This window comes from Vulpes lagopus, chromosome 4, assembly GCF_018345385.1.
Source record: "Vulpes lagopus strain Blue_001 chromosome 4, ASM1834538v1, whole genome shotgun sequence".
Taxonomy (NCBI): domain Eukaryota; kingdom Metazoa; phylum Chordata; class Mammalia; order Carnivora; family Canidae; genus Vulpes; species Vulpes lagopus.
In genome coordinates this window covers 6,103,435-6,247,613 of record NC_054827.1, presented here as the reverse complement: position 1 = coordinate 6,247,613, position 144,179 = coordinate 6,103,435, and the positions used below count along the sequence as shown (strand labels likewise).

The window sequence follows — 144,179 nt, the reverse complement described above, 5'->3', positions numbered from 1 at the left end:
CCCCATGAGTTGGTGAATGGTTGGGTGAATTAATTTGGGATATTGAATAAGACAACTCTAAGTGGACTCCATTCTAAAGCAAAAATGTCAGCTTATTGGATATGTCCTTAGGTGAATGAACTAGGACAATGAAATCTTAATCTTGGCATATTTATAGGTTATATTTTATATTATTCATCTAAATTTATGGCATCATTTTTGGGGAGAGGGGAGTGGTAGGGATCAATCACACTAGAAATTAAAATAAAGGATTTCGGTTTCCCCTTTTGGTTGGGGGTACTGTAAATTGGATCATTCATACAGAGTATTAGGTCATATGAGCAAACCTAATTTAAAGATTACAGAAAACTAATAAGGCTCTGTTTTTGGTAGGTGCACAAAAACACTGAAACAAATTCTGCTAAAAGGATTTGATAAATTAATTAAAGCCGATTTGGGGATTACAAAACCTCAAGACTGCTGAATTTCACAAAGACCTTAAAACAAAATATAATCTAACCTTTAAGGCCTTACCAATAACAGTTTTCAGCATGGTTGTGATTAAAACATCATTTTTTCTTCTTAAATTAAACCATCAAAATTAAGAAGTGACTCCCTGTAAGTCATGCATTGCCTTTTATGTATGCTTAATGTAATCTGCATTTAATCTTTGGATTTTACATAATGTTACAACATCCAGAGGTGAAGATTCAGCTACCTTAATCTGGCTCTGTGGAAATAATGTGAAATTAGGTCTTGAGTCATGACTAATCAATTTGCCTTTCAAAGGGACAAACAAACAACAGTGGTGGCAGAGGAGCGGGCATCTTTCTTGGCGACAAAATGGCCATCAGCCAAGTTCATTAGCCTCCCTGTTCCACTTCATCATATATAAAATTATATCTAGATGACAAATTGTTTGGTCGTTTAATGAGTTACTATAAAGTGTTAAGATCCTACCTGGCGTAGAGAAAGTACTTTATAAAGGTTAGCTCAAAGAAATGACACAGGCACAAGGAAAATTAGATCACAAACACGAGATTTTAACTTCATTGTTAGACACAATGGCTCTCCAGTAAGACAGTTGTGTGTTCACATTGATTTTGTCATTTACAAGCTGTACGACCTTGAACATGACATTTACCCTTTCCAGGCCTCCTTTTTCTCATGGAACTTGGAGCATAACAAATTCTCAATAAATAATAGTAGCAGGAGTAGAGATATCATTAACCCAACGTATCAGAAAGAAGCCATCAACATGAGCAACTGCATTTAATTTAACAGCCACTGAAAATTCCTAAAGCTCTGAACTAGTTAAGTCTTCCTTTGGTTCTAATTAAGTCCCATACCCATAGGACTTAGTCAACTGCTCCTGACAACGAGACCCTGCAAAAGTGGTCCTGCTGAAAGAGTAAGAGGATGTGATTACTGAGGGGATTATTGAGAACTTATATTGAGAACAACCAGATTGGCTTCATAGCTATGGCACTGACAGGAAGAAACAAGTCTGTCTAGTGGAAACTGTAAAGTCTGATACAGCCCAGATGTTAGGACGGTCGCAGTAGGGCCTTTGTCGTCTCCGCTCTGAACATGAAGTACAAAAATGCACTACAACTGTTTATTCACGGCACTACAATAATTAGTCAATAAAATTACTTCTGCCAAAGAATAATGGACTTCGTAAGGAAGTTCAATGCAAGCTTTTAACAGGGCAAGTCAGCCAAAATTGATAAAACAAATTCTCCACCCCACTACCGCCATAGCCACACATGCAAATGCATAGTGTGCACATGTACTGCAGTTACTTATTTTAATATTTGACTGACATAAATTTGGACTTTCAATTGGATCCCTTTCAGAGGGAAATCCAACATGTAGAAATTTTTTAAAAACCATTCTATGGTATGCCAAGGTGTCTGAACTACAGTATTCTAAAAACCAAAACACGGACTTGAAAAGTAGTATCACTACACCAAGCCTGCCAAAATGTCTGTGTTGTGATACACACCCTTAGGAAAACAGTTGGAACAGCCCTACACCATTACACTAATCCACTGAATCCACTCATAATTGTTAAATAAACAACTTAGCTTTACATTAGATATGGGAGATGGGGCAAGTAATAGATACTGTGAAAGAGTGGGAAATTATTTTTCAGGATTATTGCCACAAGAAAGAGTCCAAACTAAGGAGAAAATAGAGTATGAAAAAGACCTATCTGAATTATAAAAATTGTGTAATGACATGAAATGGTTATTTAACTTACAGCCTTTCAGATTTATGTCTTGTTTTCCCTCCGCAAGACTTAGCACACTAACTGGCGCTCACGGTACCCTCGGAAATATTTGAGGAAGAGGTTCTATCAACAATTACGTTCTCATGTACATAGAGAAGAATTATATGGAATTTATTTTAATATATTTTAATATAGGGGGACACCTGGGTGGCTCAGTGGTTGAGTGTCTGCCTTTGGCTCAGGGTGTGCTCCTAGAGTCCCGGGATCAAGTCCCACATCAGGCTCCCTGCATGGAGCCTGTTTCTCCCTCTGCATCTCTCTGTGTCTCTCATGAATAAGTAAATAAAATCTTTATAAATACATATATATATATATTAATATAGGAAAAGATAAAAAATCCAAACACACATAGGCGAGTACATCCCTAGGATACATCTGAATTTGGGGGGCTTCAATAAAAAGAAGCCATGCATCTAGGAGATCATCCTCAGGCAGCAAAAATGTGGCATGACATACTTTCTTTATAGCCACAGATTCAGAGCACATGTAGCCTCCATGTCCAGCTGACTTCTTTTTGCTTTCTTGCTAGTGGAAAGTTGACTTCTTGACTGCAGCCACTACCTTAAACTTTTAAAATTAAATGGGTCCCCTACGCATGAGTTGTAGGTCATTAAAGTTATCTCCCATTGATAATGACAGATGATCCTCTCAGTCTGGAAGTCACCTGATGATATCCTTTCCCTGTTTAAAGTTTGTCACCCTAGTCCCCCTCCGTCTCTTACACCATAAAGACCAAATTTCTTAGTCTGGTAAAAATGGCCCAGTTCATTCAGTTCAGATCCTGTTGTACTTCCTAACATCCACTGGGTCCTGTCCACCTTTCATTACCATCTGCTCCTTCTGGCCCTTTGCATGTGGTGTCTGTTCTGTCTGAAACTGCTGGGTCTACCCTCGAAGTTCCACTCACCCATTACTTCTGCCGTCAAGTCTTTCCCGGGTCCCCTTTGCCTAAGTGTAGACAATGACAATAACTCTCATATGGCATACTGAGCTCTTACTACGTGTCGGGAAATGCACTTTTCCTTTGAAGGAAGAATCAAGTCGTTATGAACATCAGAGGCTAGAAGCAAACCGTGGGTGGCCCTCCTGGCTCCATCATCACTGGCTGTGCAGTCCCCGGGCCTCAGGTTCTTCGTCTGTTCAACACACCTAGGAACAGTACCTACCTCCTAAGGCTGTCGTGACGCCGTGCTTAGTCCCATCGCAAGGCAAATGGCAACATAGTAAGGACCATCGGTGGTGGCCTAGAGGTGATCGGGGTCATCTGTTGGTTGGATGGGGAAGGTGTGGGCTGGAGCTCAGAAATGCATGTGGGCTGAAGTAGCCACACCTGTGCAGGTGAGGCCGCTCGTGGTGTGGGGGCAGGGCTGAGCACAGGAGGAGGACAAGTCACAAGCCAGAGGCCAGCTCCAGCACCTGCCGTCCCGTTCCATACCAGAACCTGGAGCGGTCCAAGAGGTTCAAACTCAAAGCTGCACGTCCAAGTCATAGCGCAGGTAACTTTGTTAAGATGGGAGGATACAACATATTGGATTTGACTTCCCATGAGCTTGGTTTATAATTTCTAGATGCTAAGCCACTGTGTTGACCTACTAGGATAGTTTTACCCCACACCCTGATAATATTAGGGGAAGACAAATAATACAGATGTAAAGAACAATAGATAGATAAATCGATCAATCAATCATCAGCCACAGATAAACCTAGAGTCATTTCTCCCTTTTTCTTAAAAGAATGAAGGCACTTAGTGAGGAGAGAGAAAGCAGTGACACAGTAACAGGGGCATGTCTGGGGAGGCCTGCACCTGCTCAGCGGTGGGTTTTACCCACATAGACAGGCAGCTTTGCCCATCCGTCTCTGTAATCCATGCAAGATGATTAACACGAGGAAGATCATTTCTAAAAACTCTACTTTTTCATATGACAGCTACCATAGTCCTTAGAGAATAAATGTCTCCAGGGCTGTTCTCCTCCCTAATGAGACGCATATGCGGAAAGGGGAGAAGCTTAGCCACGGAGAGAGGAGCTCTACTAGTCAAGGAAAAGGTTTCCGGAGAGAAAACCTGTTTTCTTCGCTTTGTGGCCCAGGGAGATCCAGGCTCCACCGTCCCTAGAAACACCTATTAGCTGGGTGGCGGTTTCAGAGATCTGCGGGTGGCCTGAGGATGCAGCTTCATTTCCACCCCAAGAAGGAAATGACCGGTGTGGACGCCGGCAACATTGTTCTAAAGCTTGGCAGCCTCTCTTATCAGAAGCTCGCAAGCTCAAAAGGACAGTGGGAGGTCTCCAAGGCCCACCTCTGTTCAGCACAGCCAACGCCCTCTCAGTTTGGTTTGGGTTACAAGGATGCACATCACAAATTATAATAAATCTGAGGGGCACTTTGGCTCTTTAAACAAAAAAAAAAAAAAAAAGGGAAAAGGAACTGTGGAGCCTGGTAGGGAAGGAAACCGCCAGTGAATCCAATCTGCACAGAAATCAAGTTCACACGGCCATAATTCAAGGAAACGGGGCGGTGTGTAATGACGTGGCCGCTCATTTTGCTTTTTAAAATCTGAACTTTCTTCTTGGCTACTGTAATATTTTTAAAAACAGCTGGGATTTTTCCCCCCTCTCATCTCCCACTACAAGCACTGTGGCTAAACATGGGAATCTGTAAAACCCAGACTCACATCATGACTCACTACTATTGTTTCCTTAACTTTTCTCACCATCTCATCCTGCATCATTTCCCTTTTCCCAAGAAGAAAAAAAAATCAGTAGGGAGAAAAATCAGTGTTTTAAGACATATACTGAGCACAGATGGAGAAATAACTGTAGGATAAATTCACCAGGTTTGCAGTGACTTCCCACGGGCACGTATTTTGAAATTCATGCACAATTCGTGTTCAAGTGCAGAAGTATATTATTCACGTGATGAAATAATTAGTAAATTTCCATAATGTTTCCCCCTCTACTAGAGCTAGGAAAATAGGTGGATAGATTTTTTTTTAATTTCTACTTCTACTGAATATGCATCTTGGGGTCTTCTTTGTATATCTGCTATGATGATAATGTTTTAATGTATTTTATTTTTTTAAGATTTCATTTATTTATTCATGAGAGACAGAGGGAAGCAGAGACGCAGGCAGAGGGAGAACCAGGCTCCCTGTGGGGAGCCCAATGTTGGACTCGATCTGATCCTGGCACCCTGGGGTCACGCCCTGAGCTGAAGACAGATGCTCAACCACTGAGCCCCCCAGGCGACCCTGTTTTAATGTACTTTAAATAACAATGGCAAGGAGAGTGTTGCTATATTAAAAGAAATATGTTCAGAACTTCTTGAAGAGATCAGAAGGCCCATATAACTTTTTTATTTGACACGACAAAGTACGACAGCTATGACTTTTGGGACCAATGACCAAACAAACAGCAATGTTACGTCAACCCTTTAAATAGGGATACCAATACCTTCATGGCAACTTCTAAGAGAAATTCAGGGGCAGAGATGATGTAGCACTTCAAGCCATAGGATGGAAAAGAGGGGGAGAAAGTGTCATACTCTAGTCATCAGATCGAAATCTCTCATGGAAGGACCACAGCAGGATGGGATGTGACACCTGGAGGTGACAGGACCACAGCAGGAGGGAGGTGACCCCACAGGTGACAGGACCCCAGCAGGATGGGGGATGTGACGCCCACAGGTGACAGGACCCTGGCAGGGGGCAGGTGACCCCACAGGTGACCCTGGGGAGAGGGCTGAGGCTGTGTAGGGCCTGCCCAGCCCGGACGTCAGTGGTCAGGGTGGCTCCGTGGGCCCCCGAGCCCGGGCGCAGCTGCCGCCTCGGGCCGCCGGGACACCCGAGCACGGGGGCTGCGGCCACGTCAGGGGCGCGCGGCCGGGGCGGGACCGGGTCACGGATCGAGACCCGCCCGGGGTGGGGGGGTGCGCGGGAGCCTGCTCTCCCTGGGCCTCGCCCCGCCTCGCTCACATACACAGATAAAATCATATAAGCAAATAACTAAGCAGACCCCTGGGGAGGGGCGCCCGGGGGCTCCAGTGGCCCCGGGATCGAGTCCCGCATCGGCCCGCAGGGAGCCTGCGTCTCCTCGGCCTGTGTCTCCGCCTCTCGCTGTGTCTCTGTGTCTCTCCTGAATAAATAAATAAGTCTTAGGAAAAAACATCTAAGGGAACATTGAAAACTTTCACACAGTGTTTATAGGTTAGCGGCCGCGATAGAAAACGAAGGGAATAGAGACAGGAGACTCGGGAGCGACGGCCACCAGGGAAGGCCCGGGGCGTGGGCGGGAGGAGCCCAGGGAGGAGGCGCCTGGGGGGGGAGGGGGGAGGAGGGGGAGGGAGGAGGGAGGAGGGGAGGAGGGGGAGGGAGGAGGGGGAGGGAGGAGGGGGAGGGGGAGGGAGGAGGGGGAGGGAGGAGGGGGAGGGGGGAGGGACGAGGGGGGAGGGAGGAGGGAGGAGGAGGAGGGAGGAGGGGAGGATGGGGGAGCAGGGGGAGGGGAGGGGAGGATGGTGGGGGAGGAGGGGGAGGGGAGGGGAGGATGGTGGGGGAGGAGGAGGGAGGAGGGGGAGGGAGGAGGGGGAGGGGGAGGGAGGAGGGGGAGGGAGGAGGGGGAGGGAGGAGGGGGAGGGAGGAGGGGAGGAGGAGGAGGGAGGGAGGAGGGAGGAGGGAGGAGGGGGAGGGAGGAGGGGGAGGGAGGAGGGGGAGGGAGAAGGGGGAGGGGGGAGGGAGGAGGGAGGAGGGGGAGGGGAGGATGGTGGGGGAGGAGGAGGGAGGAGGGGGAGGGAGGAGGGGGAGGGGGAGGGGGAGGGAGGAGGGGGAGGGAGGAGGGGGAGGGAGGAGGGGAGGAGGAGGAGGCAGGGAGGAGGGGGAGGGAGGAGGGGGAGGGAGGAGGGGGAGGATGGTGGGGGAGGAGGGGGAGGGGGAGGGAGGAGGGGGAGGGGAGGATGGGGGAGGGAGGAGGGGAGGATGGTGGGGGGAGCAGGGGGAGGGGAGGGGGGAGGGAGCACTGCTGCCAGCGGAGCTGCAGCCGAAGAGGCTCCAAGCCTGATGGAGGGACTGGGGGGGGCGGGCTGCACGGAAGGTCCCCCGGCTGCAGGTCCGGAGCAACGGGCAGGTGCCCTTTGGAGGGGCCCCTGGGGTGGCCCAGGGACGCTGCAGCCCGCGGAGCCTCGGGGACCCAAGCTGGGCGTCGCTGCAGGATGCATGCGGCAGCACGGGACCCAGGGCCGAGCAATAATGCAGGGAAACCAGCCACCTGGCCGGCAGAGGTGCGATGGGTTATTTAATAATAACAATAAAACTCTACGCGGGTGGGGAGCCTGGGTCGAGGCGGCTCATAGCCCCAGGAGGGGGAGATGTCAGCCCGGCCTAGGACGGTGGTGAGGGGTCCCGCTTCGGGCCCCAGGCCTCCGTCCCCTCCTGGGAGCCTGGCTGGCCCCTGGGGAAGCCGCCCTCCCACAGCAGGCTGGGCGTCCGGTCAGTGCACTGCAGTCTTGCAGGGGAGTTGCCCTCAAGGACTCCGCTCCCCCCAACGCTGCTTTGCTCTTATGCCCCTTTGTCCAAGGCCTTTAAGGGAGGTGGTCCTCTGGCACCTCCAGCGGGTGAGGGGGTGCTGGGAGATACTTCTCCTCCCCCCACGGCCCAGAAAATGGCAGGAATCTTTCCCTCAGGGCTTCCTTGGTAAAGAGACCACTCCCCGCCCCGGTGTGAAGGTCATGTCATCCCCACCCCACCCCCCCAGAGCTGCTGGGGGGACCCCTGCTTCTCTACCTTGGAAAGGGATTCGAGGCTTCCTGGTACTTTCATTCTGCTTGTTGCATTAATTGACTGCTCCAACACCTGGCAGCTCGTTGCTTGACAGGTGGCAGGGAGAATTAAAAAAAAAAAAAAAGAAAAGAAAAGGTTGGACCTAGAAGAGACCCTCGTTCTGATTGCCGTTCTTGTTTTAGGCAAACTTCCTGCGTTCTAGTCACCAGAAATGTAAACTGTGTTTGCAAAACATTTCAAGAAGGCTTATTAAAATACGAACATCAGCTTTCAATTCTTTCAGCAAGGATCCTAGCAGTATTTCCGACGAAGTATCAATTTCAAATACACACGCAATGTGCTGAGCACCCTTACCGGTGGCTCCTGTGAACGAAATTTTCACATCACTGGCCCTTGTCTTGTGAAGCGAAAAACCAAGAGATCTCTGAATTATTGCATTTCAGGGACGTTCCTGAAAAATAATAAACTAGGGGGACCTGACATCTGGTACAACTATGACAGTGGTGGGATGACGCCTGACATCTATTTAAAAGTAGGAATGGGGGGAAATGGGGAGACGGGGATTTATTTACGTCCGTTGTGCCTTCTCTGGCATTGAAGACGCAGGTGCATGCAAAGTCAGTGTGCGTGAACACCGGCGCACTGCTGTGGCTCTTGGGAGGAATATTGGTGCAATTGCCAGAGAAGCTCATCCATCAGTGTCTCTCCAAGGCTAGGAGCTCATTAGGACAACCTCCTCCCGGGAGCACCCAGCTCTCCCTCCTCTGCTCCCCCTGCACTCTCATCCTGCCGCTGGTCCATCATCACCACGTCTGTCCGTCTGTCTTGCCTTGCTCTTGCTCTGTTAGGGGCTGCTCAAGGTCCCACATGGTGTGGGAGCAAAGGAGGGACGACAGTGGCGTTCTTGTAATTCGGCTGTGTGCATTGGGAGAGTCACATTCACATCCCACTGGAGACCTTGAGGAAAAGGTCTTTTCTGTTACCTTGTGAAACTCTTTGGACACAAGATTTTCCAAACATATTTGGCTACTCAGACTTTTAAACTGTACTACTGTTCATAAAGCGGTTTAAACAGTTGTTTGGTATCAGACTTGGTTTCTTTTTTCCTCATCTGATTAGTGGGGCATTGTTTTTTTTTTTTTTTTTGCCATTGACTGATTAGTAACTAGTTTGATATGCCTACCTTCAAACTGGACTTTTGGGGGCACCTGGGTGGGTCAGGAGACCCAAACTGGCTTTTTCGGCCCAGGGTGTGATCCTGGAGACCTGGGATCGAGTCCCACGTCGGGCTCCCTGCAAAGAGCCTGCTTCTCCCTCTGCCTGTGTCCCTCCCTCTCTCTGTGTGTCTCTCATGAATAAATAAATAAAATATTTTTAAAATTTTTTTAAGAACCTGACTTTTTGTATTTAAAAGCTGTATAAATTTGAGTAGCAGCTGAAGAATCCTCAAGAAGGAGAATGAAGAGAAATTGGGTGATTTTCGTTTTCCTGGCTGCAAAGCCTGTAGACAGTGAGGATCTGTGTGAGGGCCAGAAGCAGGTTGCACTATGATCCCCTGAGACGCTCAGTGCCCCCCATCAGGAAGAGCCACCAGATACGAGCAAAAACGCATGTACTGAAATACAGCCTCAGTCCAACTGCTTCCATGAACCAGTTTGCAGTTCAAGAGTCAAACATACGCTTGCAGAGAGATGATCAGTTTCCCACAATAAATTCAGGATTTGCTGAGAAAGACAGACTGGCCCTAATCCCTATTAAAGGGAGAAAGTAAATTTAAAACACAAGGTCTGAGAAACATCTGAGAACACACGAACTTTTGCGTGTAAACTATTTTCTGTGAAGGCGGCAATCCCTCACTTTCAGAAATGGGAGAAAACTTACCTTGTATAAATTAAGCTTGTTTTACACTGATTTTACAGAATCTGCCCTTGGCTAACCAGCTCTATGCCAGCACCAATGGCTGCATATAATGAGCGTTTGCTACTGTTGTGGGGATGATTTAAAAAGTGCATTGTTAGACACACATCTGCACAAACGCACACCACGAACTATGACTTTTTAAATTCTAAACTATAGAATGAAACCACAACCTCACATTGACGTCAAGGCACAATTTGCCTTCTCTCATGAACGTACAAATTATTTTAGCGCACATTTGAATCCCCTGGCTGCCCTTCCCTGTTTCCTCATTTATTGCCCAGTTATACATTTTGGAAACCGAGATGAAGACTTTTTTTTTTTTTTTAATTAAGTGAGAAAATAAAAATTCATCATTGCTTGAGTACAAAATGCCTCCAGTTCCTGGTAGGCTAATGGGGAGGATTATGGTTGTTACAGTTCAACAAACATGTCACTTTGACATAACTAAAGGTGATTTTTCTTCAGCTGGTCCCGGGCAGGTGATGCCAAGCAAAACCAAACCAAAGAGAATGGCTGACATCTGCTGGATTATGAGAGAAATGAAAAGAAGAAGAAATTCAAGTATATAAATGCTCACAGTTACCCAGTCTGGAATCCATCCATGTCTACAATCTGTAGCCTAATAAGGTTGGTATGAATCCTCAGGAATTTGGGGAGGGAGACACCTTGTGCTTCTGAGATGCCACACGATGGGAGGTCCAATCAGGTGCCTCCAACCCAGAGCAGTCACGGGATCTCCAAAAACACCAGGTTTTGTGGCCTGCAACTTCCTGTAAATCACTGTTGATTTCTCTTACCCATGGGTTCCCATCAGTGTAACTCTGTCCAGTGTGTGCAATCAATCGAATGAGCTTTGCAATTCTAGGACCAAGAAATTAATCAAAAGCAATCATTAGAATGGTCACCACACAACTTCGCTCCCCACTGGGCGGATCCCTGACCTCAGACTTTGTTCATCCACTGCTTAGATTGGGCTTTTAAACTTATTTTCCACTTTAAAAACCATTTCTTAATGAAGTCAGGGGATGGCTGTTGAAAGCCAACCGTGTTATTTCACTTCGGCTGCACTACAGTTCCAAGAAGCAGGTATCTGAATTTTTTTTAAGATTTTATTTTATTTATCCATGAGAGACACAGAGAGAGAGAGAGGCAGAGACACAGGCAGAGGGAGAAGCAGGCTCCACGCAGGGAGCCCGATGAGGGACTCGATCCCAGGACCCTGGGATCACACCCTGAGCCAAAGGCAGATGCTCAACCACTGAGCCACCTGGGTGCCCCTAGGTATCTGAATTTAACTTCTTTTACAGAGAAGCAGAGTCAGAGAGGTACGGTACCTTGTCCGTGGTTACACAGGTCTGAGTGAAGGAGCTGTAGTAACTCTTCAGTGCTTCCCGTCGGTGGCCTCTTTCACTGTACACAGTGACTCTGGGGCCATGGCACGTTTGTACCTCCAGCCCAGGACCATTCCATGCCACTTTTCAACTGTGCGACTCTTATTAAATAGGAATTGTCTTTCATGAATAAATAAAATCTTTTTTTTTAAAAAAAAAAAAGGAATTGCCCACAAACACTGACTAGCGACTCTGATTCCTTACTCATAATCTGGCTCTGCATTTGGACACTGTCTATAAGCAAGCATTTTGCAAAGAGCTGCAGACCAGTGGGATTGTACAAACAAGAGGTCAGGGGAGCCCATCTTTCCTTCCTCTCCCGAGTACCCTTTAAAATGTGCTCTGGGGGCACCTGGGTGGCTCAGGTCGTGATCCTGGGGTCCTGGGATCGAGTCCCACATCGGGCTCCCCACAGGGAGGCTGCTTCTCCCTCTACCTGTGTCTCTGCCTTGCTCTCTGAGTCTCTCATGAATAAATAAATAAAATCTAAAATGTGCTCTGCATCCTCAGTTGCTTTGCTTGTACAGTGATTGAGATGGATTAGGTCGTTCCTAAGATTTCTTGCAGCTGTGTACTCACAGCAAAGAAAAACAGGCGAAGTTGCCAGGTTCCTTATTATTCTGGAATCACACACTCAGAGAATCAGTAGATATCAAATTCCCCATTCAGTAATTGAATGAGATGCTATTTATTGTTCAGAATTTTTGTCATAATGTCTTTTGACATTTGAAGTGAAACGAAGTACTCAGAGGTAGTCTATTTTTACATATAAATAAAGCCACTCAAGAGGTTTGTTTTCCGGCCTGGTAAAAAAAATTTGAGAAAATGGAGCCCCTAGTCTTTCAGTGGTTTGAAAAGGTGTATTTCACCCTGAAAGGAAAATAGCTGTGATCAGAACTTACAACACATGTAAAGATGAACAAAAATTGTGTTTTACGACAAAAAGATCATTTCTATAAATTGCAATAAAAATACCACATATAATAGACACATCATATCAGCTCTTAGGAAGTAATCAGTGTTTTCAAATTTCCAGGGGCTAAAAATTGTGATTATTTCACCTCCAAAATGGGTAACAGTGGTCAGGACATCATTTTGATATTAATGTAGAAGAAAAAAGTAACACAATGTAAATGTCTATAATTAGTCAAATTCCTGCTTTGAAATATACAGCAGGTTGAATCTTGAACTCAAATAGTACCATCTAGTGGAAATGAACCAAAAATGCTAGTTTTCTTTTGCTCTTCGTCCCAGCGCCTCGCAATAACTAATCCAGTGGCCAAGGATTGGAGGGAATGTCCATGCAATCGGTGGATCTAGGGGGACCAAAGATGTTATTTGCTTAAGAATAACTTAAACTCATTTATGAAATATATTGAACAAACTGAATGTTATGAAAACATAAATGTCTGTGAGCTTATTCTTAACACCCAATCATCACACAAGATATTAATAAATGTTCTCACAAAGGATTAAATTTTATGTGTGTCCAAATACAAACATATATTATGTATACATATGTATATTTGTGTGTGTGTGATATATACATTCATTATTCTATATATTTATTCATATATATTCATTCATTCATTCGCAATTGTTCTTAGGGTTTCTCTTAGTCTCTATTTCTGCCGCTGTACGTTCATCCACGGCAGTCTTGCACAAACCCCGGTGCTTGGTTTAATCTTCCGTGCACCGACAGATAACTGAACCCAGCATTACAGTCGCCTTCCTCTTTCTTGCTATTGCTACCACTGTTGCTTTCTGAATCACCCAGGTCCCCTGGCTCCCACTGCCCTCACTTCCCTAAGCTTACATTCCTGCTACTGTATTCAAAAAAAGTCCCTCTTGGGGACGCCTGGGTGGCTCAGTGGTTGAGCATCTGCCTTTGGCCCAGAGCCTGATCCTGGAGACCCGGGATGGAGTCCCACATCGGGCTCCCCGCACGGAGCCTGCTTCTCCCTCTGCCTGTGTCTCTGCCTCTCTCTCTCTGTCTCTCATGAATAAATAAATAAAATCTGGGATCCCTGGGTGGCGCAGCGGTTTGGCGCCTGCCTTTGGCCCAGGGCGCGATCCTGGAGACCCGGGATCGAATCCCACATCAGGCTCCCGGTGCATGGAGCCTGCTTCTCCCTCCGCCTGTGTCTCTGCCTCTCTCTCTCTCTCTCTCTCTCTCTCTCTCTCTCTCTCTGTGACTATCATAAATAAATAAATAAATAATTAAAAAAAATAAAATAAATAAAATCTTTAAAAAAAAAAGTCCCCACTTACACAATGTAGTTCTCCAATTCACTTCCAAACTCATCTGGGAAGTGCTAAGACCAAATTTGTGAAGATAAATAACCAGCTTTTTGATAAAAATGGCACCAGAAAGAGCAGCCGCTACAGGAACAAAGAAAAAAAGAAAAATGTTCACTATCCCTGCGAACAACCACGGCCAAGGTTAGAGAGAACATGGATCTAGGGGAGTTTCAGACCTGAAAGATGTGCTAATAACTTTGTACTGTTCTCCAGGTATAGATTTCAAGTAATTCTCCTATTCTGATCACAAGAATCAGAGCCCCTTCCACTCTGTTGGATGAAAAGTAAAAAATAAAATACGTATTGTTATTCAGCAACTGAAACTTGGGAATAATTTGTATTTTAGCATAACGCAGACAACGCTGATGGAAACAAAGAGCTAGTTAAATGTAAAATAAATAAGGCAACTCGCAAATCCACTTACCCAGGGAAACAGAAGTACATCTTAATGTGCTGAAAGCAACTTAGTTCGTGGAATCGCTACCTTTCCTGGGGAGACTGTCTGTTGAGTGTGCCTGTGGTTTTTCTCACACATTGACTGAACAAAGGCCCCAGAGTCAACGGATATTTGACCCCTCTGACCTCGTATCCCTGCCTTGCTTCATCATGTATCTGTGACCATATTTCTGCTTGATAATTAAGACAAATCTTCTCAAAGGAGTACCCTCCTCCCAGCATGTGTGTCCAGTGATGGGGGATCTCAATAGGGCCAGGTTGCTCTTTCAACCTTCTGTTGAGTAGAATCACCTTTGTTTCTTTGGGTGGGTGTGAGGGGTGCTTATCGGAACGGGAGGACATGCATCCCCTGGGAACAAAGGACCTTTACGGCTGCACAGCCTAAGTCTCGAGAACAGAGATGCGAAGGACAAGAAGGGCCAGTGGCTCATTGGTGTAAATGTGTCAGATCACTCCCAGCTTCCTCTTCATTCCTAGATCCCGATTACGGCCGTGAGAAGCAGCACTGAGCGCTGGTTCTGAGTATACGTTGCATCCCACCAGGAAGTACCACCAACCTGCAAATGGTATATGCCAGGTGGCTCTACGAATTAGTCTTCAGAAAGCCATTCCCCTCTTATAAATGACCAGCTGTTCTGGATAGACATACTTTATTCCACAAGAATCAGCCTTACTTCTTATGCCCTGGAGTAATTCCCTCATTCAGAAATAGTGTCATAAATGATACGAAGGCTGTGAATTACACATTCAGAAAATTCACAGCTGGTGCCAAAATGCAAACCTGTATTCAAAATAAGTTTCCATTCCAGTCATGGCAAATCCCTGCTTTCTTTACAATAGAAGTGATCCACTATCACCAAGCGACCCCTGGGGGTTGGGCTTACCTCCCGTCCTCCTTAAACATGATGCCACACTGGGGACCGTGCTTGGGTCAATGCTACTGGCGCTCTGAGTAATACGCGGTGGTAGTAGCCGCCTCTTGTTTGGCAAGCACAAGGGATCTTTGAGGTTGAACCCCTGCAAAACCAGCATCCTTGCTAACGTGGCCACTTTGTCCTGAACCCACTGAACAAGAACAGGAGAAGATGAAGACAGACAGAACGAGCATCTATAGTACAAGTCAGTCATCCTTCACACTTGCTCACGTCTTCGCTGAGAGCCCTTCGGCGAGCATGTTCTTGAGTCACTAATGTTTCCACATCCTCTGCACATTCCTGGGTGTCCTTCCCCATGACCTTCCCCAAGCTTACTTGTCATCTGTTGTCCAATTTTACTTCTTCCACGTGCTGATTAGCCAACCAAACCGTAAGCAGTTCCCCCAGGATTGGTGTAGATCCATACCTCTTGCACTTTCTGCCCAAGGAGAGGGGATCAGGAGACACACTACTTAAACATCAGGTCACTGAGATGTCCTCCTCCCTGAAGGCCATCTCCAAGTACTGCGATACTACAAGCCTATCCCTCCCAACTAATGCCACAATGTCACGTAGTGCCATCTATGAACAAAGTTCAATTTTTTTCCCACGGATAACTCAATATTAGGTCACAGACACGGATTGAGGAAGGGATGAATGGCAATGAGTTTATTAGTTCATTCAGGGCTTTTCTGATCCCATATAATCCCTTCAGTTTAATGTTGGAGAACCGTAATGATTTGGAAACTTAGAGGATCACAAAAAAAACTTATTTTATGATGTGCCTCGCAAATCTCAGAGTTGCCTAGTATTTCAAAACCCGATGGTAAGCCAAGAATTATTCTCAAAAGAATATTTACTCTCTGAAGAGAGCATGGTTTTGCTCCAAAACCCAGAGGGGGGGGGCATTCTACCCCGATTCACTTACCAGAGCCCACCACGGGCTCCAGACAGCACCCCAACCAGAGGCGGACCCTACAGTATCACTGCATCCAGCAGGACATTGGCAGAACTGCTTGCACAGCAAACTGAGCAAACTGAAGGATCTTCTTTTATTCCTGGGCCATATTCAAGGCTTTCAACCTTTGACTAATTGGTTTATTGAGTATTTAGATTGGAGCAGCACCTAAATATGGTGTATTCTGCCTCCTAAACCAAACGTGTCCAAGAAGAAAGGTTGCTTTCACAGCGGTAGTGGGTGTGCTGCCACCTGCCTTTCACCTTAAAGGCAGAGGTATCATCATGACCCAGACTCTGAATCCTGGGATACCTCACCATAGTGGCAGGTCCCAGAAATCGGTGGGGAGAAAGCTGGCCCCCTCTGATATGCATGTGTATGAAGAGGCTATCTGGCTCACACAATTCTAGCAACATAATGTCACCAAAGTACTAACTCAGTATTATCCATTTCGTAAGATAGTGGGCGAGTAGACTCCCTGCTGACCAAATTATAGCAGAGGGGGGACAAAAAACACTGATGCCCTGAGGCAAGAGAGTAAAACTCACTTTAGTGTAAAAGCAAACTTCTGGCATTCTCTGCTTATTGGGAAAAAGAGAAAGAGGAAAAAAATGCATTTCCCAGATCAATGGCTCCATAGAAGTTGCCAAGGGCTGCATTTCTGCTCCAGCAAAGAGATACCTGCATGTCTTTTATTTGCCATCACGTTGAACCAGGTACTCGCAGAGGCTTTCCTGTGGCAGTACAGCTGCATCCTAGATAAAGTGAAACAAATGCAAGTTTAATGCATTCCTAGCCCGTGAGAAAATATAAGATAGCTCCAGGGGCGCCTGGGTGGCTCAGTCGGTTGAGCGTCTGCCTTCGGCTCCGGTCATGATCCCAGGGTCATGGGATCGGGCCCCGTGTTGGGTTCCCTGCTCAGTGGGGAGCCTGTTTCTCTCTCTCCCTCTGTTCCCCCTCTCCCCCCACCTCGTGCTTGCTTTCTCTCAAATAAATAAATAAAATATTTAAGGAATAAAAAACAAAGTTGGAATCTAGAAGCTGAGCCTTGGGCCCCCAGAAAGGGGAAGGGAGAAAACCTGGAACTCCTGCGTTAAGCCACAAGCCTTGAACACACCTTAGAAGGCCCCGGGTCAGAACAGTAAGCACAGTCCAGGCAGACGGAAATACTAATCCCAGCTGGGGGAGAGGGTCACCAACTGAGGTGTTCAGTGTCTTTACGGAGTAAGTTCAACCAGAAACTGAAAACAAAACAAAAGAAAGCAGACCACCAACATACAAGGAAGGAAATACCATGAGTGAGGGTCAACAGAAAAACAAATTAGTCTCCAGATATTACTTTTCGGACTCAAAAATTTCAAAATAACAATGTACAGAATATTTATAAATAAGAGATGGAATTAAATAAATGAACAAGGACCAAGAGAGTTTTAAAAGGGTCCTGGAAGGAGTACCTGAGAGGTTCACTTAATTAAAGAAATCAGACAGGACTCTTGATTTCAGCTCAGGTCGTGATCTCCGGGTCCTGGGATCGAGCCCCGCATCCGGCTCTGTGCTCAACGTGGAGCCCGCTTCTCCCTTTCTCTCTCCCTCTGTGCTCTCCCTCTCTCTCTCACTCTCTCAAATAAATAAATGAATAAATATCTTTTAAAAAAGATAAAATGATTAGACCAGCAGATATAGTCTCAGAAGCTAAAAGACAAGGCAGAAGGTAGAGAAATACTTAGCTTAGGGTGTTAGGGTCACTTCCAGAAAACACCACAGACTGGATATCTTACAAATAAAGAGGATTTATTTCTCAGAGTTCTGGAGGCTGGAAGTCTGAGATCGGGGCCCCCTTGCAGGTAGCAACCTCACACGGCAGCGGGGTCATGGGGGCACCCATCTCATTCACAGGACTCTGGCCTCGTGACCTACTCACCTGCAGGTCCCACCGAACACCATCCCCTGGGGGCTGGGATTCCAATGTAAAAATTCAGCCTATGGAAAATAATCTTTACCGTGTTGGGAGAAAATAACAGTCAGCCTGGAACCAATCACCCTGCAGCACTTTTCAACCACACAGAAAAAAACAATGTATTTTTTGATAAATAGAAACTAAGAGCGAGCGTTGCCAACATCAGCCCTTTATCAAAAAGAACGTTGAACAGACCGACTTCAGAATGATGGAAAAGGCACGAAGTGATGGTCAGTGGAGAAATTGGTAACTATATCAGTAAATCCAAACAAAGCTGTTTGTAGTGATGACGTCAGAGTGATATCACATTTATGTTATTAAATTCAAAAGAATTAGGATGGACAGCGGTTGCATGTAGGCCCCAAGCAGGTGAATGTGGCTAGTGTTCATGGGCCCGCGCACACCTGCCAGCTCTTCCAGAGGCCGGGAATGCAGCAATGGATGGACACAAACCTCCCAGTGCTCACCAAGCTCACATTTCTTTAGACTTTACATGCCTCAGTGTTAATATAAGTATCATGAAGAATTTGTTACATGCGCATGGTAACATTTCACGGTTTCCATGACTTTTTAAAAATCAATGAATTAAAAATTAAATAAAATGAGCACCGGGTGTGGTACACTAAATGTTTGAACTAAAAATCAAATACAACTAAAGGGCTCAATCATTTGAAAATAAAACGAGGGCAGCCTGGGTGGCTCAGTGGTTGACTGTCTGCCTGCAGCCCAGGACGTGATCCTGGAGACCCGGGATCGAGTCCCACGTCAGGCTCCTGACATGGAGCCTGCTTCTCCCTCTGCCTGTGTCTCTGCCTCTCTCTCTGTCTCTGTATGTCTCATGAATAAATAAATAAAATCTTAAAAAAAAAGGGGGGGGGAAGATAACAGTAGAAAATAAGCAGAGATCATATGCCACATACAAAGAAGAGAGAATAAGTCCAAATAAATTGGCATTCCTTTAACCATGAATGAAAAGATACAGATGTTGAGACTGGATTATTAAAACCTGTCTTTAGGGATGCCTGGGTAGCTTAGTGGTTGAGCTCCTGCCTTCAGCCCAGGGCATGATCTTGGAGTTCTGGGATCGAGTCCCACGTCGGGCTCCCTGCATGGAGCCTGCTTCTCTCTCTCTCTCTCTCTCTCTCTCTCTCTCGTGTCTTGCATGAATAAATAAATAAAATCTTTAAAAGAAAATAAAATAAATAAAACCTGTCTTTATGCTATTTAAACGAGATTATCTCTAAAACGTAAGAACCTGAAAAGGATGAAGGCGAAATGCTTGCACGCTCTCTACTGTAGGGCCACAGGGTCGTTCAGATTGCCCAGAACTTCATACCATTAGTGGGTTTGCTTTTCATCGAATTTTCAATGACCTCTTATTTTTGTCCTTGGTTTTCTTAGGGCCGGGGAGGGGCAGGGGGAGAGAAGGAACCTTCATCAGGCTCCACGGTCAGTGCAGACCCGGATGGGGAGCTCAATCCCACCACCTGAGACCGTGACCTGAGCTGAAACCCAGAGTCGACCTTACCCGACTGGGCCACCGGGCACCCGCCTCCTTTCAGGAAAGGGGGGGCATTTACTGGCAGCAGTGACACCCATGTAATAAGACAGATTTAACTCTGCAAGTACCTCTCAGGACAGACGTGCCTTGTTTTTCCAAGACACTGGTTCTTGAGGCTCCTCTCAGTTCATGAGCTTAGACATTCTCTTACCTCAACACTCTGGAAAGATTTTAGCAATCTTTTTTTTTTTTTAAGATTTTATTTCTTTATTTATTCATGAGAGACACAGAGAGAGAGAGAGGGGCAGAGACACAGGCAGAGGGAGATGACCTGGGGTCATGACCTGAGCCAATGGCAGGCGCTAAACCGCTGAGCCACCCCAGATTTTAGCAATTTCTATGCGAGGTAAGACCGTGAACTGACAGGTGCGCCGTCTCGGGGTGACTTCACCGCCTCGGTTGGAGGCTGGGAGCCTGCGGCCGCTCCTTGCGGTCCCCGAGCGCGTCGCCAGGGGGCGCCGGAGCTCCAGGAATCTGCAAGGGGCCGCGCTGGCCCAGGAGCGTCCGAGGCTCAGGTGAACCGGGGCGCCAGGGGGTGGGGTCTGCGCGGAGCACAGCGCCCCAGGGCCCCCGAGAGACGGCCTGTAAAGGCCCTTCCAGGATCCTGAGACTCGGGTGCTGGGGCGACTGCGCTGCGCCTCCCGCCGGGTGGTGATCCCGGGCTCCCGGGCTCCTGGGCTCCCGCCCCACGTCGGGCTCCCCGCTCGGCTGGGAGTCTGCGCTCCCTCTCCTCCCGCCTGTGCTCGCGCTCCGCACCAAATGAATGAACAGCATCTTAGAAAAAAAAAAAAACCTTGGAAAACTAAACCCTCTCCTCCCTGCTTGTTCTCACACTCTCTGTACCAAATAAATGAATAAAATCTTTTTTAAAAAAATTAAGAAACTTGGAAAACTATACCCTCTCCCCCCTGCTTGTTCTCACTTTCTAGGCACCAAATAGATGAAATCCTAAATAAATAAATAAATAAATAAATAAATAAATAAATAAATAAATATTAAATAAATAAATAATAAATAAATAAATAAATAAATAAGAAACTTGGAAGACTCTATCAGTGAAAATTACTTCCCTGTGCCTTTAGAGGTTACAGTGAATAAAAAATATTTCATTTATCTAGAAAATTCTTCTCAGGTGCCATCTCACTGAACAGTTCGGTGAAACAGCAATGCACTGGATGCATTGGTCTCTTTCTCCTACGAGACTTTGTCAAGCTTGTAGGGCCTGCATTTCTTCTGCTGACAGCCCCATAAGGTGTTACCCTGAGGCAAAACTGGGCGAGGGTGCATACGTGGGACTTCTTGTGCTAGCACCGAACCCTGAATATACTAGTTTTCCTGATACATAGGAGTGAAGAAGTGTGATTTATCTCCTAGGCACCATAAGAGCCTAACAAGGATCACTAATAATACAACAATTATAACTACACCATAATAAATGTGAATGTGTGCACACTCTCGCTCTCTCTCACCCTCTCTCTCTCTCCCACTGCAACGTCTTATTTTACTGTCCTCATCCCCCTTGTGAGATAAAACACCTACCTGAGGCGATGGAGGGAAGTGATGTCAGCACCATGACATCAGTGTTATGACGTCAGGGTCAGGATGTCAAGGTTATGACAGCGCTGGGCCGCCACTGACATTCTGATGCTGCAGGAGAAGTTGGAGCCTCTGCTTCAGAATCAAGGTTGCTGGGCGGGCGACAAAAATCCTCCTGGATGAGGATAGTCTACTGATTCTTTTTCTTTTTCTTTTTTTAGAGAGGGAGAAGGGGGGTGGTGAGAGAGAGAGAAACAGAGAATTTTAAGCAGGCTCCACACCCCATGCAGAGCTCAAGGGGAGCTCGATCTCATGACCCTGAGGTCATGACTGAGCTGAAATCAAGAGTTGGTGACTTAACCAACCGAGCCACCCCGGTGCCCCACCACTGATTTGCTAATTGCTAAGGATGAGCACCGGGAAGCTTTTACAACCTGTAGCAGTTGTAGCTTTGTTTCACCTTCAGAAAGATTATGGAGGGTTTTAAGTAGACAAATGGGTGGTGGAAATAATAAGGTTGTGCAAATAAATATTTAGAACTTGATGGAAAATTGGTTTGATTGAATTTATTGATGTGATACAATCAAGTGTGAAGAGCTGGTGGTTTGTGAACTATCGATTTTGGGTTGTAAGTCATAAGTCACGTGACATAGATGTGCTTCAGGCTCCTCATCTCTTAGTTTCCTGATGAGGTTTCTGACGTGTTAGGGTGACCACGGCACCTCCTGGATGACAACCCCTGGTGTTGGAGGACTCTGAGTTTCCTCTGCAATCCTAATACCAAGGACAGTGTGGGACTTCCTGAGTCCTGTGCTCCCAGAAGGAAGCAGTGGTTAAGAAATCTCACTACCAGGGCTCCTGGGTGGCTCCGTAGGGTAAGCAGTCGACTCTTGGTGTTGGCTCAGGTCATGACCCCACGGTGGTAAGACCAAGCCCTGCATTGGGCTCTGCGCTCAGCACAGTCGGCTTGAGATTCTCTCTCCCTGCCACTCGCACTCTCTATCTCAAAATAAAAAAAATAAAATAAAAATAAAAAGAGGAAGAGAAAGAAGTAAAAATAAAGAAATCTCACTACCTTTGAAGTTCTGAGAAGCAGCAACTTCAAGGGATCACCTCCCCACACATTCCAAGAACTAAAGGCTTCCAGCTTCCTAATGACTTCCTTGCTTACCTCTCTAAATCTCCTAGCCTTCTTCCTTTTCCTCGATACATTTTTCTGCAGAAATAAATGTTCTCACAATCGCAAGGGCCAGAAGAAAATCTCCTTCACTGACTGGTGCATTTTGTCTTGCACACCCACTTCCAGCCAAAGTTTTATGTCTTGATCTTTTTTTCTTTTTTTTTCCCTAGTTCTTTTTATTTCAGGTGGTTAAAGTGAGGGCAAGTTTTTCCATACTTTTCATGGTCATTAATAAGTTGATTGAGCTAAGAAAGTGGTCTTTTTCCATTTTTTACTAGAAAAACATGGGTGCAGACTCACCGATTTGCATTTAGTGAAATAACTACCTAACTTGTTCTATAATTATATGTAAGAGAAAAAAAAAGTCTCTTTGCTGAGACACTTTAAAGCCTCTAAGTATTCAGCTCTGTTCCCTTAACTCATCCACATGCCTGACATTTCATAGAAATAATGAAAACCTGCTATATGCCAAGAATGCTAGAAGGTCCTTTCCCCACAGGTTTATTCCTCACAGCAATTCTGAAAGAAAGCTATGATCATTCCCGTGTTTCTGAGGACACAGCACAGCCTGTATGAAGGAGCATTCGAGCTCTGGTGCAGATGCAGGGTTTGAGTATTGGCTTTATCACTAAACACCCTCATGATCTCGGGCAAGTTGCTCATCTATCTCATTTCCTTCTCCTTACAATGCGAAGGATGATAGCATCTCCCTCTTAGAGTTGTTATGAGCTCATTTAGCAGGGAGTTGAATATGTGCAAAACACGCATACTAATGCCAGTACATACAACTCAGTCAACATCAGACATGATGTGGGGGCAGGCCAGTCCATAATGAAAGTGACTGTAGGGACACATGGGTGGCTCGGCAGGTGAGTGTATGCCTTTGGCTCAGGGTGTTATCCCAGTTCAGGGATCGAGTCCCACATCAGGCTCCCTGATGGGGAGGAGCCTGCTTCTCTCTCTGCCTGTCTCTGCCTCTCTGTGTCTTTCATGAATAAATAAATGAAATCTTTTAAAAAAAAAAAAAAGTGACTGTAACTTACCCAAGTTCACATACCTAGAAGGTGTCAGAACCAGAATCCACACCCAGATATCTCTGACTTCAAAGCTGGTAACCCTTGGGACGCCTGGGTGGCTCAGTGGTTGAGCATCTATCTGCCTTGGACTCAGGGCATGATCCCGGGGTCCTGGGATCCAGTCCTGCATCAGGCTCCCTGCAGGGAGACTAAATCTCCCTCTGCCTGTGTCTCTGCCTCTTTCTGTCTCTCATGATTAAATAAATAAAATCTTAAAAAAAATAATTTTAAAAAAGCTGGTAACTCAGCCCCGCAGAAGATGAGTTTTCCAGAAAAATTTTATGCACATATTTGACTGCATAGAAGTGTGGTAGAGTTACCAGTAAAAAACTTGAAAATAGGTATCTGTACTAATACCCAGTAGGATACATTTTACTGGGGAAAAGGAATGTAAATATGATTTTAAGAAGAAAAAAAGAATGATAACATTTTTAATATTAAGGAAGGATTTGTTCATTAGATAACAAACGGTTATGACTATCAATCATTAGGGTCTTTCTATTCCTATACTTGACACATTTAGATACATTCCTTAAAGTAATGCGAAAGCTTTTACTTAAAAATGTTAATATTTATGTCAAAATTACATCCTTTAGATTATTTTAACAAGATGAGAAATTCTAGTTGTCTAATAATATTCACCATTTTTGTTTTTTCCCCCCAAAAAATCTTTTACATGTTATGCAAGCAAAAATCTTTGGAGATCTCTCTCCTGGAAAAACACAGTCATACCCACTAGGCCACCTGTGTAAGAATACTCACAGTAAACCGTCCATCAACAGAACACATAAAGAAATTCTACAGACTATGGATTGTCATGTATTACTGTATTATAATTATCACTACACAACGAAAATGCATAAACTATAGCTTCCCACAAAAACACTCATGAATCTCTCAAATTTACTGCCGAGCCAAAGCAGCAAGACAAAAAACTTTCTTTGGTAAGATTCACTTATGTTCATAATCAAGCAAAACTAAACTATATTGCTTAGGGATGTGCGATAAATTATGTCATTACTTCCAACCAAGAACTCCCTACCCCTTCCCCATAAGAGGATCACAAAGTACAGGAGACTTGCACTATTTCCTTATTGAATTGACATTTTGCCCTTTTGAGTTTGGGTCAAAGGCTTTGCCATGTGCCACGCTTGAGCCAATTAAATGAGTAGACGCGATGCTTGTCACATTCAATCGGAGGCTCCAAGAGGCATTGAGCATTTCTTCCTGTTCTGCTCTTGACTGTTTCAAAAGGAAGTGTTCTTTTTAACTTGGATTCTGGAAAGAAGGCACATGAGGAGTATATCTTAGGCCAAACCACAAACCCTCATCAATACGAGAAATACAGGTTTGGCTTTGTTAGCCACTGAGCTCTTGCTGTTGCTGACAGCGGAACTGCTCATAATGCTGCTGCTCATATGATGCAACACAAGTGGGAGAATTTTCAAGGAAAGCGAGAAAAGGACACAAAAATGAAGGCAGCAGAGAGAGTTGTGATCCAGAAGAGGTAGGGGAGGGCAGCTTGGGGTAGTGGTTACAGAGGCGCATGCTGTGTGATTATTCATTGAACTATATACAAATATTTTGTGCACTTTTCTGTGATCCTTTTCTCCAACTGGAAATGTAAGACAGGCAAAAGATTTTACAAACTTCTAAGAATTTGTCCTCTGCCCAATCATTTCAAATGTAGGTTACTCCCGACCCCTTTCCTATCTTCCATTATTTAATATTAAGCATTATCATCGAGCAACACTACTAGGAGATACCTGTGTAAGCAAGTAACGAAGTTACCCATCAGACTCATTTTCTGGCTTTACATGAATTCATCCAATAAACATGTTATTGAAGTCCCATTATGTGGAGATATGGATAAAACAAAACAAACAGAACCCCCCCCCCCCATCTGTCGTATACAGACACTTGTATATAAGTGTGTATTCACCCATCTCGGGGCGACGAGAGCGATCAGTAATGATGCTGCCAAGTAAAAGGGCAACGAATAACAAGAGTATAATGTTCAAGAGGGTAGTCAGGGGCGCCGATGGGATTGTGTATCAGAAAGATCTAGGAACTGGAGAGTAACAGAGGAAATAATCCAGGCAGAGGAATAAAGGAGAATGTGACCGTGCAACAGGAAGCTGCTTGGGGAGTTGGAGGACCAGCAAGGCAGTCGAGGGGGCCGAGTTGTGTGCGCGTTCTCCTGTGATGCGCTTCCAGTGAAGCAAACTCTGCTTGTGCTCCTTATGGGGAAGCTACGGCGTCCCAGCAGCTTAGAGGCTCTCAACTCGTTAAAACCACCTGACTCCCAGATGTCTCTTCCAGGTCCAAATGGCATGGACAACACTGGATCCCAGGTGGGCAAGAGCTTGGAGCAGCGTTAACTGGGAGACCTTTTACGTATTCAAAGGACATCAAGTGATACAAACAGCAGCAACCAGGGGGAGAAAAGGAAATCCATGTGAACAGGGCACTCCTTCACTGAAACTTAAAAAGTAAAAATTGCTCTGAATACTCCATAGATTAGATTTGTCAAGTAACTCTAAGGCCTGGTAAGGTGTTTTGAATCCTAACGCTTAAAACCTAATATGCTCACCTTCAGAAAATCCTGAATGCTTAGACACATGGCAAGATAGGCAAAAAAATATATATATAAAATGTTCAAAAGAATGAATGGGTTCTTCCCAGTGTGGAATCAAGCAGGGCATGAGTCAGGCCACGCTGGGGAGCGGAAGCAAGATGTTATGGAAAACTAGCTCTGCAAGATTTATGCTCCTTGCCCAGCTCAGAGTTGCTTTTTTGTTTTATTTAATATTTATTTTTTTATTTATTAATGAAAGACACAGAGAGAGAGAGAGGCAGAGACACAGGCAGAGGGAGAAGCAGGGAGCCAGATGCGGGACTCGATCCTGGGACCCCAGGATCACACCCTGAGCCAAAGGCAGACCCTCAACCACTGAGCCACCCAGGTGCCCCTCACAGTTGTTTCTGATAAGTGACCCCCCCCCCAAGAGAACACTCTTTCCCACTACGCGTGGTCCTGCAATTAGTTCTCACCTCAGGATCTAGGACTTGGTGGTTATGTGTCACCTCTGGGCCAAGCTAACTAAGCAGGTTAAGTTTTCTCCACTTTTCCCAACCCTGACCAGCCAGGTAGAAGGGCTGTGCGCCCGGGAATGGCAGTCCTGGGATGAGACGCACCTGGGTCCTCCAGTCACACCACACGGAAAGCTGCAGGACCACCACCTGGCTCCTCGCAGGTGCAAGAAATGAACTCTTATTTTTGCTGAGCTACTCAAATTTGGATGTTTCTCTATTACAACAGCTGGTGTTACCTGAATATAGAGTTCTTGACGCTGAGCTGGGAGCAACGATCACGTAGTCATCAGCCTCTTCCAACAGAATAGCATTCGTGACCTTTTAATAGCAGGTGAGCAGGCTTCCCACTCAGCATCATAGTCCCTGCTTGTCTCTGCATATGGAGTAGTGCAACAGTGAGGGAGTCATTTTTTTAAAGATTTTATTTATGTATGTATTTGAAGGAGAGCAAGAGAGCCAGCGTACAGAGGGAGGGGCAAGGGGCAGAGGGAGAGGGAGAAGCAGACTTCCCCGAGCAGGGAGCCGGAGGCAGGGCTCCATTTCAGGGCCCTGGGATCATGACCTGAGCCCAAGGCAGACGCTCAACCGACTGAGCCACCCCGGCCCCCAACAGTTAGGGGAGTCTTATAAGTAGTGGCAGAAGCTGCAGCAATGGTACAAGCCCTAAAACTTCTCAAACCCGCATAACTTGGGGGCGTCTTCTAACTTGGGGGCGTCTCCCAACTTGGGGGCGTCTCCCCTGAGCACATGACCTTGCTTCGGATCCCTCAGGACATCGTAGGATCCTCTTCTGGACTCACTGCCATCAGCTTCTCTCGGGTGCTTTGCACTCCCGTCCTTTCCCAGGTAGGTTACAGCACTTCCAGGCCTCCTAGGGGAGGAGGGCACGGAGTGGGGGCCTTCAGAAGGAGCAGAGGCTTCGTCTCGGGTCCTTTATTACTCCTCCCAGACCCTGTATCCAACTCTACTCAGCAGACACAGCAGTGGGATGCGTATCCAATACACATATTCCAAGGGGGAGATGCCTCTTTGCTCTCATGGGAAAGAAGGGCCCGGTGACTTCACGCCTGGGGGTTCTTCAGGTACACCAGGGTGCACCCACGCAAGTGGTCAATTTTCTTTGGGTAACTCATGAAACCAGGCAAGTTTGCTGAGCCCCTAATTCCTGCTTTAACTATCATCTGGGGAATAGGAAGATAAAAGAGCACAGGGGCAAACGTCTAAAGATTAAAGTTCAGACAGAGTTGCCCAGAGTTGGAGGAAACAAACACAAAATCCAGCTGACCTCCTGTGTCATCCCAGATAACATACACTCAGGTCAAATAAAAAAACTGTACCCTCTAAACTCAGCTGATTTTCTACCCTTGAGGGAGCATTTCTACTGTCTTGGCTGTCTTGAGTTGGGCTGAAAAGTGGAACTCCCAGGAGTCTGTGGACGTAGTGCAGCCGGCTGGGGCCCACACCCGCAGAGGCTGGGCACCCGGGACTCTTAGGTGGACGTGGCTGTGTCCTCACCCGTTTCTTCATGAGTGAACCATGCTCCTTGAGGTTTTTAAGTCAAGTCTACATTGTGGAGTTCTTGTGTTAAGGTGAACACTTGAGATGTCCATCTTCTCCTCCAGGCACGATCCCGTGGCTCTACTCAGAACCAAAAGCTGGGACTGTGTTTTCCCAGGAACGGGAGAGGGGCAGCACCTGCCAGGATGGAGCAACCCCAGTGGGCTATGGGGGAGAGAAGTCGGATAGACCGTCACCAGGAGCTCAACAGCGAAAAGGGCAGTGCTCACAAAGGAAGAAGAGTGTTAAAACTGCAGAGCAACCCGTGTGGTCAGGCCGCATTATACAGACAAGGACTTCATTCGTCATCGGTATTTATTAGGCGCCTATTGCGTGCAAGGCACTATGCTAGGCGCTGGGGAAGATACAAAGATCCGACAAGCCTGCCCTCAAAGAGCTTACAGTCTAGTATAGAAGCATACACTGGAGGAGATAGTTTAGGTGTAAATAACCTTCCCCCATCCCACCCACAGAAAGGAAAAAAGAAAAGGAAAGAAAAAAGTTTACTAGACTTAGTTTCATCCATTTTCTTTTAGTTCAGCAGCTTCACATAAAAAGCGTAAATCCCAAAAGTCTTTTAAAATGCATCCTTTTACTCGTAAACAAAATTCATTTTCTTTAGAAAAAATGCTGTTTATTGCAATTAAGAAAATCCTCAAACATGTCTCCAGTATTTTCATGAATTTTTTTTTTTTATCAATCTGTTATTTGTGAAGTAAACAATTTCCCAAATTGCATCAAAAGGTGCAACAACTTTTTGAAACATCTCTTTAAACTGCTGGCAGTCACACATGATGTACACAGGCTCTCTAAGAGGAAAAGCTTCTGAAAGGAGCAGGTATTGTGTACGGTCAAAGTTCACAGCTTATGGTTTTTCTCTCTACACTCATTTCATGTCAGATTCAAAGTATTATAAAATAGCACCTCCAATAACCAACACCTCAGAGATCCAAAGCTTTAGGTCACACTAAGCTTTACGTAGAATAGTGAAAAAAAATGTCCATTGTAACCATACAACCCACCTCAGCGCTATTACCAGGCTGGCCAGACCCACCCAAGGACGGTAAAACAACTCCAAAAAAGGAAATTTGAAATAACCCACCTTCCTTTACACCCTTAAGAACTTTCTCAAGTTTTCTATTATTTTCCTTTAAGCACAAAGAAACCGAATCTCATCAATCGGGGGAAAATAAACAGGACAGAACTGCTTGTCCACTAAGGTTAACCTGCTACAGAAAAGGAGTATGTGAGCACATTTACAATTAGTTCACTTCTCACCCTAAGTATTTTAGATAAGCATTCTGCAATTGTTCCCCCTTCCCCGGTATCCTCTGGGCTCAGGCATTTCTAGTAATACTTAGGTTTAAGTCTCAAGCCTGGGGTCTATATGGAGACTTTGTGAGACTTCTTGAAAACACTGACACTAAGGTAGATGCTACGCTCATCAAACTGGACACAAGGCCATCTGTTTTCACAGATGGTGGAATCATGGCAACCAACAAAGCTGCGCGCACCCACAGAGGAGTTCCTGAGACAGAGGTTTCTTCTTCCTCTGTTGGAGCATTCATGTCCTGAGCAGTTTCCCGTAGTTGAGTAAAAACAAAAAACTATTTTACCATTGTGCTGGTTGGGCCTTTCTGTTCCTCTTCCTCACCAAACTCCAAAAAAAGAGCAGGTGGGCTGGTCAAATAAACTATAACTCAAGTAAATTTCAACATTCACCACTTGCAAACTGAGAGACCCACTCACCACACAGAGGTATAAGGCGCTCCTATGCCAGTACCTGAACGTGACAAGGCCTGCAGGTCTACTGGGCTCGCCCTCCTGAGTGAACATACCCCATTTTGCAGCTTTGACATCTACAGAGACTAAGTTTCCATGTGGAATATTTGTACAAACTGTACAAGGTTAAGTTTTCTGGGTATAAAATCTAACAGGAACTAAGTCAAGTCGGCACGAACAGGTATGTTGGTCTTTCGGTCATCTTCTTGTCTTCAGGCCACTAAGGGGCTCATCTGTTCAATCTCTCTCGCAAAGAGACACCACTTATAGACTCGTGTGGTTTAAGTCAATGAGTCCAACTCTGGCATTTTATAGATAAAGAAACTGAGACCCTGAACAGTTTAATGAAAGTGCTGGGAGCCACACCCAGTCCAGTATTCATGATAGGACAGCTCTGACCTTTGACAGGAACACATGCTCTCACACACAAAAGCCGTTAAAACCAACGTAATAAAATGGTGATGCATTTCCTATGAGGTAAATACAACAACTGTTAGCTTAAACCTACTCTTAGAAAACATTAGCCCTTTTTGGTTACTGCTGATAGTTTAACTACAGTGTTTGGTCTTGCTTTTAAGGGTAATTGATCTGCATTTGTTTCCTTGAGGGTTATTTGCTTACTGTAGAAAAAAATCATTTTAAATATGAGCATATATTCAACCGTGTATTATTCTGCATTTAATCTCTAAGTCATTTCTGTATATATTTGGGTTCTTCTACTTTTAACATGTAAAATTTATGCAGCGAATGAAATATTATCTCTACATAAGTTTTTGGCAGCTTGAGGGTGTCCAGGGTAACATAAAAAAAAAAATTATGAAAACTCTAAGTGAATTTTGATTAGTCTGTAATCTGAGCTACAGGAGAAAGGACAGGCTTAGAGAATTAATCTGAGTCAAGTTTTAACTCCCTTCCTTGCTAGCTATGCAATCTCAAAGCAATTCAATAAACTTCCGGGTTTCAGTTTCTTCATCTGCCAAGAGCTAACATTTGTGCTACTTACCTCACTATATTATCGAGGATAACACACAGTAAAATATAGGAGAGTGCTTGTAGGTGGAAAAGCGCACCGACAAATACTATTATTACCCCAGTAATTATTAAAATGTGGACCTACAGAAAATTTTAAATAATTACCACTCAGTGGCACTAGGCATGCTCACGAGAACAAATTTAACTCAGAAGGTAAACCATGCAAACATTTTCAACTTTCAATGGCAATGCTAAAAATTCACACAAAGATATAATACAAAGGAACATTTTTAGAGAAAGCACTGAGACACACATATTTGGTTGACTTACGAGACTTTAAAATGAGTTAGAATGATTTACAGCAATATAAAGAGGTATTTAGTCTTTAAGTGGACAAAGTTGCTAGTCCCCTGTAAGAAAAACAAGCATTATGGGGCATTCCTAAGACAAATGGAATAAAATTCCATCACTTTTGGCTATTTTATAAACCAGGTGTCTTCATTTATATTTTTCCCGTAATGAGACAAACCCTGAAAGAGAATGTCCACTTCTGAATCACATCTGATGTGAACTTGCATGAATGCAAGGCATAAAATACGGCTCTTAGAACTCCACAGGCACCTAAAAGTTCTAACTACTCTTCATGCTCACTTTATATTCCATAAAGAATCATGGACATACAGAGAATACCTCATTTTTTTTTTTTTTTTTTTTACAAAGCTTTATTATGTAGTTGTCTTATTTTTATAATACTCCCCTCTGGTGACCCTTCTGTGTGTGTTCTGTTTGTAAAATCAAGTTTACGTAGCACATTAGCCTTTCCCTTCAAATATGCCTTTTGATAATTAGTTCTTATACCAAACAAAACAAAACAAAACAAATGAAGATGCAAGGAAAGAGAAAAACAAGATATGATTCATTAAGTATAAAAATATGTTGTTTCAAATTCAGAATAATTTAATAACTCTTCGTTATTTCATATGTATCTGGAAATGGGACAGATACGTGACCTGATCCTGTCACAAGAGGTAGAATTCCAGCATTTGGTACAACGTTCCAAGATAGAGTTAAAGTGACGTTCCTGTTTCCCCTATAAAAAGATATAATAAACATTTTTATTAGATTTCGGCGGAAACATTTTTAATTGCTTAAAAACATTTTAACTCAAGCACTGGGGTTCAAATACTCTAAAACCAGTCCTCCCAAACCTTCTAAAACCCAGGAACAACGCTGGAAAACCAGCATGATCTCTGCAGGCACCCCATGATGACCTATCTAAACTCACGAGTTGCAGTGCCTAGAGTTATCGGCCAAAAAGCTTAAATGAGTAAAACACAGAGAATATATGAAGAGATCTGAGCTACTCATCAGAAGGCAATGATTTGAAATCTAATTCTATCATTACCTAGACTATGAACAAATCACTATCTCTCATGGCCACCATTTTTCATCTGCGAAACCACAAGTTTGGTTCCAACGGCTCTCCCCTCAATTCCTTTCCAATCTTTACTCACAAAGCTTAAGAGCTACAAAATGACCTAAAATCTCATTCTAATTCCTTTGCTGGGCATGAAGGGAAACGGGGGTTCAGAGAAGTTAAGCACAGCTGGAACCCTCCGTGTCAACTCCTTAGACAGACACGCTATTTCCTTAATGGCTCTATGACAACTTCGCCTCACATTCCAGAAGAGCCCCTTTGCCAACTGCAGTCCTACTCCAGGTGGGCAGGCCTATGTCCCCTGCGTACGGCAGAGTGGAAGCAGCCATGGGCCCTTCTTAGTGTGACTGGGCCATTTCACTTACTGCAAGAGAAATGATTGCTCATCTTAGACCTGTTTCTATAAAAGTGTATTTCTACCCAATCTTCCAGTTCAGATCTGTACATCTTCTCTCTCAATATCCTTTTTACCCTCTGATCATTTTCTTTAAAACAAAAAATATTACATCATTCTCTCCCCTGCACATTTAATTACATGTAAAGGATGACAAAGAATTGCTCACTTGAGGCCATTTCCATCGTCAAAGAAAAAATATTTTGTTTTCATGTCTTTCAACAGCAGCTTTGGATTATCACCTCGCAGAACAATCTTGTCCCAAAGGACAACTTGGTTCAGGGCCTACATTAAAATGAAAATTAATCAGATAACTCATCAGGAATTGCATCTTTGTCACTTCAAATTAAAAGCAGTGCTAGGCAAATAGTTTAACTTACACTAATGAATACAACTTTTGAGGGAACTGCTAAAATCCTAACGCATACAACAACATAGTGGATAGATACAAGAAGTTGAACTTTTCTAGGACAAAAAATTATTTCCCTAAAGGAAATCCTTGCTTTTGGTAAAGCAACTGCACTACTTAGGGCCCTCCATGCTTACTCCAAGGTCTTAGACCCCTGTGTGCTCCAGACTGAGGCCCTGGGAGAAACAGAAGGGATTAGAATTCCTAGAAGGAAAGAGAGCATTCTCCTAAATCACTTTTCCCTACAAAATTTCTGATACTCCAACTCACTGTAGGCTCTGCACAGAGTCAGGGAAACTGAGACAAGTATTCCTGTCCCATCTCGCTGTTAATACAGGTCTCTGCCACCAGATTAGGTCAGAATACTTACGTAGTTCCAAGGTCTTTAAATTATCAAGGAATCACTACAGAAATGAAACCTTCTAAACCTTTTTCCTTTACGTTAATCATAGGTACATCATCGTTTTATTATGGAACATTCTAGAAGTCAATTCTTTTAAGCCACTATTTTGACATATAAAAAACAAGTTCTGTTTGGAAAATTAGGGACATAAAATGAAGGGAAAATGCATTTGTGACCACTATTAATCCCAAAAATCTGTTCTTATATAAGCTATCGCCCATGATTATTAGCCTTTGAGGCCAACTGCTCAGCATGTGGTGACTACATTCACTAGATTATTTCTAAGAGGGTTCAAATCTTCACCATAAAGCTTCTTTCTAACATTAAACAGAAACATCAAAACTAAAGAACATAATCAAAGATATGCCAAAGTGAAATGATTTTTTATGTACATTTATTCATTCACCAAAGCAATGATTTGTCAACTTCCAAGTTGTATTAACTTACTAGTCACACCAAGCTAAACCAGAATTATGAATATATGAATATAATTTAGGTATGCCTGTTGCCAAGGTGACACATTAATCTGGATATTTTGAGACTTGTAGAATGATATGTACATATACAGTCATTACTCTTACCATCCAAATAGCTTTTTCCATCTGCTCCTTTTAACATTTTGTTGATTCTCAAGGGCAGGGATCAAAACTTAACCCAATAATCCTATGCCTAACCAAATATTTGGCACAAAAGGCATGCTCAAAATAAAGGTAAAATGAAGTACTAAAATCCAGTTAACTAATTGAACCAATCACAAAAGATAAAGTTGATTAATTTTTCATCCCTTGAAAGTGAATACAGTTCAAATAAAATACAGAAGTAGACATATATCTAACTACAAATTACCTCCAGACTGTGCCAATAACAAACAGGAGGGTAACTTAGGTAAAAACAACACAGAAGCACATTTTGATTCCATAGATTTCACCTTCATATTTTAATTCATTTATCACAATCATTCACTTAACACTTTCAGGGGATTTCTGTTTTAGCAAGATTCTATAGAAATAGCTCAACCCTCACTCTCATCGGCAACAAAAGCTCTAAATCAAACCATACCAATAAATTTCAATCACAAATAAATAACTTTAGTAGTGTTTTAATCTAATAGCTTAGTAGCTTTTAATTACAAAACTTCTGATAAACTCTAGTTTGCGATTTAAAAAAGACTACTTTTTGGGGATCCCTTGGGTGGCTCAGTGGTTTAGCGCTTGCCTTCGGCCCAAGGCATGATCCTGGAGACCCACGTTGGGCTCCCTGCATGAAGCCTGCTTCTTCTTCTGCCTGTGTCTCTGCCTCTGTGTGTGTGTGTCTCTCATGAATAAATAAATAACATCTTTAAAAAAGAAAGACTACTTTTAAGTACCAAAATTGGTGAATCCCATACAACACCAAAGCAAAGCAAAATATTTTCTCAACAGAGATGCTAACTGTAGATATGTGGCTTAGCAAGACTATCAAAACAGCTCACATCTAAAGAAAAATAAAAGTATTTAGACAGATTTTAAAATAATTGACATGATTCAAAAATTTGTAATTCTTACAGTTTTTGATTACATATATTCATGGGTAATGAGAGTTGTAAACACAGGTCACAGATTTTGTTGACTCAAATATCATGCCATCTTTTCTCCAAAGCTGTGGAAAGATGACTGTAGCTTAAAGAGTCCTACACCTGTGTAGCAATACCAGCTCCCCATTTCCTAGTACACTCATATTTCAACAATATCCTTTCTAATTTATCATTGGAAATGGTCTCCAAAGATTTTTAACCACAAATTATCTTGAGCACAAACCCCCCCGCCCAAAATATACATTTTACTTACACATTACATGCACAGTACACTTTAGTATTTTCATTAGATGACATATCACTGGCAGGGAATGCAAATTTGCATTTATTTTTCCTATTTTTAAAGATTTTATTTATTCGAGATACAGAGAGAGGCAGGGACATAGGCAGACTCCCTACGGGGAGCCTGATGCAGGACTGGATCCCAGGACCCCCAGGATCAAGGCCTGGGCAAAGGCAGATGCTCAGCCACTGAGCCACCCAGGTGCCCCTTGCATTTCAAATAGTATCCTTGACCAATGTTGAATTTTCTCAGCCAGCCTTTGATTGGATCTTTCTAGGCTCTCTCTTTTTCTAATCCATTAATGCGGTGCACAGCTTCAAAGAGGAACAAACACATCCGCTCTGTTGCTTTCCTGTTGCTCACGTGTGGTTAAACCATTTGCATGATTTTCAGTGTGTAATTTCTTGGCAGGAATCTTTATAAGCCTCTGTTCCGTTTTGTGAGGAATAGTTTATTTAAAACCAGGTAATATAAACCCCCTTAACTGGATTATACTGCACAACTACAAAATTCTGAACGTGAGTGAATGAACTGTGCATGTAGCACGGTCAACCTTCCGGCCTGCAGAACTCCTCCTCTTCTCCAGAGCATCTGCATGTTGTAGGGGACATGTGACCACCTGACTATGGGACCAGGTGTGAGTGCCAATGTCAGTCCCTATCACAACTACTAGTAAGGTTTAACTTCTTTCCCTTTTATTTTAAAGGGAGAAATACATAGCTCTGTGTCCAGTACAGCATGTAAGGAGCTTGGAAGCTGCCGCTCCATCTTAACATCAAGAAAAAAAAGCTAATGAACTTAAAATGTGGCAACTCTTCTTAGCTCTGAGTGGTTTTCCTTATACATCTATGGACTGCCCTGCATGCACCCCATTCTAGGGACCACAGGACTAACTGCAGAAACAGAAATAAGACAGAGACTACCAAAGGAGATATTTTCTTGGTAGTCACCCCTCTGGAGGTTTGTGATTTTTACCAAACTACTCAGGTCAGACATTTTAAATATATACTATTCATGTTCTTTCATAAACAATGAGGTTTTAAATATCTATTAAAATACATCTATATATACTTACATTATTTTTTGTTGAATATTCTGCTGATAAATAAAGAAACAACTGCTTAACATTCCAATCAAATATATTCTCTAGATGTAAACAAATTAAGGAATATATAAATCATAAAGCAGCATACAACTTTTAAACCAATCTTATTCTTAATTATCCACAGCAATACTAATACTAAAATAGAAAAAAAAAAAAAAAAAAAAAGCGAGGTGGCCCAGAAACAGTCTGAACACTAATTTAATAAGAATATCAGAAGATATACTATAAAGTCCAGCTCATTTCAAAATCAAAAACATATATATATGTTTAAGTTTATATATGTTTATGTGTGTGTGTGTGTGTGTGTGTGTGTGTGTATGTGCACATATATCAGTGAGATCATGAGCATCATCCCCTGTGCCTCTAAGCATTATTAGCTGAGACAGTTTGGTAAATAAGAAAATAACAGAACAACACAATATTTAGCTTTCTGTAACATCGACTAAGTCTAAAAGGATTTAATCTTTCAAACACATTCAATTCCATGGAAGTTCTAGAATAGAACCAATCATCACAATTTAAATTTACTGATAAGCAAACATGAACTAGCTCACGTAATTAAACCAAGTATAATAAATTGTTCAGGTTGCTTTTGGACACATGCCAGTAAAAATCAAAATGTCTCAGTCCACGAAGTGCTTTGGTAAGAATATGCCACTGAACGTCAATTTGACTTCATCAGCTTACCAGAGAGGGAAGAAAATAAAAAGCTCTCAAGGATTAATTTATAAGACCACTGTCACTGAGAAACAGAATTAGCATTTTATTTTATTTATATTTTATTAAGTATTTTTATTTTATTTTCTTATTTTATTTTATTAAGTATTACACATAAGTGTATTAAGTATTACACGTAAATAGCTACATCATTTTATTACATCCATTTATATGTACTGATAGCAACATGTTCATTATTTTCTTTTAGATATGTGTATCTGCTAAGAATTACTGTTGTAGAATTGAGAAGTCTAGGATAGTTCTTTCTAAAAACAGGCACAATTTCAAGTTTCAGCAGCAGCATTAAGAAAATCTGACTAAACTACAAATGATGAGATTGAGAATATATGAACACAGTAGTTGAGATGTCAGGAAATTTCACTAAAATCCACCAGATAAAGTTACTACCTTCATAAGAGATCCAAACTCCCTTTTAGAATAGATGGTTTTAAAACGACATGCAGACTTAAAAGCAGACATACCAAGTTTCCCATAGGACTCTTCTGGCAGTATATTCTATGTCCTAAAAAACTGCCTAGAGAACTAATTTCTAGTCTACTTCTAAACCCAATACCTTATTTCTAAAAAATCAAGTTAAAGTAATTCCATGGCAGCAAAGAGCCTTATCAGGTAAATTCCCGGGGTTCCTTATCTGCTTCAACTGTTCTGACAGTCGTTTTACAAAAGTTCGGACAGTGCAATCCTCATGGCCAATTTTAATTCAATTTTAATCTTAAAAAGGTGGATGTGATCAGACTGGAAGTGGAACAACGCTGTGGAGATATTAATCTAAGACCCTAAAAGAAGATTAAACTGGCCAAATGGACAGTTATATCAAAAGGTGAAAATTTGAGATTAAGAGAAAATACTAAACCATCCCCAATTTAAAGTGCAACGCTTTCAAATGTAAGATTTCTCTATTATGAAAAGTACTTATTAAAAAACCATAATGGGGAAAAGCTAATACGGTTTAACAATAATCATTCTGATAACGAATGATCTTCTAAACCTTAACAGATGCCAATTCACTTTTTTAGCATATGTTTCTCTCTGTTATCATAAAATATGGATATATTTCTTGGGACTCTACGTGAAATACTTCATCTCGGTAGGCTGAGCACCAGTAACATTCTTTCTAAAATCCAAATGACCAAAATTTATTTTTTCTTTCTGAAATATAGATTCAGGAAGAACTCTCTCAGAGATTTCAATCTATTTAACGTTTCTGTGAAAAAGTTAAAGTCAGTTTGCAAAATAAGAACTGGGGAATCCATAGGTAAATTTTCTCAAGGTGTGAAGGAGGAAGTATTAAGACTAATGGAAACGCAGGTACGGAAACTTCTAAAGTTGGGCTGATTCAGGAGATAGTGGGACTCATTGGCTTGGCCCCAAATCACCCAGCAATGTGTATTATCATTATAAGACTACAGAGAAAGCAATAAAATATTTCCTTAAAGGATATCAGCCGTTATGTCAAACGTGATGAATCCCAGATCGCTTCTTTCTCTAGGTCCAGTGAAGTCTTCTACATTTTTTCTAAAAATAGAGATAAAAGCTTTAGGACCCTCAACCATAGCAGCACACACAATTCACAGGATTCCTTCAAGACAGGATCTAGGTGGATACACAGGTTGATACACAGGTGTAACGGGAATCCCACGAAGAAACAAGTAGAAATCCGGAAAATTATTAAGAGGATAAAATTTGTAATCCGATATAAAATTAGGCCTTTGCCTATATGCACCTACCTCAAAAGAGAATCCCTAGCAAGTGCGTGGGTGGGGGGTGAACACTGGCTGTGGGGAGGGTGGTCCTAGCAGATGATGACCACGGCTGTTTCTGGAGTCCTCACCGTGTCAGGTCAGGCCCAGCAATGTATTTTTCATCATTATCCAAATAATCGCCACCACAAGCCTATGTGCCCCAGGTGTTATTTGTATTTCAGACAAAAGGAAATTCAGGCCCAGGGCGATAAGAAACTTGCTCTAGGTTAACAACAGCTAACAGTTCCTGAGTCTATTTAAGTCTTAAAAAAAAAAAAAAAAAAACACTACCACCTAACAAGCAGCAACAGAGGGAATAAAGGGGGGAGGGAGGGGGGAGACTCGGTGTCAGAGGACCGGCCTGACTGTCCAGCAAAGAAGTGAAATGAAGGCAACTAAGGTGGAAGCGCGAGCGGGAACTCGGTGCAAGATGGACAGCAAGGATGTGGGGACGTGAGGGTGTGGGGAGGTGAGGATGGACAGTGGGGACGTGAGGATGGACAGTGAGGATGTGGGGACATGAGGGTGTGGGGAGGTGAGGACGGACAGTAGGGACGTGAGGATGGACAGTGAGGATGTGGGGACATGAGGGTGTGGGGAGGTGAGGACGGACAGTAGGGACGTGAGGATGGACAGTGAGGATGTGGGGACATGAGGGTGTGGGGAGGTGAGGACGGACAGTAGGGACGTGAGGATGGACAGTGGGGACGTGAGGGTGTGGGGAGGTGAGGACGGACAGTGGGGACGTGAGGATGGACAGTGAGGATGTGGGGACGTGAGGGTGTGGGGAGGTGAGGACGGACAGTAGGGACGTGAGGATGGACAGTGGGGACGTGAGGGTGTGGGGAGGTGAGGATGGACAGTGGGGACGTGAGGATGGACAGTGGGGACGTGAGGGTGTGGGGAGGTGAGGATGGACAGTGGGGACGTGAGGGTGTGGGGAGGTGAGGATGGACAGTGGGGACGTGAGGATGTGAGGGGGGGGGCGGCACATATGGAAGAATAAAGTGCCAGAGGGCACCTATGGGGCGAAAGGCCGGGGCATCCACAGCAGGGCCGCGTCCTTCTGAGACCCCGACTCCGGCGTTTCGGCAGGTGCGCGGCGGCGGCGGCGGGGACAGTGCGAGGCCCCCCAGGCTCCCGCTCCCGGCTCCCCCCGGTCCCCAACCTGAGCCGCGGAAGGCAGGCGCCCCCCCCCCGGGAAGGACAGGACCGCGCGGGGACCGCGAGGGGACCGACGGACGGACGGACGGAGGGAGGGCGGCCCCGAGCCCCGGAGGGGCGGGCGGAGGGCGGCGGACCCGGCGGGAGGGGGGCGGGGCGTGGACCCGGCGGGAGGGAGGGAGGTGGACCCGGCGGGCGGGCGGCGGGCGCGGGAGGGCGGGAGGTGGCCCGGGGCCGGCGCGCCGGAGGGAGGCGGGCCCGGGGGGAGGAAGGGCGGCGGCGGCGGCGGCTCGGCTGTTGTGTTGCTCCCTCATTGGCCGCGCGCGGGCGGGGGAAGTGAGGAACAGGAAGGAAGCGGAGGCACCGGCCCGACTTACTCAGAATTAAAATTTAAGAGCAAGCCCGGGAACTCGCGGCGGGCGGCGGGCGGGGGCAGCGGGGAGCCGCGCCGAGGGCCGCCCCCGCGCCGAGCCCCGGCCCCGGCCCCGCTCCCGCTCCCCCGCGCTCCCGGCTGCCCCCGCGGCCCGGCTCCCCCCCGCCCCCCCGCCGCCCCCCCGCCCGCCGCGCTCACAGCATGATCCGCGAGACGTGCAGCCGCACCGGGACGCTCCGGTCCTTGAAGGCGGTGGTGATGAAGCAGCCGAACGTGAGCGCCGCCATCACGCTCAGCGAGAAGGCGAACAGCGAGTTCGCCCGCGACAGCACCGTGTTCATGGCGCCCGTGGCCCGCGCCGCCCGCCCGCCCGCCGCGCACGCACACCGGGACCCCGCTCGGCCGCGGACCGGCTCCCCGCGCCCCTGCGCTCCCTGCGCTCCTGCCGCCTGCGCCCCGCGGTCCCGGGAGCGCGCGCCGCCGCGGCCCCGCCCCCTTCCGGTCCGGCGACGCGGGCGAGCGCGCGCGCACCCGCCGCCCGGACACACCCACCTCGCGGCCGGCCGCCGCCGCCAATCAGCGGCGAGCGGGGCGGGGCTTCTCCGCGGAGGCCACGCCCCCTAGGAGCCCCGCCCCTGGGAGCCCCGCCCCCTGCCCTGGTTCCCCGGGTTCCCCCCCCTCGCGGCCACGGCGGCCGCGCCTCACCTGCGGGGCGTGGATCTGCACCGACAGCCTGCGGCCGGGCCAGCTCCCTCGCACGTTCGGAAGCTGCGCTTCACAAGACTCTTCCCACCTCCCACCCCCCTTTGGCAAATGCGGCCAAAGTTGCAACAGTTGTTTGCAGGGTGGGGGACAGGGAGAAAGGGGGCCTCCCAGGTCCACCCAAAGCAGGCTGCCTTTACTCTCCCCACGTCCAGCCCTAGTCCGGTTCCTAGTGATGCTTTGCCTTCCGACTGCAGCTAAACCTGTTTTAAAACGGATGCTCCCGATTTAAAATATTTGCATTTTAAATGCAATATTAAACTGCAAAGTGGCATCTCCCATAACTAGAAGAAGGACTTCACTGGGTCCTTAGCATCAAAGGAGATAACGACTAGTGGAATTGCTGTACAGCACAATATATAAGCATTTTATTTATTTATTTTTAAAAGATTTATTTATTTATTCATGAAAGACACAGACAGAGAGAGAGAGAGGCAGAGACACAGGCAGAGGGAGAAGCAGGCTCCATGCAGGGAGCCTGACAGGGGACTCAATCCTGGGACTCCAGGGTCACACCCTGGGCCAAAGGCAAGCGCCCAACTGCTGAGCCACCCAGGTGTCCCTATATAAAAATTTTAAATTAGCAAGCCATCTAGACATAATGGCCCTGCGTCTGGGCTTTGCATTCAGGTTCTTCATCCCCAGGCCCTCTTGTCTCAGAGTCGCTTTTTGAATCTGGCCATTCCGTCCACTGTCTTTGGTCCACCTGTGTGCACTTGACTATTTGCCTGCATGACAAGTTAGCTCCCTTGGTGACTGGTGCATGCTCCTCATGACACACCAGACTAGTTTATTGAGCACCCTTGAGGGGGTATCAGAAATTACACCAAAACCATTGGTTTCTGAGATCTATATACCTCGCCCTCCCAAGGAAAAAGAAGATGAAGAAGCCCTGCCATGTTCCCTAAACAAAGATCTCCGAATTTACTGGGATTCTTTGAATAGTTTAGGCAGTTAATACCCAACTTCTTGCTCACATCGCCTAGACTCTAAGCTCTTAGGAAAGTGAGAGGCTGCTAGAAACCCTTCAGCATTTTTTTATCAAATATTTTATTTATTTATGAGAGACACAGAGAGAGGCAGAGACATAAGCAGAGGGAGAAGCAGGCCCCACACAGGGAACCGGATGCGGGACTCCATCCCTGCACCCCAGGATCCTGCCCTGAAACCCCCCCGGGCATCCGGATCCTTCGGCATTTTCTTAGTTGAAGAACCTAATCAACTTTATTTTCTTTCTGGCCTCCTCCGATTCACTCAGAAATGCTCTGTTGAAACGGTATCTCTCACGTAGCCTGGTGAACATCTGGTCACTGGAGAACCCACGTACATCCCGGCATGCTAGTCCCAGCTAAGCAACCTCAAGGTTGGCTTTGGGGAATTACCCTGTTACAATATATTCAGGCCACTGGAGTTCTAGAATATGTAAGATCCAAAAATTCAGACCATGCCTGGTGAGGTTTATTACCTTCTTTAAAACTCATTTGAGTAATCTTTATTATCGAAAAGCTTCTAAATACCCACAGGCAAGCAAAGCCAGCTGCATCTAGAATGGAAATAAAGGTGGGGGGGGGGACATAGTTATGGGAACTGTGTGGAAGGGTTAATAAAACAGGCCGGAGACGTCTATCCTTAGAAGTACCTGCTTGCACCATTGGCCCTTGGCTGCCATCCCGTCTTTGAAGGTGGTGGTGGTGATGAAGCAGCCCAAGGTGAGCGCCACCATCACACAAGGCCAACACGACAGCACCGTGCTCATAGCCACTGTCTCCTCAAGCCCTGAGGAAATTGGCTGGTAAACAGTCCCTGTCCTGATATAAAACTTTTCCTAAATGACAAAAGTAACTCACCGCACCTAAACTGTTTGTTGAAACAATGCGGCTTATGCCAAACACCTGCTTTCCTTCTGGACGTTTGGAATGCCAGAGGGGGTCTACATGACCCTTCCCAAGTGAAAACCCTTGGCACAGAGTCGAATTCAGCACAACCTCTGTGACTCTACTGGGAGAGGAGTCTGAAGTTTCTGCCTGGTTTCATCCAGTTTTCTTCCCGTGTGCGTTTTCCCTTTACGGATTTCACTTTGTAATCCTTTTATTGCAATAAGCCTTGGCTGTGGGTATGGCTCTATCCTAGGTCACGTGAGTCCTCAGGTAGCAAATCTCCAAACCCGAGGGGGTCTTGGACGCCCCAACGCAAGTGATACGGGAGAGCTTGGTTCTTGTCTCATGGAGTCGAAGAATGAATCTCCTAAACACAGGAGAGTGAGTAAAGTGATAGAAATTCATTAAGGAGAGATACAGAGAAAACTCTCAGAAGTGAGAGGGGTCCCAACAGGGTTGCCCCCGAGGGCTTTTGGCCTGGCCTTTTATTGGGAACCTAACCAGGGAGCCCAAGGCCCTGAGATGTCTTTGTGCTGTCCCAAGTGATTGACATATGGCTGTTGTGGGGGTCTGGTTAATCTCTGGGATTGTCTGGTAGCCATCAAAGGGGGATACTCCCTAACACTTTGGAGCCAGGGAGACTGATCTATTTATTTTTTTCTGTTTTTACTGTCTTAGCTCTGTGTCCTTGGGATGCGTAGGAGCTTGACTCTGGACCATTCGGTGTCCTTGGGATTTATGCAAGCCCACAGATTTATGGGAACCCGATTCTGGGCCTTTCCCTTATCTTTCCGTGCCTAGCCCCATCTGCCCCTAATTCATTCCAACATCACAAGGACTGTCTCCCACTTCATAAATCTTAATATAAGAATGTCCTTAAGGATTTCTACCAAGATCTAAGAAAACTTAGCCCATTCTATTCTGTAAGGGAAGGAGGAGCAGGAGTAGTAATTTTTTCTTTATCCTAAGTCTTATGAGTGTGTTCAGTGTTTTGTTCAAGATGCTCTACTGCTTACGCATTTTGACTCACTGCACTTTGCATTTATTTGGTTGGCCTGGTCTTCAGACGCCTTCTCCTCTCTGTTTCCAATGCGTGAGGCAGGCCCTGTTTGTGCTGTTAACTCATGCGGGCGCATTTCTTTGGGTTCTTGATTTTGAGTTACCTGTTTAATCTTGATCTTCACAGTCTTCTGCTTTTACACATGTCCACAGCACAGGATGGGAGGGTGTTTTCACTACTTGTTTTAATCATTGGGCCATTCAGTGTCTTCATCAGCTCCTCTGGCCTCCCCATACGGGGAACAAATCAAGCAAAATCCATTAACTCAGTCAAGTATATTCTTTGTGTGGATTTATTGCTACTTTCATGCTCCTTATTTATATGTGTAAGCTGAGGAGAATTTAAAATCGATATATAACAGAGAAGGTTAGAAAACTCTGAATAATATCAAAAATTATTTTTTTTCTGAGAATTTTTTTTGACTACAAATACCTGAAAAGTTAAGCACCATATGCAACTCCATCTTGCTAACTTACAGGAAAGGAATAAGAATATATCTGAATTCTTTGTATCTTTATTTTGAAAGGTCTACTCTGAAGGGAAAAGAAAGTGTTTCAAAGGAACATAATGATTTTAGCTCCTGAATGCTGGAATATGTTTAAATTTTTTGCATTATTACATTTCTGTGAATCCTTATCCTAGAAGGAAGTCAGAAGTGCCATTCAACGATGTGAATGTACTACTAAAGTTGAAATTCTTGAAGCACAGTCTGCTTCTGTGGTTTAATCGTGTGTCATATTGTGGGAGTTAGTCCAAGTGTAGGGTATTCTGGAGCAGATGGGGAAGCAAAGGCCTTGTGACCTGGCCTATGATCTGTTAAAAGACGCTGAAAAAATAATCTTGCCATGTACCCTGATTTTACCACATAGACTGGCAAGACTCGGTAACCCAAGGGTGTTCCCAGGATGGTGGTGATGCACACAGCAATCAGCCTATGAGATGTAAGCTACACAGGAATTCTTAGGGTGCTTTTCTGCATTTGCCTTGCTCATATGCTTAAGACATGTTCACTCTAAGTTACCAGACTTAGCAATTGGTAATGTTTTTGACAGCTTTCCTGGGAAAGATCCCAAAGGATTCCTGACACCGAGTGATTCTTGACACAAAGATCCCTGGAAGAAAGTAGTGACTGCGTCGCGTCTTTCTTCTTCTCCCAAACAAGATGAAGAAAAAGCAAAACTTTAGCCAATCTGCAAACTATGTTTCTTGGTTGAAGACTTTCCGTCTTCATTGAGTCTTTGGTTATAGATGTGGATGCAGACAAGGACGTACATGACGCTTGCACTTCTCTTTAGTTCAACGGCTTAAAGTAAAATTCTTCTAGAATTATAAGCCCCAAATTTATGTTTTTAAAGGAAAAATTATTATGTGTGTAACATCTTTTAAAAGTTATTTAAAAGTTTGAGGAGACTTGCTGGAATAAAATATATAGATGACGGATATCTAGGACCATAATTTGACTGTCTACATTAATTCTTTCAGGGATAATTCTTGGTAAATCTTTTCTCTGAAGTTGGTTTTCTGGCCGCATAATCTTAACACATTACAGGCACCTATTAGGCTTGAGTTTCTGATTGTAAGAGAAGAATCCCATGTTGGGGAACTTATAATAGAGGTAGCACACAGGCATTGGGCAGGTAAGTGGTAATTGAACAAGACATGTCCACGCAGGCTATAGAATGTTCATGGGTTTTCAGGGTAAGACTCCCAGGTACTAAATTGGATAATCAGGCTAAACTTAGAGGTAGTGGTAGCTTCTTAAGCCTATCTAAGATGGGGATGAGAATGGGAAGAGAATCATATGATTTGAGGATACACATGGCTCAGAAGGTCACTAAGAAAGCTATCGCAGCTGGGTTCTGGATCCCAGTTAGGGATCTATGATTAGCTATGCTGCACTCCAGAGCACATGGGGGTTGATACTGCTGATAATATTTCTTACGATGGTCAGGATTGACTGAACAGCTGCAGAACTGAATCTGTAGGTTATAGGGAGGGACGTCGGTGGTCATGTGTCATTGCCATATGAAGCTTGGAAACAGAGACCAGAGGGAGAAGATATGGGGAGAGGGAGGACTGACATTAAAAGACTCTTTTGACATTCTGTTTTACAAAATATCCATGACTATGTGAGGTAAATCAATAAAATCTCAGCACTTTTTTATCCGAGGATAATCACAAACCTAAAAAATAAGTCATGCAAGTGAAAAATGAGTTGTTTTTAACTCAGTTATTCTGTGGACTTTACCAAATATTTGAAACTTCAATGTATTTGCAAATATAATATGTAAGTGACTCTATAATCGTGTGGCAAGTACTGTCTTAATACAAAAGATACTTTTGAAAACTTTCAAATTCAAATAATTTCCTATTATTGAGTTATTCTAACTGCTCATTCTGTAGAATATAGAGCAGCCTGTGGTACAGATCTTTTCCCATTTATTAAACACATCTTGCTGCTTGCATTATATAAACTACCTATCATAATACCTGAATCACATAGGTACTCAATAAAAGATAGCTATCCGTATTGGCACTGCTAAAAGTCAGTTTTATCTAAACACTCATTTAAAGTAAAGAATACTTGTTTCTGGGATCCCTGGGTGGCACAGCGGTTTGGCGCCTGCCTGTGGCCCAGGGCGCGATCCTGGAGACCCGGGATCGAATCCCACGTCGGGCTCCCGGTACATGGAGCCTGCTTCTCCCTCTGCCTATGTCTCTGCCTCTCTCTCTCTCTCTCTCTGTGACTATCATAAAAAAAAGAATACTTGTTTCCAGTGTCATGGTTATACTTTGTCCCAAGATTTTTTTTTTAAGATGTATTTATTCATGAGAGACACACAGAGAGAGGCAGAGACATAGGGAGAGGGAGAAGACTTCCGAGGGGAGCCCGATGCGAGACTTGATCCTGGGACCCTGGGATCACAACCTGAGCTGAAGGCAGATGCTCAACCACTGAACCACCCAGGTGCCCCTTTCCCCAAGCTTTTATGTAATAATCACATTGAGATAGAACAGAGCATTGAGTTAAACACTGATTAGCAATTAACGCCAGAGGTGATACGTAGAAACAGTGAGTGTCAGAGACAGAAAGAAGACACTAGGCCTACATTTCAGAGAGGACTGTAAATTGCTGCAGAGATCACCTGTAAATATAAACCTATTAAGTAGATTGTTTAATTTATTAGCTATTACCTGAAGTAGAAGAGTGATAGATGGTTGGGGAGAGTACGGAGAGGGGGGGGGAGTAGAAAATAGAACACTCATCCAGATTCACACTCCTAGGAGGAAAACCATGTGTCCAAAAGCTAAATGTGAACAGCACTGCCACCTGCAGAGAGGACACCCAGCTCTCTGGGGCCTGGGAAGGCACTGCTTCCATCGCAATGTGACAGCAGAGATGATTAGAACCCCCCTCTCGTCTCATTTAGGCACTCAGGGCTCCTGAGAGCCACCGCACAGCCCGGGAAGCTGGCACTCTCAGGTCTGCCATCCTCCTTCTCCAGACCAGGCTGTAGCTCCAAGTGGCTCGCTGTATTCAAACGTGAGGTCATGCCAAAGCTATAAAACAGATGTTGGATGTAGCTGAAATACTAAATAGTTTGTGACAAAAACCCAAGGATAAAGGTGAAGCTGATTTCCCATGGTGTCCTTCTGCAACTCTTCATAAGGCTCTGGCTCTACCTTTAGAAGGGATCTCATTGTTGGGGGGCAGGGGGAGTGATCTCTGTGAACGAGTGAGGCCCTTTAATGATCCATTTATTCACAAGCCTGCTGTGGGCCTAGCACTGCGATAGCCGTTTCATTTCATTTCGTAGATACACGATAATGCACAAGACACTTCTAATCCCAAAGCTCATGGCTTATAGCCTAGAGGCGGGGATAGACTTTACACAACAAATAAATGATTCAAAATTGTAGTAAGTGCTGTGAAAGCAAAGAGGTTGCTGAGTAGATGGTAAAAGAGATGTGGTGCTTGAGAAGGCCAGTCGGGAATTCTTTCAAGATGCTTCCAACTGTAAGAAAAAAGCGGAACCAAAGTGGTTTACATAATAACATCTCTCCTCTGAACACGTAGGGCCTGTGAGGTACAGCCTCATGGTGGATGGATTCAGTGGCCCATCCGTGTCCTCAGGTGCTTGGGTTCCTCTTTCTGCTCTGCTGTCCAAAGCACCTATGTCCTTTTTAAGCCTGGGTCTTTTTAATGTCATGTCTCAAACAATAAAAGTTTATTTTTCTTGCACTTAACGATGGTTGCAGTTGGGATTACTTGTATTTTGTTCACATCTAGCATGAGAGGGAAAGAGAAATAAGCTTATAGACTAAGTTCTTCCCTTCGGGCTAATTCAGCTACCTTGGTAGAAAGGCTGTTCGTTTTCCACCAACATCCCTCATCCTCAATTTTTAGCAGGGCACACAGCCACCAGGAATAAAGATTACATTTCTCATGTTTCCTTATAACTACATATGGCCTTGTGACTAGGTGTTAGCGATGGAATGAAAATGAAAGTAATTTATGCAATTTCTGGGATATATTCGTACAGGCAGGGATTGATGCCTTTCCTTGTCCCCTTCTTCCTTCCTGAGCATCTGCAGCCACGTGTTGAAGATGACAAAGCAATATGCATCCTGAGTGCTTGACATCCATGGCCATACCTGCCCTTGACCGTCTCTCCTCTCACTTCTTTCAAGTGAGGAAAAGCACATTTTTGTGTTGTTCAAACCACTCCTGGGTGTGTTTGCTGCCTCCTGCAGCTCCCAGCGAGTGCTCTCTCTCTCTCTCTAAGTCATTGTCCAGACAGAAGTGTGCCATGCACTCATTGACCGATTCCAGCCAGGGCTCTTCCCCGAACTGAGGATGTGGTTGAGACTTCCCGAGTTGCAGAGGTTTCACGAGGAGGGCTGGATGACATCAAGGAGTGCTTAGGAAGGAGGAAGGGTTGCTGAGTGGCTGATCAACAGTGACCACTATGAGGATGATTAGTTAACCAACCAGGCAATGAGAGAAGGGCTCGGTAAGACAGGATGAAAGTGTGTGTATGTGTGTGGAGTCTCTGAGCGAGAATCAGTGTGGCTGTGGATGTGTGCACAGGATGGAAAGAAAGTCACTATGATAAATGAAGGGAGGAAGCAACATAAGACAGGGCAGGAGTTAGGTTACACAGGCCCTCATTGCAGAGCTGTATCCATGATTGCCTGTGGCCGTCTGGTTTACCATGTTCTACTAGACAAACTGTAATGGTATATCCTTTCACTTTCAGAAATGTCCTGGTTTGGATAAAAAAATTCCAAGAGTATGCTACAAATACAGCCCATGTTAAGGAATTTGGCTTTTTAAAATACAATAGGATGTGGCCTTTATCCTCATATTTGTCTCAGCAAAGACATCGGGCTTTTGCGGTTGTCTCAAATTTTGTCTTCTAGCTATTGCCTTGTTTCCCTAGGTCAAGCTAGAAAATGCTTCCTGAATTGGCTGCCAAGGTCATCTAGCCTCACAGAACTGATAAAAAGCCGATTCCTGCCTCTTCTGAGCCATGTGACATTCCCTACAAGGTTGCTTCTCTCAAGCTGGATTTCTACTCCAGCAGTGCAATGACTGTATGAGGAATCTCACCGGGTTGTTGTAAACTATATTTCTAGGGTTTAAATATTCTTGCTTATCAAAATGTAACTACCACACAATCTAGCAATTCGAGTTCTGGGTACTTATCCAAAGAAAACAAAAATGTCAATTCAGAATGTGCACTCCTATGTTTATTTCAGCATTATTTACAGTAGTCAAGATGCAGAAGCAACATAAATGCATTCAGTGGATGAAATCATAAAGAAGATGGATAGAGGGGCTCCTGGGGGGCTTAGTTGGTTAAGTGTCTGCCTTCAGTTCAGATCATGATCTCGGGGTCCTGGAATCGAGCCTCACATTGGGCTCCCTGCTCCACAGGAAGCCTGCTTCTCCCTCTCTCTCTGCCTGCTGTTCCCCCTGCTTGTGCTCTCTCTCTGTCAAATAAATAAATAAAATCTTTTTAAAAAGATGTGAGATATATAGAGATATGGATATACATATGTGTATATATATATATATATATATATATATATATATATATATACATAAAGAGAGAATAGAATATTACTCAGCCATGAGGTATTCAATACAAAACAATGAAATCTTGCCATTTGTGATGAGGATGGACTAGAGGGTATTATGCTAAGTTACAAAAGTTAGACAGAGAAAGACAAGTATGGTAAGATTTCACTTTTATGTGAAATCTAAAAAACATAACGATAAGCAAACAAAACAGAAACAGACTTATAGACACAGGAAACTGCTGGTTACCGGAGCAGGGGAGAGATTGAGGGGGTAGGCAAAAGAGGTGAAAGGGATTGAGAGGCATAAATTTCCATTTATGAAATACGTAAGTCACGGGGATGTAACACACAGCATAGGAAATATAGTCAATAATGTTGTAATGATTTTGTGTGGTGACAGATGGTAGCTAGATTTATCATAGGGATCATTTTGTTATGCATAAAAATATCTAATCACTATGATGTACACCTGAAACTAATAGGATATTGAATGTCAATTATATTTCAATTTTAAAATAATAATAAATATTCTTGCTTATGGTACTTCTTTTCAAATCTTTTCTAACTTACTTTGACTGATCTTGTAGCCAGCCAGTCTGCTGAAAATTCTTCTGTCTGCTTTTTGACCTTAGGCAGGCTATTATACATTCCCTGGGCCTCTTTCCTAGATATTTACTCATAAAATGGAGCTGTTAACACTATTACCCCATAGGGGCTGTAGTAGTCCTCTAGGGCTGCCATCGCAAAATATGATGTGGGTATAGACCAGGTGGCCCAAACAGTAGAAATCTATTTTCTCACAGTGCTGGAGGCTTTAAGTCCAAGATCAATGTACAGTCAAGGTTAGTTTCTGGGGAGGCCTCTCGTCCTGGCATGTAGATGGCTGCCTTCTTGCTATATCTTCCCACGGCCTTTCCCTGTGTGCAGAAAAAAAGAGATAGAATCATGTCTCTTCCCCTCCTTGTAAGGACACTGTTCCTACCAGATTAAGGCCTCCCCCTTATGACCTCCCTTAATTTTTATTATCTCCCTCCCTATAGGTCATATCTTCAAATACAGTCCATTGGCTGTTAGGGCTTTAACATATAAGTTTTGGGGGGGGAGACATCATTCAGTTCAAAACAGGGGTATTATGAGGAACAAATGAGATACTGCATGAAAAGCATTTGGAATAAATTTTTATATCCTATATTTTTGTATATTTTAGGATGTAGAGATTTCTATATATCCTAGATTTATATTCTAGTGCTCAGTAAATGTTATATGATACTATTATGGTTATTATTTTTTTCACTCTAGGACTAAACTTTTTCATTTCATCCATGCACTTCTCTTCAACTCAATCTTTATATCTAAGCTCTCAGCCACTGGGACAATCACGTACCAAATGGACTCTAATGAGTCATTTTTTCATCCAAATCAATGATTCTCATCTGTAAAATTTGACATTGCAGTTTGTACAGTCTAGAATTCACAGAAACTTGGGATATGAGTTAGCTACTTTATTGTGACCAAGGTAGAGAAGGGCAATACAATAAACAAAATTAATTGGGCAGATAATATCTTTGATACAAGTCATACTAAGTATTGTTTGAAAGAATAACCTAACACAAGCAGTGATAACACTCATGATTATTGTCATGATCTGTAGATTCAGAAAAGAAAAAGGCCTAATTTTTTATCTGTGACTTGATACAGCTGACACAATTATGATATATGCAAGCTTGCTATTTTATTATAAACTCTATTTATCTTATTCATCATCTCTGGGTTTTAAATAGTAACTACTTGTAATGTAGTTAAATGCTATTTTAATTCCCCATTAAAATATATTACAGATTCACTCCAAATGTTAAACCAGATAATCTTGCACCTCCAATGTAAAATATCAGAGCCAAGATATTCTAGAACAATGGTTCCCAAATGTCACTTCACAAATTGGTTACAAAAGAATCATCTGAGATATTTGTTTAAATATAGTTCTCTGGGCTCCATGGAATCAAATTTCTGAGGATGATACCCTACACATGTCTCCCTCAAGTCAGACTTGTTGCAAGGGTCCCAGCTTTCTTAACAGCTAAAGCTCACCAACACCAACATGAGAAGTTCGCTGATACTCTATCATAGTTAGTCATAGCTCCTGATTTTCTTGAATTGAATTTTCTAAGAATTTCATGGAAAATCATTTGAATCCACGACGCCTGTGTGGCTCAGTGGTTGAGTGTCTGCCTTGGGCTCAGGGCATGATTCCAGGATTGAGATTGAGTCCCCCATCCAGCCCCCTGCAGAGGGAGCCTCCTTCTCCCTCTGCCTGTGTCTCTGCCTCTCAATCTCTCTCTGTGTCTCGTGAATAAATAAATAAAATCTTTAAAAAATAATAATAATAAATAAAAAGAAAATTATTTGAATCCTATCCATAATTAGAGTTTATAGATCTCGTCTTTAATGAAAGCCAACCCAAGGCCTTAAACACTAAAACTGCTGGAGTTTACACCTGTAGTTGGACAAATGCATTAAACTTCTCTACAAACTAAGCCTTCAGCATTGTGGCACACTGAAAAATAGGCATGGCCAAAGCACGTCTGTCAATGTAAAATGATAGAAAATCTGTATGGAATATTTAGTTGGGATCCAAATTTAATTAATTACTCCAGAATGAGTAAGAGGTAGTGGGGATAGATGCTTATTCTCTAATTTGTTGTATGCTATTATCAGTCTTGTAAAATAGTTTTTGGCTGCTTCAAATGTTTACCATTTTATGAGTCATTTTCCTGCTCACTTTCATAATGCATTTTCAGATGTGGACTAACCACTACTATTTTCAGTAGAGCTATATTTAGTAGAGATCTCAAAATGAGAAACACGTCTTAGTGCCTGTCATAGTTGCCTAAGTAAAATCAAAATATTTAATGATAGCAAATGATTGAAGCCAACTTTTTAGCTAATGTAGTATAAGAATAGCTAAATTGTCATTATTATTTGTAGTCTACATTCAGCCCACATCATGCTTTGGTTCGATAAATGTGTTATTAGAATTAAATAAGATAATGTGTTTTTAAGTTATTTGGAAACTATTTTTTAGATGTATATAATACAATTACGATGCAAATAATATTTAAATATATAGAATACTTAAAATATATAATACATTCATATACATAATACATGATATATATCCAAGTGCAACATATATATATATATGTTGTACATATATATATATGTGTGTATATATATATATACATATGTAAGTGAACAGAATCATTAATCTTAAATACAACTGTATATTATTAGACTGGCCAAAACAAAATATAATAATTTTTGGGTTAAGCCAACCATGTTAAAGAGTAGGAGTCTGTTTTATAGGCCACGAAACACTGGTTTGACGTTTCCATTGTTTTTTCTTTTTTAAATATCTGATTGCTGTTTTGCCAGAGGGATTTTGTCTTTATAGAAGATTCGCTTTAAAAGATTTTTTTTTAACTTTATTTATTTATGATAGTCATACAGAGAGAAAGAGAGAGAGGTAGAGACACAGGCAGAGGGAGAAGCAGGCTCCATGCGCCGGGAGCCTGATGTGGGATTCGATCCCGGGTCTCCAGGATCGCGCCCTGGGCCAAAGGCAGGCGCCAAACCGCTGCGCCACCCAGGGATCCCGAAGATTCGCTTTAATGAAGACTTGTTCATTATCTGTTTTATTGCTACCTAAAACAATAATGTTTGGTAACAAAGAAGAGAACCTGTTAGAAAGAAAGCTGACAATAGCAGGCAAATTCCCCATTACTACTGAAAGGAGTCACATAGAGCCTCCTACCAGAAACCGCATGCAGTGGTTTGTTCCCCAAAGCTGCTTTGGAAGGTACGAGAATGATTGATGCCAGTCAGTCTGCTTCTGCAAATTCATATGCACAGAGAACTCTGACATCAAAGAAAATAGAAGATTCTAATGGCACCGGCATACCAGGCTTTCCTACTGAGGGTGGTGCCCAAACACGGCCCATGGAAAGATTCCTTGCTGGGCCTGATTCGTCCAGAAGTAATTTGAAGACCAGTGGAATTAGAAAAGAAGCATTTCATTAGGCCATCAGTTATCTTTAGATCTGACACTATAAATAAATCTCTTGAACAGAGACCTACTCTAGTGAGTTCCAATGATCAATTATACTTTTATTGCGAGAAAATAACTTTCTAACATGTGTGACCTTGCCAAAAGGCAGGTTAAGAGCTGACCCATTCCTGAAGACACGAGTGCAGATTCTCAAATACTCGTTTTTCACAGGGAACATTCTAAATTGAGCATCCGCAGTTCTTTGGTTCCTAATTTATTATTATTATTATTATTATTATTATTACTACTACTACTACTACTAATACTACTACTACTACTGTGGGAGTCAGCACTTACTACTCCGTGAAAAACTGAGTACGTTGATGATGCAATCAACAGAGCTTAGTCTTGAGGGAAGATTTTGTGATTCACCGATGGTGGACATCTCTCATTCACATCTACCTGAATTTTTGGCAGTGCTCTCTCCATGTAGAGATGGTTGGCCATGCTGTGCATTTGGTCTCCCTGGTTCAGAAGCCAAGAAATTACATTTCCCAGCACTGCTTGTTGCCAGGGTACGGACACATGACTTAGATGCCACAGTCAGATCCAGCTTAATGAACCTCTGATCTGATTGGCTGCAGGAGAAAACAGGGAATTTGCATGGGTGTCCCTGAGATTGAGGGTAAGCGAAGCCACTTCTGGAATCATGGCATAGTTAGCGTAGTTTGGGTGGTCATTGACGGCAGAAGCACTCTCTAGATCACCGTTGAGGCAGCGTAGGTCTGAGGTCACGTAAGGTAGCTGCTCCCTTAATAGTTCTTTCTGCGCCTTTTGATTTTTTTACTCTCTTTTATTCTAGTCATTCACAAACGCTGACTTCCTATAATTCCTATTTAAAAATGTCATTTTGTGGCATTAGAATTATCAGTACAAGTCTTTTTTTTTTTTTTTTCTGGAATATCAAGCCATTATTGACTTCGGAACCTATCCTGGTACATTATGATGAACATAAACTATGTTTTCTTACTTTTTGGTAATTCGCTTTGCAGTATTTAAGCTCAGCTTAATTTCAAAGTGCCAGATGGCAACTAATTACCAATAATTTATTGAGCAAATACCATGTAATAGAACTAGAATATGGAAATCATAATCTGTGGCCATGTTTTTAAATGGACACTGATTACATATTTCTATGGGGATAATTTTCTAAAATGAAGCCCAAATATCTCACAAGATGTTCAGCACTGAAGTCTTTTCTTGGTACTTTTTTTTGGTTTGTTTTACACAGTTGTATCCAAGCTTCACAAAGCAGTGTTGAACTCTGGGTGCCCCAATTTTTTGGTGCTGCACATCCGAACTTTTGTTGCACCATCCCTTTGGTGTTATTTTTCCACGTCTTCCTTTCTCTCATGATCCAAATAATCACCAAGTTCTCTCGGTTGTACCCCTAAATGTGTATGGTGTTCACGCACTTTTCACTTTTCTCAATTTTTACTTCCATTATGCTCTCTTGGCCCATCCGCATCTCACCTGGGGTATCAAAGCTTCCTCACAGCCCTCCAATTCCACTCCTGCCCTCCCTGATTCTATACACACCAGCTAAAATTATCCTCCCTTACTTTTACCAAAGTCTTTTTGTCACTTTTGTGAAAATCGGTCTTGGGAAACCTTACTAACGAGTGAGGAAAAATTAGAGAGGGAGACAAACCATGAGAGTCTCCTGACTCTGGGAAACAAACAGAGGGTTGTAGAAGGGGAGGTGGGTGAGGGGGATGGGGTAACTGGGTGACAGGCACTGAGGGGGGTACTCGATGGGATGAGCACTTGTTATACTATATGTTGGCAAATTGAATTTATTTATTTTATTTTTTTGGCAAATTGAACTTAAATAAAATATTAAAACAAAGAAACAAACAGATAAATAAAATGGAGTGAGGAAGTTTCAGCAGAGGGTGTTCTCATGCCCTTTGCTCCAAGTCCATTGCAGAGCCCAGAGGAAGAGATGAACTGAGCTGCACACAGACTTGACTTCACAGTGCATACTAGTCCCCTCCTCTGGCAGGAGGAAGACAGGCTGTGCTCATCCCCCCTCCTCCACCTGGCAATAGCTCTGCTGGGGAGAAGCCACCACCCCTCCAACTTCCATTTCACCCAGCAGACTTTTATTTAGTTCACTACAGCCTTCCTGATTTACCCATTTTCATCTTTTTTAAAAAAAGATTTTATTTATTTATTCATGAGAGACAGGGAGAGAGAGAGGCAGAGACACAGACAGAGGGAGAAGCAGGCTCCCTCTGGGGAGCCCGATATGGGACCCCATCCCAGGACCCCGGGATCATGCCCTGAGCCAAAGTTAGAGGCTCAACCATTGAGCCACCCAAGTGCCCTATAAAACTACATTTTTATCTCTGGGAGGTCACATTACATAGGACACCTCTGGGAGCATTACATAAAATTAATAATGAGAAACCATCGTGTGGCAAAAGTGAGCCTACTTGGCGCAGCACATCACTGATGGTAAAATGTGTGGAAATAAATAAGAAACTTGAGAAAACCCGTTGATAGCTGAGAATCACTCCAACGGGGAAAAATAAAACCTGCTTTTGTAATACATTTGCAAAATTCCTCCAAGAAAGCCTAAGTTTGTCTCAACTCTGGATTGCAACAAGCAATGATTTTTTACTGTCTGGATTGCCAGAAAATATAGCTGGTGGCATTATTTCTTTCTATGCCTCAGCTGAGTCTAAGGACTTTGTGGCAAGAATCTTTTCCAAGTTATCATCCCCAACTCCATTTGTGTGTATGTGTGTGTGTGTGTGTGTGAGTGTGTGTGTTACATGTGTACTGACAATTGTAGGGCATGCATTTCAGGGACAATGTAGGAACAATTAACATTAATAACGTATCAAAGCAACTTTAAAGTAATTATTCAAAGTATAAGAATTATTACAGTGGCTGTCTTCCTAGAAATGCACAATATTGTTGCCATTCATTATAATAATAACAATAACTAAATTAATGAGGGAGCTATCCCTACTAATTAGTTATTCAAGGGCAAGATGGAGAAAGATGAAAGGAAAGATGATTAAAAACAGAGCTTGATACGTAGGTGTGTGGTTACTGGCAAGCATGGCTGGTTGAAGGAAATTCAAATGATAATTACCCTACAAGGTCACCTTGCACAATTACACAAGGCCTATAACATAAATCTGATCGGCAAGCTTCGCCAGACATTTATCGATGAAACGAATCCACACTCCACTAAAGCTAAATGCATCTTGGCCCAGCTGGACGTTAACTGATAAAGTGGATTATCACGAGATGAAATTGAGGAAGCAAAAAGCCTCTAGACTTTACAGATAAAACAGTTTCTGAAATGGAATGTTATGGGGTATTTAATGAACTAATGCTCAGGACAATTAAACTATTGAATAGCGTGGCTCCCTGTTTGACAGTGACCTGATTATGGTGATTCTTTGCTGTCAATTTGTGAGGATGTATTTTTATATCTACATGCAGATGAGAATGAGAAAAAAATGGGCCAGCAACTGACGATGGTCTTTATGACTCATAACCAATCAAAATCATTTTTTTTAAACAAATTGTGGTAATCTCCAGAACGCAAAGGCTAGTCTTATCTTCTTGACTTTCTTTGAATAACATTTATTTTTTTGTTTACCCTTAGGAAACTGTGGATAAAAATTTGGGCAGAATTTCCTTTTAGTGTGTGAGCCTAGTGAGTGCCTTTTGGTTTTAAAATACAAGAACGTAGGTTCCAGGGACGCCTGGGTGGCTCAGCGGTGAGCGTCTGCCTTTGGCTCAGGGCGTGACCCCGGGGTCCTGGGATAGAGTCTCACGTGGGGCTCCTTGCATGGAGCCTGCTTCTCCCTCTGCCTGTGTCTCTGCCTCTCTCTCTCTCTCTCTCTCTCTCACTTTCTGTGTCTCATGAATAAATAAATAAAATATTTTTTAAAAATTTGAAAAGCATTTATTATAGAGACTAGAAGCAAAAGCCCAGGACAGCAGCCAAGTGCAGGGGTGTGCGCTGCCGCAGCTGGCCCTACAGGTGCGTCACGGAGCAAGGGGGCCTCGGGGGCTGCTGGTGTGACAAGGGCCAGCCGGGGAATTGGTTCCGGGAAAGCACATCTTACTGTGTGCGGACCTTCTAGAGCATCGAAGGCAGAATGTATCAATCGCTCTTAGAGGTCTGCTCCCGCAGAACACTAGTAAGGTTTAGAATTAAAACTGGGATGTCCTCCCATTTATTTTTCTTTTTTAGGTTTTTATTTAAATTCCATTAGTTAACATACAGTGTAATGTTAGTTTCAGGCATAGAATTTAGTGATTCAACACTGACCTGCGACACCCGGTGCTCATCACGACAGGTGCCCTCCTCGATCCCCATCACCTCTTTCACCCACTCCCCTCCCCTCTGGTAAGCATCAGTTTGTTCTCTACAGGTAAGAGTCTGTTTCTTGGTTTTCTTCTCTTTTCCCCTCCTCCCATGTTCATTTGTTTTATTTCCTAAATTCCACATGTATGTGGAATCATACGGTATTTGTCTTTCTCGGATTGACTTAGGTCACTTAGCATAATACTCTGTGGCTCTATCCATGTCACTGCAAATGGCAAGATTTCATGCTTCTTGATGGCTGAGTAATATTCGTGTGTGTGTGTGTGTGTGTGTGTATCACATCTTCTTTATCCATTCATCAGCCGATGCACATTTGGACTCTTGCCGTAATTTGGCTATTGTAGATCGTACTGCTGTACGCATCGAGGTGCATGTATCCCTTTGAATATGCATTTTTTTAATCCTTTGGGCAAATTCCTAGAGGCGCAACTGCTGGGTCATAGGGTAGCTCTATTTTTAACTTCTTGAGGGACCTCCATACTCTTCTGCAGGGTGGCTGCACCAGTTTGTGTTCCCACCAACAGTGTAAGGGGGTTCGTCTTCCTCCAGGGAGGCCCCAAATTCTACATTTAGGTGCAAGCTGGACTGCAGAACATAACCGTGAACTCATGTGGCCTGTCCATGGTATCAGATGCAAAAATACTCAAAGAATCAATAGATAACGTTCAAGGCAGCATGGTATAAATCGAAGTGGAGGAAAGAGATTGTTTGGAGCTGTTTTTTAAAAGATTTTTTTATTTTAGAGACAGAGTGTGTGAATGGGGGCAGAGGGAGAGGGAGGGAGAGTTGGGTGCTCGACCACCCGAGCCCCCCAGGCACCCCAAGTATCCGGAGGCATGTATATAGACACTGCCCTAGGCCTCTCAGGGAACAGGCATTAAAAACCCCCAAAGCAGCTTTCTGTTTAGGAGTTTATTGAGGGTGATTTTCCAGTTGATTTTTCAGTGCAGGCTCCGGACTGAGAGTACCCGCTTCCAGGACGGGGAGGCCGAGGGCCGCAGAGAGCAACTGCGCCAGCTCTCAGGGCAGGGATGCCAGGCCCTCGGGCAGGGGACAGCATGGGGTTCTACTAGATGGGAAGAAAAGGACCCCAAACAGGACCCAGTGACTGCAGCTGTCTCCATCGCAGACGTCGGCTCCTTGCCACAAGACTGCAGTGTCTCGAATATCCCCCTCTGGAAGGGGACACGGTGGGTGTGGGTGGGCTTTTCCTCCCAGATGCAGCAAGTTCATAAGTTCATAGGATCCTAAGTAAGCTCTCACCGAGAAATTTCCTTCCTCTAAGTTGAGGGTTGCGGATGCTGTACAATTGGCACCCTTCAATAGGCAATCTGGTGAAGATAAAACCCAGATTTTTTTCTCTTCTCTTTGGTCTACTCTCCCATCCTCAAATACGATTGAGTTTCTGCCATGGCTTCTGGCACTAGTAATGCCGTGTTCTAGAAATGTAAATTTTCCTGGGATGATTGCCAGGAGCAGGGAATTGGGTCCATTTTCTGCATTTGTTGGGGTTTGGGGCTAGGACTATTGATAATCTCACAGGCCCTACTATCTCTTTGAACTTTTTGATACATCAGAAACATCAGAGCCTTGGCATTGAGCTAAAAGGTCGTTTGATGACCTGAAAGTATTCCAAGTGAGGATCTGAGGTGGGGATGTTGCAGGAACTCACAACTGTACCCAGTGCTCCCTGACAACCCCTCCGATGAGGCTGAGCAGAATGAGAAATCAGTAGAATCATGTTTGGATCTTAATTTAGCTTGAAATCTTTTTTTTTTTTTTTCTTTTTTGCTCTGAACTAGTAACTCTCAAGAGCAAATGATTTTAATTTTAATTTTAATTTTGGACTCCGATTCCTTTATGTGAACTTGTGAACTGATCTATTCCCTTTTTAAAACTTATAAAATTCAGCAACATGCTGAACACGGCACAGAACAAACATCTATCTTACCCAGTTCTTATAAAGCGGTAAACCAGGTTCAAGAAGTAGGACATCGTCCCCGTCCCCATGCGTGTCTTGTCATATCTCCTGCCCGCAAAGAGAACTCCTGGCCTGGGGAACACTGCCTAGCTGTTCTTCAGCATCCTCTTAACTACCTAATTCTGTCTCCCTAAAAACAATGGTCAATCTTGCTTTTCTGTGAACGTCCTCTAAATGAAATTATACAGTACTTCTTGGGGGCAGAGGGAATCATTCGCTCGGCATTATGTCTGTGAGAGATGCACGTGTGTTTAGCTACAGTTGATGTTCATAAAGACCTGAACAAAACTGATGGTTTGGCTAAGTGGGAACCAGGTGGTGTCCATTGGGCTGCTCTGGCCGTTCAGCCCCAATGCCCATCGTGCAGACCCCAACGCGGACATGGTCTCTCCACTCAGTAGGTGGGTTCAATCCCATTCTCGTAGTTCTGGCCAATGCTCCCCCTTGATGAGCTTCATTAGATTTTTTATGGATTCTTAGGCCATTGCCAATGGCCTAGCTGTTTGGTCTGCCACTTGGAAAACTGCACATTGGGGAATGGGACACTCATCTTCGAGGCCACCAACTATGGAATCTAATGGTGCTACCAAATGAGCCATCTGGGTCACTCATGTAGAGGCCAGGGTAAGGGCTCATTCTGATGAGATGACTAGTCTATAGGCCCGGTTTCCAGACATTGTTGTCTGGATCCAACATGACACTGAACAGGGCAACACATGGACAGGGCAAAAGAGAAAGATTCTGGGTTTTTTTTGGCAGAGGCTAACACTGCATCAGACTTGTGACTCCTATCTGAGGCTGACCCACTTGCCCCCCCCCCCATTGGGGAGGCTGCATGGCCTGGGGCCCCTCCTGGCACACTGACCACCTGGGGACCTGGACCCTCTCCTAGACCTATCAGTGGGGCCTCAACGCTGATAATATTTTTCTTCTGTTCATGATCCATTCTGTTTTGCCAGTCCAATCAGCTCATCACTGCAGCTCTTGAAACTAATCTTTGCCACATGTTCAGCTTTCTGGATCATTTTCAGGCTCTGAGTGCTTTTGATCACAAACACTCCTCAACAGTAGATGGGCAACGTATTTGATGAAGCTTCCGTGCTCCCTACCATCCACCGGCATCTGATCCTGTTGGAACGGCCTCCTCAGGAATGGACTAAAAGAGAAATTCCAACCTTACTTTAATGCTTTTCAATCCACACACCTGGGTGAAGCAGATTGATCACCGAAGGGGGCATCTCCAGAACAGTAACAATCCTCTCCCATCTGCTTCCCAGCTAATAACCACAATAAAAGGAGTGGGTAGCTATACAGACACAGTTTGAAAGATTGGGATTCTGCTCTGATTATTCGTAGGCGTAATGCATTTTCCTCTTCTCCTAATAGCAACCAGCCTGGTTACTACTCTGGTCTGGTGGCAGCCCAGCCGAAGGGCGCCGTTGGATATGCAAACAATTCTAGTTGAGCCATTTGGACACATATTATCTGTTGGAGTGGCATGATCCTAGATCACGAGGATAATGACGACAGGTTGGGGGATCTGCTTGCCATGTCCCTACTGAGGGGCCCACAGAGGCTAAACTTGGAGATGGAACAGGTCCCTGTGCTCTATAAAAATCCCCTCATCCCTATTACATCTGACCCTTCTGAATAAAAGGTCAGACGGTGAGTAGATGATGACTGGTTTAAAAAAAAAAAAAAGGTGAAATTTCAGTTATTGGAATGGAGTAAGATCATCCTGTGGCCGTGGAGGGGGAACCATAATCTGGGCATGTGAAGAGGGGGCCCCTGAGACCCTGGGAGGTGCAGGAGGGGAGGATGATGATGATCTCTGCCTTCCAGATCTGCCTCCAGAGTGTTCCACACGAATAAAAAATGTCCCGTTGAAGCTTTCCCAAACTGTTGAAGTCCCGTTCAGCTTAATGGGTGGCTGGCTCTGGTGCCTCCAGCCACATGGTTCTAAGCCCAATTTGATGGCCATCCCCGTAACTGTATTGGGGAGTCTACCGGAATTGGTAGAAGATGGCCTCGGCTCTTAAACCTTCTTGTCAGCACAGTGGATGCCTTCTGTACTTCCACTCCTGGTGCTGTCACTAAGATTTCCCGGGGGTGGGTAATGCTAGCAGTACTGGTATTGATCAACTAGACAGGGTTCGCTGACTATTCTGAGGCAGTCTCTTAAAAAAAAAAAAAAAAGAAAAGAAAAGAAAAGAAAAAGGACTATATTTCTTTATCAAACTAAACTTGAACCCTAAGATGAGCCAGCCAATGGGAGGCCATATTTGAGGCACCATCTGCCTGTGTCCCTTTGCCCCCAAGTAAGGTAGGGATCATTTGGGGTGGCCCAACAATTGTAAACAATACTTTCTTTCCAAGGGCACCAAGAGCATCCTGGGGTGGTACATCTTGTACAGAAGCCAGATATTAATTTGCCTCCATCCCAAAGCCCAAGTGAGTTGCACTTAAGGACTGATTTAGAAAACCCACCAGTCGATCTTGTAGCCCCCAGGCTGTAAGCAGAATGAGTTAGAGGGGTCCCCAGAAAAAGAAAGATGAGGCATAGCTTCCTCCACTTAAGAAAAGTCATTTCAGGCCTCAGCCACCTTGTGATGGATGCCTGACCAGCGCTATGTGCTCAGAGCACGTTTCTTGCAGAACTCCCTGAGATGTGTTGAAATTGCAGAAGAATAGACTTTAGTAGTTAATGATTTTAAAGGAACAAAAGAATGTAAGAACAAACAGCCACTATCAGGCCAGGATGTACCCTAATCATAGCAGAACAATAAATCAGTGGTAAAACTCCCAGGGCTGGGATCCCTGGGTGGCTCAGTGGTTGAGCGTCTGCCTTTGGCTCAGGGTGTGATCCTGGGATACCAGGATCGAGTCCCACATCGGGCTCCCTGCGTGGAGCCTGCTTCTCCTTCTGCCTGTGTCTCTGCCTCTCCCTCTGTGTCTCTCATGAATAAATAAATAAAATATATTTTTTTAAAAAACCTCACTGCTGTTTCAAAAGCAAAGATTGACCTGACACACACTCCATTCTTGAGTTTTCTTTGCAGGATTTAAAACCCTTGGAGCACATAAACACCAGGCCAATTGGAGCCAGAGAATTAATGATACTGACCTTTGCTGATCCTCCTGACTTCCATCAACTATGGCCTGGACTCTGGCACGGTAAGATGATTTTTGCCCCAATTCCATTCTGAGCTCCTCATTATGCAAGCCCCTTCATGAATATGCATGTACTCTTAGCTTAAAATCTCCCCAGTTCCACTGTTCAAGGAAACACTGCTTTGGGAAATAGTCCCAGTCTTCGCCTTTACTTATTGTAAGTAAAACCCTTCCTTTTCCTATTCTTTGGCTTGGTTGTTTCTTTTGGTCTGACACCCACCAAGAGGCAAATCCAGTTTCAGGTAACAACATGATTGTAGAGATCTCTCCAAAATGGGGCTACCCTTGATTACTTGAACTTGCTCCCCAGAGAAATAAGTGACTCATTTTTCATGAAAACTCTGAGGGTAATCATCCCTACAATGAGGGTATTACAATTAAGAAGAGAAGGCTCAAAATTTGTCCCTAACTTTAGCTTAGCTGAAGTGATTGATAAGACTGCCTTGGCCCAAGAAGGCAGGCACTCATAGCTTATGGGAGTTGTTCAGCTGGTTGGGCCCAGGACTCTGGAGGGAATGGTTGACATCAGTACTACAAGATTTTCCTCATCCCACTGCTTGCAGTCTTGTAAATAGTAGCCTTATTTTCACATTGTAGGAGACACATTGGATGGATTCGGCCCCAGCCTCTGTCAAAGCTTCTGTTGAGTCTTTGGGTTACTCACAGTGGCTGACAGAGTGACGGACTCATGGGAAAATCAGCCAGAAGTCAAGGTGGTACAGGAATGAAGGGTGAAGACGTTGGCATGAAATTCTCCATGGGTCTCTAGCGTCTGTCTGTGCTCTTCTAAGTATAGTAAATGGCCATGGGAACTAGAGATAGATGTCTTTTTCTGGAGCAGAGAACAGGTTTGTAAAATGATAATGGTCTCCCTCCAGGGCAAAGTTTAGGCTGCTTACTGTCCATGACAAAAGGTTTGGACTCCTAGAGCATGGAGTTCCTCAACCGTGGCCCAAAGCCACTGCACGGCCACGCAGTCTTGGGCCCCTCCACGTCGCCCCTGAGGGCCTCGGAGGCAAGAGGAATGGAGGCAAACACTCTATCTTCTTGCTACTTCTTCTGCCAGGAATAGTAAAGTCCTCTGACCTGAAATAAAATCTTTGACTCAGAAGGCTCATGGTTCTGTCAGCAGCCAAGAAACTATGGCAGGCTGACCTACTCCACTGCAAGTAGAGTAGTAACTTGGATCCTTCCTGGTTCTTGATGGGGACGATTTTTTTTTTTTAACTAGCCTGCTTCAGAGTCATTGGGCTTCTTGAACTTGTGGGTTAATATCTCTTATGAGTTTGGGGATATTCTCAGCCATTATCTTCCCAAATTTTGCTTCTTTCCTCTAACACCTTGATAAAATATATGCTAGATTTTCTAACTCTATTCCTCTTGTTCTTTCTTCTGCCCCTTTCATCCTGGATAGTCAGTTCCAATTGATCTGAAGATGTGCAAACGTTCCCTTGGTTATCTCTAATCCCCTGGTACACCTATCCATTGAGTTATTAATTTCAGATACCGTGTTTTTTAGTACCGAGACATCTACTTTTTAAAAATATCTTGCTCTGAAACCTGTGATATCCTTTCTAAAGATTCCAGTTTCTTGTTGAGAATTTGAGGTTCGGCTTCCATCTCTTATCAGCTTAATATAATAATTGACACATACTCTGTTTCTGGAAATTTCACTCTCCGCATACCTACGGGTCTGTGTTTTGTTGTCCATGCTGGTTTTCATTCATATTAATCCATCATTTTGTGCTCCCTTATTTTGGACTTAGTGCTAGATACATATGAAGAAAAATCTTACCGTGGTTTCATGGGCCTTAGTGTTGTGCATATTCATCTTTATCTTTGCAAAAATATTTACAGAGCCCACTAGTGCCTTTGATGACATTACCGTCTGAGGCCAGGTGGGGGAGCTCGCCAAAGCACCGTAGGTGGAAAGCTCCACCAGGCCAAGCTTGGAGGCGCTAAACTATGGAAAATGAAGTCCAAATGTACCTGTTAGGAAAAAAATTGAGGCTTGAGAATGGTGAGAAAGACAGGAGGGAATATAAAATGCTGAACTAATGCTGAGTTTGGTGGTCGGATGAAGGCTTCTCTGGACTTTTTGATGATTTTACATTCTGGGCACCATACCAAAAAAAAAAAAAAAAGCAAAACAGGTTGCATAATTTCAAGAAAATCAACTGTTAAAAACTGTTCCAAGTCCAGACTGCGTCAGCTGATGTTTGGGGTTTAACATGGGAGAGCAAGGACCTCATCCTATGTCCGTGGCCAGCACAGCTGGTGTGCAGCGCTCAGCCGAGAGGTAGGTGTTGAGTGAAAGAGCCTTTCCCTGACTCGCAAGGAAGAAGAGGAGGTTGCAGACATTTAGCGGTGGTGAACTGCGGCTTAGTTATAGTGGAGGGTGAGCTTGCTTATTATTTTAGAAAGGGCAGTGAAATCAGAGGCTCCTAAGTTAAGATGTTGCCTTTAAAAGGAAATTAAAGTTCTCATCACGAGTCCATGATAGATCTAGTGCCCTGTTTTGCAGGTAAGAGAGCAGGCTCAGAGGGTTAAGGAACTTGCCCAAATTTGACAGCTCATGGCTGGAACAACTGGGTCTTCTAAAGGCCTCGCCCTAGCACTCCACACTGCCTTACCTGGCTCATCCTGGGACGTACATCGTGCCAGCTGCTAGATCAGACTAAACGTCCAGGCTTTCAGAAGGCCATACAGCTCCCATGGTCTTCACGCTCCTTCTTGGACAACGTTAGTTAGTTCGTGGGCCAGCTTAGGGTCATGGTAATATACAACAAAGTATATTTTGTCCTTACCACTCTCATTATCATTGCCATCCATCACATCTTCAGGTAAGATTTTTACATTTCCAGGACCTTCGTTTCTTAACCCAGGAACCATGGATTCCAACGTGAGATCAGCTTCATCTCTAGGACTCAAAGTACCTGCTTGCCCTCCCTGTGTATCCCAAACTGCGGAGTGTCTGTCATGGATCTGGGAATATATATAAGATATTACCAAATATTTGTGATGAACAAATTTCCTAGGAGGTTATAGCTGTCCTTCCTACCTTGGAACAAAACTATATCATCTATTTTGTATCTGACATGGGTTATGAATACTAGTTGCAGAAATGGGCACATTTCCTAACACCGGTGGGATTCTGATAGATTTATTTTGTGTGACTACGCGTCTATTGTTGGCAGAGAGTGTAGCACTACTGAAAATTGGACACTTAGTTAAATAAACAACACAACAAAATTTTAGTACCTATTGTGCAGTGAATTCTAATTTAAATAACAAAGTAATAGAAATCCATTACAATATAGCTCGTATTTGCTGGGCTCTTTTCATGCAGCATGAAATGCTATGCATTATTGCATTTAAATCCCACAGCAGGTGAGGTAGATGCTTTTATAATGGGGCTTATGATTACAGGCAAAAAACAGATTTGAAAAGTGAGAACATAGGCAGTACCTATGCTGTCAAATAAATTGTTTTTTTTTAAATATTTTATTTGTTTATTCATGAAAGACACACACACACACAGAGAGAGAGAGAGAGAGAGAGGCAGAGACACAGGCAGAGGGAGAAGCAGTCTCCCTGCAGGAAATCCGATGTGGGACTTGATCCTGGGACCCTGGGATCACGCCTGAGCCAAAGCAGATGCTCAACCTCTGAGCCACCGGGTGTCCCCTGTCAAAGAAATTGTAATCTTAGGATCCTAAACAGATCACTCACAGACTCCAGTTTTATTAGCCCATTGACCACATCCCAGGGAATTCGATGTTTTACCTCTTTAGAGAAATGATAATTATTAATTTCTAAAAGTGCACCTATAAACATGCTGGTGAAATCGCCATGCTGGAAGTAACTGAAGCAACACTGGTACACCATTTCACTTCTAATGTGGCCCCACACTTTGGACCTTCAAAACGATGCCACAGTGAAAGGCTTATTTTTAAATAGTCTGGAAAATAGGTGGTTTGTTCAAGTGAGATGGTTAGAACAAAATCTCAATACCACAGATGTGGGGCGGGGGGACCCATGAGCTTCAACTCAGTGACATACACAAGCATTTAGCCAAAGACTATTTATAAGCCCAACATGGCACAAATGTGTGCTGGAAATCACAGGATGGGATAGAGCGGGAGGACAGTGAGCCAACGGGACAACGTGAATGTTTCAGCTCTAACCTGTGAACAATGATGTGAGCAGAACTGTAGCAAGAAAAACCAGTGTTGGAATCCCGGCCCTTGCACTTCAAGAGCTATAATCTTGGATTATAGAGCTAGTTTACGTTTCTGTGTCTTCATTTGTTGCATGAAAGGGATGACGATACTGAGACCTCATCATTCTTTATTATGATTCCAGAAAATATAAGTGTATCAGGACTTTTTCTCTAAAAGTGGGAGAAATCTCAATTCATATTGGTTTAACTAACAACAAGAAATTTATTATTCTGTGTTACTGTCAGATTCAGTGGCTCATGGTGTAGCTGGATCCAGGTACATATTCAAATGAATATGCCACGATACTACTTCTCTAAATCTTCCTTTGCATTGGTTTAACTCCTATGCAGGCCATTTCCTTCTGGATGAAGACAGTTCCTAGTGTCTTTAGGCTTAGATCTTGCAGTCTGAGTTAGAGCACCTCTCCCAAAATCCCAGCAGAAGTCCCAGAAATACTTTCATTGGCTTAGTTTGGTCAAGTGTTCTTTTCTGAAACTATGGATAGTAAGTGCAGGGACTGTTCCTCTAAAGAAATGCTGGGTTTACAAAACAAACAAACAAAAAATAAAACCCAAAACACCAAAGCAACAACAAACAACAAACAAAACTCTATTGGAATAGATAAAATATCTAGAAGAGTGCTCAGCGCATAGTAGATGTCAGTAAGTGTGTATTAATTTAAAGATAGCATCTACTTTTTAAGCCCTCAGATATGTAGAGACACCAGCTTTCCCAGTTTTCCTGGGCCACACATACATGACGAGAACCTGCTTACCCTCAGGCAGCCTCTCAGTAGAGTTGACTGCAATGTGACGTTTAACATGACTCCATTTTTAGGATAGAGGCTGTTCCAATTTTCCCCAAAGGCCTGCCGAAATCTAAGTTAATGATGACTTGATGAGTAACATTTGGAGTTTTTTTTATGGTTTATCATAATGCCAGCAGAAATCACTCTTTTCATTTCATTATACTGTAAGTATGGCTAGAGGCTGAAAACAAAAATCTACTCCTAGGTAGTACAATCAAACAGGATATAATATGTCTCAACCCAACTATCCACAACTTACAATACACATGATCTAATTACGATGATTCTGATCTCTATGAGAAGCTGTCTGACATCAATAATTAAAGATATCCAAGAGAGGCCAGAGGCGTCATTACCTACAATGTGCTGTGAGTCCAGTAGTTATCTGGGACAGAAACATTACATCACAAGGTCTCGGTCTCTGTACCAAGTTATGACAGGGTGCTCCGGTTCACCTTTGTGAACTATTCCCCTGAGTACAGTGTTGGGGTAAGGGAAGATAAGCCAATGAAACAGAATCCACCAAATCTACAGAATGGAGATAAAGCTAAATTCAGGGATCAGTTCCCTTTAAGGATTTCAACTTGAAGTGTAAACATTTCAAATTCCTATGTATTCTAAACATGTAAAACTCCAATATCTTCTAAAAATCGAAGGGCTTCATTTGTCTTTATTTTTCCCATGAGATGCCGCAAAATGAGAAGACATTGTATTTTCAGTGGTGTTTTTTTAAAAGATGTATTTATTTATTTATGATAGACATAGAGAGAGAGAGAGAGAGGCAGAGACACAGGAGGAGGGAGAAGCAGGCTCCATGCAGGGAACCCGATGTGGGACTCAATTCCAGGACTCCAGGATCGTGGCCTGGGCCAAAGGCAGGCGCTAAACCGCTGAGCCACCCAGGGTTCCCCTCAGTGGTGTTTTAAGCACAGCAGTGAGCTATTACGTCACCAACAATTACTTGCTTACTTTTGCCTCTTTCGTTTTATCAGTGACCACTGACCATCAGATTTATGAACAAGAGACTTTTCTGTGTACAAATCCTTCTCAAGAACGCTGCTCTTAGACGCCTGGGTGGCTCAGTTGGTTAAGCGTCTGCCTTCGGCTCAGGTCATGATCTCAGAGTCCTAGGATCAAGCCCCACATCAGGCTCCTTGCTCACTGGGGAGGCTGCTTCTCCCACAGTCTTTTATTTTAAAAGATAAATAAAAATTAAAAAAATAATAAAAGCATAACAAAACCAACAAAAAACCCTGTTCTGGAGCTGGGAAGATGCCTGCCGTTACAGTGACCATAGCAAATTTGCTCTTTGAAATTATCCCTGTAGTTCTATTCTTTTGAACTTTAGAAATAAAAAAGTCAATTGGAGCCTTCAGATTTTGACCAGAAAGTAAGGGATCAGATTTCTCTTTTTTTAAAGGAATAATCATTTCAATGGGATGAGTATATTTCTTCTACATACAAATATTTATGCCCAAGTTTATCAACTGGAAAGCACTAGAAAGGGGCTTTTTCTTTTTATGTCTCATTGACATTTTCAATCTAATAACTTGCATCAGTCCTGTAGCTAAATCCTAAGAGTTTAGCCCCAGAATCTCTGGAAATGAGATTATTCTTTGAGAATTTAAAGGGTAATCTGGCCACATTTGAAAGTCATTATCATGTTCAACATCTGAAAGAACATGAAATCAATCTCAGAAGATGGAAAAAAATACCAATTCATGTCAATTCCTGTCTTTCCCTGGGATGCCAAAGGGGATGGGGTGGAGACTGGACAGGAGAAGCTTGGGAGTCCCAGGGGCTGGCCCTGGAGAGGGTTCTCCTCAGACACCTACGTGGTGGAGAAGAGCAGAGCCAGTGCCGAGAACAGTGACCATAGGAGGAAGCCAAGGGGCAATTTTTTTTTTTTGGAAGTTGCTTTAAGGATTATGCCTTAACACTGACGTGCCCATTTCTAGCCTATCACCTTATTAAAACACTGAGTTGAAGGTCACCATGACCCAGCAATTGCACTGCTGGGGATTTACCCCAAAGATACAGATGCAGTGAAACGCCGGGACACCTGCACCCCAATGTTCATAGCAGCAATGTCCACAATAGCCACACTGTGGAAGGAGCCTCGGTGTCCATCGACAGATGATGGATAAAGAAGATGTGGTCTATGTGTACAATGGAATATTCCTCAGCCATTAGAAACGACAAACACCCACCATTTGCTTCGACGTGGATGGACCTGGAGGGTATTATGCTGAGTGAAGTAAGTCAATCGGAGAAGGACAAACATTATATGGTCTCATTCATTTGGGGAATATAAAAAATAGTGAAAGGGAATGGAGGGGAAAGGAGAATAAACGAGTGGGAAATATCAGAAAAGGAGACAGAACATGAGACTCCTAACTCTGGGAAACGAACTAGGGGTGGGGGAAGGGGGGGAAGGCAGGGGATGGGGGTGACTGGGTGACGGGCACTGAGGGGGGCACTTGATGGGATGAGCACTGGTTGTTATTCTATATGTTGGCAAATTGAACACCAATAAAAAATAAATTAAAAAAAAAAAAAAGAAAGTCACCATGACCTTCTCTGGCCCGACCCAATGTCCTTTTTCTAATCCTCATTCTTTTGTTTCCTACTTGCTCATTTCACCCTATTTCAGACACTGGATGTTTGATGATGTCCTAACCCTCTGCCACCCTACTCCTTAGCCTGTCACCAACTCTCTGCTCTGAATAATCCCCACATGTGACCCCAGTCATGACACACTCCCCTCTTCCTTTGATTCCCGTTTGTTGAGCTCACACAAGATTCTGTCCCATTTAATCATCAGAACATGTGTCCCCTGCCCTGCCAGTTCAGGTACCAATTCAGGCTCCTGATGGAACACAGCCTTACACTGATCCCTTCACCGTGGGTGTGAATCCCTGTGACTGTCTTTCTCGGAGTGCATAAATCACATTTGCTTATTCAGACTGGAGATGCTTAAAAATAGAACATATGCGTGGTGACTTGAGCATGTATTTTAGTCAGATCTGTGTTCAAACAGTGCTGTTCCTCATAAGGAACGGGACCAGGTCCCCAAAGCTCTCTAAAGCCAACTTTCTTCATCTTTAAAATGTAAATGTCAACACTATTCACACTGAGAGGGAATAAGAGAGTAAATGAGAAGATCTATGTAAAATATGTAGCATGTACTGGACTCTCGATAAATCATTTCTTTTTTTTAATAAATCATTTCTTCTTGTGTTTTTAATTAATGTCTCTCCTATCATCCATTCTAGAAGCACAATCGGTGAGCTCAATTTTGGCTTGCTTGATTGATTGACTGATTGATTGAAACTAAAAAGATTAAGGCATTTGGGATGTGCTGGCTAATCATCCAAATCCTCCTCCTACACCCTCTCTATATTGTCAATAATAAAAGTGTTTATCTCAGTAAATCGCTTAAGTTACTCATCGATAGCATATTTTTTAAGAAAATGCTAAATGCCGGGAAAAATAGGCTCACAATACTTTTCATGCATCTTTTATGTTTTTTTAGTGTTTTATTATTTATTATTTATTTTTTTACATATTTTTTAAAAATATTTTATTTCATTTATTTCATTTTTTGTTTATTTTCTTTTTTTAAAAACCAAATTTTTTTTCCATTGGTGTTCAATTTGCCAACATATAGAATAACACCCAGTGCTCCTCCCGTCAAGTGCCCTCTCAGTGCCCGTCACCCAGTCACCCCCACCCCCCGCCCACCTCCCCTTCCACCACCCCTAGTTCGTTTCCCAGAGTTAGGGGTCTCTCATGTCCTGTCTCCCTTTCTGATATTTCCCACTCATGCATCTTTTAAATATTAATAAAGTTATTCCCGGTGTCATTTACAAGGGTCTATAATGTGAAAATACAACACCTCGTTACTATTTGACGACTTCACTGACTGCGAGTTATTTTATTTGGCCTTATTTTTACTGGTGATTGGACACGGTAAACGTTGCCAAAGGAGGGTATTTGCCAACACAGAATATCGAGGTGGAGATCAAGGAACTCCTTAAAATAAAACCTGGCATCTTGGCACCGAATCCTACATATTGGGCAGGAGTAATGTCCTCCTGGTAAAACCACAGGACTTTGCGCCAGCCCCCCAGTGATGGCAGCCTTATTGAAATAACCGTGTCCCTCAACACAAAAGCATCCAAGGCCCCTGGTTAGCTGCTGCAGAGGCGATTGTTTACACTGGCACTTACTGGTAAAGGGAAGGGGTGAAACCCTAGACGTGCGCCCAGGCGGGCCTGACTTCTGATTCCGCAGCCCCAAGTGGAAGTGAGGGCAGTGACTCAGAGCATTGTGATGGCGCAGCTGTCGCTGGGGTGCCTCTCAGGCCCTGCTCAGGCCCTGCTCAGGCCCGGGCGCCGGTGCCAGAGGGACAATAGCTGGAAGGTGATCGGCATGTCACTGCTTGGCCAACACAGTCTCACGACCGGGGAAGGGGGCAGACAGGTCTCCTTGATACCTAGAAGCTCATCTTCACTGACTCCCAAGTGGGTCCCCAGGGCCACCCCACTGCTGGGGGCTGGGTCCCTGCCTGGGAAAACCAGGCCACTGGTCGTTTTCATAGAGAGCTTGGTGATTTCTTTCTAATATATTGACCCAATTAATTTTTCTGGGAGCCACTAGGTCACTGGGGAAAGAAGCAGCCTGGTTCACTGGACACATTGGTTTTGCAGCGATGTCTCTTCTGTCTTCGGAACGTTGCGTGTAAATCACTCCAATCCGAGAAGGTGAGCGGCATGAAAAGCGTATAGCGAGGCAGATAAGCATGCAGCACCTGCCAATATGTCCCATCATCGATACGCTCCTTTGTCCTATGGAGCCACCTCTATTCCCTTAAGTCTCTGTTAATAGTTATTATTTTGGAGCTTCTCAGAAGGATTGGGAAGCAACACACAATGAACAAACTCCAAACCTGCTCATAAAAACATGCAAATAAACTCCCTGTATAATATGCCATTTTTTAAATCTTGGCATATTATTTTTTACTTAATTGCCAACATATTGCCATTCTAAATTGTTCTTCTTAACAATTTGATTTACTTTTAAAAATATACGTTGCCTAAAATAGCTATACTACTTGCCCAAGGATGCCCTTAGAGACACTTGCATTTCATTCACAAATTAAGGCAAATTAGGGTTAAAGATCACAAGCCTAAAAAGTATATTGTTTTGTTTTGTTTTGTTTTTGAACAGACTATACAAAATACTTATGCTTATCGGACAATTCTCTGAACAGGCCACCTCCACCGGGAAGTCTTTCCTGACTCTTCCTAGTGAGGATTAGGCCCTTTCTCTCTGTGCTCCCATGGTACCCTGTCTTCACCTGTATTTACCCAGTGTATCTGTTTCCTCGTCTAGACTAGGGAGCCCTGTGGCAGGGACATTACATTCTTGTCTCTCCAGCACCCAGCAAAATATCTGACACCTGCTAGGTGCTTCAAAGGTGTTCACAAGATGAATGAACAGTTGATTGATTATTCTATGACTTTCCAGTCTATCCATCTAGAAGAAAAAAAAATTTTTTTTCTGACAATAGTGACAGCAACATAATTGGCTAATTGATGAGTTAGTCATTGAGATCACCCCAGCATGGAGTATTTGATGACTTAGCTCACGGTCTACAAATAGGACCCTCTTTTAAAGGCTTGGAGGGATGGGCTGAATTTTACCTGCTACTACGAAAATCGTTCACATCAACAACTGGAACCCCGGCCGCAAAGCCTTCGAAGTGTTGCTGCTAACTCGATGCCGGGAAAGGAGGTCATCTGTACATGAGTTGCAGTGCCTGGGTTTTGAAGTTCAGAGCAGAGAGGCCGGGGGGTGGGGGGTGTCATTTTATATTGAGAATGGAAAGTCAGGAGCCTTGCGAGCCGAGCACGTGTTGCAACTGCTTCCAGGGAACATCGTCAGACCAATAGCAGCCTGCGAAGAACTTTTATGGACGGTATAAATATTTTGAGCTCGGGGCATCAGCAGCAGCTGACCTTTCCTCGCCTGCGGACCAGCTGTTCGGGAGCATCCCGAGGAGAGCAGGCACCGCGGAGACTTGGATCCCCCCGGAGAGCCCCGCGCTGCACCCAGTGCCGCGATGTCCCTGTTGGAAGAAAGCCGGCCCTTCGCCCAGCAGCTATCCAATGTCTACTTCACCATACTGTCCCTCTTCTGTTTCAAGCTTTTTGTGAAAATCAGCCTCGCCATCCTCAGTCACTTCTACATCGTGAAAGGCAACCGCAAGGAGGCGGCCAGGATCGCAGCTGAATTTTATGGAGTGACCCAAGCCCAAGGTAGGTCTCCCTAAGGCGGCTTCAGGCCCAGCCACCTCCTGCTCCAGCCACCATCCTGGTGGCATGTTGTGCTCTCCCACCTGCTTCAAAGCCAACATGCCCCCCAAATGTCCCCTTACCAAAAGGATAAAACAAATTTGTTAACCTTGTGGCTTCATAAAGAAAGAAAGTCAGTTTGCTGTATAAAGGTCCTAGTTGATAAAATCAAGGTATGGTTGCAAAGTGGCCGAGTGGAAGCCTCCCATGGAGTGTGTGTTTTTTATTATCATTAAAATCTATTTAAAACTTGAATTAAAAAGTATTTTAAAACCTGAAGCATTCCATCGGCCACGCTCTAATGTGAGAGGTTTCGATTACTGATTGTGTACTTCAACTGTCCTTTCCCATGTACCCGGGCTTTTATGGTATTTAAATCGACTCCTTAGCCATATGGTAAGCGGCTGCTATTGGGAAGAGAAAATTTGGAAGGTTTTAATTGTTGTTCACGACTTTTGTTTGGCCGAGATCATAGGATAAAATGCAGTGTGTCGAGTGCTAAGATTTACGGCAGTTCCCTGGATGGAACTGTCACTGCTTTGCTCAACTTGTAAAAAGTCGACTATAAGAGGACAGGAACAAGAATTAACAAATTGTGTGTGTGTGTGTAGCCAGATATATCCATCCACATTTCTTAGAAGAAATTGAGCTATGAGACTAAAGGAGAAACAATCATTTGAACCATAGACCTGAATGGTTACAAATGCATTTTCACTCTACTGGACGATATTCTATACAATAAAAACAATTGTTCTGGTGACATTCAAGATGACATTTTTAATTCTTTGCAGCCTTTTGATTAACTTCTGGTTTGAACATCAGCGGGCAAGTACGCACATTGTAGAGCCCAAATACCTCGATACCTCTAAAGTAACTTAACAATTTCAGATCAAAATACACTATCACCAAATTAAAGAACATTTTTTTAAGAGCACTCAGAATGGAAAGCTTGCTTTTTTAAAATCTATTTTGTCTGTCTTTTCAGTTTGTGGAATATTTCATTTTTGAATCTAGGTTACTCTGTAGGTACATGGAAAGCTGAATCAAGGTAGAAATATTTTTTGGTGTGTGAGGTGGATAATAAATTCATTTTGGCTAAGCAAGAGTGTTTTTACACCAAGTGAGGAATTTATGGACTCACTAAAAATAAGGAAAATCTAAATAGTGGTATGAAACTCCCACAAAAAGCTGGGTCTACTTGAACAGGCAATATGTACTCCTTCACCTGGCAGCCCTGCTTCCGAAGGGATGAAACTATTTAAATGCGGCACATACTACGTAGGTAAATGGAAGGTTTTGTTTCAAGAGCAGCAAACATAGGAAATTAGATTTTAAAGCCAAAACCATACTCCTAGATATAAGATTAAATCATATACTCATAAGATGATAAGACCTACTCTCCTAGGTCCCCAATAGCACATTACTTCATAGTTGAATCTTGTCTACTTGTGACGGGAATTGCTATAGATAAGCATGTGAAAAGTTGGCTAAAAATCCACACATTCTGTGGAGTGACAAGTGTTTTAGAGAAAGCTATGGAAGCTCCTTTTAGTACAAATTCATAAATAACAGGAAACAGTTGTCCTCTGTTTCACCTGATCTCGGTGCACTTAGGCTGGAAATCACAGGAATATATGAGACGGCTTCCATGGTCCCATCTAGTTTTATGGGTCTGTGTTAAGATATATTAGAATTCTAGGATTATGTCCCAAAAAGGAAAGAAAGAAATCAATACTCACTAGTGGGAATTATTTTCCTGGGAATATAAATTGGGAATACAAGGTCTTTAAATTTTTTGCTTTATCTTATTTTAATATTACATCTATTTAACACAATTCTTCTTTCTTATATCTTGTATTAATCTATATATTAAATAATAGAATATATTACCATGATCCTTCAATGTAAGCACAGTCTCCAATTTTATGGTAATATTAGGAGGATAAACTAATAATTTAGAACTTACAAACTCTTTTTTTTTCTTTTTTTTTTTTTACAAACTTTCTTCATCTCCTACCTCTAAGAGTTAATTTTTCTTTGCCTAATAAACTATTAATTTCTTCATTTTGACATAGCTCTTCCTTTTATTTACTACAATTAAACTGTTTTAATTTTGTTTATATTTTTATAATTAACCAATCAGGCTTAATTATCTTTGTTTAATCTAGCAATTTCCTCCTTCCTAGGAGAGATTATCACCTTCATTCCACTTTGAATTAGGCTTCTCATTCTTACTTTCAAGACTTAGCCAGATTGTTCCCCAACATTTCTGACGTGGAGTTGTCAAATTCCATGAAATACGAGATGATGTGTATATTTTCATGTGTCTCATAACCACAGAGACCCCGTTGATGACATTCTGGATGTCCTCTCCATGCCATAGTACTTCGGTATGAAGTAAAAGAAACTGTGTCTTAGTAGATGCTATTGCAAATCAACTCATTGTATTTGAGTGATGCAAGGTAGGGTTAGTTTTTTTTGTTGTTGTTTTGTTTTGTTTTTTTTCCAAATGCTTTCTAGTTAGAAAACCGAAGTTTTTTTCCAAATGCTTTCTAGTCATAACCGAAGTTATGACTTCACAAGGATGCTGGAAGCTAAACGGCAGCTACAATAGTTTAAGATTATTCCCTTTTTGATTTCCTTGAGACGCCAGTAAAACTTACAAATCAGCTTCTTCATGTTTTATACCGAAGACTTTTATCAACTCCACCGTCACATCGAAGGGACCTATTTATTACCCCCTTCTCTATACCTACTTCCTGTATCATTCTTGCTATTAAATGTCCTGGTTACAGTCTCTAAAATATCAGAGGAGTAGTCTATTTTTAAAGCTAGCACTATACTTTGAGACTGACCGTGAGGCTAATAGGAGTTGAAAGGTGTTTTCAGCTGTAGTGTCAAACAGTACATCGATTTTAGGAAATCACTCCAAGAGCCCCCCTTGGAACTAATGCCCCCAAGGACACTTCAAGAGGCAGCAGCTCTGTTCTGTTAAGGTTGATACTTTCCACATTCCATCTTGGGCTCTAAAGGAAGTTCACTAGTGTTACCTACAAATGGACAGGGCCCATCCTAAGTACCTGTTTTATGAGCCCCTCCAGTATCAAGGCACTGAAAAAATAAGATATGAGAAGGCAAGGTGTATTTTTTTCCATCTATGAGTAGCTTATTCTAATGGAAGAGGCAGATCTTGAGTTGACCCCACGAATGAGCAGAGACAGGGATTGGGGATGCTCACAGAATATTAAGAAACAGGGGCACCCGAGTAGCTCAGTGGTTGAGCATCTGCCTTCGGCTCAGGTCATGACCCCAGGGTCCTAGGATTGAGTCCCACATCGGGCTCCCTGCATGGAGCCTGCTTCTCCCTCTGCCTGTGTCTCTGCCTCTCTCTCTGTGTCTCTCATGAATGAATAAATAAATAAATCTTTAAAAAAATATTAAGAAACAATGGATTTTACTGGAGCGAAGATTCACGCAGCACAAAAAAATGATGATAAATTGGGCACAGATACAAAAGAATTCGAATGGAAGGTTCATGCAGCACAAAAAATGATGATAAATTGGGCACAGATACAAAAGAATTCGAATGGCAGGTTAAGCAATCAGAGCACAACTTCGAAAGACTTACGAGAGTTTTTGGTGTGAGTGAAAGTGGGAAAATGGGAAAAGACATGTATAAAACCTTGATGTAAAGTACATGTACATATAGTAGTGATGTTAGGAGTCTGACCGCGGGACAAGCTTGAAGCAGGGATACCACTTAGGCTCCTGCCATGGGGGGATGAGGAGCCAGGCTCCCCTGGTGGTGGAGGTGGGGGTGTGGACAGAAAAGAAAGAATGATATACGAATAAGTAAAAAAAAGAGAGGCTCCTGGGTGGCTCAGTCTGTTAAGCATGTGCCTTTAGCTCAGGCTGTGATCTCGGGGTCCTGGGAGGGAGCCCTGCCTAGAGGGGCATCGGCTCCTCCCTCTCCCTCTGCTCCTCCACCTGCTGCTCATGCCCTCTCTCTCTCTCTCTCTCTTTCTCTCTCTTTCAAATAAATAAAATCCTTTGAACAATAAAATAAAAAGGAGAAAAGAATAAATCTGATGATAGCTCTAAATGGCATTGGCAGAGAGAGCAGATGTGACTTTAGGGGAGCTGCTTGCCTCCCAGAATTGGATACGGACACACCTAAAGGAAAAATATGTCAATCTGCAGAGGGCTTGATTAGCGGTGTGGGCGCAGGGGAGGCTGAGGGCCCAGCCAGGCGCTACAGGGCCTGGCCTCTCAGTGCTTGGTGAGGCTGCAGGGTCATCTTCCCCTCCCTCCCTCCCCCCCCCCCCCCCCCGCGCCGGGGAAGGTCAGGGTAAATCAGAAAGGAACAGAACTAGAATCTGCACCCTCCTCTTACGTTTGATTTAGTTCTGTATTCCTTTTGTTTCACCAAGTAACCTTCTGATTAGGGTTTGGCGCTTCCTGTAGATCTGTCCCCAAAAAAAGAATGAGCTGGCTTGTTCCCAGGAGTCTGTGACTCCCTGTGACATTTACTCTCCTTCTTGTAAATTAATAGGTTTGCATCCCCCTATCACTCTTTGGTGGTGTTTTGTGTTCTTTGAGCAGTAAGTCCACCTCTGACGTGTGAATTTGCTCCAGCTTTAGCTGATAGATCAGGTTTCTGAGCCTGCAAGGCCACAGACCAGATTTTACACTGTGGAAAATTCATCAAAGTAATGTCTCTCTGTGAGGCCGTTTGAAAAACAATCCTCGTGACATCCAGACTCTTCAGGCACTCCCCTCACGGCTGAGACTTTATATAGAATACAGAGTGCATGGATAAATAATCACCTGACACTATCTGTTTTTGCGACTTCATAGATTTGGTTTTTTAAGCACACAACTTTTTTTTTTTTTTTTTTTTTGGTGACCTGTCTTATTGTTGACACTTGAAAATAGGCTGTGGTGTAAACTTGCCATCACAAGTCAAATGGCAAAAGTGCTGGCTGTGTTTTGGAGAATGGTGTCAGTGGGATGGGAAAAGCAGCTAGAATTTTATATGATGCAATATCATGTTTTTCTCCATCGAAAAGTCTATCTCAGGTTTAAGAGCAGCTTGAGGAATTTAATGTCACATCAGATGTCAACAACATCCGTGGCAGTGACACTCGTTTTGCCCGTAACGGAAGAGCGACTCGTTTCCTGCAGGGCTTGGTGCCGTGTGCTGATTGTGTATGAGATTAGTTATGTGAGGAACGTGGCTCAGAATCTCAGCTGGGAAAAATTTCAAGAGGCAAATCTGTAGGGTGACTTTCTTTTTTCCTGGTGTTCATTATATAAAGGTATAAAAATACCGTGAAGATGTGAGAGCTTTGGACACGTTTTCTATACTTAGGTGGAGCTCTCTATAATAATAACGTGAGCCAGAAGACCTGTTCTCGTCTGACAAAGGACAGGACAGTATCGTTGAAAGTGTTACCCCCCCCAAAAAAAACGTTAAGCTATTTTCATTTTTGCCCAAGCTCTACTATTTTTTGGAAATGTCAGAGCTACTACTTTTTTTTGGAAGAGACCATTATACTACTGTGCATTAAAAATGGAATCTGGGAAGAAGGTTCCAAGTTCACGAAAGACAGTCATATTTTTAATGTGTTAATATCTCTCCTCTTCCTCTGTATTTGGAGAAATGAATGGATTTGGGGGAATTAAAGAACTTGGCGTACGGATAACAGCTTGCGAGGGGTCCGTTTTCCTGGGAATAGTCTTCTCATGCCTTTGGTCTCTCTCTCTCCGTCCTTACGTCATTCAATTATTTACTCCTTTCTTACTTACAGTGTTGACTTGTGTGTGTTCCATGTCACAGGCACTGGGCTGGGCATTACACACACAAACACACAAACCAACCAGTCTCTCTCCTAAAGGTATCATCTAGGGGGAGACAGATAGATAACTGAGTAGTTTTAAAAGGTGGGAAGTGCTATTTTATAAGGCTAAAGAAGATGCTATGGAGCACAGAGGTGAGAGAACATGGACCAAAATAGGCCTGCCTGGGACATGTCAGTTAAATGGAAGTTTGCTGGCAGCCTGCATATTCTCTCCCACAGTCGTGCACGTATCCTTACAACACACACAAAACCTTGCCGATGCCCCACTTTCACTCCTGCATTCCTTTTTCACCTCAATTACTACAAGTTATTATTACTTCTGACTCACGTTCCCCCTGCCTAAATTTTTACCTACAAGCTCAGAGTTTTATTAGTAAAAGAACGCATTTTTAGGAAAGAATAAAATAGGCTTATTCCTTATCCACTAAGGTTTTTGAAAAATAACAGGCATTTCAGTTAAAAAAAAAATGTCAGAAATGAATTCTGTATATGTTGATTGGAGGCATTCTTAGAATTAGTTCTATAGTTTTTACAGAATAAGAATAGTTAAAGAGTGAAAACTAGGTCTGGACCTTCCGCTTTCCAATTTACTAGCTCTTGTAGAAGGTGGTAAATTATTGAAATAAGATTTTCCTTGTTCATTGACGTAACTGATACAGTTTTGAATGTAATTCAGTTTGGTACTTGGAGCATTTGGACACCCCCTTCTATTTCTGATTCAATGTTACGTGCCACCTGTGCATAGAGGAATACTTATGTGTGTATATACGTGGGTATACCTGTGGAGAGATTTGCATACCTGGCACATGTCCTGCTTGACTTGCCTTTGGAGCAAAAGGACACTTGGTTAAGTGGAGCCAAACTGCACAAATAAAACAGCCAAACAACAAGCAGGCAGGAACTCCTAAGGTGCTAAATGAAAACAGTTAAGTTCTGTAATGACTGGTTTCTAAGGAAGTCCCTTGAGAGTATCAGGCCCTTCATCTAGAAGGTGGGGCCTAAGATAACATTTCAGAAGCAGAACGGATCTCGTTAAGTAAGAGTAGAGATGAACCCAAGCTGAATAAAAATGCAAAGAAGAGGCTTGGATCATGGAACTAAAGAAACCTGGCTCATCTGGGGGCAAAGATTGATGTATAAGTATTAGCTAAGGATTCCTAGTTGGGTGATTGGTGCCGATGTGAAAAATAAATACACATCTTCTCAGTCACACAGCCAAAAGTAAATGGCCTTATTAAGAGCTTTCTGCTGCTTTTATTTAGATCCGGGCTACAAAAAAAAAAAAAAAAAAAAAAAAAAGCCATTACCTAATGATGGAAATAATTACCACCAGAAGTATTTTATAGAATCCTTGGGGTAGCGAGTCACTATTTTGTTACCCATGAAATACGCGTATTTCACAAACTCCATCTGGGAGAAGACAAATTACTTCCCGGACGTGGAATCAGCAGCGCACATCCTCAGAGAGCCCCTACGGCGGTTCCGTGGATTCCTGCAATAATTTTAGCACATTCAGCTCATCTTCCAACCTGGGGAGAAGAGAGGAAAGTTTGTCCCCAGGGACAGAGGAACCGTGTCATTGCAAGCAGGTGGAGTATTTGGAACGCCTCTTGCTTTGAAACCACCCTCAAATAGTTTTAGAAAAAGAAAGGAAGCAAGAAGAGTTTGCTTACAGACTGTTGTGTAGACCGTTTGGCATTTCTTCTCTGCCAGCTGCACGAAGAACAAATCATTCATTCTTTCCAGCCTTCCCTCCGCAGGGCCACAAAGGAGACCATTGGCTTTTTAGACCGCAAATGCCCAAAGGATATCAGGGCAGGGAAGGAGAGTCTCATCAATTGTTAAATTGTTAACACTACCAGGTGGTCTGTGATTAAACAACTCTACTCTGTGAAATTTCAGTTTGGGGCAGAGCATATATTAGAAGGAATTTTTTAAAGATTATTTTATTTATTCATGAGAGATACAGAGGGAGGGGTAGAGACACAGGCAGAGGGAGAAGCAGGCTCCCTTAAGGGGAGCCCGATGTGGGACTCGATCCCGGGACCCAGGGATCACACTCTGAGCCAAAGCCAGATGCTCAACCCCTGAGCTGCCCAGGCATCCCTAGAATGATTTTTTTTCTTATAATTTTTTTCTATATCTTATAATTCTCTACTGGTTATCATGGGACAGGTTTTTTAAGAATCTGCCCTCTATATATCTATATAGATTTAGGAGTTTTCTAGAAGAGCCTGTGGGATTGAGAGGCAAGGGCGGCCTGCCGGGACAAGGTTCCTACGGACGCCTTTCCTCTTTCTAGTCAGGACAGCTCTACGGTTGTGAAGTGTCAGAAGTCGGACTCTCAGAGGAACTTTCTTTAAAGGAAAGGACAAAATGATGTTCAGACACAAATGCCCTCAATTGAATTAAAATATGATGTAAGTTACATGCGTCTTTCCAGAACCTACCCACCTTACAAAATGAGTCACAATGGAATAGCCTTTCAACATTCTTTCCTAGGGATTAGGACAACAGTAAATATTCTGGACCCGTCAGGGATGTGTGCAACTTTGAGAAATGGAGCGAAGCCAGCCTGTCTCCATGAGGGCAGCTAAAATTTCCATGCCACCATTACCTACTGAGCAAAATAGAAACATTCAGAAATACATATACTCTTTCCAGAAGGCTTAGGGTCTTAAACTATGGACAGAGGACAAACAAACTGAAACGTGATACCGGGATGCCATTCATGTTCTTAAATAGTAACACTGGTTCATCTCAGTCACCAAGCATGGGGCTTGATTTAAATGGAAATGTCCAGTGACACAATGAGAGGTACGGCCCACCCGTGGAAATCAGCTCCTGGGCCCTCGTAAGGCCGCAGAGTTCCTCCTGAGTTGGTTGAGTCAGGTAGGCTGACAGAGCAAGCAGCTATTCTCCTTTTGTTTTTGTTTTTTTTTTAAGATTTTATTTATTTATTCATGAGAGACGCAGAGACCCAGGCAGAGGGAGGAGCAGGCTCCATGCGGGGAGCCCAATGCAGGCCTCGATCCCGAGACCCCAGGATCAGGCCCTGGGCTGAAGGTGGCACTAAACCGCTGAGCCACCCGGGTGTCCCAGCAGCTATTGTCCTAAACAGGCCTCAACACAACACAGCAGCAGTCAATAATGAGCACGGAAGTCGTGACTCTGGGGGACCCAACCCTTCCGTGACGAGCAGACACATCTTTGATTAATCACCGGGGAGATTTATGAGCTCCTTCTGTTTTCCAAACTACCTCACTCCCCAGGGAAACGATGAGCCCCATCATCCATCAAGCGGGCAAGCAGTAGGTGATGCTTACCAGGAGTGGATGCACCTAAGGAATTTCTGAATTTGGAAGCTTTGTGTCTGACTTCCCTCTCGGGCCGTGACCCAGAATGCGGAATTAGGCACAGGAAGAGGGCTAGTGTCTTCAGAGCTGGAACAGGGCACCGCTGATCTATTGAGTGCGGAAGGAATGAATGTGTCTTCGCTTTTACTTCTCCAAGAAGTGGAAGAAAGGAAGCTTAACCAGAAATGTGAACGTTGCTCTCTCCACTCCCCATCGTGATGACAAAATTGCTCACCCAGTACAATTGAGTTCAATGGTCAAGGTTTACGGCTACGTAACCAGTAGGCAAAGCAACAAAAAAGAGTGATTTGGGTTGGAGAGATGGTTTCCTACATAGTGCATATGAAGTCCTGAAATGACACTTGTACACCTAATTGGCATGCCCATCCAAGAATGTGGAAGAAAGAGGAATCTCTTTAAGAAAGCTCAATCTTTAGGGCCCACTGGGGGTGGGAATATTTTTTAAAAGAATTTCATTTATGATAGTTGTTAGATTCAGTGACAGAGATTTTAATAATCACTTAAGGGTTCATTTTAAGCAGCACACACAAATGACCACACACCTGGTCTTGCAGCATTGCAACAAATATTTCGATTATTTTTTTTTTTAAATTAGATTTTGGAAAGACAAAGGATTTAGCCAGAAGGGGGAAAAATAAGTTTGTAGTTAACCTCAGACTCAAAGAGGCAAACGTGATTCTTGCCAAATACTTGGATACCGAATTGTAACAAGACGGTATTAAAAAAAAAAAAAAATGCCCTTATTCTGGAGAAGGCAATCACAATTTACGAAGCAAAAAGTCACTTGGACTTTGAAATAACTGCCAGCGGCATGTAAGAAAAACAAAGCCTTGGATACTGAAGGACCAGCAGATACTTATGGAATGAACAGGACACCTTAAATTAGGGGGAAATTGAGTTTAAAAATCATGTTGAAGTTAACAGTGATTTAGCCGTACATAAATTATTCTGTCCTGTTTCTAGCACCTTCCAGCTGCGAGATCTTAGGAAAAATCAGTTAAAGTCTGCAGCTTCAGTTTCTTCATTAGTAAAACGGAGATAATGATATTTATTTCAGAGGGTTATTGTAAATTTTCTGTGACATGTACTTTAACTCCGTGAGCCATCTGCCCTGGTGTCTTGGAATATAGTTACTCCATCAAAGTGAGCCCTTCTATTATATTTCCCAATTCTTCCAAAACAGTGCAAGACGGCTCACAATTTAGTAGCTCAGAGAAGCATCAATAAACACGGAGGGTGGAATGAGAATAAATTGTGTTCGCTCAACAGTTGCCACAAGCCCAGGATAATGCTAGAAACTTTGTACCAAGCAACTAAGTGTCCGGCCCGGCCTCACGGTATGGCCTCGAGTAGATGGTTTCCGACCTAACGTGCTTGGCTTTCTTTAGGTGTTTATTTAAGAAGAACCCCCTGATGTTATGCTATATGTTGGCAAATTGAACTCCAATTAAAAAAAAAATTTTTAAAAAAAGAAGAAGAACCCCCTAACGTTCTGAAAGGTTAAGTCATCCTGAGCCATCACTTAGGCAGAGGGTTTGGTTGGTGTGTGGCGAGGACCTGGACGGAAGGCTAGGGTGGAAAGGCTCACTTGGAGCTGGCAGGTTTTAAATTAGATTAAATTAAATCCAGAGGTCATAGACATTTCTTCCACCATCTTACTCTGTCCAAGGAACTCTTCTGGGCAGAAATCCTTTGGATGGGAACATTTTCCTGGGCAAGACTGGTCAAATACCTGGTCAGCTATCCTATGGGAATGTGTGTTTTTTTCTGGAAAAGCACTACCTTTCCAGAAAGCGCAGTGGCACATCACCCACCACATGGCAGCAAGTTCTGTGTGCTCCTCCCTGGTGAGTGCTCTAGGAAGAGCTGAAGCCACCTCACCTCCAAAATACCAAAGCCCCGGATCTTAACTTCCTCTGCCAAACCTTCTTGCCCTTTTATTTTCTTTCCTCTTAATCCCTGGCAGCTGAAAAGGGAAGACAAAACACAGTAATGACAACAGCAGCAGTGAAGGGCTGAGTCAGCTCGGGCAGGGATTTGGCTTTTTTCCTTTATTTTCTCTGCTTCTCCCTGCCAGCTGGACTCTCCAGGAAGCAAGCAAAACACAATTTCTCACTGGACGTATCTTACAAAAAGGGTTTTTTGTTTTTTTGTTTTTTTTCTGATGAGACAGGAGAAAAATAACTGGTAAAAAAATAAAAAATAAAAACCAAGCAGGTTATATCTGGAAATAAGGATGCAGGATTATTTCATAGCCTCATTAAATAAACTCGAGGCCTATCAATATTTACAAATGGTCTGGGGCCTTGTGCACAGGTTTGCAAAATATCCTTCCAAGAGCTTCCAGGAACACTTATCTCTTTATGAGGCCTCTGCAGAGGTTATCTGAGGGTGGCTCTGCCTCTATTTGGAAAACAATACATCACAAATAATGATTTTGTCTTCCTTCTTCAGTAGGAGACCATTAAACTGCCTACGTTACAATCAGGAAACAAAGCGATGATTCAAGCCAAAGGAATCTTTTTTTTTTTTTTTAAGATTTTATTTATTTATTCATGACAGACAGAGAGAGAGAGAGAGAGAGGCAGAGACACAGGCAGAGGGAGAAGCAGGCTCCATGCAGGGAGCCCAACGCGGGACTCGATCCTGGGTCTCCAGGATCCAGCCCTGGGCTAAAGGTGGTGCTAAACCGCTGAGCCACCCAGGCTGCCTAAGCCAAAGGAATCTTAAGGCCGTTGGTTGCAAGGTCTGAGGCAGGAATACGATAATGGACAAAGAACTTTCTCGAAATGGGATGTCCAATGGCAACTTCACTAACGGGGGAGGAGAATCTCAGCATATCACAGCAGTGAGTGGCGACCCCACATTTTCCTGAGGTGACTCAGCCTAGCCTCGTCTGTCATAGGCCAGTGAGTAACAGTGAAGTTGATCCCACACGAGGCATTTGTTTCATCAGATGACAGGAACCTGTTCCGCGTTGTCACATCAGAATTGTAATATTCTAGCCGAAGTACTATTGTTCCCAAAGGCTGCATCGTAGGTGCTTTTATTTTTATTTCTTTCCTAGGTGCTTTTAAAGCTATGTTTAAAACTGGGTAAAGGGGATCCCTGGGTGGCTCAGCGGTTTAGGGCCTGCCTTTGGCCCAGGGCATGATCCTGGAGTCCCGGGATCAAGTCCCAGGTCGGGCTCCCTGCATGGGGCCTGCTTCTCCCTCTGCCTGTGTCTCTGCCTCTCTCTCTGTGTCTCTTGTGAATAAAGAAATAAAATCTTAAAAAAAAAAAAACTGTGTAAAATACCTATCAAATACACATATACCAGAGTACATGCACAGCCATGCTTAAAAGTTGTGTACAAAACAGCTTTTAGTAAATTACTGGATTTTGGTCTTCTCACATAAACTTGTCACTTCGGAAATAAACAATCTATTTATTTTGTAAATATAATTTTTTCATGTACTGCCTTTTCTTAAATCGAGATGTTTTCCTGGTAAATATTATGTGGTTAATATCATAGGGGGAAGATGAGAAATGAAAAAAGTGAATTCTTTGTTCTCCAAATTCCCTGCATTGGGCTTAATAGGGGTGGTTAGCACGTCTCTTGATCTTTTCTTTTGCCAGCTTTGACTCTACATGACCTACCTCACGTTTTCCGATGACAATATGTCATATTTTTCTTGTAATTCATAAAGTCTTTCCATACATCCCGTCCCTTTCCATCCTCATAATTGTCCTCCACAAAGTCGATGGTATTAATGCCTCTTTTACACAGAAGAAAACAGTGTAAAATGCAGGGGACCTTGCTCAAGGTTATTGATTTAGTTAGAGAAAAGACAAAACACGAGGCTTGGTATTTTATTTTTTATTTATTTATTCATGAGACACAGAGAGAAAGAGAAGCAGAGACACAGGCAGAGGGAGAAGCAGGCTCCACACAGGGAGCCTGACTTGGGACTCGATCCCGGGCCTCCAAGATCACGCCGTGGGCCGAAGGCAGGCGCCAAACCCCTGAGCCACCCAGGGATCCCGAGTCTTGGTATTTTATTTTATTTTATTTTATTTGTTTTTAAAGATTTTATTTATTTATTCATGAGAGACACAGAGAGAGAGAGAGAGAGGCAGAGACACAGGCAGAGGGAGAAGCAGGCTCTATGAAGGGAGCCCGATGTGGGACTCGATCCCGGGTCTCCAGGATCACACCCCATAACGCAACGCTAAACCACTGCGCCACCGGGGCTGCCCCCGAGTCTTGGTATTTTAATGTGGCTTCTGACATCACTCATCTTCACCATTTGCAGGGCTTTGAGGTTTTTTGGTTTATATTATGAAGCAAGCAGTGCCCTTTTTCCAGAGCGAGCTCAGTAGTGGGTTGCAGTCCATCTGTGCGATCACCCCAGCCAGACACAGAATTGCTTAGTGGTTTCCGGGCTGCTCTACCCGCATCCACCTGCTACCCCACACAAATTCGATGTTGACTACACCACCAGGTCCAATCGTTACCAGACTGTAAGCCTCTTGAAGACAGCAACTCCTGTCATCCTCAGAGCCTGGAAAGTGCCCAGCACATGGCCAGCACTTACCAAATAATCAAGGTAGGAAGGAACAAAGGAAGGAGGCAAAATGGAAAGGAAAAGGAAGGTGATTCAAGCTTCAGTCCTAGGATTGTATTACCACTGCCAACACAGCGCTTTGCCCGTTCTTCTCATGCCTCGCAGGGCGGTGTGGACTCTGACATACATTGAGTAGATGTCCATGGAGAGACTCAGGGAGTTAATTGTCAAAGAAAAATGAAGACACAAAATCAATGCCATCCAGAAGTTAAATCTATAATAATGCCCTTCCCTCCTCCTCCTTCTTCATCAGACTTACTGTCCCTTTTTCCTTGATGCCTTTGCAGCCCCTGGATTGGCACCAGCCCTCCTCTCAAGCCAAGCAAACCCGTCACCCGTCTCTTTTTAACTAGGATCAGTGAATATCTGTTAATGTCTTCAAGTATCATATTCATCTCATTATAAACTCAAAGCTGGCTTGCCTTTGGGTGAGGGATGCTATTCGTTTACCTTTTGATTTCTCACTCTAAGTGAATGCTTTTTTATTCTTTTTTTTTAATATTTTATTTTATGTATTTATTCATGAGAGACATAGAGAGAGAGGCAGAGACACAGGCAGAGGGAGAAGCAAGCTCCTAGCAAGGAACCCAATGTGGGACTCGATCCCGGGACCCTGGGATCATGACCTGAGCCAAAGGAAGATGCTCAACCACTGAGCCACCCAGGTGCCCTGGATACTTTTTTATTCTTAAAACGCCAAACTTTCTGAGCCAACCTTCATATACTACTAAATGTTCTTTCTTTGCTCACTTTACACTGAATGCTCGTTATGGCCCTTCAAAGTGCATATGGCATACAGAAAACACCCCAAACACCCTATACGGGAACTAGAACTGAGAGGAGATTGCTCTCTTCTTTTCTCTAAAGCAAGTCAGGAAACTGCCAAGCGTCAGATGTTGCAAGAAGGAGTCTGGCCGATATAAAAAGGGTCAATATCTGCTGTAATTAAGACCTCTGGACTTCAGCTTTTCCCTCTTGAAGCCTGTGCCCCAAGTTTTTTAGTCTCTGTCTTAGACAGTCAAGTGGTAGGAATGATGAAAATTATTATTATTTTTTAAATCTTGCTTTTGCCCATGCACACGACTGGCTTCTCCGTACACCAGCAACTGAAGGATCACAGTGTGTGCGGGAGGCTGGGGGGCTGCTTTGTTTCCGTGTCCAGCATCCTCTGTAGTTAAGGTAACCCAAAGGCAAGAGACAACAGTGGCCTCCACAGTGTGGGGTGGGAGAGTTGTGCAAGGATAGGCCACCCCCAGGACTCGGGAGCCAGCCCGCCAAAGTGTGTGTGCCACCGCCTTGGCATCCCGGGCTGGGGTTGAGGCCAGGGCATCTGGGACTCCTGACTCCCTATAATTTCTGCTCTAAAACCCCCTTCCTGCAAGTGCATTTGACGTGGCAGAGACAACCATGAGTGCGCCTCTCTCTTCAGGATCAACATAAAGCCCCACACCTGCTGCCCGCGCCCCAACCTCCCATGAGCGCATGGTTCCTGGTGATAAAGCTATTTGTGGCTAGAACTATGGGCAGGAGGAGGATGGTGAGCAAAATTGTTCTTACGTTAAGTCCTTGTCCGGGGCACATATCAGATTTTCTTCCCGGCAGCTGTTGTGCTCAGACCACAGAGCACGGGGTGCCGATGTCGTTCCTTGTATGGATTTGTGGACCTTGTTTGATTTTCGGGCTGGCAGTTGGTAGAGACAGAACATTGCAACCAAGTGGCTACAGAGAAGGAAGGAGGAGGAACTAGGATGGCAGACACCAATGCAGTCTTCATTCTGTGCCAGGGACTCTTCTAAACATGCGCAATCATAAACTCACTGAATCCTTACAAAAACCTAGGGGTATGTGGGTTACATTGCTAGATCTCTTTTTTGCCTTCCTTATTTTTTTTTTTAAAGATTTTATTTATCTAGAGAGAGAGAGTGAAAGAGAAAATGAGTGGGGGGAGGGGGAGAGGGAGAAAGAATACAAAGCAGACTCCACACCGAACGAGGAGCCCAACGTGGGGCTCGATCTCAGGACTCCAAGATCATGACGTGAGCTGAAATCAAGAGTTGGACACCCCACCGACTGAGCCACCCAGGTGCCCCTTGCCTTCCTTATTTTACTGTCCCTGGCTTAGCTTTGTCTGCCCGTGGTGTCAAGCAGCAATACCGTACTTTGGAAAGAGAACAGATAAGGGAGCAGCAGTCTTGGTTCTAGTCTTGCTGTACCGGCAACACTCAGGGGGACGTGAGGACACCACCTACCCTCTCTCAACTTCGGTTAATCTGCAAAATGAAGAAGTTAGACAAGATCAGTGGGTTTGGGACTTTTTTAAGATGTTGACTTTTTCTTTTATGACCTGGAAGCCGCATTTGTAAAGCTGATCGAGTGGAGGCTGCACTGCTTGAAGGCAGAGCCCCGCGCTTTGCGGGCTCACTCCAGAGCATCTCTGCTGACCTCACAGGGCTCTTTGAAACCCCTCGTAGATCACTGAGGTACACGGCATCCAAGTCCACTCCTAGCTCTGAAACACTATGATTCTTTCATGTCGCTTTGACTATGGGTCAAACATTTTTGACCAGAGAAGCTTTTAGCACAGACAACCTGAGTTCCTTTTTGTGAATTTATCACACCCATGACCTCGCCTGCCCTATTCCAGAGCATGCACTTCTCAGAACTGTCACAAGTTCCCAAATAACAGATAATGACAATCATTTTAGAACAGCCCCTGTGGTCTTGCAGACACACTTCCACTCGTTCACTTCAGAGGTCACCCAAGGTCACGTGAGGCACCCAGTTGGCAACTGTCCTCTGTAGCCCTGCTGGACGGTGGAGTTTTCTCTTCCTCTCCACTGTGCACACTTTTGGTACGAAGAGGAAGCCCAGTCATCTCTAAAATAAATACATTTTTATTTTAAAAATAGTCAAAGTTATCAATCTTTTCTACTTTGGTTAATACTCTCTGTGTAATTTATTTTAAAAATTCCTGTTGTACTTCAAGACGATCAGTGTTTTTCTGTATTCTCTTAAAGCTTTCCTTTCAAATTATCCACTTGCAATTGAGTTTTTGAATGATATAAGCCCATGTTTTGTTTTTTTTCCTAAGTGGGTAGTCAGTTATATTTAGCTCATTTAATGGAAACTCAGTCATATATTCCACAAGCCATAGTCACTGAGGCACCCCCTCTGCATAAGTATAGTGTCTGTTCATACAAAGGTCTGTTTATGGGCTGTCTTACTGGGTACGTCTCTCTAGACTTAAACTACACTATGTTGGCTTCAATAGCTTTCAAATATCTTGATACCTGGTAGGGCAGGCCCTCCCACTTTGTTTGTTCTGTTTTCTCAGTGGCTTTGGCTGTGCTTGGTAAATGTGAAATTCCAAATTTTAGAAGCAACTTCTATAGTTCACAAAACACCTGTTGGATCTTTTTGTTGTAACTCGTTTAACCTAGCAATCATTTATTAAAGGGATAGCTCACATATTTGCATCACTTGCCTTCCAGTAAATAAACATGATGTATTTCTCCATAATGTGTCTCGTAAGGTTTTATTGTCCTCCGAGAAAGTCTTCCACATTTTTGTTGAATTCATTCCTCGATATTAAATTGTTTTATGCTATCATAAAAAGTATCTGGTTAAATTGTTTCATTTTCTCTGTGTTGTAGGCATGGAGAAATACAATTAATTTTCATATATTAATTTTGGGACACCTGGGTAGCTCAGTGGTTGAGCCTCTATCTTTGGCTCAGGTCATGATCCCACAGTCCTGGGATCAAGTCCTGCATCAGGCTCCCCATAGGGAGCCTGCCTCTCCCTCTGCCTATGTCTGCCTCTCTCTCTCCCTGTCTCTTATGAATAAGTAAATAAAATATTTTAAAAATACACATACTAATTTTATACCCAACAAACTTGCCAAACTCTCATTAATTCTAATAAGAATCTGTAGGTTCTATGGAGTTTTTTTAAGGTAGAAAATCATATTATTCGTGAATAATGCTAGTTTTGTTTCTTCTTTTCCAATTGTTATACCATTATGTATTTCTTCTTCCTCAGTTATTTTATGGATTAAAACCTTCAGTACAATGTTCAATGGAGTGGTGATAATTAGTGTCCATTTTTGATTTTTCAATTCATAAGGGAAAGGTATCAACATTTTGCCATTAAGTATAATGTTTTCTAAAGGCTTTTGTTTCTTTGGTTTTGTAGGTAACTTTTTTAAGGAAGTTCCTTATTATTCTTGTTGTGTTAGCTGAGTTTTGTTTTGTTTTGTTTTTAATAATTCCGGCGCTTTTAATTGGGCGTCATCTGGGTTTCTATTTATTGAAGGAACACTTATTTCTGAAAATGCATTTTTTTCTTTTTAGCATTCCTCATATCATCAATGATGTGGTTCATATATTAGCCTAATTATCTGGAGGACAATCCACAGTGCCAAAACTCACTTCATCAGCAGTACACTACGGTATGGGTTGCCTACACCTGCATTCTGTGGTTGTGTCTGGTGCTATGACACTAATCTAAACTATCTGATCTCTCAAACAGTCCATTCCTTACCTTTTGGACACATTCCTGATAGATGGTCTGGAAAGTTCTTTTTTATGATGATATTTTTTTCAGCTTTTAAAAATCTTGTCTCAGAAAAATCTTGATTTAGCAATATCGTTATTCCTTTCTCCTGTTATATCCTGGCCCACCAATTATCTTCATAGTGTCTGTAAAATATTTAAATAACTGTTATTAATTGTATGCCAAGGTTGACTTTGGGATTTTTCTGTGTTTTATTATGTTTCCATGGTTTCTGTTAATATGCCTCATCCTTTTCTGGTAAGGAACTAAGGAATGATTAAGGTAATCTGGAAACTCTTGAAAAGCCAGGTTCAGAGCACACCTTATACGGAGGGTGGTGGCTGAAGTGAGGCATGGGTTGTTTTAACTGCAGTGATTATTCAGTTTGGCTATTTTCACGTGGTAACAAGATAAGATGGAGTTGTAGCAGAGCTGGCCATTTTTAGAGAAGGATTTTTTCTCTGCACCGGATGTGAGGTCTTGTTTCTAAAGAGAGGTTCCAGATTTAAATGATATAGAGTACTTGAGAGTCATAATTGGAAGATAATATGTAGCAATTTTTGTATTTTGTGCTATAGATGTAAGTAGCTATGGATGTAAATGTGGTTTACACGTGAGGCCCCATATGACAATGAATTTGTGCTTCGGTGTATGGGACATGTGCCACTCCAAATTTACACTTTATTTACCAAAAGCAACATTTTATTTACCGGGTTTGGCCCACAAAACTTCATTTGCTGCCTCTCATATGGAGCATATCCACTACCCTCAGGAACACTGATGTAGAAATCATTAACAAAATGTAATTAGAAGAAAACTCTGATGTTTGGAAATTAAGAAAATATCTTTAAGTAACTCAAGGATCTAGAGATCAAAATTATAAAAAGAACAACACAGTCAGCTTTCGCAACGTTGGACGTGGTGATAGACACACGCTCTTGCAGGTTTTTCTCAGAGCCCCCAGCTGTCTGGCTCTGAGGTCACAGCCCACGAACGACCCCCTCGTGGAGATTTCCTTAACCTGCAGTTGTAGACGGTCTGTTTGCTAGATAGCTTCCTTATTTTACAGCAGTCAGAGGGATCGAAGCTTAGCCGATACGTGACCCCAACTCGAAAAAGCGGGGCACAAGAAAGGCAGATTGCAGGGAGCCGATCTCACCCATTGACAGAGCTGCAAAAATCTTAAGTATCAGCAAACCAAATCTAGCATGAAGAATCAGCTTTCTAAGAAGTCTATTATGACAAGGTTTCCTACTTTAAATAACATCCTGGCTCATAAGTTGAACGGAAAGATAACACCCTCTTGCCAGACACAAGCTTGTGTTTGCAGAAGCACACACCTGATCAAACCTGCAAAAGTTACCCTGGGGTTACTCTGAGGCAAATCCCAGACATCCCACTCAATCAGTGGAGAGTGGCTTGGACAACGCCAGCATGGATGAGGCTTGGACGATGCCAGCATGGATGAAGCTTGGACGATGCCAGCACGGATGTGGATTAGATGATGCCAGGATGGATGAGGCTTGGATGATGCCAGCATGGACATGGATTGGACGATGCCAGCATGGATGCGGCTTGGACGATGCCAGCATGGATGAGGCTTGGACGATGCCAGCATGGACGTGGATTGGATGATGCCAGCATGGACATGGATTGGACAATGCCAGCATGGATGAGGCTTGGATGATGCCAGCATGGACATGGATTGGACGATGCCAGCATGGATGTGGATTGGACGATGCCAGCATGGATGTGGCTTGGACGACACCAGCATGGATGGATGTGGCTTGGACAATACCAGCATGGATGTAGAGAGAGCGGCTGAACTGTATTCCAGTAGGAGAACGTACAGGGGCTTGGTCTAGACCTCAGACTCATTGGAAATGAATGAATATGGATATAACCAAAGAAAATTGGCGTGGTGAAGTAATGGATTGGCTTCTGCACACTTGCACGCCGACATTTGAGAGCCCTGGGGTAATAACGGCAATTAGCTTTACGAAAGGGTTCTCAGCAAGGACATCAAAGGGCATCCTTGCACATTTAGGAATCGACTTTGCCTTTTAAGCTGACATTTACCTGGGAAAAAACTTCCACTCAGCTCAACAAACCTGTACTTGGGGCTTGTCCAAGTCATCTGGCTTCATCACCACTAGCAAAAACCTTCTGGAAGCTAGGACTGTTGATAAGGATATGCGAGAGACTACTGTGTTTTCCCATTACTTCAAAATTTGGATTTCTTCCCTTTTCCTTTTTAAATTTTCCCATTTCTAATATTTTAACCATTTTCTTTTTTTGTTTGTTTGTTTGTTTCTACATGAAAATGGCTGGTCTGTTGTATATCAACCAGCATTTATTTCTCAGCAACCGGTGGGCTCACCTATAACATAGGACAGACATATTTTTGGGCCTGTAGCTCTTCTAGTCTGTTTTTTGTCACTTAACTTTTGTGAGCTATTTTTGTCGGGCTGTTTGTTTTGTTTCATTTTTCTTATTAAGTAGCAAAGTGATATCTAGTAGACCAAGAACTATTTTATGTCACTGAGCGACTGATGAACCAGGAATATTTGTGGGGTTTACCAGTAACTGACATGCTTGAGCATTGTGAGGCTTTTAAGTTGCTTTTTAACTTTACTGTTAAATAGAAAGACAAGAATTGATGAAAGCATGAATTATGTACTTATATCTACATTATACACTAGGGGGAATAATATCTAAAAACTAACATTAATTAAGGGCTCACTATATACCAGGCATGGCTCTGATTTATCTATTAATTCATTTACTTTGTACAGAAATCCTGTGAGGTAGGATCGTTATCCCATTTTCCAGATGAGGAAATTGAGGCACAAAGAAATGAAGTAACTTTCTCAAGGTAACAAATTTAGTATTTTCCTGGCCTGGGATATGGACCTAGCTTTGGTTGTTTGAAGGCAGTGTTGAGGCTCCTCACTCCATACTATGTTGGAATGAAAAGCTCTATTAGAAAGTGGATCACCAGGGGCACCTGGGTGCTCAGTGGGTTAAGTCTCTGACTCTTGGTTTTGGCTCAGGTCATGATCTCAGGGTCATGATATCGAGCCCCACATCAGGCTCCACACTCAGTGCAGATTCTACTTAAAATTCTCTCTCTCCCTCTGCTCTTCCTCCCCAACTCCATTTGCATTCTTGCTCACTCTCTCACTAAAAAAGAAATAATAATAAATAAATAAAAATGAAAAAAAGCAGATCTCCTGAGATCTGTTAAATCAAGTGTAGATAAGTTGCTGATGCATGTGGAATTGATAAAAAAAAAATAGTTACATCGTTGAGAGTTCTAAATCTTTTTGTTCTGTGTATTATGGCTAAAACATAAAATAAGGAGTTTTTAAAAAGGCTTTCCTCTAGGGATCCCTGGGTGGCGCAGCGGTTTGGCGCCTGCCTTTGGCCCTGGGCGCGATCCTGGAGACCCGGGATCGAATCCCACGTCAGGCTCCCGGTGCATGGAGCCTGCTTCTCCCTCTGCCTGTGTCTCTGCCTCTCTCTCTATCTCTCTGTGACTATCATAAATAAATAAAAATTAAAAAAAAAATTAAAAGGCTTTCCTCTAAAAACATGTTTAGCAGAAGCCCAGAGAAATGTTGAATACTGTTTTCAGAACCAGAATTGATATTTTTGGTTAGATTTCCCTTGTTTGCTTTTTCCTCTCCTAGTGGCATCTTTCATCGTGATATCCCTCCACTCATTTCACAATTCGCATGCTAGCCGAAGGCTTTCCAAGGTACCTGTTAAGAGTAACAGCGATGACAAAAAATAGTTTTTGCCCACTTTTTCACAATTGTTTTGGGCTTCATAAAAACCTTAGTAATGGAAATACACTGTCTGCAATCACATTGTGTCTTCCTCATTGAGAATCACTACCTACTGTTCACAGCTTATGAAACTTCAGTGAAAATTATGTGTACCTCAGATATTGTGTGGACAGTTGTAGCTGTTAAGGAGCATCAGCGAAACATAACTAGGGGAATTTCCAGTTTATGACTCTACGAGTCATATAGACTCATACGAGCTCTTGATGCCCAGACGTTCACAGGTTTCTTAGATGGGGTGGAGGAGGTGTTGCAAAATTGCAATTGCAACACCTGCCTACAGTTTAAGGTTCAAGTGGATGGCAACTGTCTTTTCATCCATGTGTACCCAGGATAGAGCACCCAGTAGACATCTAAGAAATACTGAGTGGATGGATGGATGAATGAATGAATGGCATTTCATCACCTTCTTTTTTATTACACAACTAGAAATTAATCTGCTTTAGTTGATAGAGTTTATGCTAGTCTCTCGCACTTTAAGCATTCAGGGATTTTGAACTTAAATTGTATTTTATTATTTTCTTTCTACATATGGGGATTATCTGTGTCTTTCTGAAAAATCATTTATGTCTCTCGGTGTAGTTAAAAATATCTGAAATTCAGATACATCTCTTATTTTATAATGTTGAAAAAGATATTTTAAACATTTTGAGAAGATTTTAACTCTCAGTATTAACAAACATTTGAGTATGGTAGCTATCACCTGTAAGTGACAGCTACCAGAGCCTTGCTCTTTGTTGTTAAGTCTCCTGGACATTGGGGACAGTACATTTTCTTCCACAGAACCCCTTACTATTGTGTTTCAGGATCTACGATAAAAAATATGTTTTCTGCAAGCATATAATTTTATGACTTCAAACTATATTTAACTGGATTTTATATTATGCTGATACTTTTTTTAAATCACCTCAAAACAGGTTGGTAATATTGAAAGTGCCTCCTTATAAACATTTGTTCTCAAAGCCTTGCCCACACCATAGCGCACCCTTCCCCGTGGTTAGGCACTGCTGTTATATGCGTGGTTTTGTGAGGATCCTAACCATATGTTCCCTAATTGTGATGTTTTCAGACCCCTGAGGCCTTGCCTAACCACTCAGTTCCAGCTAAGAGAGGAGTTATCACGGACCACAAGATGTCACTGTAGGTTTCCCAGCAACCTTTAGATGAGAAGTAATGACCCTAGGACAAAGGTTCACTGTTAGCTAACAATCACTCTGCTTTTCCCCAAGATGCTTCTCTCAGGCCTGCCCTCAGACCTCCTCTGCCCTCATTCCCCATCACTAGGCCAACAGATTTAGGTACTTATGTTTAAATAAAATAGAAAAAATAAAATAAAATGGAGCAACAAGAGTGGGCCTTGGAGATGGCGGTGATGAGCTCCATGTACGCATGGCCTGGTAAAGACACCCCCAGCAAGGCAGCCTCCCAGAACTGAACGATGGCCCGGTCCAGATGCGACTCTACAAAGGTGGAAATTTGGCGCTAGCAGGTACAAGGGATCTAATATGTCTTGTGATGATTTAAGGCAGAGTTTGTATCTTGTACATAGTGAGTCATTGATACTTTAGAGAAAATAAACTTTTTTTTTTTTTTAAGGACAAGTATCTTACATTAAAAAAAAATTTAGAAAATAGAGAGATCACAGACTTTTGCCTTAAGATGAAGAATTGAAACATTATTAATTTAGGTATTATTCTAGAAGGCACTTTTGAACTGAGTTGCTCTTCAGAAAATAACAATTATCAACGTGTATTTGATGATATATGGACTTACTGTTTATGTGTGATTATGATACTAGACTTATGATTGCAAAGAGTTCTCACCTATATATACTGCAATATTGATGGATCAAATGATATAATGAGGTTTGCTTCAAATAATCCTGGAAGTGGGGTAGGGAGAGCCATGGGTGGGTTGAAGGTGAAACAAGACAGGTTGTGAGTTGGTAGCTGTTGAACTGGGTGATGGATAGTGCATATGTTTAGAATATTCCATTATCATACGTGGGGGAAAGTGCCAACCTGGATCCGAGCTGGAGTCCATTCATCTTGAGCTGTTTCTGAAGATTTGGGGGGTAGTTCAACACAGCCTTTTGGAAGCAATGAGCTCCTGAACTTTGTGATTGGTTGTGTAAACCAAAAAAGAGAGTTCACATTTGTGTCCCAAACATAATTTTAAGACTGTTGGAAGTTGATCCAACTGTCTAGTTTTTCAGAATTTCTTGAAAATGTGTGTTCACTCCTATCAGTGTGTTGTATAATTATACATAGATTTCTTTCCACCCTAATCCCTCTTAGATTTCAACTTTCCATTTTGAAACTTCCCCAGTATTGAGACTGCTCTCCCACAGAAGTGCCTTCAGCTCTTTGATGGTTTCTGGGGTCCTTTGAAACTTTTCCAGCCTTCACAGCACTTTCTCACTGAGGATTGGCAACTGGCCCAAACATAGGTGCTCGAGTTTTCTGACACATTAGCGTTGGTTAAAACGGGAATAGAATGGCCCTATTTCATTTCCTATATCCTTCTAAAACACGTACAGTTTTATTTTAGCCTTTGCGGATAGTAATTGTACGTCATCTCTAATCTACAGTGTATTTCAGATATTTTTTCTAGCACGTAACACTTCAGAGTCCATTATCGTCTGCGGACTATAATTTTAATTATTTCCTGCCGTGTCTTATCTAATACTAGTTTGCTTTAAAATATCAGGCTCCTCACAGGGCCCAATGATATCCTGCCACTTACCCAATCCACTTTTACACCGACACAAGGAAAGATGCTAGATTCTTCTATACATCCAGATATCTCGTAGTACATTCGTATTTATACAATCATAGATATCCAGCATCTGAATGATTCAGTCCCAAACACATTCACTGCACTGTGCATTTTCTATTAATGAAATCATACAGTTGAGCTACTCCATAGATTTAATATTCTGTTCCTTATTTTTTCCAGTAAATTAACTGTAACGACATCTTCCTGCAATTTCCTGGAGTCACTTTTTTTTAAATTACTTTTGCTTTGGAGGCTCTTGAAATTTTTGAAAGGAGTAATTATTATTTCCTGAATCCACTTGATTATTGATGTGAGTTATTATATGTATTCTGCACACATCTCACTTAACTATGTAGCGATGATGAAATCCAATGGCTTTTTTCTCTCCACCGCACTGGAAATTTATCACCCCCCATGGACTATATAAAGCCCTCTTGAAGTATTGAAGTATTCTTTGGAATTCCATACACAAATGATGCTTTGATTTTTTTTTTTTTAGTACCCACTACTTAAGATGTACCGTGTAGTAGATCTGTGACATCACAGACGTGTGTACTCTGAGTACACAACCCAGGGGAGGGGACAGTCCTAGCAATGATTACAATACCCGGTGTCCAAAGTTTTTTAGGAAGAAAAATTGTCCCAATTCTTACAATAAAGTACAAAGCCTGTATTTTTCTCACAGCAATGAAAGTACAAAGCCAAAGAGTCCAAAGCTCAAAATTGAGATTTCTTTTAAAGCAAAAGTGAGTATTTCCCTTTACAGTGTGGCTTGCCTCGATTCGCACAGTCCCCTCATGGGAACTACCTGAGTACAAAGAGCCTGTGGTTCCTGACAACTGGACATGGAAACAGGGCGGATTGAATAAGCTTCAGCCCCTTCCAGCACCTTGGGAGGTGCCCCCTTGCACAAGCTGCCTCCGCTGAGCGCGACCAGGGCTGCGGTTTCACTGGGAAGGTCCTTCTTTGTGGTCCCAGCTCATGTGCCATCTTGCCCTTTGTACATTAGTCATTGATTCTGAATCAAACAATGTGAGAGCCAGAACACAGTCATCTTCTCCAAGGTCTTCATTTTATAGAAGGGGAAACTGAGGTACCATTAGGCCACATGCCCCAGGTCATGGAGTTTGTGGGATTAAAGCTTAATTCCACATCAGGAAAAGATCCTGGTGACCATCAGTGATAATTTGGGCGGCGATGGAACACGGCAGCAGCTCCAGATAGGGCGGTGCAGGGGAGACCATCGTACTCCCGAAATGTTCCTGTTCTCACCCAGCTTGTTATAGGACGGCAGGCCCCCGCCTCATGTTCTTTTCCATAAATGCCAACAGAAAGCAGAGCCGAAGCATAGGGATAGAAAGGTGGAGATGGCTACCAGAATCCCTGACTGTCCTTCATCAAGACAGCCGCCTATATGTCAATGGCAGGTGACAGGCCCACGGGCTCAGGCCGTCCCTGGGCCCCTCCGGAGGTGCCGTCACTGCTCTCGGCTCCATCGGGCCCAGGGTACCCCGTTTTAGCTTCACGTGCCTGCAGAACACTCCAGCCACACGCCTGCGGTTTCCCTCTCTCCTGGCTCTGCCGTTTAGGGTGAGAATTCTCCTTTTTACTGAAATTGACTCCTGGTACCTCTCAGCGGAGAAGTGACCTGCGGGAAAAGTGCAGTAGTGAGCTGCGCCCCGCACGGAACAGGTGGGGGATCTCTGGGGGGAAGCCCACCCTGAACCTATGAACCTAGCTTCTTCCCCAAGGAACCTGAGCTGCCTCCCCGTGGATCCTGCTGCACAGACACGATCTGCTCCTACGATGGAGAGGACAGGCTCCCAGCTTTGTGGCTGCAGCCCCTGCGGCACCCTTTCCCAAGGGGCAGCTACGGGGGACCCATCATAAAGGACCCCAGCCCACCGTCCTATTGCATACCTCGAGTTCCTTTGTCCTCTGTCTCCAGCAAGCGGGAGATGCGGGTTCACAGGTTCTCCCTTCCTGTCCCATGCGAATAGTTAAACCCAGCCGAGGAGCTGAGGCTGGAGCTGAGTCTCCGCTTTAAAAATAGAAGAGGCTCCTGCACTCGCGGCCCATCCCCCCGGCGGCTCCTCCCCAGCTGGGCTCCACGGCTCCGAGCAGGGCGCCTGGCCAGGCCAGTCCCCATTAGCACCCAGGACCCGCGTGCAGGTGCGAGGGAAGGAGCCAAGGCTGGGACTGTGCGGCCGCCGCCACCTCCCACTCGAGCCCTGCACTATGACACCTGCTTGCCGGGGACAGGGCCGGTGGGCCACTGCGCCCACACAGCTGGCCGGCGACAGGGGCTCCCCAGGGCAGGACCTGGCCAGGAGGCCAGCGAGCCTAGAGGACTGTCCCTCCAAGCGCAGAGCTACCCTGGGTATTTTGACCAGTCAAGGTTAGTAGAGCAGCCTTTGCAAGCCCGTCGGTGTCCTGCAATAAACTACATTGACCTGCTTGGGGCCAATGCTACCTTTCCGCAGTGGGTGCTTTGCAGAATGCGGATCCTGAAATGCCAGTGTGTGGCCGGGCCCTGGACTGCACTCTTCTCCCTTTCTAGGGTGTGCAGAGCACGTCTGCGGGCTCCTTTTGATGACTGTGTAGCAAATACCACCGCTAACTCTTAGTCTCCGGGGTGGTTACCTTTCTGCTTCAGCAGGTGCTTCTAAGTTGGTATGGAAACAAAGAAAGATGCTGTGAGGCAGGAAAAGATTGTTTGCAAGCGATTGAATATGGACATTTTGAGACATTCCAATTGTACCAGAAAGTAGGAGGGTGATGTAGGCAAGTAACTGAAGAGAGTGACTCCCTTAAAGGACTCTGACGCAAAGTCATTCGTTTTGGTAAGGAAAAAAGTGTGAAAAGTGTAAAGGAGCATGAGCACAGGAGCAGAGGGGAGCTTTGTGAGGAAATTATTTTTTAAAAAAATAATCTAAATGTGAACTTTAGTAGAATATCAGTGTGGTCGATGATAGACTTAACTGTGGGAAATGCAAGCTCTGAGATGACCCACCCCGTTCCCAAAAAACCTAGTTCCCAAAAAACTCCTTAAGGCTTACATTCACTGTGTGATAATTAAAGTCTAAAGAATATGATTTATAAATTATTATAAATTTTAAAAATCTAGGGATACTTGGGAGGCTCAATTGGTTAAGCATCTGCCTTCTGCTCAGGTCCTGATCTCAGAGTTCTGGGGTCCAGCCCCACATCAGGCTCCCTGCTCAGAGGGGAGTCTGCTTCTCCCTCTACCTCCATCTCACTCATATCTCATGCTCTCTCTCTCTCAAATAGATAAAATCTTTAAAATTTTTTTTCTTTAAAAATCTAAAAGAAGGGGATCCCTGGGTGGCTCAGCAGTTTAGCACCTGCCTTTGCCCAGGGCACAATCCTGGAGTCCCAGGATCGAGTCCCACGTCGGGCTCCCAGCATGGAGCCTGCTTCTCCCTCCTCCTGTGTCTCTGCCTCTCTCTCTCTCTCTCTCTCTATCATAAATAAATAAATAAATAAATAAATAAATAAATAAATAAATCTATCTTTAAAAAAAAAACCTAAAGGAATACTTTTTAAAATAGGCTGAAATACTATCATTTCTTTGAAAGATTGAGAAAACTGCCTTATTCTTTCTCCCCAGCACACATTACCTTTTAATTACTTTTTAACAGTGTAATTATCAATAAAAATTTAGAACAAATTAGCATGAATGAAAAGTAGTTGATTACAAAGAAGACAATATACTATTTAAGTGTTCGTATATACAAAAACAGCAAGTATTTATTGAGTACTTACTATGTGCTAGGCATTGTGCTAGGTGCTGGCAAGTAATAATAGTCTCATCATTCTCATGATCCTTAAATCCAGAAGGGATGCAGGCAATTACTGGAGAATAAAGAGCATCCAGTGGTTCCTTAAGTGAAGACTAAATATGCACTTGACCACAGGTGTGAGCCACATAACAGAGTTGGACAAAGTGGCAAAAAACAAAGTAATTAGAAAAAATAAATTAATTAATTCACCTGGATGAGTCTCATGCATTTTCACTGAAGAGACTCTGAAGGGGGTTGAAAACAAGCTGTAAATTATGTGAAAAATCGAGTGTTATGTAAAGAAAATACAGGCTTACACAGTTTTCCTTGACAGAGTTTAAATATATTGAAAATATAGTAAAAGAGAAATGCCCCAATTAAAAAAAATAAAAAAGAACAGTTTCAGCAGACTCTCCTTAGATTTAGCTTCAAATGTTTCCAGTACTGTTAATGAGAAAATAAATAGGCCCATTCTTGCTGAAGGTCATTTGATGACATTCATCGAAATTTTAAGACTTTACCCTAAGCAGATAATTAGACATATTCACAAAAATAAGAAATAATATTAATTCCTCAAACCAAAAGCCACCTGAACATCATTGAATAGGAGACTAACTAAATAAATAATGATATACCAATACGACAACATATGTATCATAATCATTTAAAATGTCATAGAATGGTATTTTATGATATGAAATGATTACCGTGTGCTATCTGTAAATGAAAACAAAAGGTTAAAAGCAATCTAAGTAATGTGGTTGCATCTTGATTAAAACTGTGTTTTTAGAAGCAAGTTGGGAAGGATCTACAACAAAATGTAATGGCTATATTTGCAAAATATCGTGATTTTTTTGTTTTACATGTTTATTGTCCTATTTAAAGGCCCACTCATAACTGGATAAGACAAAACAGTGATTGTTGCTGTATTGCTCTATTGTTGTTACTATTTCAAATAGACATATTATTTTATGAAAATGTAGACAACAATTCCACAGTTCTTTTCAGTTTTAGAAGGTAACTTTGAATTTGCTTAGTTTATTTTTTAGTATTTATTATGGACCTCTTATGGATCAATAGCCCATTAGTTACACTATGTGCTCTGGGGTTGAAGATAGAATATTACCTGATAAAGTTTCACTGAATATTCCAAAGGACTGAATTTGCTTCCTGGCTTTTTCAGTTACTGATTTTAACTTGAGGCAAAGCATTTAATCTCCGTCTTAGTCTTCTTGGGCCGCCATAACAAAATGCCATAGACTGGGTGGCCCTAACAATAGGAATTAATTTTGTCCCACTTTTAGAGGCTTACAGTCGAAGACCAAAGTGCCCACAGAGTCAGGTTTTGGTGAGAGAGAGAGAGCTCTCTTGTGGATAGCCACCTTCTCACTGTATGCTCATATAGCCTCTTATTGGCACGTGTCTGGGAAGAAAGAGATCTCTCTCTTTCTCTTGTTATAAATCCACCAACCCTACCAGATTAGAGCCCTGTCCTCATGATGTTGCTAAACCTTAATTGCCTCCTAAAAGCTGACTCTCCAAATATAGTCACACTGGATGTTAAGGGTTCAACATAGGAATTTGTTGGAGGACAAAATAATCTTATCTTAGTCCATTTGTGCTCCTATAACAAAATACCACTGAGTGGGCTGCTATAAACAACTTTATTTTTCACAGCTCTGAAGGCTGGAAGTCTAGGATCAAGGTGCCATCAGGGTCATGTTCTGATGTGGGCCCTCTTCCTGGCTTATTGCTGGCACCTTCTCACTGTCTTTTCCCATGATGGAGGGGCTGGGATCTCTCCAGAGCCACTTTTATAAGGACATTAATCCCATGCATGCAGGCTCCACTCCTCCTGCTTACATACCTCTTGAAGGCCCCACCTCCTAATATCATTACCCTGGACACACGGACTTCAATACATGAATTTTAGGCAGACACAATTCAGCCCACAGCACTGAATCTCAAAGCAATGGAAATAACAGTCAGGGTTCTATTAAGCACATAGTTTGGGTCAAACTCTTCTCACACAGGCCCATTTAACCCACTGAAGAACTAGAAAATGTAGATATCATTGCCCCATTTTATATTTAGCAACAAACTCACCAAGCTGCAATAACAAATATATGATAGTCAGATGTCCCATCCAGATCTGCCCTCCTCCACAGCCCATTTTGAACCCCACTATCCAGCCCCACATGACCACTCAGACAGAGTTCTTAGGAACGTGGGCATGATGATAGCCGAGGAAGCAGGAGGCACCCACTGTGGCGCAGTGCTGATTGAGATCCTGATTTCAGAAAATCCAGGTTTGCAGTCAGTCCTGGCAACACAGGAAGGCCACACAGCTGACAGGCCACACAGCTGACAGGCTCAGTCAGGGAGAAAACTTCTGAGCTGGGCTCTGCGAGGAGGTCAGGAAAAAGCCAATCTAGTTTAATGAGAAAGAATCCGACCTTGAAGATTGTCAGACCATCTTTGAAAGAGGACAGCTTTCTTTAACTTCCAAATTAAATCTGGCCTCAAGCTCTCATCTCTTAGGCTGACTTGGAACTTTATCTTTTTAATAATTTTCCCTCCTCTTCTCCTCTTCAACTTTGTGCAGAGGTGGAAGCTGAATGCTAGTGAGTAGGGAGGTGCACCAACCCCATCAATCCACAGGCTTCCCGCTGAGGAACCTGCTGGCCAAACCCATTTATCCCTTGAAACAAGTTGTGCAAATTTGGGCCTGATGTCAAACTTTAGGCATGCAATATTGTCCTGCAAGTGGGTACCTCTTCCTCCAGTCCTATCACTTCTCTCGTGTGACCAAAGAGTGGACTTAGGCTCCTGCTGGCCTCGTGGACTGGCATTTAAAACCCTGTCTAGTGCTCTCGGCCTCTCCCTCCCTCCCCGAGTTCCTTTGCCCCTCCTCTCTCACACTTCCTCCCGCCTCTTTGTCCTTCTCTTGGCTGTCTTCTCACCCTACCAAGGTACCTTGCCCCAAACCGGCATGGAGGTCTCCCCATTAGGGAAGCTATCTTCAAGCCACTTCTGCTGTCTGGATTTCTTCAGGCACTGTGAGCAAAGTAGGTAAACCAACAAAGCAGATATACCCAAGAAATTACTCTGCAACAAAAGAATGAGAGTCGAGGGGCTCCTGGGTGGTGCAGTCAGTTGAGCCATGAACTCTTGGCTTCTGCTCAGGTTATGATCTCTGGGTGGTGAAATCCAGCCCCCAATGGGACTCTGTGCCCAGTGGGGAGTCTGCTTGAGATTCTCTCTCCCTCTGCCTCTTCCCCACTGTGCTCACTGAGCTCTCTATCTCTAAAATAAGTAAAATCTTTTTTTTTTTTTTTTAAAGAGAATCGAGCAGGGGGAAGATGATATGAAAAAAGACAAAATTGGGGGAACATGTACAACAGTCCAGTTTAATCACAGGGTATGTGAAGGCAAGTAATAAGAAATAAAAACTGAAGGTTTTTGAACAGCAAGATTGTGGAGGTGTTTTCAGTTGTGTAGGCTGAGCATGTGTGCCCAGCATGGGCTGTGGCTGCTATGGAAGCGGGTGCCTTTTCTAATTTTCCTAAAGGCCCTGTACGGCCTGGCAGGAACTCTAGACGCTTTGGAAGTTTAATTCAGTGGCAGTGTTAAGAATGGTGGGCTAGAGATGGGTGTCAGGATGACCATTTAGGGAGACTATAGTCCAAATTGAATTCAAAAGGAAGCAGACCATACTCTAGTCTCCTCTGTGTATCTCTGGCATCTAGAAGGGTGAAAATTGCCCTAGTAGATCACCACATGTGTTTAACAAATGAATAAAAAGTGGATGAATGTGAAGCGCAAGATTACTGCTTTAAGGAAATACTGTCAGGACTCACTGATGCGGAAGGCCAGAGGCTTGGCACAATGGAAGAACCAAAGGATTTTGGAGCGGAGCGCCCAGGCTCTAGAGCAGCTCTACAACTCATGAGATTCTGGACATTCATTGCTCAGGCGATGAACATTATTCATGTGCTAGGTCTTGGGGACACAGAAATGAACAAAATATACCAAGTCTACTTTCCAAGATCTTATGTTCTAGTGGCAGTAAGTACTCAGAAGGAAAAGCAAAGCAGGGTAGAGAGAACAAAGACCAGGATAAGAAGGACTTTTTCATATGAGGTGGTCAAGGAAGGGCTCTCCGATAAAGTGACCGGCCAGTGTGGAGCAGAAGTCAGAGAGGAAGCCACGTGCAGGTCTCAGAAAGAAGCAGTGCAAGCAGAGGGAATAGAAATACATCTGGTGTGTTTGAGGAGAAGCAAGGAGGCCAGTGTGGCTGATGGAAGGGGTTCCAGGTCGAGCCTGAGATCAGAGAGTTGCCTGGAGACACTTGGAGGTCATGACAGGGACTCTGGATTTTACTCTGGGTAAGAAAGGAAGCCATTGGATTCTCTCTGACATAAAAAGGGTCATTTTGGCATCTGTGGTTACAACAGACTGATGGAAGGGTACGAGTGGACACTCACACAGGCCAGTCGGCAGACTTGGAAAAAGCCAGGTGAAGGTAATTGGTGGCCTGGATTAAGGTAGCAGTGGTGAAGTTTAGGAGACAGTAACCGAAGTTGGATTATATTTGAATGGTATGTGCGAAAGACTCACTAGGGTTTGCCTGTGGGGTGTGAGAAACAGAAGCCAAGGATTACATACAGGTTTCTGGCCCCAGGGCACCTGGATGAGTGGAGTTGCCAAGTACTGATAGGGAGGAGGTTTAAGAGAAGCAGAGCATGCGTGGGGTTTTCTGTGTGAAGTCAAATTGTTTATTTAAATATCTAAGTGGAGAAACTGAAGAGCCAGCTGGAAATTCAAGTCTGGGACTTCAAGACGAGAGCTGGTCTGGAGATATCAATTTGGACTAACCTACATGTGGATAATATTTATATCAATGGGGCCAGAAGAAATCTCCCTACAAGTGAGTGTAGACAGATGCTAGGACTCCACTTGGGATGATGAAGGTCCATGAATGAGAAGTACTGGGGCGATAGTATCTATCTCCTCGCAAAGAAGCACATGAGACAGTCAACACGTCTGAAGTTTCCTGGAAAATTATTGTGCTTAAATGTAAGACCACACGATGAGTGCCAGGCGACAGAGAGAATGGTATTGTTTGAAGCAAAAGAGAAGCAGAAAGAAATAACTGTTTGTTTGTTTTTAAGATTTTTATTTATTTATTCACGAGAGACACAGAGAGAGAGAGAGAGAGGCAGAGACACAGGCAGAGGGAGAAGCAGGCTCCATGCAGGGAGCCTGACATGGGACTTGATCCCGGGTCTCCAGGATCAGGCCCTGGGCTGAAGGCAGTGCTAAACCACTGAGCCACCCGGACTGCCCAAGAAATAACTGGTTTTGAGAGAAAGATGATGAGCTTGGTTTTAGAAATGTATCGAGGTGCCAGCAAAATATCGAGGGGTAAACTTTGAAATTGGCACTAAAATTGGTGGGAGAGGCCAGGGAAGCGCTCTAGACTGGAGAGTAATCCATACAGATGAGATCACTGTCCCCAAATTTTGACCATAGCCTATCTCTTTATATCTCCTACAGGTATGTAGACGAAGGGAATAAGATGAGCGAAAGCCTCATAATCCTAAATTAGTCAGATTGTCCTACTTCCTGTTTATGAGAGGTAATAAAAAGCTCATGGGGCAGATACATGGCAATAGTTGTTTAAAATGGAATTTCAGTTGTATTGTCAGGTTTCAGACGTGTTTGGTACCATGCTAAGTACTTCGTATTCACTATAAGCCTGACATGCATAGACCTATCCTTCCCCTCGTGGCTAAGAAAACTGATGGTCAAGACGTTAAATCACCACAGAGTTCACACAACTAGTATGTGTGCCGGAATTTGAATTCAGATCAATCTGAAGAGGTCCAGTGTGCTCTGTCCACAATCCCAGTAACCAGTGACGGTTCCCAGGGATGACTGGGTAGTCTCTTCCAAGGGTACTTTGTTACCTGAAGAGGGTCTTAAAATCGCTTTCTCTCTTGATTTTGGATATTCATAAATATCATGGGGACTCCATTGTCTTCACTTCGTAGGAAATGTCATCTTTTTTTTTTTTTAGATCAACCCCAGCACATTTTTCACTTACTTGTTGTTGTTTTGTTTTGTTTTTTGTTTGTTAAGGGTTTTTTTTTTAATGTTTGGGGCCAGACACTATCTTCTTAGGTGATAATGAAAGGATCCTAGACCATGAGCAAAAAATCAACTAGAGTAAGTTGCAGATCCATGCAACTCTCCATTAATTCTGGAAGTTCCCAGGGTACAGCTGGTGGTTTCAGATCTGGACTAGATTTTTCTGAGGAAACTTTCAGAGAGGCAAGAGGAATGGAAAGAAAGGACAGTCTCAAGCTTGGAAGAGACTGGTTTTAACAGCATGTCACTTCTTGTCAAGCATGCCCTCGTGGGTTTATGTGGCTCTATTAATGTGATTAAACAGGAAAGTACACAGTCAAGGTCGGGAAATGCCTGGTGTTTTTCAATTATTTTGTAAACCTGGGAGTAGGGATGGGCCAGATGTTGAGCGTGAAGCTTATCTGCATTTGGGGATCTTCTTTAAGCAAAATAACATGAGATTACAACAGCGTCTTAGAAAGTGTCCGTGCAATGGGAGGGGGGAAGGTGCAATGGGGGGTGCAATGCGTGTTTCATTGGCTTCATGGTGCCTCCACCGCCATTAGGAAGAAGTTTGTTAATTTAATGCCTTATAAGCAAAGGGAGCTGTAAAATGCATTAACATCTGGCACTGATTCATATGTGATGATCCCATTGCTTCCCACCTCTCCTTATAATTTCCTGAGATAAGTGTCCCGAATTTCCTATTTTGGGACCAACTGAGGAAAATGGGTGTGACCCAAACTAAGAGAGCCCTCTGCACCACTGCGAGGTTAGCCCTGGAGTGAGTTTACATCCTACTGCTGTGCCTGGGAAGGAGAGCCAGGAAAAATATTTTTCTCTAAAAAACAAATTGGTTTCATCCTAGCCATGGGCAGAGATCTAATTGTAATACTTTGATTTTATTGCAAGGCACACACTGTAAAGAAAAAAGTAAGTTAGGATAAGCAATTTGTCAAAGAGGAACGATCAACCAGAAAAAGCAGTTTGGGAAGTGAGTTTTTTCCCAAGCTGTTTTTGTTTTTGGAGGTGAAAGGTCATGTTGCAAAGAGCTTAGAGCTCCCTAAGATGGCCGAATGGAACTAGCAAATGACAAGTGATTTTTTTTTTAATGCTTATAAAAATTAAAAAAAAAAAAAAAGATATGAGTCGGATTTACCTCAACAGTGGCTGGCTTGAAGTGCCCTGGGGAGACGGTGATTTAGGTATGGTATAGACCCTTACCAAACTGGATATTATCTAAGAAAGTAAATGTTTTTGCTCTTGCAACACAATGTTTACAGAACAGGGCAGGCGCTCTCCCTGTGAATTCTATATCAGATGTCTGGGGGCTGGTGGTGTTTCTAAATATAGTCCAGTCACCTTCTTGGGGAGCCACAGGGAGGCCTTCACAGTGGGCATTCGATTCGCATGGGGAAAGTTACAGGTGTTTTGTAAAACAATTGTCGTGCTGAATAACTTATCCTGGAGAGTTAAATTGGACATTTTAAAAATCATAGCTACCCAGTTCCAGTCTGGCAAGATTGTAAAGTCACTGAACTGCTGTCTATGAAGATATGTTTGATTTTGCTTGGTTTCAAGAAAGCTTATAAATTTTTCTAACGTAAAGCATACCCATATGGAAAGGTAAGATATTTTGTATTGAACACATTGTTAATAGAAATTTGCAGTTGCCGAATTTCAGATTGCGAAGGCAAGAAATAGGGAGGGGTGGAGACTTACTTTAAAATGGGAGCTGGAATATGATCTCGTATCCTTTGATTCTCACATGTTACCGGATTACTTTCAGAGATTCTTCTATGGCATGACAAGGAAGCCAGTGAGGTGGGGTTGCTTGGGAGTTAAGTAAGCGGAGTTCAAACAAACAAAAAGGTTTTTGCATTGAGTACCATGCATGTCCTATACGTCAATAGATGGACACATCTTTATTTCCTATAGCTTTCTTGGGAAAGAAGAAAAATGCAGCAGCAGATGTTGATTGTTGGCTTCAGTGCATTGATAAATCATTCAGTTGCTTTATTTGGTTTAATCAAACGATAGCACTGAAAATTATTTTAGTCAATAGATGCTGTTATTTATGGTTTGAGTTTCTCTAGTTTGGGAGAAAAATAATTGTTCCCTAGGATTCATATTAGAATCTCCCCTATTTACCAATCTGTTCAGCAAAAAATACTAGTTGGTTCTTTATTGTGCATTTCGAGAGCTGGCCCTTTACCTGCTTTATCCCCTCCTCAATCCCATCTCATGGTTGATGGCACTTGTCTCATTTTTTGAGGAAACTGAATCTCGGACAAGTTAGGTGACTTCATGGAAGCCACTGTCCTAAACTGGGAGGCAAATCCTAGCCTGTCTGGCCCCTCAGTCTTTTTCCTTCTGAGCTTGTGGACTCTGGCCCAATAAACTCCTCCCTTCATTCTCCAGCTCCCTGTGCCCCTTCTTGAAAGAAGAATGGCAGGCAGCAGGGGGCCCATCCCAGGAAATACCAGGGCAGCTTACTCTCATTCCACTCTCTCCCTGCCTGATGGGCCAAGGGATTCCTCATCCAACACTGCCTACTTCCGGTGGTTTCCTCACTGACACCCACCCACACTTTCACACGGATGGCCGTGACATTAACTCCCTTGTCGTGCCTTTGGAGGTCATGTTAATAGAAAGACTAGCAAAGACACATAGGTAAAATCTGGCTTCAGCCTTTTTTCTCCTCACCGTAATAGACCTAAGTCTTGGTGATAAAGAAAACGGCAGTGGGACAGGAAGCTGGGGACAGTCTGGACCGGAAGCATGGCAGTTGGGGTTTGGGGTACTACATTCAAATACTTATGTCTCTTTATTTTGGTCCTTCTGTGGCCTGTTGTCTCAATGACCTTTTTCCTTTTTTGTTTCCTTTCTTTTGTGAAGCAAGCCATGCTGAAATTATTCAGACGTCTAACACCATCATTTTGATGCACAAACACATCAGTATGGAGAGAGGAGTATCACGTTTTCATCAGTGGCAAATACTGTTAGCTTTGCTGCCCATTAAAGGTCTTCATAAAAATGCTAGATAGAAACAAGCCCAAGTGAATCCAGAAGACCATCTCTCTGAGCTTTTCCCAATCCCAGCATCTGGTTAATTGCCCTTTAGCTGGTGGCAACAAAAGAACAGCAATAATGATTCCGCATCGTGTAATTCAACATACGTCTTTTAGAGCTACATTAGGGAAATGAAATTTATGAAGCCATTATACAGGAGGAAAAACATGATCATTATAAATACTACAAACAAACAAAAAAAAACAATAAATAAATAAATACTACAAACGATTACTTAAACTCCTATATTTAAGCCTTGGTTACTTTATCAATTTACTACCGTGCTGCTGAGTAAGCCGAACTTAGTGGTTTTGCATATGTGATCTCTTTGGAAAGCTAATGCTATAATTTTCTTATGTGAGCATTCACAATAAAATTGATATTATGTTCTGAAGTCCTCCAGAATTTCACTCTGCAATGAAGCTGCTTCCTTTAATGATGAAACAAGCAGGTGTATGTGATTTTTAAAGCATCAAATTTCATCTTAGAAGCTGACACCGGAAACATAGCTGTTCCCTTAAATAATATCATTTATTTTGGTGCCTTTTACACTTTATTCAGTAAGAACTAATGTTCCAATTTATTAAGAACCGTTGCTTTGGCGCCAAACTTGGCTCTGTCGACGAATGTTTTTTGGTGTGCATTATTTCAATTCTCCTCTTAATATATAATAGGGGTGTCGCCTACTAGAAACAAAGATTATCCCAGAGCTAATAACAGTAGCTCTTCTTCCAGTTGACAGCTCAAAGAATTGGATGTTTGGCTTGCTGATCCTCTTAAATAAGCAAGAAATTATGCTGGATGGAAAGAAAACCAGCGCAGTGTCATAACTAGGAGGACCAGCTGTAGTTAGAGTACGTGACTCTCCTTAAATGATAGAACCAATAATCATATACATTCAAGCGAGGGTGAGAAGGAAGTGAGAGAGTGCACACAGCGCTTGCACGCCCGTCGTGCACCTAGTCCTCACTATTCGGCATCAGCTACAGGTACCATTCCTGGCAAATCCGCAGTCAGGAGAGAAAAAGCTCTGGCCTCTGCCCTTAGGATTTGTACCTTCGATAATATCTCATAATATCCCTGGATGTAAGACGAGGTGGCTGATTGGCAGTAGACTTCTGGCCTCTCCACCCAGTTCACTTGGTCATTTCATTAACCGTGTGGTATGCGTGTGACCCACATTTTATTCAGTGGAATCGCTTGGACCTCATGTTTACGGTGTTTGGGCAAAGTTCTTCAGTAAGACCACAGCGTAGAAGCCTAGGTGTGCGTGTAGACTTTTTCGAAGATATGAACAAGCAGGGGTAGTGAAGTGATCTCTAAAGTACAATTCCTTACTACGTGTCCCCTGCTTTTCCTGACCTATTTAAGAAGCTTTGGACAAAATGCTTTTCATGAAATTCACATTTCTAACAGCTAAGTGGCTTTATTTACATTGCACTTGGCTGATCAGCAGGGCTTTGAAAAATTAGTTGTATTTATTGCATCCCATGGATCCAAAATAGAAAGAGGTAGTAGATAAGAAGAGAGACACTAGCAAACGTGATCCCGTTACGGTGGGAAGATTTTCTCCTTAGTCAGCATTGCTTCCATTTATCAGCCACTGACACCCTTTAAACGAATGTTTTTCTGATTCGCATAGTCTGCATGTTTAATCACATTAAAAGCCTCCAACATGATCTCTCATGTCCCTTAAATAGACTCAACAATGCTGATCCTGTTTAAATTACAAGAAAATCACTGTGCAGCAGCCCAGGATCCTGGGGAGCCTCCTGGGCAGGCCTCAGGAGGGCAGGCGCCAGGGAGGGGTGCAGGAGGCAGTGAGGAGGGGGGCGCGGCTGGTCAGGGCCTTTTTCAGCCGGGCTGGGCTGGGGGATGCAGTGCCAGGACGCACTGACCACTGGCTCGTGGGGACAGGGAGCCCGGGCGCTTTTTGGTACCGTTTCCAACACCGACGACAGTCTGCTCCTCCCAGCCTTGACACCTCCTTCCTTCCTTCCTTCCTTCCTTCCTTCCTTCCTTCCTTCCTTCCTTCCTTTTTCCTTTCGTTCTGAGATTTTATTTGACAGAGACAGAGAAAGTGACAGAGATAGCACAAGTAAGAGAGGAGAGAAGCAGGCTCCCCCATGAGCAGGGACCCCCACCCAATGAGGAGCTCCATCCGAGCACCCTGAGATCAGGACCTGAGCCGAAGGCAGATCCTTGACCGACTGAGCCACCCCAGGTGCCTGACACCCCCTTTTCTAGGGTTATCCCGGCTTGTTTCACCGTTGAGGACTTAGGAAACCTCATAATTAATTAATTATTAAATATTAATTAGTTAGTTAATAATTAAGCAACCTGTTGCAGCCCCTGTAGGGCTCAGGGCAAACTGTCAGGGCAGGGTGGGGGTACAGAGGGGAGACAGTGGGCTGGGCATGGGACGTGGAGGGTGCGTGTGCAGCTGCTCCCCCTGCTGCAGGTGCCACACACACACACACACACACACACACACACACACACACACAAAGGGTTTTCTCCAGGTTCTGTTTGAAAAACCATGACACACATTTTTGTGGCCAATCTAGGGACCTTAATCCCCCTCTTCTTTGGAGACCAGTTGAGGAGGTACGGCAGTTCTGGGATAGGTCGGTTCCAGAAGATGCCCTGTAGCCTCGTGTGTTGGAAAGTGCCAGTCAGGTCCCTGCAGGCAGGAATTAGATTGTTCATGCTCTCCGGGGCAGGTGTCTCAGCCACCGGGTTGGGGTCTCCCAGGCAGGGGTCTCTGTCACCGTGTCGGGGTCTCTGGGGCAGGGGTCTCGGTCATGGTGTCAAGGTCTCCACGGCAGGTGTCTCGGCCACCGGGTCAGGGTCTCCGGGGCAGGTGTCTCGGCCACAGCGTTGGGGTCTCCGGGGCAGGGGTCTCAGCCACCAGGTCAGGGTCTCTGGGGCAGGTATCTTGGCCACCAGGTCGAGCTCGGCGTCACAAGAGCCAGTCGGTCACATCCCTCTTAGGGGCAAGGCCGATGACTCAGGCACCTTGTCTTCTGTCCTCCCCGCCAGGCTCCTGGGCCGACCGGTCTCCGCTCCACGAGGCAGCGAGTCAAGGCCGCCTTCTCGCCCTGCGGACGCTGCTGTCACAGGTAAGGTAGCGCCGTGGGTTGAATGTGCCCCTTCCCGCCACCAGGACAGGAACGTTCAACAGTAATCGACTCCAAAATAAATAAAGCGGCCTCGTAAATGTCACCGTTTTTTTTTTTCGTCTTAACCCCCATATCAGGTCCCTGGTTTCCATTTATCTTTGAAATTTCCTTATACATATTTTGGTAGAGCCTCATGCCTTAATGTTTCAAGCTTCTCAGGGTGCCTGCAGGGCTCAGCAGTTGAGCCTCTGTCTCTGCTCTGGGGGTGACCCCGGGGTCCCGGGATCGAGGCCTGCTTCTCCCTCGGCCTGTGTCCCTGCCTCTCTCTCTGTCTCTCAGGAATAAATGAAATCTTTTTAAAAACATTCCAAGCTGCTCATACGGTATAGTTGTTCACGGGTAGACACATTTCAGCCAGAAGTCATGGGCTGTACAGATTATGCATTAAGCCCTTCAGATGTGCCTGGCTCCACGGTGTGTGCAGACGATTGCAAGGGAAGTTTGAGTCATGCAATATCCAAGAGGCCCCATCAGAGCAGATGCCTAAGCAATCTTTTGTACATGAAGCTGTAGCCCGGGGTGGACTCGATGGAGGGGTCATCCCCCCACCACCTGCTCCCCAGCCCCATCGGAGAAAAGAGGGAAAGCAGGGATTCCTTACTGAAACAGAAAGTACTCTGGCCTGGGCCTGTGCATTTGTGAAATTTTCCAGCGTGACTCAAATGTAGAGCGAGATCTGGATCACTGACCACGTGCTTCCCAGTGTCAGGGAGAAAGGGGTACTCTTAGGTGGCTGAGAGGTAGGGGGGTGGCCTTGCCCGGTGCACACAGCTTGGCGCCAGGACTCGGGGCACAGAGAGTCCAGGCTGGTACTTACTGCGAATCACAACCTTGCCGAGCTTCATCTTCTTACCCATCGAGGGAGCATGTGGGACCAGATGTCCTTTAGGGATGTCCAGTTCCATCCTCACCATGTGACCGTTTGGTTTGCATCATCACTCGATGGGGGGAGAAAAAAACACCTGCAAAAAACTGTCAGTAAATTTCTAAAGGTCACCCCTCCCTCCCCCTCGAAATGGTCATGCAGAGCTTCCTTAGGATATTTGTCGACAAGTCGCTCATATCCACTGACATGCCTGCCAGGAGAGTCAGCTGCCCCCAAAGCCCCAGGGTGAAAGGGAATGGGGACCTTCCCACCCACTCTGCCACCTGGTCACCCCCATGTGCAGTGGTGAGGAATTGGCTCCCCCAGTCTGACTGAATGACTGGACCATTCAAAATCTTTGAAAGGGGAACTTGAGAGATCTAAAAAGTTGCCACCTGCTAGTGGCAAAGATTTGGGCTGGTTATTTTCTTGCCTTCATTTTAAGAATCCTGGTGTCCATGCTGGCACGACAGACCGTGGTGATCCTTAATACTCTCCAGGGATCTGACCACAAAACCCTCCTACTAGGGTGCTCAGCATGATTGTCAAGAGACAGTGAGTCATCAAAAATGGCAGGAAGGCAAAGACTCTCATGTCTCCATAATATTTCATTATTTTAGTCTGATATCAGTGGTTTCATGGAGTAAAGATGTTTAAAGTGTTTACTTGGTTTTGATTGGATAGTGAAGTACAGTGGCACACGCTCCATTTGCTCCACACCGTAGCAGTAATGGCTTTACATGCATCGTGTCCTTTAATCCTCATGATAACCCTAAAATTTAGAGGTCAATGTACTCATCCAAATTAAAATAATTACGGTATTGTGTAACAGGGCTTCCAACCCAAGTGTAACTGACTTCATAATCGGAGCTCTGAACCACTAGTATAGACCTTTGTCACTCCTATCCAGCAACAGAAAGTCACAAAGCAGCTTCCTATAATTTATTCATTTATTTATTTATTTATTTATTTATTTATTTATTTATTTATTTATACTTATTTTATTTTTATTTTATTTATTTATTTAGTTTTGTTTTATTTTATTTTTTTCTTTTAGCTTCCTACAATTTAGAGTGTTTTTTCCCCAGTCTGGACTAACCTCTAATTAGATAGCCCCAATCAAAACAAGTGAGCCAGCCTATAAACAGTCTTGAGTTCTACAAAACAAAAAACAAAGCAACAATAACACTTGAAACAACTCATAAAGACCAAAGAAAGTTAAGGAAGCAGAACTTAAAATATTCAGAATCTCGTAAACAAATGCTTAAGGCGCTATGGGGTTTAGATATGGTGGTGGTGTAAGAATGAGGAGTTTTCGACAACTGATTGACTCTGGCATCTGAACTGGCCCCTCCTGTTGAACTTGAACCCGATTTCCTCAGAGTCTTTGATCTTACATGTCACTTTCTAATGACATTTATAAAGATGATTTCACATAACTTTTTGCTCATCTTTCAAAATTATTCATGTCATATTTAGGGTTATAATGTAAATGCAGTGACCATAGACCACATCACCCCATTGCACGAAGCCTGCCTCGGAGACCACGTGGCCTGTGCCAGAACTCTACTGGAAGCTGGAGCTAATGTAGGTACCTGTTAAAACCATTCATCAGGGGATCCCTGGGTGGCTTAGTGGTTTGGCGCCTGCCTTTGGCCCGGGGCCCGATCCTGGAGTCCCGGGATCGAGTCCCGCGTCGGGCTCCCTGCATGGAGCCTGCTTCTCCCTCTGCCTGTGTCTCTGCCTCTCTCTCTCTGTCTATCATGAATAAATAAATAAATAAAAATCTTTAAAAAAAAACATTCATCATTGAATCACCTCTACTAAGAGAATTGAACAAAGTTCTCCTTTCACTTTTCTTTCCTTCTTAGTTGTTTTCAAAAATAGTGGAATAAAAAATCACATTGCTTCGGTCCTCTCAAGGCTCTCTAAGAAGGATTTCCCAATCATTGCAAAATGGGTAGCATGCTGCATAGTAACGTAGAACATTCTGTCAGTTCTTGCCTGCTCTCATGATTCTAAACAGCAACAGGTGGACCTCTTAGGTTTTCCCGTCTTTTGGATGATTTCCTTTAGATAAATCCTCAGAGAGAGAATTTCCAATTTCACTGATTTCCGTCGCCACCCACAAGATGACCTACCTCATCACAAACTTTTGTCAACATTACATTTGCGGACTGTTTTCCCAATTGCAAGGTCCCTAACCATTGAATTCGTTTTTGTGTATTTGATTCTTGAGTATGTATTTATTGTCATGACATTTGCTAGCTGTATGCCCACTCTTGCAAATTACCTACCACATTGTGTTTCTGTTTACCTCTTGGCCTTTAAAAGCTTTGCTTACTGATGTGTATGAGCTAAATATATGCTGTCATATTTACTGCACACGGTTTCCCAAGGATTTCTGGTGGGTCGTATAACTTTTCTGAAATGCCCTGCGTCCAATCACGTAGGACTCTGAGTCTCATTCTTGAATTTTGGTTTGGTGTAGGTAAACGCAATCACAATAGATGGTGTGACTCCGTTATTCAATGCGTGCTCACAAGGCAGTGCCAGCTGCACAGAACTTCTCTTGGAATATGGTGCCAAACCCCAGCTGGAGTCCTGTCTTCCTTCTCCCACACACGAGGCCGCCAGCAAAGGTAACTTAGTTCTCGGGTTACGTGACAAGGGGAGAAAGTGCCTTTAGCAGCATGCAGTGCTCCATCTTTCTTTCAATGAGTCACCACAGGGGACCAGCACGAGGTCAGGTGCCAGGGGATGGGCGTTGAAGAAAAGTGAACTGATCTCTACTTTGTGTTGGCAGGTCATCATGAATGCCTAGAAATACTGATATCCTGGGGCATAGATGTTGATCAAGACATTCCTCACTTGGGAACTCCTCTGTATGTAGCTTGTCTGTCCCAGCAATTCCACTGCATCCGGAAGCTTCTTTATGCTGGTAATTTTCTTCAAAACATCTCTCATTCTGTCCATCCACATAAGCAACTATTCAGAATTCTATGGATTTCTCTAAATAATCAGTATAAATATATCTCATTGTGAAAAATGTTCTTGGGGCACCTGGGTGGCTCAGTCGGTTAAGCATCCGACTCTGGATCCCTCCATCTCAGCTCAGTTTTTGATCTCAGAGTCGTGAGTTCAAGCCCTGCATTGGGCTCCACGTTGGGCGTGGAGGCTACTAAAAACAAATGTTCTTTATTCTAAGCATCGTTGCATGTAAATCTATAACCAAGAATAAAAGAGCTGGTTCTTGGTAATTCTACTTCACCCCACAAGTCCCAAAGCCCTACTGATAAAGGTCATAAAATTTAAAAGCTCAAGATTGAACATAATGTTGCCAGATATGTATCTATCCATGAATAGATCCACCAAAGCAAGTTTTAGGGGTAGTAACCGCCTAGATACCTTATCTTGTCCCAATCACAAGAACTCACGTGCTTTCCCAGATTTTGTCCTGCCCTGTTTACCTAAAAAGACTTAATGGTTTTTCCTCTACTTGAAACAAAGCAGGTCCTCATGGTTCAGCTTTAGCCTCCTGAGAAATGTGTCCTAATCTTTTGAGACCATAGAGGCGTCTCCCTCTATAGGAATGAGGCCTCTTTTAAGGATGTGCATTATGTCCATCCCCCCACCTCCTTTCCTACCACAGTGTCTCTCATGTGGTAGGTGCCTAAAATATCTGTAAAGTGAATGGATGGAATTCTGTGCTCTCCACTGTTTCTGCAATCATCGGGCCTCTGACATATAGTTTTAATAACCCCTCTGTGTGTGACTCACATTATCTTAGCTAAATTATAAGCTCCTTGTAGGCAGTTCTGCTCTGCTAATAATCGTTGGCACATTGTTATTTTCTGGCTGTGATCTCCCATGAATTCATAGAACTATTTGTAGAACTTTAACACCTTTTTTCTTTTACTTTGCTACGAATATTATTCTTTCCAGCCAATATTTTATGTGGGGAAAAAAAAGATACTGAGAAAGTGCTGCTAGTGATTGTGAATTGATTGTTATTATCAGGCTCTGTTCTCCCATAAAATTGACGTAAGCCACAGAGTTTATGCTATCTCTGTGGAGATTTTGTTATGGACTATCATTCTTTCACTAAACATTTTATATTTGTTAAAAAGTATGAAAACAATTACATTTATTGAAATTTGAAAGTAGCAGGAAGGCCTAAGGGGACTCTTAAAATGTACAGCTTCTCGTAAACATCATTAGTTTTATTGATAGTCTCAGAAAACAGAGTTGAAAAGGACTTCTGCATTTTTTACTGATAGATATTTCTCAGTGTCGTAACCACTTATGTACTAGAAAATGAGATTATTATTCTTTCCAGTATTATACAGTATTTATTCATTGCATTCATTGAACGACCATCATGTGCCAGGGCTTGCACTAAGATACAATAACTATGCAATAAATAATTGAACAGGTAAGATTTTTTTAATGTAAGATTAAAAAAATTACTTTGCATGTAGAAATACAATGCGCTGGTCTACTTAAGGAGGCCCAATGCCTTTATCTATTTATTGACTCACGCTATATGAGTGAGAAGTGACAGGAAAATCTATATTCATGTTACTTAAATGGCTCACATGTCTAGATTCATGAGTTTTCCAGGAAACAAAAAGAATTCTGTTGCCTTGGGACACTCCAGGTGGCTCAGCAGTTGAGCATCTGACTTCAGCTCAGGGGGTGACCCCAGGGTCCCGGGATCGAGTCCCGCGTTGGGCTCCCTACAGGGAGTCTGCTTCTCCCTCTGCCTGTGTCTCTGCCTCTCATGAATAAATAAATAAATAAAAATCTTAAAAAGAAAAAGAACTATTGTCTTAAATGAAAAGAAGAAGAGCAACCAGCTCTTAAATAATCCTAAGAAATCTCAATCATGATGAAAAAGAAGCCAACCTGATTATGTTCTGTTTATTTATTTACTTTTTTATGTTCTGTTTATAATACTAGTTAATATGATTACTTTGGGGACTTGAAAAAATTTTTAAATATTTTGTTTTATGGGATCCTTCAAACATAGAGAAAAAAATATTAGAGAACATAAGCATGTGCACTATCTACTCAGATGTACCAACTTTTAAGATTTAATATCTGGAGAGAGAGAGAGAGAGAGAGAGAGAGAGAGAGAGAGGGAAATAACTCATGACAGAAGGAGGTGAGGTCCTCTTGCTGTTACACCTTTCTACTGGCTCTGAGGTAGCTGATTGACCGGCCTAACAGTTTTTGTTTGTCTTTATCACCATTCCTTATTTATATGTAGGTGCTGATGTACAAAAAGGCAAATACTGGGACACTCCCTTACATGCTGCTGCCCAGCAGTCCAGCACGGAGGTTGTAAACTTGCTGCTAGAATTTGGAGCAGATATCAATGCCAAGAACACAGAGCTCCTGCGACCTGTAGATGTAGCTACTTCTAGCAGTTTGGTGGAACGATTATTGCTTCAACATGAAGGTAAGAGTACGGGGACATTTAAAAACACAAAAACACATTTGCCTGAAATGGATGAGACTGAGAAACGTTTTGCTGGCGTGCAGAATGATGATGGTGAAACACTGAAAATACTTTGTGTGAAAGCAGATCATTTTTTTAAGCAGATCATTTTTTGACTTAGGTTCTACCTATAAAGATGTCACACACACAAAAAAAGAAGATGTCACAATGATCTTCATTTTCCTTTTTTTTTTTTTCCATCTTACCTGAACATTGTATTTTTAGAGGGATACTTATATCTTGGAGGGATATATCTCTTTAAAGAGAGAGGAGGAGCAGACTCCCCTCTGAGCAGGGAGCCTGGGGCGGGAAGGGGGGATCATGACCTGAGCTGAAGTCAGATGCTTACCTGAGCCACCCAGGCACCCCAATAAATAAATCTTCTTTTTTTTTTTAAAAGAACCCATATGGAATATACCACAATCATAATAAAAGCTTACAAATAACAGCAACATAAATGCTTATGCAAATAGCCCTGGTATAGTGGTCATACTACCCTACTTTGCTTCAAAGCACCGTGGTTTGTTTATGGCTTATTGCATGCATTTTACAATCTATAAAAATCCATCCTGATCTTAATCAACAAATACTTTGCTGTCTTTTTGTAGCTACTCCAAGCACTCTTTGTCAGCTTTGCCGACTCTGTATCAGAAACTACATAGGAAGACCAAGATTGCACCTTATCCCACAGCTCCAGCTGCCAACGTTATTGCAGAATTTCTTACAGTACCGATAAGGCAGTAAAATAATTCTGATTACTTTCAAACTCATTTCTATTTCATCTGCATAGTGTATATTTCATATTAAAATACGCTGATGATAGAGTGCAAGTAAATAGGGGGCCCCAGGCAAGAGGTGAATTTAAATTTTAAGTGCACTAGTGAGTACTACTCTTTTACGCCTTTTTACCATTTTTTGGACTACAGCATATTTAACATCCCTATATGTTGTTAGCCATTCCCTTGTGCCTTTGGGATTGGGGAGGGAGGGAGGCAAATCTCCATTTTATGTCTTTTTAAAGTGAAAAAGAAAAATGTGGACTCTCACTAAAATCACATATTTAAAAATGCCTCCATTCTCCAAATAATGCATTAACTTTTAAATGTTAGCCACTGTAACTGATTCTTTCTCTCTGTATTTTTCATATTAATGCAAAATATGAGTATGGTTTAGAAGAGAGCAACTAATTTCCTTTTTGAAATAAAGCTGTCACCCAGGAGCTCCGTTTTGTTGCATGTGCACCTGTCGTTCTGATCAATTCATGAAGAGCAAGATAAAGTGCCCCCTCCCTGCAAAGATCTCACTGTCGCTTCACCACCCTCAATGTCCCCATTCCAGAACCTGGTGGGTCTCCAATTATGGCTCCTCCCGGGTCGTCCTGAGATGGTTGGAACATTACACCCCTGCCAAGGCTATTTTAGGACCTCCTCCTTCTCCAGGGTAGCCTCTGAGGGTCTCTCTGCAGTGCTTTTGTACCTACACTCTAGCCTTCTTCCTCCCCAGAAACCATCGCTGGCTGGTGGTGCCAGGAGCGAAGAGAACCAGTTTCATACCCGATTGATAAAGAGGCCCTGGGGGATGCTCCAGAGCTCAGGGCTGGGCAAGGCTGCGGAAACCGGAAGACCAAAATCTCCTTAAATTGTGGGGTTTTCAAAGAAAAGAAAAAGGGGGTGCCTCTTAGCCAACCAAGAGGGACCTTATAAAATTTCCCCCGTGCACAGACCTTCCTAGGGCTATTTCCTGTCCTACTAACACAAAGTGAGGGCTTGGGGTAGGCTGTATTAGCAAGGGAGTGTAGAGGTCCAATGTGTCCTCTGCAGGGATTAATGCTGTGTTTATTGTCTTCTGCTTTAACTGTACTTCAGGGCAGTAGAAAACACAGTAAAACAAATTTTGTGCCTCCTTTGCAATTTACACTAGATTTGAGGCCATCACAGACTAAGAAAGAAGATAATCCGGATACTTAACAACTGTGTGAAGTAGAATATATTTTGATGGGTTTTATAAGCTTAACATATTTTGATAAAATATTTTGACCACTATTTTAATAACCCAGGGGCTTATTTTCCTTTCTTCTTAGTTCTTGGCTGACTTTTGGAGACCCATGGGAAAGAAACTATTTTGAATGTAACCCCAAAGTCACTAAGATTGCATTTATAAAAAAACATGTTTAGATTTTCAAAAATAGAAAAAGATGCAACAAAAATAGAAATAAGACTGTAGCACGTTTGTTAAAAAAAAAAAGTCTTCTATGTGGCTACAGTTTTATGAGTCTATTTTACGAATATCTCAGCCTAACAAATTTGTAATGTCCTCATGAATAATGTGCATTTAGTTTCTTTATTATAGAGTAACCTCCTTACATATGATTAGGTATTCAAACTCTTCTAGTAAAACAGGTTTCTACTAGTATTTTCCCTGAGCTAGAGGCAGTCTTAGAGTGTAAGGTAATATAATTCATCCCTTTTCATTGCGATTTAATATTATAAATATCAAATATTAAAATTAAAATGGACACTTTAAAACTTGAGTATGCTGGTATCTTGTATCTTTGCTTGAGTAGGATTGTCTTATCAAAGAAGTGTTCTAATTTAAGTATATCATTTGTTTGTTAATATATTAAAGTGTGACTACTCTCCCTGGAATAAAACATCTTTTCTTTTTTTCTCTTCCAATTAGTATTTGATTTTCTAATTGAAGGTCATGGAGAATAAGATTCAATTGCTCACATTTTTTCCTCCTCCAGTTTTCAAATCATTGAATTAGGAGTATTAAGAGTAGAGTAGTGCACATTGAAATAGATACCTGGAAGGTATCCTGATTAGGATCTTATTATGTGTGTGTGTATCCGTGTGTGTGTGTGTGTGTGTGTGTGTACACATAAAGATCCAAGGAAAAAATTCTACAAAGGCAAAGACCAAGCCAAACCAAACTATTTGACATGAGATTGAAGAATTCTAGTGAAATAATCATGGTATCAAGACACTGCTGAAACTTTTATTTTGTAGGAGAAACTATTTCATTTCAATTATCATTTTAACCACCGAGTATGTTTGATGTTTCAGAAGAAGTTAAATAGAAACGGTGTGAATGGAGGGGCCCTTGGGAATAGAAGGTCCACAGGTACTTACTGTGTTCCCCCCTCTGTGAAGGCCCTGAACCCAGCTGACCCTGCTTATCTATTTACAAAGTAACTTTATAAATTATTCCCTCTCCCTTGGCTTATCTTCACGTTTTTCCTTGAATTTTTCTGCTTTTCTTATTCTTATTATCATTTATAATTAGTTTCTTTTAAGGCCTGCCCTGTCCCTTAGAAACTTGAATAATCATCTTCAGATTTTTTCGGTGTTGATGATAGGAAGTTTATTCAGAAACTTCAGGTGAGTTATTACCCTTCCATCTGCTGTAGGGCCTACAACGCACTTCAGCTCTGGAGGTCTCCGTTTTCACATTTTTTAAAATGATAGGTTAAAATAGGTCAAAAATGATCTTTTTAAATGATAGGTTAAAATGATAGGTCAAAATAATTACCATTTTGGATAGTGTGCTGGAATTCAAGGAATCTTTTAATAAGTAACTTTGGAAATTCAGATACATTTTTCAAAACACGTTTGGTGTATAAGAGGCCTATGGTGTAGGTACAAATTTCATAAACCACATATTCAGGTGTACAAAAGGCAACTTTATTATCCTAGTAGAACTTCCTGGTTATCTCAAGCTTTCCTTTCACCCAGTGAAATCGGGCCACTTTGGGGTGATTCATTCGAGTCACTGATTTCTGTCCCTTAAGTACACTTTTCAGATGAATTCAGTTAATACAAGCCTCTTTCTTCCCACTCCATTTCTTGCTGGGGGTGGCATCTGAATTCCAGAAGATTCTATGAAACCCGCTTTTTGGTGGGAGTGTGCATTGGCCAGCGTCTGTCCTCCAGAAGATTCATGTGTGTCAGGAGAGCGAGTGTTAGACAGTGAGCAGGGGACAGATCACGAAGGGCCTTGAGAAGGAAGCTCACGGTAGGAAAGTCAAAGGACAATCATCATATTGTTTCACTCATACGTGGACTATAGGAAATAGTGGAAGGGATTACAAGGGAAAGGGAGGGGGACTGAGTGAGGAAAATTAGAGAGGGAGACAAACCATGAACGACTCCCGACTCTGAGAAACGGGAAACAAAGGGTTGTGGGAGGGGAGGTGTGCAGGGAAATGGGGTAACTGGGTGACGGGCACTGAGGGGGGCACTTGATGGGATGAGCACTGGGTGCTATACTATATGTTGGCAAATTGAGTTTAAAAAAAACAACAACAAAAAACAGGCTTGATTCTCCCTGAACTCATCTGGCCTCCTTGCCTTTGCAAACCTTGTTCCCTCTGCCTGGAACACAACCTGCTCCATCCGCTACCTTGTATCCATTTTCAGTTGCAAGTCTCCCTGTCTGAGAACAGGTTGTTTCCTGTTCAACAAAATGTTTATATCAAGTAAAGCTCTCTGAATTTTCTCTTGATAGGTGATAAGTCAGAAACAACTACTGACATTTTCTTTTGAAGATTTTATTTATTTATTTGACAGAGAGAGAGCGAGAGCACAAGCAAGGGGAGTAGCAAGGGCAGAGGGAGAAGCAGGCTGCCCAAGAAGCAGGAGACCTGAGGGTAGGGCTTGATCCCAGGACTCCAGGATCATGACCTGAGCTGAAGGCACTTAACTGAGCCACCCAGGTGTCCCCAGCTACTGACTTTGATGGTCGTTTGGACTGTGTGGAAGTTGGGTGGAACTTACAGGGTGACAATAAGTGATTGTAAACTTTATCAGGCAGTTACTTCAATTAGAGCTGCTTTTCCATTTGAAGTATCTTTACTGGAATAATCGCCCCAGTCCCTAGCAATTGATATGCGGCTCCTGATCTGGAAAGCACCTTCCCGCCCTCTAACAACCTGCAAGAACCACCAAAAGCGGCCTGCCTTTACTGAGCAGGCCCAGTAGTGCACATTCATGATCTCGCCTTGGGTCAAGGTGCTTTTCCTGCCTCTGCCACACGATCAGCAGAGGTGGCTGAGGGTCTTAACACCCGGAGAACCCACGGGCTGCTCTACTGGTGACACCTTGCTGCCTGGACCTGGTGAGCAGAGAGCAGCACTAGCAGGTTCCTCGGCTGCCTTAGGCAGATGCAGGCCAGCTGGTGGCAGAGGGAAGCATCACTCCTCCTGTGAGGCAGTGTCCCATCCGGCCCCAGGCAGGGAGACAGAAGTAACTCCACAAGTTAACCAACACGAACTGAATAGAAGGAAATGGGGGAAGAGATCCGGACAAGGGAAAAACTACACTGCAACCGTCAAACTACCAGAAATAGATGATTCGAGAATCAACTGCCACTGCTAGGGAGCAGATTGAAGAAGCTAGGGTTAGAAGAGCCTAGAATTTGGAGGAAAGTTCTATAGAGGGACTTCGGAAAGGGGAGAGTCACTACACAGCTGGTGCCAACTCTTCAGGAGCTCCGGGAGAGGGGTGTCCCAGAGTAAAATCGGGGACCCTTTAAGGAGGGCCACTTCTCAGTGCTTGCTAAACACCCAAGGGAGGATGGTGAAATCGTCTCCAGGGGAGCTAAAAAAAAAAAAAAAAGTTGGAGAGTGGAACCAGCTGCCCTTGCCAGGTTAGGCTTTGTTGCCCTGGTGACACCCGTGTGCATGCAAGCAGCAGGGGAACAGCAGGTCACATTCCCTGCCCTGCCCCTCCTGGCCTCCCGCTACCTCCCCCTATCGTCAGAATTTAGTAAAACTTTTAGCAAAGGCGAAATCACATCCTGGACTTCCAACAAGTTCCAGAAGAGTGTTTGAAACAGAGATACCTGCTTACCAATTGGCACATTTATTACCCGAAAGTTCTGCTTCTTGGCAAGCCTCAAGCCCAATCGACCTTCTTAGCCGTTACTACCTAAATCCTGGGTTAGAACTCATGCTGAAGCCTACATTCTCTAACCCTAATGATGAGTTATTTCCCAAAACTCACAAAAAAAAAAAAAAAAACCCTCTCATGTCACAGGTTATGTCATCTGTGCTTCTGCTCACAGTACTCACTCTGTGCAGAACGGTCCCCGTCCCCCTCATCCCACAGATTTCCACGATTGTCTCAGAAACCATAATTTATAGGAACTAAGCACTTGCTACGTGCTGCCCGCTGTTCTAGGCTCTTTGCATATTTAACTTGTTTATTTAATCCTTAAGACAACCCTCTGAGGTAAACCCTATTTATTTCCTCCTTTTACAAATAAAAATGGTTATATAACTCGCTCAGAGTCACATAAATAATAAAAAGTAGACCTGGTGCTCCAAAGCCTCTGTCATCGACAATTTAAAACCACTGCCTTATAAGATCCAAACCAAAGGTCACCTTCTCTGAAAGGACTCCTACAGTCCCTTAGGCCAAATTATTTGCTTCCTCCCTAATACTAATATATTTTTATCATGGCAGAGCTTTTCAGCGTACATGATATTTTTACTGATATTTATATCTGTGTACCTTCTATAAATAAATAATCTAGTGCACAGAGGTCTAATACAACCTCCTGCCATCACACTGTTGCATCCTGCTGTATAACACAGGTAGTCACTAGCCATATGTGGGTATTAAACAGTTGAAATGTAGCCAGTGTTACTCTATTTTATTTAAATTTATATCTAAATAGCCACAGGTGGCTAGTGGCTACAATATTGGATAGTGAAGATCTAGTGCATAACATAGCACAGGAGGGTTGTTCAAAAAAATTCACCGAATGAATGAATCCTTCATGAAAAGACTTTATTGGGCAAAAAGAAAACACTTTCCTAATTTCATTTTTGTTTTGCTTTCAAACCATATATAGGCTCATATTGGTTTACTTTATTAATTAATGTGTATATGAGTAAACAACAAAATATTATATAGCTCCACTATGACGGTCTCATATTTTATCTTGCATAATAATATGTATCTATATGCCACACTGATTTTTTTTTGGAAACTTTTTAAAGTATTTTAATCACTTTGTTGTGTAAATATTTAATTTATAACTGTCGATGCTGGCTCTGCCATCATTTTCCCCCTCTGCGTCGTTCACTGAAAAATCCCAAAAGACTATTAGGTCAGTGCCTGGCACCTACCAGGGATCCAGATGATTGCTGAATGAATGAATCCTATATATGAGGACATCTTTGTGAAATGCGAAAACTTACAAATTATTTTCGAATATTACGTAACTTTCACGAACGCTTAATGTAATAACTAAGGAAACATGTTAAATCTGCAGACGTTAGACGTTCATTTTAATTTCGAAAATTTTTTCTTTGGCGTTTTGGAGCAAATACTCTATTATTTCCAATTTCTAAACAAAAACTGTCATATCTCCTGGAGACTCCTCATACCCTCAAAATGTTGAACTGCCAATAGGACTTTGGGCTGAAACCACAATATTTTAAAAGTAAATTTCTAAGAGCAAGAGGTTTGGAGGGAGGCTCTAAATTCGTTAGAAGTGAGGCTAACTACAACTAGGATTGAAAGCGTCCACCCAATGAGGTCAGGGATCCTGTGCTCCAACCCAAAGCAGCTCCCCAAACTGGGGGACCCTCTAGGCCCTGAGGCCCCACCACTGCTGAAGCCCCGCCCACTCGCAGGCCCCGCCCATCTGAGGCTCCGCCCCGCCCACGAGGTCTCACTCCCTTCGCTAAGGCCCCGCCCCCACAGGCTCCGCCCCCCGCCCCCCCAGGCTCCGCCCCGCCCCACAGGCTCCGCCCCGCCCATGAGGTCTCTCTCCCTTCGCTGGGGTCCCGCGCCACAGGCTCCGCCCGCCCCCACAGGCTCCGCCCCGCCCACGAGGTCTCTCTCCCTTCGCTGGGGCCCCGCCCCCACAGGCTCCGCCCCGCCCACGAGGTCTCACTCCCTTCGCTAAGGCCCCGCCCCCACAGGCTCCGCCCCGCCCACGAGGTCTGTCTCCCTTCGCTGGGGCCCCGCCCCCACAGGCTCCGCCCCGCCCACGAGGTCTCTCTCCCTTCGCTGGGGCCCCGCCCCCACAGGCTCCGCCCCGCCCCCACAGGCTCCGCCCCGCCCACGAATTCTCTCTCCCTTCGCTGGGGCCCCGCCCCCACAGGCCCCGCCCCCACCCACAGGCTCCGCCCGCCCCCACAGGCTCCGCCCCGCCGCAGATGCTGCCATAGAAACCCAGAAAGCGCCATGGCTGCCGCCGGCCGGAGAACACGGCCTGGGACACTGCCGGCGGCAGCCCTACCCGGGTCAGCGTCACTTTCACCGCAGCCAGCAGCCCCCGCCCGGGGGAAGCCTAGGAAATGTCTGGTGTATCCGCCTCCACCGAAGAGCTCCCGCCTGTCCCGCTCGGTCCTGCGCTGGCTCCAGGGCCTGGATCTCACCTTCTTCCCCAGGAACGTCAGCAGGTGCAGGAGCGAGGCTGGGCGGGCGCCGGCCGAGCATCCCGGGGCCGCCCCTCGGCTACCGGCCCGCCCGGTGCAGGTTTCCAGCCACACCCCCGGGCTGGGCGCACACGCAAACACCCCGAGGGACCCCCACTCTCCCCCCGTAGTTATCCACTCAGTCCTTACCCCGTAGACGTGAGCTCATATAGAATGCCCGGGACTGCACAACCTTGCATAGGCAAGGCTCTTCCTTTAGAGACCCTGGATATCAAATACATACTCGTGGGGATCAGTTTACCCTCCGGAAGGCATCTAGTTTTTTTCCATCAGGGATTGGAAAAAGGTGCTGCTCCACTGCAGCCGCCCTGAGCCTGCCAGGCTGCATATCTGCTCCGGGAATGCGAGCTACCTTCCCTGCACGTGAAGACGATGACGTGTTTTGCAGCCAAGGACTCTGGTTTACTGATTTAAATCTTCCTTAGTAAACACGTGCCTGAAATTTTCAATGTGCATGGGAATGCGCTGGGGATGGTGTTAAAACGCAATTCGATACAAATTAAGAGTGTGGGTTCATAAACAGAACACCCAAGCCTTTGCTGTGTATCTAACCTAATCAAAATGCTGTCCCATGGCAAGTCTTCCTCAGGGCGATGATCCCACAAAATTAATTTTATGAGTGATTTGCTGTCAGTATGGAATATTCAATCGGTGTTGGTTGATCATAAACTATCACAACTGCAAAAGTAACTACATTTTATTTCATTTCCTTAATGTGAACTATGGACCAGGGATTTTTCCAATGGTTTCCTGATTGCAGAAATATTCACTGCCTACTACCCCAGGGAGCTTAAACTGTCATCTTTTGAAAACGGAACTTCTTTGAAGGTCAAGTTGGATAACTGGGCTCAGTTGGAGAAGGTAAATTAGCGCTCACTGACGCTTTGCTAAGAAATGGGTGTTTTTGAAGGTGTACTCCTGAAGTCTGGGCTACCTGCGCCAGCCTGGACGGCTGTGCTACGGAGCTGGCCTCAGCTTCCCTGTGTTGAAAAGAATGTTGTGAAAGTTTGTCACAAGTCCCTTATGAAACCGGGCACACTCATTTCAAATTGGAGTGGGATGGAATAATTGGTTTTCTCATTGAAGAACAATATCTTAATAATTAACATGTTACACACACACACACACAATTTAGTTGGGAGACAACAGGGGGATTACGGTGAATTCATAAATGGACATGTGTCTAGAACATAATATATTCATTATAAGAATTTAATGAAAGTTCTTTCTTTCTATTAAAGTTCCTGGCAAGAAAAAAATTTAAACTACCTAAAGAGCTAATCCACGGGACAATTCACTGCAAAGCCGGAGTACCAGAAATCCTGGTCCAAGAGGTTTATACTTTGTTAACACATAGAGAGTAAGTCCTCTGGAATTGTCTAGTGACACAACCCAACGGGAAAATTGGATACGATGGGTCTCATTACTACCATGTGGCTTGTCAACACTATTTTATTTATTTTTTTTATTTCCAGAATTAAAAGTATCCAGGACGACCTCGTGAATTTCACAGACTACAGTTACCAGATGCGTTTGCCCCTGGTTCCCAGGTCGACAGCTTCAAAGTTGATTAAAGATAACATTAGGTTGTCAGAATTAATAAGCAATCCCAACATGCTCAGCAACGAGCTTAAAGTAGAGTTCCTCCTACTTTTACAGATGTTGCAAAGAAAATTAAGCAGAAAGTTGAATCCAAGTAAGTTTTCCTTTTTCCTTGGAAATAGTCGATTAAGTTCTTCCCAAGTGAATGAGGCCATACTTGAGTGCAGATGAAGGAAACGATGGCCATCATCTGGCCCATTTCTGCTTTTTCTGTCACTGGTTTAAAGGGAAAGTAGTTCTCTTATGGCAGCAGTGGAGTGATTTATCATCACTGGAGTGGTTTATGTAATAGTCTTTTCAAATGCAGGCATAGCCTACCTTAGTGTATTAGTACTTTTTAGTGTATTAATAATCACATGAGCATTTTTTAAAAAAAAATATTAGTGCATATGTTCACATAAAATTTTGTGGGAAATAAATGTCACATCTCATCTCAAGCTACTAAAGAGATGGGACCCCTTCAGAGTTCGTCAGGATGCTTCAGGAAAAGCTGGATTCCTGTGATTCACTCTAGATGCTCTCTAGAGTATGTCCAGTGTCCCCCATTCTGTAGCAGGCTCCATATGGAGACTGGGTAAGGTGAGACAGATTGGGGCAACCTGTGGCAACTTTCCAGAGGCATCACTGAAATAATTCTCAAAGCATCCACAGCATTTGCCGTCAGAGTCCCAACAGATGACAAACAAAATAAGTGAACTTTCTCTCCTTTGGTTTTACTTTTCTCACACTTACTCAGGACACCACTCATGTCTTGGAATTTTATAGTCGTTGATTCTAGGCACTTAGCGACTTTGTCATGGCCATGGCACCCGGAGCACTAAAGCATGAGGCCACTGTAGTCCTTAGGATTTCTCTCTCTCTCTTGAAACTCAGTTTTCTGAAGAAAAGAGACATTTTTCTCTCTAGTCTGGAAGGAAAGGAGGACAGTTAACTGTAACTTCCCCTTCAAACTGTGAGTTGGATATTTTGGGTTTTGTCCTCTCTTACTCTGTTTGTCTTCCATTGCCTATCATTTTTTGTGTCTCTTCCTTGATTTGCTCTCATCTCTGGCTCTATTCATGAATTCATGAGTAGAGAAAGAATTGAAGTTCTTAATCCTGTTGTGGAATTTTATATTCAAATTCTTTTGTGTATTTAAATGTTAAACTTTTGCTCTGATTTTTGTCATGCATGCATATAATGCGAATGTGTAATTTCAAGAAGACAATGAATAAACATTTTTTGTCCCTATGTAGTCTCTGAAGTGGCACATGAACAATACCTTTCCACTCTGCTGGTGTCCTTCTTCCTGCATTCTCCATACTTCCCTCTGAGAGAGATCATTGTCCTGCTGCCTTTGTTTATAATTTCCTTGATGTAAAAAAAAAAAAAAAGTTTATGCATGCAACTTTTCTTCTTAATTCCATTCATATATATTTCTTAATTTAGATTGTATCAATCTTTGTAGTAGGCAGATTGTTCCTATTGTTGTTGTGCCCTAATCACTGGAACCTGTGAACATGTTGCATTGCATGGTAAAAGAGGCTTTGCAGAAGTTGCAAACCTTGAAGTAGGGAGTTAATGCTGGATTATTCGGGTGGGTCCAGTCTAATCACATGAACACTTAAAAGCAGAGATCTTTCTCCAAGTGGAATCAGAGCAACGCAGCAGAAGTAGAAGTAGAAATGATCTGAAGTGTGAGAGGGCCTCCACCTGCCATGGCTGCAGGGGCCATTCAGAGAGCACAGGAAGGTATGGGCATGGCCTCAAGGAGGAAAGAACAACTGCAGAGACAGCCAGCAGCAAAATAGAGACTTTGGACCTGGAAGTGCAAGGAACCAAATTCTGTCAAAAACCTGAATGAGCACAGGAGAAGATTGATCTCCAGGGCTTCCAGAAGGAATGCCGCCCTGCCAACACCTTGATTTCAGCCCAGTGTTGAGACTCTAAAAAGAAGCCCTCAGACTTCTGTACTGTGGGATAAAAATGACTGTTGTTCATACGTCGCCAAATTTATATAATTTGTTAAGGCAGAAATGAAAAGCAAATACAAACTTCATAGTCAATACTGTTGGCATCACGGGGTTATAAAAATATTCTCCTATATTGAAACTGACTAAAGTTTAGCCTCTCACTTTCATCTTTAAAATTTTAATTCCAGTAGAGTTAACCTGCATACAGTGTTATATTAGTTTCAGGTGTACATTATAGTCATTCAACACCTCCGTGCTCATCACAAGTGCACTCCTCAAGCCCCATCACCTTGTCCTGGCCATCCCGCGCTCACCACCATCCCCCCACTCCACCACCCAACCACCTCCCTCTGGTAACCTTCAGTTTGTTCTCTAAAGTTAAGAGTCTGTTCCTCAGTTTGTCTCTTTTTTTCCTTTGCTCATTTTGTTTCTTAAATTCCACATATGAGCAAAATCATGTGGTATTTGTCTTTTTCTGACTTATTTCGCTTAGCAGGATACTCTCTAGCCCTATCTACATTGTTGCAAATGGCAAGATTTCATGCTTTCATAAAGGTTGAGTAAAATCCCATTGCGTGTATATACCACATCTTCCTTATTCATCTTTCGATGGACACTTGGGACATTGCCACAGTTTAGCTATAATAAATAATCCTGCAATAATCATAGGGGTACATTAATCCCCTTGAATTAGTGGTTTTGTATTCTTTGGGTAAATACCCCAGAGTGTGATTACTGGATTATAGGGTAGTCCTGTTTTTGAGGAACCTCCATGCTCTTTTCCACAGTGGCTGCACCAGTTTGCATTCCCACCAACAGTGTTAGAAGCTTCCTTTTGCTCCAGATGCTCACCAACACTTGTTTCTTGTGTTTACTGATTTTAGCTATTCTGACAGGTGTGAGCTGATAGCTCACTGTAGTTTCGATTTGCATTTCCCTGATAATGAGTGATGTTGAGCATCTTTTCATATATCTGTTGGCCAGCTGGATGACTTCTTTGGAGAAATGTCTGTTTATGTCTTCTGCCTTCTTTTAAATTGGATTATTTGTTTTGGGGGGTGTTGAGTTGTAGAAGTTCTTTATATTTTTTGGATACTAACCCTTTATCAGATAGGTCATTTGCAAACATCTTCTCCCATTCCATTAAGGTTGCCTTTTAGTTTTGTTGATTGTTTCTTTCACTGTGCAGAAGCTTTTTATTTTGATGTAGTTCTAAGAGTTTATTTTCATTTTTATTTCCCTTGTTTCAGGAGACATATCTAGGAAAACGTTGCTATGTTAGCCTTTCACTTTTAAAAAATTTTCAACTTTATTGAGTTATAAATTACAAATAGAAATCATATATATTTAAGGGTACAGCTTGACGTACCCTTGGATGTAGATATACATTGTGTAATGATCACTACAATCAAACACATCCATCTCCTCACATGATTGCCATTTTCTTTCTTTGCTTCTTGTTTTTCCTTGCTTGTTTACTTTGGTGAATATGCTTAAGATCAAACCTCTTAACAAATTTCAAGTACATGATACACTATCAACTATAGTCACCCTGCTATGTATTAGACCTGCAGAATTTGTCCATCTTGCATACCTTTGATCAGCATCTCCCCATGTTCCCCCCACCCCCAATCCCTGGACATTACCATTCTACTCTTTACTTCATGACTTGCACCTAGATGTGAAATCATGCAGTATTTGTTTTTCCATGTCTGGCATATTTCACTTAGCATAAAGGTTGATTAATATTCCATTATGTGTGTGTGTAAATATACATATCACATTTTCTTTATACATTCACGCATTTTGGACATTTATGGACATCTCCATATCTTTAGCTATTGTGAATAATGCTGCAATGAACATGGGGGTGCAGATACCTCTTTGGAATACTGATTTCATTTATTTTGGATACATACCCAGAAGTGGTATTGCTGGATCATATGGTAGGTCTATTTTTAAATTTGGGGAGAATCTCTATACTGTTTTCCATAATGACTGTACCAATTTGCATTCCACCAACAGTGTAGAAGGGTTCTCTTTCCTTCCACATTCTCACCAACACTTTTAAATATTTTGTACTTTTTGACAATTAGCTATTCTAGCCAGGTGTATTATGATACGTTATTGTGGTTTTGGTTGCATTTCCCTGATTAGTGATCATGAGTAATGATATTGAGTACCTGTTTATATACCTGTTGGCCATTTGTATATCTTATCTGTTATAGGATTTTATTTTTAAGTAGTATCTAAACCCAACGTGGGGCTCAAATTCACACCCCAAGATCAAGAGTTGCACGCTCCACTGACTGAGCCAGACAGGCACTCTTGTGTTTCTAATTTTGAGAAACATCTGCTCTGGTCCTTTGCCCAGTTTTTAGTTGGGTTATTTGTTTTGTTTGCCCTTGAGTTGTATGAGTTCCTTACATGTTTTGGATATTACTCCCTTATACATTGTAAATTATAAAACACTGATGAAGGAAATAAAAGAAAACAGATAAACAGGCATCCCACGTTCACGGATTAGAAGAATTAATATTGTTAAAATATCTATGCTACTTAATTGATCTATAGATTCACTGCAAACTTGCAAAATTTCAATGGTAGTCTTTATAGAAATAGAAAAAACGATCCTGAATTCATATGGAACCACAAAAGAACCTGAAAAGCTAAAGCAACCCTGAGAAAGACAAATAGAGCTGGAGGCATCACACTTCCCGAATTCAAACTATAAAACAAAGCTATTGTAATTAAAACAGTAAGGTACTGGCATAAAAACAGACATACAGGCCAAAGAAACAGAAGAGCAAGTCCAGAAATAAATCCATGCATTTACAGATATTTGATCTTCAATAAAGATGCCAAGAACACACAATGGGGAAAAGATAATCTCCTCAATAAATCACACTGAGATAACTGGATATCCACTTGCAGAAGAATAAGATTGGATCCTCATCTCACACCTCAACATAAAGGCCAGAACAGGTCTTCAACATAAAACCTGAAACCATAAAACTACTAGAAGAGAACAGAGGAAAAAACTTCCTTGACATTGGCATTGGCAATGATTTTTTTTTTTTTTTCTGAAATGACATCAAAAGCACAGGCCACAAAAGCAAAAACAAACATGTGGGATTGTATAAAACTAAAATGCTTCCCCACAGAAAAGGAACAAGAGGGAGAAGGGAACCTATACAATGGGGGAAAAATGTTTGCAAAGCTCAGATCTGGTAAGGGGTTAGTCTCTAACCTTTAAGATCTTAATTTGTCTGCAACTGAAATGGAGAACCAATTGTCCCAGAACCATTTCTTGAACCATCTGTTCTTTTTGTTCACCACTTGTAATAATCTCCTGTCTCAAATGTTTCCAGTTTCTGTGTATATATGGGCCTGTTTCTGGGCTCTAGCTGACTTTGCCCGTGTGCAACATCAACACCCACACTTAGTTACTATTGCTTTATATTTGAGTGCTGGTACATGGTAAATTAGCAAGCCCTGCAATTCTCTGAAGTATCCTATTCATGGACCTTTGCTATTTCATTCACTGTGATTTTTATTGTCATGAATTCAGCAGTACTGCCTACTGTTGTATTTGCATTCACACCTAGCATATTATTTTATGGTCTTTGTTTTCCTCTTTCTTGTTTTTGTCTCACTTATCTTTTCTTTTGGATTGAATTTTATGACCTCTACCCCCCACCAACCAACGAATTTGGAAAATTTAAAATCTGTACTCTTTTTAGTGCTACCCTAGAAATGTTACCACGCATACTTATCGTAATCTAAAACTAGCGTCTTCACTTTCTTTCTCCAACAATAAAGACCCTAGAACACTATGACACTGACAACTCCTTGCCAGCCCCCTACCGCACTTCAGCATTTTAGTTCTCTCAAGTTCTTTTGCTGATACCACAAATCAGACGATTTTTTTTATACCTGTTTGCTTACACTTAGTCAATCTCACCATTTCTGCTCCTCATTGGTGCTACTTGGGATTTCTAAAACAAAACAATTCTATTTAATCTTCTATTCAAAAGTTCATCTTTCTGCAAAGCTAACCTCTATCATCTTCCTTTGAACACAATTTCTCTTTAGCCACAGATCATCTCAACTCTGCAGATTCTTGAATAGTGTTCTATTATCACCAGCCTTGATTTTTGAGACTGATTTTAAGCTCAGCCAAAGTAATTGACTGTGATAATTATAGTTCTGAGAATGCTACCGACCAGAACTGTATATAGCATTACCAGGGGCTGACTCATGAATAGAAATTACCTTAGACTCTTCTTCAAGCCTCAGTGAAGGCTGAGCTGCAGAGGAGGGGTAAGTGATCTTTAGAAGCACAGGGAAACTAATGCCCAGGTGTGACAGTTTATAGATCTAATGAGAAATATGGGAAACGTGGGAATAATTTTAAGTCACTATTTTTATACTAGAAACATATTTGAAAAATGAAAGAAATCCTGTGTGTTTATATGAAATATAAAAAATACATGAACTATTAAAAAAGTCATCTAACCTGTTACAACAGAAGTCAATACAGTGTTTTCTTTTTAGGGTACTGTATGGGAGAGATAACCAGGGGAATTGGGGGTACTAGTGATATATTACTATCTCTTGATCTGGGCGATGGGTCCCCCAGGTGTATTCATTCTAAAAATTCATCAGGCTGTAAACACATGATTTGTTCATCTTTCTGTATACATATTATTATTGAATAAAAACTAATTTTTAGGAAAATTTTATTAATTTAACAGAGAGAGAGAGAACAAGTGTGGGGGGGGAGCAGACAGAGACAGAGGGAGAAACAGACCCCCTGCTTAGGAGGGACTCCGACACGGGGCTCGATCCCAGGACCCTGGGATCATGACCTGAGTTGAAGGCAGACTCTTTAACCGATTGAGCCACCCAGGTGCCCTCGAATAAAAACTTATTTAAAAAGTAATAGGAACATAAAGATGTTGTCTTTAACTTTTTAAAGCAAACATTTTGTGCATCAGAGGTGTGGGGAGAGGGTTAAGAACCTTCATATTCACACCACTCTTAGAATATGACGAAAGAGATGCCTAAATAATTTGCCTAACTTGTCTTATTTTGGCAATGGCCATGGTGAATTTTTAACAAAGAGTTTCTGTATTCATGTTTTGTAGAATGGTTTGAGGTCAAACCAACAGTGGGAGAAATTACTCTTGATCATCTTCCCAAACAAGTCTCCAGGTGCAAATATAATTCCCCGATTTCAAGGGAAGGAGTTGCTCCTCCTGTTTTAAGTGAGTTGTTGTTGTTGTTTTATTTTTACTTGTTAAGTGGATTTTTTTGTTTCTATTTGTTTCTTTAATAAAATGTTGATCTAGGCATTCGGTCTAAAACTGTGTATTAGATTGGTATGTTGGTAGGCTTTTCATAGGTGGAAGGGCCCTGTGGTCTGCTAAGAACTGGTCATATGGTGCCCTGCCTCCTACTGAAGGGACCATTTCAGCTCTGATTTCTCTTTAAAGTAGGTGAGTCTGAAGCAGATGGAGAGCAGCAGCAGAGCTCAAAGCCCAGTTCTCTAACAGTGGGTGCTGAATCCGTCCTCAGGCAGATATTGACACTGGCATACCTAAATTTTCCAGTTGGTTGTACCCACAAGAAGCCACTTGTTTAAATCCTGGTAGTTCAGAAAGCATTTACAGCATAGCAAGCTACAGGCCACCAGCCAAAGTCAGTCTCCTGCCCAGTTTTATATAGCCTGCAAGTTAAGAATGGCTTTCACATTCTTAAATGGTTGAAAACAAAATGTATCAAAAGAGAAATGATATTTCCTGACTCATGAACACTATATGAAATTCAAATTTTTCCGTCCATAAATAAAGTTGTACTGGCACATAGCCAGGCCTGTTCTCCATGCCTTGTCTATGGCTGCTTTTGTGCTCCAACAACGGGGGCAGTCACTGTCCTTGCCCACAAAGCGAGGTTCTAGATTTAGTGAATAATAACAAATATAACCAATACAGCTAATAATTTGGGGGACAGGTTGAGGACATCTTTTTATTAAAAATTATTTGTTGTTTATCTGAAATGCAAATGTAACTGGCTGTCCATATTTTACATGACAAACTGACCACAAAGCCTAAAATATCTACTGTCAAGACTTTGATGGAAAATATTTTGTGACCTATGCGACGGGGCATGTCTTCTAACATGTTAAGGGACTTCATGGGAGAACAAAAGGTCTTTGTTTACATAAGGTCTGGAAAAGCAGGTCAACAGACTCCTTCCTATAAACTTAGGATTGAATATGCTAATATGCATTGTAAATATTAAAGAGGAGGGGTACAGAATGTTTTCCAAACACTTTGATCACACATCATGATCATTTAGTTGTGTTTTGTTAATGACCTACTAAAACTACCTTTTCTCAGAATTCACTTTTTAATGTGTAGACATAGGCCAGTTTACTAAAACCTCTTTAACTCCTCACATGCCCAAGGCATGGTACTCAAGAGAACCCAACAGAATTGAGTGATGGCGTTTCTATGAGAAAGAAGTATGTATATCCACAGTTTCACCTTCAGATTCTGGGCACACATCCTCTCCTTCAACCCGCCTCAACCTCCTTCCAGGAGTGGCGCCTGCAGTGAAGGCTCCAGCAGGGTGGGAGCCGTAGCCAGGCTGAGGCTGAGTCGGGGGTGGGGGGGGTGGGGTGGGCTTGGTTCCCTTGCCTCTCTCCCCTGTAGGCTACCTGGACCTGACTGGGGGCAGGCAGCACAGGACCACTGGCTCTGACCTGCAATGGAAAGGCAGAAGGATGAATGAGTCACAGTATGGCTCCCTTCCAGCCTATGAAACATGCTAGGTGTCCATGCTAGGTGTCCGTATTTGAAAAAAATGATGCCTATGATACTTGAATTGCTAAAGAGCAATCCTCCTTTCTGTTATCTTTTCAGAAAAATCTCAAGGCCACAAAGGAGGTATTTTTTTTTTTTAGAAAAATAATGCTATCATTATTTCAGATCAGAACTCCAACTAGATTCCTGCTTTTGCAATTTTAATCATGTATCAACGGCTATAAATAACTTCTCCCCCATTTTATTCTCTCAATGCTCTCTTTTTATGAGTCCCTCTCGCTTCAGTGGTCTTTTTCTATCCTTTTCTAAGTGGACGATGGGCCATGGGAGTTCTCAGGGCAGATCAGGTTGGGAAGAAACAGACTTTTATCTTTTTTACTTCTCTCAATTCTATTCCAGATACTTGGATTCTCTTAATCTAGGCAGAATGGAAAGGAATGAATGGTGTGAAGCTGACTTTGCTGATTATATGGATGAGAGCTCTTTTGCTAAATTTTATTTTCTTCCCAAATTTGTTCAAGGCATTCCATTTCGGTTGTTTCTAATAGAAGAGTAGAGTGATAAGTTCAGGTCAGCTAACATAACTTGAGGGTTAAGGGGAGGAGGCGAATCAGACCTAGATCGCGGAATCTGGGCCCAATTTTACTAAGATTGTGCTGCACATACTGGCACTGAAACCAAGAGGCCGTTCACCTGAAAAGCTTCTAATTATCAGATAGGGTGGGTGAAAATTAATTGTAGGATGGGTCATTACCTTTGTTTTTTTCATTAACACTTAAGTTCCTCCATTTGTTTACCCACTCCTAGCATCTAGCAAACTAATGGGCCAGGGGAAAATCGATTTCTCAACTGTCACTGGCTCCTCTCGTTAGAACTCAGTAACCTGAAGAGTCTGGGCAGCTTGGATGCTTCAGTGCAGAGTTCCAGAAACTCAACTATGAATTATGTGTATTTGCCAAATCCAAGCACTGTGAAAATCAAGGCACTGTTGCCTCAGCTGCTTTCTGAAGCAACATCTAAAAATAATTGAGTCATATTCAGTATCAGATAAACCAAAATAAGCCCTGGATATTTTAGGCACTGCTAATGACTTTTGGAAGTGGGTGACATTCAGGTTTTTTATTTATGGCTACTATAACACATGCTTTAAATATTCTGTTTACCAGGCATTTAGATGAGCCTGTGCTCAGCCTGTTGCAAATCGTTCTGCATGTTTGACGTATTAAAAACATTGATCATTGTGCAAATATTTAATAACCACAAACTGATTTTAATGTTACTTAAATATTCCAGGAAATACAGGTACTGGCAGCAATCCACTTAAAGAAATTTCTGTGAAGCAATCTGGAAAATGTTCTTTTGAATCTATGAAATCTATCAGAAACAAGGAAAAGTAACCTTGAAAAGCACCTGTCTAATGGCTTTGAAGAAGTGATGCCATCATCTCCCGCTGTACTAAAGGGATATAATTACTAGTCTTGGACTTATAAGTAAATTAAAGTGGTGTCTCATCCATAATTGGGCTGAAGAACATGGTTTTTCAATTCAAGAACCGTTTACTAAACTGTGTCAGATACTGTTAAAAATACAAAATCAAACAGCACAGAATGAGCAAGAATAATTTTAAAGATACAGTTAAACATACTCACCATGACAAGTAGATAAGTTATTTCTGGTGAATTCTGTAGGAACGGTGAATCTACTTTGTAATAGGCTGTCCTCATTAGAAATGAAAATTTCTACTACTTGGCCTGATACATATTCACACATCACATGCATTCATAATAAATGTATTCTGAATGATTATTATTATACATTGGCCCACAGAGAACCTTGTCCACCCCCATAAATAGCCTGACTTGAAACATTTCTTAAAAAACAGGTGTCCCTCCAGTTGATACTGAGTTGTGGGAAAGGAAAATTGTGCTTCACTTGGAATTTGGTTCTGTTTAGCAAGCTATTTAGTTCAATTAAAAAATTTCTACTGGTTGCCGCCACTCTCCGTACTTTTATTGGAGGGAAACCAAAACAGCTGCTATCTTGAAAGATTAATTATCTTTCATACTTTCTTATAATTTTACATTCACATTTGGAAATTTTTCTTCAACTGGAATTATTCATGTTTTTATGCTATTTCGTGAACAGCCTCTTCTGAGACTTCCGAGCTGAGTATTACTAATGCTGAATCCCATGACACGCACGTACTCGGTCAATTGTTCTGCATTTTTGAAGGCTTGGCTTTATTGGAATTTCTACCTCCTGAGACTTCCATATTTAATTTCACATTCTTGGCAGGTAATATTTCATGAAAGGAAGTAAAGAGAGCCCTAATGAAATAGGATTAATTCTTGGGAGTGTGTTTAGAATCTAGTTATATCTGAGGTAAAGGGTCCAGTTTAAATGCGTGTCTTAACCAGCTATATAGGTCATTTGTCGGTTACCTTGCATTCTAATGGGACGAATCTAAAGTAGAAAATTATGAGAATAATCTCCAACCCATAACATATGGGAAACCTTAGGAAAAGGTTATAGAAACCAGTCTTCTGAACATTGGCTGGGGAAAAGATCCAGGGAAGAGGATTAGATTTGGGTAAACAGTCACATAAAAAGTTTCTTTATTCCTCTCTTGACTGCATGTTCAATCTTCTGA

At 43.1% G+C, this 144,179-nt stretch overlaps 3 protein-coding genes and 2 long non-coding RNA genes across 7 annotated transcripts; 3 read left to right on the top strand and 2 right to left on the bottom strand.

Moving 5' to 3' along the window:
* Positions 1 to 28,242: 28,242 nt before the first annotated feature.
* Positions 28,243 to 40,804, bottom strand: SPCS3 (signal peptidase complex subunit 3). Its single transcript, XM_041752872.1, has 5 exons — positions 40,520 to 40,804; positions 38,484 to 38,557; positions 36,275 to 36,351; positions 32,701 to 32,816; positions 28,243 to 31,789 (listed from the first exon to the last, which is right to left on the bottom strand). Exons 1-5 carry the CDS (start codon positions 40,660 to 40,662, stop codon positions 31,657 to 31,659), a joined length of 543 nt encoding a protein of 180 aa, XP_041608806.1. The 5' UTR covers positions 40,663 to 40,804; the 3' UTR covers positions 28,243 to 31,656.
* Positions 40,805 to 65,439: 24,635 nt separating this feature from the next.
* LOC121489889 lies at positions 65,440 to 66,807 on the top strand. The gene is made up of 2 exons (XR_005987448.1): positions 65,440 to 66,020; positions 66,586 to 66,807. It is a non-coding gene; the product is annotated as an uncharacterized LOC121489889 (long non-coding RNA).
* Positions 66,808 to 74,733: 7,926 nt separating this feature from the next.
* Positions 74,734 to 125,368, top strand: ASB5 (ankyrin repeat and SOCS box containing 5). Of its 3 annotated transcripts, none has more exons than XM_041753337.1 (7): positions 74,734 to 75,075; positions 116,186 to 116,265; positions 118,670 to 118,777; positions 119,682 to 119,832; positions 119,997 to 120,131; positions 122,463 to 122,654; positions 123,302 to 125,368. In XM_041753337.1, exons 1-7 carry the CDS (start codon positions 74,880 to 74,882, stop codon positions 123,427 to 123,429), a joined length of 990 nt encoding a protein of 329 aa, XP_041609271.1. In that variant the 5' UTR covers positions 74,734 to 74,879; the 3' UTR covers positions 123,430 to 125,368. The 3 variants fall into 3 exon arrangements, with proteins under 3 accessions (XP_041609271.1, XP_041609272.1, XP_041609273.1); XM_041753338.1 differs by lacking the exon at positions 74,734 to 75,075 and adding an exon at positions 102,329 to 102,534; XM_041753339.1 differs by lacking the exon at positions 74,734 to 75,075 and adding an exon at positions 111,201 to 111,276.
* On the bottom strand, positions 93,537 to 102,185 carry LOC121489890. Its single transcript, XR_005987449.1, has 3 exons — positions 102,057 to 102,185; positions 100,104 to 101,784; positions 93,537 to 93,656 (listed from the first exon to the last, which is right to left on the bottom strand). It is a non-coding gene; the product is annotated as an uncharacterized LOC121489890 (long non-coding RNA).
* Positions 125,369 to 130,891: 5,523 nt separating the features above from the next.
* Positions 130,892 to 143,477, top strand: SPATA4 (spermatogenesis associated 4). The gene is made up of 6 exons (XM_041752977.1): positions 130,892 to 131,109; positions 131,877 to 132,006; positions 132,387 to 132,505; positions 132,621 to 132,841; positions 139,850 to 139,969; positions 142,823 to 143,477. The coding sequence occupies exons 1-6, from the start codon at positions 130,892 to 130,894 to the stop codon at positions 142,924 to 142,926; spliced, it is 912 nt and encodes a 303-aa protein (XP_041608911.1). The 3' UTR covers positions 142,927 to 143,477.
* Positions 143,478 to 144,179: the final 702 nt, after the last annotated feature.

Coding starts and splice junctions, on each gene's coding strand:
- SPCS3 (XM_041752872.1), bottom strand. CDS start 40,662: ATGAACACGGTGCTGTCGCGGGCGAACTCGCTGTTCGCCTTCTCGCTG. Junction 38,558..40,519: donor CACGTCTCGCGGATCATGCT/GTGAGCGCGGCG, acceptor CTCTATTTTTAG/AAAAAATGTAGAAGACTTCA. Junction 36,352..38,483: donor CACGTTTGACATAACGGCTG/ATATCCTTTAAG, acceptor TAATTTGTTTAC/ATCTAGAGAATATATTTGAT.
- ASB5 (XM_041753337.1), top strand. CDS start 74,880: ATGTCCCTGTTGGAAGAAAGCCGGCCCTTCGCCCAGCAGCTATCCAAT. Junction 120,132..122,462: donor CCGGAAGCTTCTTTATGCTG/GTAATTTTCTTC, acceptor ATTTATATGTAG/GTGCTGATGTACAAAAAGGC. Junction 122,655..123,301: donor ATTATTGCTTCAACATGAAG/GTAAGAGTACGG, acceptor GTCTTTTTGTAG/CTACTCCAAGCACTCTTTGT.
- SPATA4 (XM_041752977.1), top strand. CDS start 130,892: ATGGCTGCCGCCGGCCGGAGAACACGGCCTGGGACACTGCCGGCGGCA. Junction 132,506..132,620: donor ACTTTGTTAACACATAGAGA/GTAAGTCCTCTG, acceptor TTTTATTTCCAG/AATTAAAAGTATCCAGGACG. Junction 132,842..139,849: donor AAGCAGAAAGTTGAATCCAA/GTAAGTTTTCCT, acceptor CATGTTTTGTAG/AATGGTTTGAGGTCAAACCA.